Genomic DNA, 144179 nt, shown 5'->3' with positions numbered 1-144179 from the left:
CTCCGACAGTTGACATGATTCCCTTTTCTCCTAAGAAAGATGTTCAACCTACATCTCCAAATTATAAGTTGCACAAAACATGTAATGGATTTACTCCTATTCGTGTTCTTGCTCCTCTTTCTCTAAATTTTGATGAAGAAATGGGTGAAAATGTTATTCATGATGGCAATACAACTCCTAATGCTTCTAATAGTGAGTATGAATATGTTGATATGGACAAGCATTTATCAACTGAATTTTTGCAAACCCTAATCCTATCTCCTAGAATCGAAAAAATTTACTTACAACATGAGCATAGCCCTTGTTTGGATCTTGTGATAGTTCCTTCTTCTGTGCTCGATGTCGCTCCTCTGACGTGTTACTCACCTTCCCAAAATAGTGATCAGTAATATCGAGAGGTGGATTTCATCCTAGATTAGCAATATTAGCATGGTAGATCTTCTCTTTCTCTTTTGTGGCTATTCTTCTATGTGTATCCATGTTCTTCTATTATCCCCTTAATGTCCATTTGGGGACGATGCAAAGCATTGAGATCTTTTCTTGGTCTCTTTCCTATTGACTCAAAAGACATCCTCTCTTCCCTTTCTTCCAAGGTAGTGTCCTTCTTTGGGGAATGATGATTATTGTATGCACATACATATATGATATACATGAGTTATCATACATCATACTAACCTCGAGGAAAGCAAAACTACCTCATGTTTTGTGTTCATTATCCTTGGGTTTATTCCTCGATTGGGGGCTGAATCCTTGTGATAAAGTGCTCCCTCTCTTCTCTCTCTCTTGGGTGTATCCTACCTTAAAGCAATTGCTCTCGATAAGGTGTGCGCAATCACTTTAACGTGGGGGCATACACTCCACTCATATTTTCCTTCTTGATACTTAGAATTACTTAGTGAAATTTGTTGCTTTGTAATCTTTGGTATCTTTGCTTTCATGACTCATAGTGAGGGGAACTTTTCTAATTGCAGTCACGGTTCTTCCCTTCTCAATCTTCCCTTTTACTTTGTCAATCGAAGTCATAAGATCCTAAGTCCACTAGGGGCTTGGTGCATCTTTCCTTCTTGACGTGGTAAAAGTCTTTCAATCTTGTTTCCTTGTACTTTACCAATAGTATTGGCATATGTTCATACTCCCACTAAAGTGGGGGATAAATGTAGTGTCATAACATTGTGATCCTAGCAATTTTTTACCACATTAGGGTCCTCACGCATGCGAAATCGAATCCCCTAGCCTAATCGGAGGCTGAAGACTGTTCAACCCCTAAAAATTGCTTCTCCCTTACCCTCTACACCATCATGTCTGCACTCTGCCCTGGAAAAAAGGGTAGGACAGGGGCGTGGCGCCGTTGTCCCTGCCCTATTTTGGGGCAGGACCCTTCCTTAGTCTACATTGAAGGTTGTGTAGTGAGCGAGAAAACTTCCCCAATGTCAACCTATGATGAAAATCAGTTTCATTAACCCTAATTGACAAGTATAAAATTTGTATTTGTCCTCTCATTTTCATAAGTTGGATGAGTGGGAATTTTACATGAGACCAAGAATTCAAGAGCATTCAATCATTCAAGCATTCCTTTCCAGCATTGAGCATTCTCAAGTCTCTTTTCAAGGATAGGTGTTGCATTCAAATCAAGGATTCAACCATTGAAGAGGAGATTCATTCCAATATTCAATTCCACACAAGAAATTCTATCACAACCTCCCTTGAGGTGATTTACAGTTCAGTCTTTAATTTACATTTACTTGCAAGTACTTTCTTTCATTACTTGGTTAATTCCAAAATTGGGGTTTGACCTTAAGGCAAACCCTCAATCCCAACCCCTTATCCTCTCTTTTATGTGTGTAGGTTGTAGGTGCACAACTGTACTTTCAGATTTTGACTTCATTTGCAGAGGCGAAAAAACCCTTTTTATTTCACAAATTTTTCAGAAGACCGTGTACACTTTCGCCACTGTCTGGGCAACTTTTCCTCAAATTCATAGGGCAGCTTCATCTTGACATATTAATACCAGATCCAGGTGCACAACTTCATCCCATGCTTCGATCTCAAGTTATAATTTGTTCTTTGTCAATTTTTCACTTAGTCTCTATACATAATTTAATCAATTCCTTTTCATTTCAAATAGAAGAGGAGATTAACTTATCATTCTCATTTCATTCAAAATTATATCTTCTTCTTTGGAGATTGAATCTAGTGAATTTTCCTCACCTCTTCCAATGTAATGTGTGAAAAGTGTTTGAAGGGAAATTTGTAGTGAAACTCTCATCTCTCCTTGGAGGGAAAGGGTAGTTTTCCTCTTGATCTCTCATTCACACATTTTTCACCCACCATTACATTTTGGTGACATTACATATACGTATGTGTTCAGTTTGGGATTTAAGCGTTCTAAATCATATCACTGTGCTTACTATAAATTAGATGGTGATCATTTTTTGTACAATGCATTATATGTTGATGATATGTTATTTATTGGTAGCGAAGAATAATTGATTTTAGAACTAAAGTCTCAGTTTGCTGCTAAATTTGAAATGAAAGATCTTGGTGCAATGAAACACATTCTTGGGATGGAAATTAGAAGAGATAGAGAGAATAAAAATCTATGGCTAGGCCAAAGTATGTGAATTCAGTTTTACGGAGGTTCAACATGTAGAAATGTAGACCATTATGTGTTCCCTTTCCAGTTGCACCAAGATCTTTCATTTCAAATTTAGCAGCAAACTGAGACTTTAGTTCTAAAATCAAATATTTTTCACTACCAATAAATAACATATCATCAACATATAATGCATTGTACAAAAAATGATCACCATCTAATTTATAGTAAGCACAGTGATATGATTTAGAACGCTTAAATCCCAAACTGAACACATATGTATCTTTAATGTTCCCTTTACAGTTGGACTAAAATTATTTTTTTCATATTGTCCTACATCCCCATCAAAGATGGAAGACATGAGCAGAGTTCCTTACCACAGTACAATTGGAATTTTTATGTATGTTATGGTTTGTACTAGACCAGACATTGCTCAAGTAGTGGGATTTCTTTCTAGATATATGTCTATCCCTGATATAGTTCATTTGGATGTAGTTAAAAGAGCCTTCAGATATTTGAGGGGTACCTCAGATTATTCTTTGTGTTAACATGGTGATTTTGTAGGAGACGTGATTTCCCTTGATATTCATGGTTATGTGGATTTAGACTAGACAAGTGATATTGATAGTAGAAGATCTACCAGGGTTTGTGTCTTTACTTTAATTGGTGGTGCAATTAGTTGGATGCGTAAGAAACAAGTTGTGGTTGCTTTGTCCACTATGGAAATAGAGTATATGGAAAATAATCATTCTTGTAAAGAAGCCATTTGTCTTAAAAGACTGTGTTTAGATATTGGAATAAAACAAGGTGCAAAGACAGTTTATTGTGACAGTCAGAGTGTGATCTTCCTAGCTAAGAACCTGACATTTCATGCCCAAACCAAGAACATTCATGTTCAGTATCATTTTGTTAGAGATATGGTTGAAGATGGCAAGGTGAAGTTGGTTAAGGTAAAGACTTTGATGAATTTTACATATTATTTAACTAAAGTTGTGAGAATAGAGAAGTTCATATGATGTTTAGAGTCTATGGGCATCATGGCCCATAGAAATTAATTTATTGTGAAGATACTCCCTTTGTTCTTGCAAGGTGTTTGACAAGTGGGAGAATGTTGAAAAAATGGTGTCTCAACCTTGCATTTACATAAGGTTATTATTCATAGTAAGTTTTCTTTTGAGCACAAAATGGTTCTAAATTTTCACTAAAGCTTTGGATTGGCTAGATAAGCATACCAATCATTTTTCGTCGCAAGGTCATAACTAGTTTTGAAGATATTAAAGTTTTCATTTTTGAAGGGTGTGATGAAAGGTTTAAATTTAATTTTGAGGACTTTAGAGACCCCAAAACATCCTGAAAAATGGACTTAATCAGCATAGATGGTTATGAGGTGATAGAACACTTTTCAATATTTTTGACACTTCAAATGGTTCATAAATCGGACACCCGGTTCATAAGTTATGGCCTCTGAAAGTTTGGTCTCCTAAAATAGAAAATATGAAAAATCCATCGGACACGTAAATGAGTTGTAAAAGGGAGGTACATGTGTTGATGTGTGTTTTAACACATCATAAGGCATCTAGATTAGAGATAAGGTCAGTTACACTTTGTTGAGTGGTTTTAGCCCATGGTTTTGTAATAACGTTTCACGGTTTCATGTGTCATATCTCCTATATATGAGGTGCATGAAATAGACATTGTGTGTAAGAGATTTATGGCTATTGAGATACCTATGAATCTCTGATTGGTGATACTATTGTGAAGAGCTTATTGCTTTGAAGAGATTACTTTGCAAGCATATTGTAATCTGCTATTGATTTCTGAATAATATATTGGGCGGATTTTGGTGTGAGATTTTTCTCTTGAAAAGGTTTTCCCCACGTAAATCATTGTGTTGTGGTATGCATGTTATTATGTCTATTTCTATTAAGTATTTTAGATCTTAGTGGCTTATTTTGTGTAATATTGCTTATTCTATTTTGGCCAACCCTTAATTAGGATTTCAATGTCGTATCTCATATTTAAGATGTGTGGGTGGATGAAATGAGTGTGGATGAGAATTGAATTGTGTGAGAAGTCTATGCAAATAATTTGCAAGAAGATTTGAGTTTGTGGTGATATGAAAGTCAGTTTGAGAAGAGATTTGAAGCTGATATATTATGCAAGGTTGTGTGCTATGATAGTGAAGATTATCAGAGATGTTTGTCATGTTATTGGTCACTTGATTGTTGTTCAAGAACAATTTCATGATCAGGAGAATCCTTCTCAATTTTAGTTCAACTCTTTCATTCGTTGATGATTAACAGTGAATCCTTCAACAACAATTTGTATCTTGTCCTGAACAAGTGTTCTTTAGTTGTACAAGTCTTTTTTGCATATTGTCTAAGGTAGTGCTCCTTAGTTCTGCAAGTCCTTCAGGTGTTGGTGCTCTATGGATACAAGCTTAAAATGTTGTAAATATTGTTATTCATATTGTGAGTTATATTCTCACTGTGGTTTTTCCCTATTTGGGGTTTCCACGAAAATCTGGTGTTCATGTATTTATGTGTTTATGCTCGATGTGTTGATTAAAGTGTTGTTGTTAAATAAGTTGATTAATAATTGTTTTTCAAGTTTCAGACTGATTCACCCCCCTCTCAATCATGTTGGTTGTTCAACATACACTTGGATGTGCACAGTTCTACAAGAGGTAACCCTCAAAGTGATCTAGATGTTGTTGGCATTTCGCATAACTGATACAAATGAGGTGATGTAGTTGAAGATGGATGACTACACTGGTAGAGGATAGAAGTCTATTTGTGATGAAGAGATTGAGATTTTGTGATTAGATGACATGATCTATTCTTTGTGTTTTCATTGATGGAAATTGATGTTGAATGATGTTCTTGATGTTTTGTTTTTTCATCTAAGTGATTTGGTTTACCGAAAGATAGGGTTTACCAACAGATAACTAAAGTCTATGAAATAGGACATTAATCGATAAAGAAGAGATGTTTTGATTGGATCTGATGATCGGCGATGATTGGTGATTTGCGGTTTGGATGGTGAACTTGTATCATGTAAAGGAGTATCTGACCAGAACCGGAACTTGTGATGATTACCAAAAGGCATGTTTCAAATTTGTGATGAAGTTTTGCTAAGGTTTTAGTAGGGTTTAAGACTGGTGCAAATATCATCAAACCGGTAATTATTTATGTTATGACGGTGATTAACGGCAAGTCTACATGAAGGTGGTAACACAACACAACCTGCATGAAAGGATTTAATTATTCTTTTGGCACGATTCAAGGAAGAATTTCTTGGGAATCTGTGAAACACTTAGTAGAGTGTTTTAAGGTTTTGAATTTGGTACAGATCAGATTTTTTGTGATGGGTTACGATCAACCAATAGTTGATATTGCATTATAATTTGTTGTAATGATCTGTATATCGAACTGTGATGATCTCTTATGATTTGTATTGTAAATTCAAGATGTAATTAGGGTTTAGTGGCCGACCTAGTTGAGAAGGCTATTTAGGATGACACAATTGATATTTTTGATGTCAATGGGCTCAGAGAATGTGTTGAGTCATCCAAGTGAAGTGTGAGATCTATCTAAGAGTTCTAGAGTTTTGTGCATAACTGGATCCGATCAATCAAGTAGAGAAGTGCAAGTAACAGATCATTTTCTTATTGTTGTTCCCTCACAGTTACAGCAGGTTAAATCCCTTAACTAGGTAAGTCTTAATAGGCCTTAAATATTTAAGTCCCCTAATAGGGAAGCTCTCAAAAGAGTGTTAAATCCTCTCATGAGGTTGATCCTAATAGATCATCAACCTCCTAACCGGGCTGCTAGGCAAATCCCTTAACCGAGTGACTCCTAATAGGGTCTTCTCCTAACAGGGCGTATTGTAAGCTCCTAATAGGGCATACTTTAAAAGAGTACAAATATTTGTGGGTGCCAACTCCCATCATGGTTTTTCCCTATTTGGGTTTCCATGTCAAAAACTTATGGTGTTCATGTGTGGAATATTTTTCATGTGATGTTCTTGTTTATGTTTCATTTCTTGCATTATTTTTGAGACACCGGTTATGATGTTTTATCAGAGGTCTATCAAAGGTTGTCGATACTAATAAGAGTTGATGAGAAAAGTGATTGATCTGATAAGATAAGTTGTTAAATGATCAAATCTATATGATTTCTCAAGTGGTGAAAGAATTGATTGATATGGTAAATGATTTGATTAATGTGTTAAGCAAATCTGATAAAGAGGTTGTTGGATCTGATTAAAGAAGTTGAGATATTTGTTAAATGGTTTCAGATCTGATATAAGTTTGATTTTGGTTTTAAAATTTCAATTGAGTATTAACTAGATCCTCATAGGATTAACAGATGTATCACTCTTGCAAGTGGTGGAAGCGGGGGATCGTCTTGACACGGTACATAATTAGCAAGAGGATTTGGAGGACAATCATAGTCTTCCCTCATAGAAAAGCCAATCCTCATGGTTGGTGGTGTTGTCAAGAGACACTGCAAAAGTTATCAGGTGTTGTCATTGATGGCAACCCAAGTCAGTTTACCCATTCACATTGCATGATTTGATTATATCGGAAGTCAAATTCGAGATTTGTTCAAGTCGGGCAAGCTAAGAACAGAGCATCTAACAGTATTGAGTATTTTGGTTGGTACTTCCTTTCAAGTTAAAATTTTGTGTTCTGGATCTAAGCGAATGTTGATGGATGTCTGGACTACCCTATTCCAGAGATTTTGTCTCCAGTGATGATTGGTGTGCAAGATAGAAGCTTCTGAGTACCGGTTTTTTTTGTTTAACAATGCAGAACGACCAACTTGTATGGATAATCTTTGTGCAGGTTTGATGGAGTGATTTTGGTGATTTTTTTATGGTCCAAGTGTTTTGTTCAACAATTTTGGTAATGTGTAATCAATTATTTTGGTCCTCATTAGTATTTGTGAATCTAGCCGACTGTTCCTACACATTTGAATAATGTTTTAAGTTTTCATGAGCCGACAAGTGATGGATCTAATTTCTTGTTGCAGATATATATGATCGATGTTTTTGATAATTTTGGTAATGTGAAAGGTGTTAATGATAGATTATGCGCAGTTTCACATGCACGGAATAGAAACCTATGCTTCGGATCTTTGACAGAGAAGTGTAACAGAGCAGCGAGAGATGAAGTGTATGAAATCAATGTATTGTGTTTAACCGAAACTGTATTTTGGCATTTATAGATAGAAATTGTATGTTCTTCCTTAGTTCAATATTTGTGTAATCTTTTGTTAATGATTCTATAGGCAGTGAGCCTCCTTTTGAGAAATGAGCTCTAGGAAGTGTGTCTGAATGCATGTGCATTCTCTATTGTAATACTTTTAACAGAGTTGTAGCGTCGTAAATTGTACGCACTTGCTAGGGTGGTACAATTTCACACCTAGTTTAGCACCCGCCTTGGCGCATTTTGCATTTTGCATTGCATTTCCCCTTTAGCACTTAATTAATTAAATTAATTAGGTCTAAGGTCCTATTTTATCATCTCCCATATCATAAAGTTGGGCCCTTTCATTAAAGTGTGCCCCTTTCATTTTATTCTTCCAATACATCATTTAATCAAAAACCCTAATTAGGTCCTATTTTGAACTTGGGGGCTTGATTTCGGGGGTCAAAACATCTCGAAATCACCGGTAACTTCGGGATTCTCTCTAAAATCATCATATCTGACGGCCCTGAAAATTTGGTGAAAAGTTGTCGGGACCATGGCGCCCGTGCAACATGGTCCCGGACATTTTTCCCGAAATTTTGGGAGCACGATTCAATCATAAAATAAAGCTTAACCCCAAGAAATTGGCGGGACATTCAATCTCTAGGTCGGCCAAAATACGAATTTACAACCTAGGGTTTCATACATAAAAGCTCTCTTTCCTCATTGGAAAGGATCCGATTTTTGGCTTTCAAGGACCTTCTATGCAGCGAAAGAGCAGATCTTTGAAGACTTCAACAACATTCAACATTCCTCTATCAAGCACTTATCAAATTCATTCATCCACTTAGGGCTTGGAAGACATTGAAGAACAATAGGAAATTACCGACTGAAGATTGGCTTGTACTCCTCCCTTGAGGGTTGGGTATGATTTCATGTTGTTTTCATGTCTTTGCATAAGCTTCAATATATCCTTTATTCATGCTTTAGATCACTTTGTATCTTGATTTAGAGCATTTACATTATCATTTACAAGCAATTAGGGTTTACTTTCTAGGTTGCTCTAGTTTGCTTTCTTGCATTTAAGGACCTTGCACACACACTAGGTCTGCACACACAATACATTTTACAATACAACTTGGCTATTTGTGGAGGTGGAAATCACTGAAGCGGGGGTTTGACTAAGGCAAAACCCTATATAGCCGCCCAAACACCTTTTCAGATATAAGTGCAGGTTTCGGGACTCGGACGATGCCGCAAGTTGCAGATCCGGGAGAAGCAGACTGAGACCGACCTTCCCACCAAATTTCAGAGAAAAAGACCAGGACAGGGGCGTGGGGCACCCTGGTCCTGCCAGGACAGGGGCGCTGGGCGCCCTGGTCCCTTTTGGGCGCCCTGGTCCCTACTGGGCGCCCTGGTCCCTGGGACAGGGGCGCTGGGCGCCCTGGTCCGACAGCATTTTTGACAGCTTTTTCCAAAGTGCAAAAACAGCAGTTTCCGGAGCAGTTTCAAGGGCAGAATCAGGACAGTGGCGCCCGCGCCCCCGTCCCGAACATTTTCAGTCAGATTTTAACTCCGGGTATGCATTTTCATTCTTGTCTTATCCTTGTGTTTACAGCTTTCCATCATTTAAGTTCAATTCTGCAATCTTGTCATTAGTTCCTACTTGCATTTTGAGGTTAGGGATTGAACTTGCATCATTTGATCTTCCAATTTCAACAAAGGAATAGAAATCCTAATAGATATCCCGTGGCTCTCTCTTTCACAAAAAGAAGTAGCCAATTGTGCGATATCTCTAGGCTCTTTCGTATTCCGTAATGTGTGTCAAAAGGTAGGATTAGGGCATGTTAACCTAGTCTCGCTTTTTCCCCTACACAAGAGTACCATCATTTTGTGGGTTCATCCCCACTGTGGTTTTTCCCCTAACAGGGTTTCCACATAAAAAAATTGTGGTGTTATGATTTTGTGGTTATTGTTCATTTGTTCTTCCATCCTTCTTTTGATTAGGTTTGTTAAGTGCTTAAAAGAACAAGTTAAAAGTAAGATTTTCATAACACTGATTCACCCCCCCTCTCAGTGTTCCTTAATTCCAATAGGTGGACGGAGCTATGAACCTTGGTATCAATTTAAATATCTAAGAAGAATAGGGAACATTTTTGTTTCCATCTCCACCATCCACAACTCTTGTGCATGAGGTTGTACATTACTATATCGATACCAACAATGTCAATATAGGTTTCAACGAAGAGACTAAAGAAGTTGATGAATTGGATAACATGGATGACTCAATTAAATGTTACAATAGATTTTAAAGCAATGCCAACCATTACAAAAAAAATTAAAGTTGCCTTTGCATATTTTCAATGAAAGACCAAAGAATCATGGAGATAATAGAATTGGCTTGACTAGACAATCCTAATTGTTAAATTTGGATGAGTACATAGATCTATTGGAGGAGCAAGAGCAAAGAAAGAAATAACTTTATGAGCTCAAATCTTGAAAGAAACAATAAAATGTGGATAAAAAAGTAGCATGTGTTTTGGCACAAGAAATGAAGGAGCAAGAAAAAATAGACAAGGAGATAACATGCATAGAAAAGAAGCAGTTGAAGATTGAAAAATGGAAGGAAAAATAGCTAAAAAGGGAGCAAAAGAAGATCCAAAAGTCACAAGAGAAGAAGGGAAAAGAGCTACCGATGGCGTAGTGAGATCTATAGTGAGAAAGATGCTTAATCTCTCCAATGAAACCCTTACCTGAAAAATCATTCCTTGTTTTGAGAATTGGTGAATGTAAATATTCTAAAGTTTTCTATTGTATTCAATTCTTCACCAGTCACCCAATCACAAGTGCCTTGCATTCAATTTTCAAATCGAACACCATTTACAATCCCAACTCCTACTCAAAAGGAGAACATGTGTCCCTTTGTTGCCCCAAGAATCACTAGAGCATCATATATGGGCTCAACTCGATGCAATACTTTCCAATTTGGATGGATTGACATTGGTTATCTAGTGTGCATACCTTTTGTTGATGGTTACAAGCTCTATACATTTGGTTCATAATTACAATGCGTAGACTGGTTTTTTGTAGTGATGGTTCCTTGAAAATTGAATGAATAACAATGTATGTCATGAGGTTTATAAACTAATATATGTATGAGGGATTTTTTTGTTTTGAGCATGACCATGTGTTAAATTTTATTATAACTGCCATTATGTAAAATTGGTGACTCCAAGTTCAATGTTATTGAACATGACCATGTCTTAATCTTATTTGCATCACCTAATGAAGTTCATCCTTTCAACTACCCTTAGACTTAATCTACCACTTGGGAAAGGCACAATTTGTCCAAGGTGTCAAAAAAGGGGCCCATTTTAAAGTCAATAGGTCATGGTTCATGTCAACCAAGAGAAGTGGTGTCAAGGTAGGCATCTAAGTTGTGTTGTTTGTGTGACCTATGCAAACAGTTTGCCACCCACTATGGAGGATGAGTTGCATTAATGTCATGCTACCCTTTGAATGCCATCTAACAAGAGGAATTTACTAGTGTGCACTCACATTTCACTGACTTGTTTACCACCCAATATCCTATGCAAGAACCGCTTAATGGTTTTGGTGCAAGAGCACCTAGTTCTTGTTCAAATTTTGATGTAATTTTGGGCTAAATGGATAGGGTCTAGGCATAAGCAAGCCATTTTGTGATGTAATAAGGTCCATGTGGACCAATTTTAATGTATTTCAGTCATTTGGAGTCAAATAGGTTCATGTAGTTAAGTTCCATTAAAAAAATGCAAAAAAGTTGTGAAGTTGTCATGTTGAAAAGCTATCAAATTGCAAGTTTTGGGAAGTTGAAGGGTCATGGAGTCCAAAAGTCAATTTTGTTCAGTTGTAACTATCGATTCAAGGTTTTAAGGGTATTATAAACTCCATTCCATCATTGGAAGAGGGAGAGGTTGGAGGTTTGTGTGAAGAGGCCATGAATATGACATGAAATACTGAAAATAACCTAGGTTTCCCTTGTTGTAGTCACTTTATTCTTGTATTTGTAGATTATTCATGGCTTGAATCTGGTTTTGGATGAAAGTATTGTGATTTTAATTTGTTTTGGAACTATTTTGATGCAAATCCATTGAGTTTTAAGAAATGTATAGTTAATTATTTCAAAACAAGTTGGATTTTGGGTTAGGGAAAACCAGTGAATACAATAAATTCCATAAATTTACTTTCCTCTTGTGGGATAGACTAATAATTGGTGGTGCTATCTATTATTGTTTATATCTTCATATTTTAGAGTGGCGGGTTGTAATGGTGATGTTTGCATGGGAATCCATGATGCCATAGTTGTTTGGTTTGTGTGCTTTGAGTGGAATTTGGTGGTTAAGGGTAGGTAAGTGTGGAAATCTCTTGGGTAAGAAAATTTTGGTGTTTTATTGATCATGTGTAGGTCATTTGAATCATGTTTGATGTAGGTGGTAAATGTGGAGAAGTTAGGAAGTGGGATTTTCAATAAACCCCTTATAACTTGCTAAAGATGAGGGTTTGGTGGTTGGATATCTTGGAGGGATTTCCTTTTGACAAAGATTGTTGATTTTGGTCTTTTTTAACCTGGTAAGGGACTTTCTATAGAATTTTAAGGTTGGGAAGGTATTTAGAGTGCACTTGCTTTGTAAAAGTGGCCTAATTAGGCCGAGGTGCAATGTTGTCAGTCCTATTTTGATACACATGTTCCAAAACAACCATATCTCTATTTTATATATGTTTTATAACCTCCAAATGGGTATCCAAAAAAAGTTTTAGTTTGTCATTTTGAACTCTTTTTGGGAAATTATGTCAAAAATACCCCATTTGCTACACTTTTAGGCCTAGGCTGTAAATTACCATTCCATTTTTGAGTCATGTGTTCCAATGGAGTCATATGATAAAATTGGATATAATTTGTGTCTTCCAAAAGGGTATCTAAAAAACTATTTTTCTTGTGGATATTTTCCCTAGGTCAAGAATTATGCTCTGTTTTGTCACTGGTGGGGGATACTAAAATTAGGATAGTTTATGTAAAAGGCCTACCAGTTGGAATAACCAGAGGTTTTGAGAATTGTCAAGAGTGTCCATATGTTGCAATAGCTTGGTCTAATATGTTCCCAAATCCAGTAGGGTCTTGTGAACCATTGAGCCTTTATTTGGTGTTAAGCCCTATGAGGCATAGTGTCACTGTGAAGAGATCTTGGTTTTGTTGATGGTTGAATGTGAAGTTTGATGAAAATATCAAAGTGATATGAATACATGTGTTTCCACCATCATGATGAATTAGAGACTAAATTGTGTAGGGTTGCCTTGTCTAATGTAATTGGTTGTTTGGGCTAAGGGAAGATTATGAGCCCATTGTTGTGAAATATGCCTACATGGTTGTGAACTTGAATCCCGCCTACTGCATCAGTTTCATTTCATCACTAAACATGCCAACTTTCCCTCCTTTCTTTCACACTTTTTATGGATTATTCATCCCTTTAGCAATCAAAACTGGGTTGCTTGAGAACCTAAAACCATTGTTTCCTACATGCCTAGATGCTCATGCATATGGAGACCTCAACATATTCTTTGACACCTTCTCACCATGCCTCCATTCTTGATTGACCAGAAATGAAGACACACTATTTTATAAAGGCCTTCTTAATATTATACTATGTTGTACGTCTACAATTCACCATTAATTGATAGACTGCAACATAGTTCAAAACAAAAGGCATTTATAAAACATGTGTCCTCATTTGCTAGTACCATTTTATGAGGAAGCAATCTTATTGTAGAGATGATTTGAGTGTTACAAGTTTAATGCTTTGAATGTTATCCAACTCCCCCTCTATTAATGACTGCAACAAAGACACTAGATTCTACAAAAACCTTTTAGTATTGAATTATGTTGCAAGTCTATAATTCACCATGAATTGATAGACTACAACATAATTCAATACAAAAGGCACTTATAGAAACTATGTTCGTGTTTGTTGGTATATGTAGAAAATTGTGAGTGCAACACTGAGGAGATTAATATACTAAACTAACCACCTAAACAAATACAAAAAATCAGCCACACTCATGATAAAAATGCTAAAAGGGAATTTCAAAAGAAAATGCAAACTCTCTTAAAACTCTTGATTTGGTTGTCTTTTGGTTTGATGTGTGCTCACTCTATTGTAGATGATCGATTTCACTCCATGATGGTTAATGCAAGATGTAGATTATGCTAAATGGGATGCAAAATGGTTGCTAAAATGATGTGTTTATGCAAAGGATGAGTGAATAATTCAGCATTAGATGGTATGAAAATGAAAGTGGATGAATTGCAAGGAAAATGGAGGGGATTAAATAGGATAGGGTGGGAGAAGAAGAGGCATGAAATGAGACACTTGTCCTTGAGAAGGGCAAGTGTCATGGATGGAAATGACAAGTGTCCTTGAGAAGGGCAAGTGTCATGGAAATAAATGAAAAGTGTCCTTGAGGACACATGCCTATTTGGGAGTGAAACAACCAAATAAGAAGGTTTCATTTCCAAATATCAAGATATTTTCAAATATCAAGATAATTAGGATATTTCCCCAAATATTAGGATATTTTGGATATTTTGGAATGTGCACATATATGGGGATGGAAAGAGGTTGGAAGGGATAAGGTTGACTAAATTGGTTATTAATAGTCCACTACGGAGAAAGATGCCTATCTGTTGGCAATTGACACTCATATGGTGGTTTTCGGCATTTTTTGTTGGCTGATTATCAGTTTAGGATTATCATTGATGGGAACCCTTCATGTAGATTCGATCTAATGATCATAATTCTTCTTATCCGAAAGAAAGTATTAACCAGTAGCTTGTTAACCGATATTTCAGGAAGAACAGAGCATTTTTGGGTCCGGAAGCTTTCTAGTGATTGTGGTGCATTGAATCATGTTAAGGATGATTGGGCTGACTTAGAAACATCATTATCCTATTGTTTTGGTGATCCACAATTATATTTTTGGATTTGGTCAAGTCGACATGTGACTACACGTTACTCTTGTATGACGACATGATAAATAATCTATTTTGTGATTGTTGATATATAAGTTTGGTGTGGATGATCTTTTTGATGTGTGGTGTGATTGTATGTGAGTGAGTGGTGATAGAGAATCCATTTTGGTGCAGTTTCACATGCACATTCTTGATCCGGTAGCTGATTGAGACAGAGAACAGGGTAGAATAGTGCAAAACAAAGAAGGTGATTCAGTCAATGTATTTAGCTCTCAACCAGAACTCATCCTGACATAGTAGATGCTATTTCAAAGTTCATACATTGTAATTCATCACTGTAATGATCTTGTAAGTCAGTGAGACTTCTTTGAGGGTTGTAGCCTTCCGGGTTATTATAATTGAGCAGTAAGCTCTAAGCATTGTGCTTGAATGCCTGTGCATTGCTATTTTGTAATAATGTTTTATTACTGGTCATAGTGGAATAATATTGTGGGTTCAAATCCCGCCGTGGTTTTTCCCATTTGGGTTTCCACGTAAAAATACAAGTGTTATGATCTTGTGGTTGTTTGTTTAATGTTTTTGCATTTTCATTTTAAGTGTTTGCATCTGGTGGTTGAAAGTTAAGTTTGAAAATCTGATTACCGGTAGATCACTGATTCACCCCCCCCCCCCCCTCTCAGTGATCCCTGATTCCAACACTATCAATTTACCAAAACATGCAAGCAATATCAAATTCATGGAGACTTGATACATGCACCAACACAAGAACTACAACCAATCACAACACCTTGGCCCTTTTGTCAATGGGGAATCAATCTTGTTAGTAAGATTCACCCTCCATCCCCTAATGACTATAAGTTTATAATAACCACCACTAAGTACTTTACGAAGTGGATTGAATCTGTTCCCCTCACACAAGTTATTTGTAAACAGATTGGCACATTTATCCTTAACTACATTAGATTTCACTAGGGTGTTCCCCTTTCCATCATCACAGATAATGGGTGTCCTTTAAAAATCAAGATGTTCATGAACTTTATGAAAAGTTATATTTCTAGCATTGCAATTCTACCCCATATTATGCCCAAGGCAATGATCAAGCTGAGGCGTCTACTACAACTATCATAAAAATCCTCAAGAAGACAATCAATGATGTTGGTCATGATTGGCATATACCACTTAATTATGTCTTGTGGGCCTACCATACAGTTGCTTGTACCCCCACTAGAGCCACACCATATTCACTTATTTATGATGTTGAAGATATATTATCCATTGAGGTTGAGTTACCATCCTTTTGAATCCCCTTCCGAGATCTTATCAATGATGAGGATTATCGAGTCTTATTGGATGAGAATAGACAAAATGCATTCAATCATCTCAGAGTATACCAACAATCCATAAGTCGCAATTACAATCATAAGGTTAACCCTCACACTTTTGATGTAGGTGACCTGGTTCTCAAAATAAAATCATATACCTACTATCTCAAGGTCATTATTTGTGCGGCTTGTGTCTATACTTATGCTTGTAAGGTGGATATTTGTGTAATCCAAACCTATATCTATGCCAGTAATGTTTCCACCTCATCTCCCCCCACCTATCCCTGAGGATCACCCTATCCTTGTGGTTGTGCTAGTACTACAATTGTATTGGTACTTGTTTGATAGATTGTACTTGTACCTATGCACCCTTTTCATGTCCCCCTCTACCCTTGGGTGGTCTAGGTGGTCATCCTACCTCTCCTCCATCCCCCTATCTCAACCTCATTGTCCTCTCCAACATCTCCTCCTCCTATCCTAAGTTGTATATCCATCTCTTTCATTGTCAATTCATGGATGTATCTCACCTAAACTGATCAATAGTGGAAAAGGATGTGCCCTAAACCATGCCTCAAAATTCACTTCCATCCTCGCATTCATCATATCCCATCGCAAATCCCACACGACGAGTACGAAAGACCTAAAATATTCCACTACCACCTCATGTGATAATGTAGGACCCCATCGTGGCATCTCCTATCGTGTACATGCGAACTCGGTGAAACCAATGTGTTTTCCTTGAATACAACCAAACGGTCTTGATACCCTATCAGGAAGGTGTCGCTTAATGATATAGGCAATCCTCCCAATCAACCATTGACTTTGATATAGTATAGAAGCTCTATCTTGTCATCCTCTGACTCCACACAATCCAAATATGGCCACCATATAACCAAGTCAATATCATCAATCACTCGCTGCCAATACTCCATCTTCCCTAGTTGTGGTTGCGAGATGATCATACAATACATATGAATATACAATTGTCCTATGATATAAAACATGTAACACACTGGTCTAAGTACTGGAATGTGCTCATATTCCCAAATATGTAACTATGTGGCCTCTAATGATAATCTTCATCTGCCTATATATAGAAATTGATGAAGATCATGATACAGGTGAGCTAATAAACACAAACTCATAAGAACCACATCCCCTTGGCCAACATAATCTCCATCACTTGACCCCAACCAACTAATAGCCCATGGGTCACCTTGTCAAGACAAACATATCCAATGATGATCTCACCTAACACCGTTGGTAGTATCGCACCATACTCTATCATCTCATCCCAACTAACATATCCCCCTTGGATCTCCAAATCATCATTATCAAACACCAGGTGCAAAGCATCTACATCTCCATCCCTATCGTATATCACTAGCTCTCCACGAACCATAATGCAGAGTTCCTAGTAGACATCCTCCATAGTAATGGATATCTCCCTTGTCAACAAGTGAAATGAATTAGTCTCATTGTACCATTGCTCAGCCAACAAAGAAAGCAATCATAAGTTTGCCCTAATCTCAGGCATAAATATTGCATACCATAATCCCAATGTCCCTAGTGTTACATGGTCATCCTCTAATAGTTATGGTCTCAACCTCTAAGTCCATGAAAATCTCTCGCGTTAATCCAATGGTACTCATAGACACCTAAAATTGTCCTGTCTAATTAAATAAATATTTTATTCATCCTACGTCTTCTATTAATTAAATAAATCTTTATTTATTTAATTAATTCTTTAATCCACTTCTAAGCCTTTCCTAATTCAAATAAATACTATTATTTATTTAAATTGTCTTTTTTCCTAAATTAAATAAATATTTTATTTATTTAATTGATCCCACTTCCTCTATTAATTACATAAATCTTTATTTATTTAATTGAACCCACTTCCTCTATTAATTAAATAAATCTTTATTTATTTAATTAATTCATTAGTCTTTTCTACCCATGACACATGTCATTCATCTCTTAATTCTTCTCTTACCTACCCCCTTTATCATTTAATTATTTCATCTACCTACCCTTTAACCCTAGCCGATCATTTATCTTTACACCTCTTAATCTTATCCCTCCATTTCTTACAGTGTTCTCTATAAAAGAGGATGCCCTCTTCCTTTTCAACCCTAATCACCTAATCAATGCGTCTAAACACTCATATGCAATCAAGCCTTCTTGCGATCAAGCTATCAATCACATTTTTGTTCTTTATTGAGCTTTTGTGGACACATAAAATCTTAGAGAAAATATACTTAACAAGATCAATGGAGATAGGAAGAAATGGAGATTGAAACCCTACTTGACATGTGAATGGTTTTGTTTGATTTTGTTTATTTGCATGATCTTAGGTATCTTCATTTGTGTATGGTGGATGCTTTTCATTGTTAGGCTAGGGTTTTGTGGTTGGATCTTTATTAGTCTTTCAATATTATTGTTTTCATCATCCATTTTCACCATATACAATACTACATTGGCTTGTAATCAAAAGAGAAATCACATCAACGTCAACTTTATCAGCTTCCTTAATCCTAACAAGCTTTATCAACTTTATCCTATCTAGCAACTTTATCACCTCTATCATCTTCATCAATTACTATTTAGCAATCGCCAAAGTTTATCAATTCAATGGTCATCCTATCCACCACATTTGTTTATCACATTTGTAGCTTTCTTAGCATCTAAAAATGTGCGCTTTTTCCATACATGCATTGGTTTTTATCATACACGCATTAATAAATGACAAACACAGTTACACTCCATAGACATGATAGTAACCATACATGTGTTGACACTTACCATACACACAAGCAAAAACCCTATATGTGTTAGCATACCATAAATGCAATTTTACATTACATACACATGCTAAGAACCCTAGACACACTAAGTCCTGACGTAGACATTTTATTGCACCACATACATGCCCTAAACTACCATAGACGTAGTTTTACCTAAATCCTATTCTATAGCATTTTTGGCAACCTACAACTTCTACCCTATTTATGACACTATAAATGCATGACAAAGGAAAAGAAAGGGTGTACTTACTGGGTCTAAATACTCTTGTGGCCACTCATGTTATCGCATTGCATACATGCCCTAAACTACCATAGTCATAGTTTTACCTAAATCTTATTCTATCACATTTTTGGCAATCTACAACTTCTACCTTGTTTATGACACCGTAAATCCATGACAAAGGTCAAGCAAGGGTGTAGTTATCATCTCTTTGTACTCCTCTAGTCGTTCATGCCTCTACATGAACTCAAACCTATGGAATCGATTTTCCATCTCTTTAACTATTCTACTCTCCTTCTCTACTCTGCATTGTGCCTTGTTCTATGAAACCGATATATGCAAATGCAAAGATCGTTCCCCCAAGCTCTTATTTATAGATTTTGTAACCTTAATTAGTCATGGTAACCCTATGTGGTCCCTATGATCCTTTGTGACCTATTTTTTGGCTCTTTCTTCCCCAAATTAACCTCGTTTCTGTCATTTTCTTGCCAACCCTACCTTTTCTTTCCTATTGAGAGATTGTCCAATATTTTTCCAATTTTTCACCCAATCTCTCGAGGCAACATATCACTTCCCTATAAAGGTAAATTTGTGTATCAATTAATGTATCTTCTTATAAACAAACACGATAAACTGCATTGTCTCAAAAAGGGGCAAAATGTAGACACCCAAAATTATCCTAACCCAACCAAATAAATATTTATTATTTATTTAAGTATTCTCCTTTTCTTCTATTAACTAAATGAATGTTTATTTGTTTAATTAATTCATCAAGCCTTTTCTATCCTAATTTAAATAAATATTTTTATTTATTTAAATTCTCTCTTATTTTTAAATTAAATTAATATTTAATTTATTTAATTTGTGTGGCTTTCTCTCTATTAATTAAATAAATTTTTTGATTTATTTAATTAAGTCGTTTAGTTTTTTCCTCTTTACAGTATCCTTGAACGACAAGTGGCCTTTATTTCCTAATCCATCTTAAGCATCTCCTTTATTATATTATTTCTTCTACGTACTCTCTTTAATCTTAGTCGGCCATCTTTATCTCATCTCTTAATCTTATCCCTCCATTTTTAGGATGTTCTCTATTAAAAGGGGTTTACTCTCCTCGTTTTCCTATCTAGTCTTTTGAACATACTTACACTCTGCCGAAATCATATCTTACATCATCACAACCACATCCATTCTTCATTGAGCTCATGTGCAATCATAAAAATTCCAGACCAACCCATGAAAACTAGATCAATGGAGATAGGAGAACAATGAAGATCAAATCCATTTGAATGTGTGAAGGTATCATTTTGTTTATTTTATGAATTTTCATGTTTAATGGTTCTTCATTGATGCTTTGTTGAATTTCATTGTAGATCCAGGGTTTTGTGGCTGGAACTATAGTGTTTACAAAAGGGGTCACAATTCAACATAGACACCAGTAGTGCAGATTGTGGCCCTAGCTTGTAGATTATTGTAATGAGAAAGCTCATTTGGTTGTAGCAAATTATTTTATAAATTTTGTAGTTTTCATTTCATTAAAACAATAGAAAGAAAGTGTTTCTTTTTTACATTTTCTATAAATTTCTCTATATTTGTTGTGTTTGGGTTTGTAAGGGGGGTACTCTTTGTTAGAAATGAAAGAGGTCTTCCCTAGCATTTAACTACCCACCTTGACTCTAGGATGCATGAAACAAAAAATTCTTAATCTTGTTAGTTTTGCACTACTTTCCATTAACAACTTTTGAAAGAATGCATTCAATGTTGGCATAGTCAAACAACATTGAGTTCGCCAAAATCAAGAGGTTAATGTGTATGGATTTCATATCCCCTTGTAGGTCCAAACAAAATATTTTTGTGTGCACAAATAAAGAGAACTAATTTGTCATAGTTTGAGAAATTTTGTCTTAGGCTCTTCAGATAGTACCCCAAAATAGTGTTCTCCTGATTCATCGAATGACATGGGTAATGAACATAGGCCTTCCCTAGCATTTAATTCTCCACCTTGACATGTTTGCATTATCCATTTATCAATGCTACTAACAATATTGCAATTTTACAATTTGGTAGCTTTTGTTTGAACAATTATTTTCCCATGGGTAGCCTAGGTCAATCTTATTTCTCTCATTTTTAGGACACAGTGGCACCCCGTACCTAGATGATATTGTGTTCTACCCCAACCATCCAATATCTTTAATTTTTTAGCATTAATTTATGGGATTCGATGATCTTATGGGTTGTTATGACTGTGACAATGTATTGTTATGTGCATTATGATAGCCTTAAACTCATGAAAACAACCATTTTATGAAGGTATTCATCATTACTATGCATCCATGTTATGATGGATAATAGCACTTGCCAAAAAAAATTGACGATTACATGAGATTGTTCAGGATTTGATGGCCAATGACCACTCATCAAATCTATTAATTGTTCTTACAAATACATAATAGTCATGTCTAATTTGACATTTGACAACAAATATAATATTAAATCATTTTAATAACATTATCACATTAGAAAAATGGGCATACAAGAAAAGATATTGAGAAGGTGTTTGTTATGTTCAAAACTATGTGTACATTGAAACAATGATACTATTTAAACTACCATAACCAAGCTATGGTTTATATTTCATAAAGAATTCCTTCAAAAAAAATTATACATGGATTACGAATTGTAAATGAGTAACATAAAAATAAAATTTGTCAAAGTGTCTCAACATAACCAAACTTAACACTAATTTAGATGGATTACTAATTGCAATTCATAAACTATTAAAATGCAATATTTAGATAAATAAATCTATAACATGTTATTGTTCATAACTTAACTATTCTAAATTGATTATACATTCAAATTTTAAGTTTCAAAGTTGAAAGACATGCACACAAAGAACAAATTAGATTGAAAATCATTTTTTAATATATCAAATTATAGAATAGTTATCAACACATACACAAAATTGACATATATGCCAACTCAAAACAAGTTTTACAAAATGTGGCATATACAATCTTAGGATCTATATACAATATACATGTTGAATAGCTATGTATCAATTCTGAAATGTTCACAAGTGACCCTATATGTCTCAAAATATTCATAAACTTGTAGTGGATCATCAAAATCTAGCCTCTTTGAACTACTTGTTGGATGTGAAATTGGATGTACAATAACAATTCAAACAACAAATTAGATTAATTATGTCTCTAGAGGATAAGTTAAACTACTAAATAGAAACTTATATAATATAACTTAAAACTTTCAAATTAACATTAAAATTACTATATTGAACTATAATTTTTCTAAAAATGGATTCTTGATTACCTCTTGTATTGGTTTTTTTAATCAAAATGTGTTTTGCATATGATGGTCCCCTAGGACAATCAAGAGTCCTAGCATATTGCAATGATGGAGGAACAACATTGCTAAATCATGCAAAAGACTATAACAAGTAAATTAAGGTTTCAATACAAATTAATATATGATTGTTGACAAAGAAACATAAACTAAACATATATCTACTTCTATCTAAGTGTATATCTACAATATAAAATAAACATATGCTTGCTATGATGTATGTTCTATTGTTGTAGGAGAGCTCATCATGGATAAACCCACTATGACAATTTCTTGTATAAAAAATGACAAAAATAAAACTATAAATATACAGGTACATATAATAATATCAAGAATATAAAAAAATCTAGCTCTTGTGATACTTCTTCCAATGTTGTAGAAGCACTCATCATGGATGTACCAACACTAACAAGTTGTATAAGAAATAAAAGAATGTAAGACTTGTTGGGTGAATATTTTGTCACCAGCGTACCAATGACAAAATATATGATTCACACACAGCTATGTTGAGAAGTTAATCTCTCCTCTCATCAAGGGGAGGTTCCCTTTGAAATTTCCTCTCTAATTAGTAAGAAATTACTATCTGTGGGTTGGTGTTGGGCATATAACTCTCTTTTTTCAGAGTTTACGTATTCTCCCTCTACCTTGTTACAATTTCTCTATCTTTTTAGATACTTAAAGAAAAGAACAATGAATCTAACAAATTATACTAAAACTTACTATCAAGTAGCACAAAGTCTCCCTTTAAAGTAATACTAACTCAAACTGATTATTACAAATAACTAGAAACTTAATTTGCAGCTCAAAGTCTTCAAATATGGATTCCTAATCCTTTAAACTACAAGTAATCGTAGTAATACAAATCCTACCACTAATCAGTCAATTACCAGAAGATTTCCTAAATATGCTAGAAGCACACAGTCTACTCGCATGATTTAAGAACCCTTTTACCCACATAACAATATCTTCAATATCAAATAAGTAAAGAACATATATAATTAATGGACATAAGAATATTAACTCATATAAACAATTTCCTTGACACAACATAAAGTTTGAGATCAAACAAAATTGCTTTCTTTAATTGCTTGAAAGAATCTTCACAACAAAGCAGAAAGTCTTGGTTGAGGCAAAAATTCTGTAGAGTTTTGCTTAGCATGAAAAAGATAAATATTTACAAATGAGGTCATCCTTAAATAGGATAAGAAGTTGAGAAAAAGGTGGGCACAGTTGACTAATTCAACTACACGGTCCCACTTAACTACAACTACAGCATAAAGAAAATGTGTAGTTACGAGAAACCTTGCAACATCTAAAAATGCAACAACATGAAAACTTAGTGTCAATGTGACACTTTATTCTTCTTTCTCCTCCTCATTTGATTTTTGGAAGAATTTGAACTTAGTCAGGATATCTTTTATCTCTACTTCATTCGACATTGGGGTAGAACTTGTGATCACTTGAACACGAGAAATTGCATCTTCAAACTTTACCTGTTTCTTTTTTCCATCCTCCAGCATAGATGCAAGGACTTCAAAACTGACCTAGATCTCCAATAGCTTATGAAATGTATCAAGTAAGAAATCTTGTAGCATGCAGTGATCTATTAAAGAAAGGAATTCATGTGTGATAGCTTCACCAATAATGAGATTCTGATCACCATCATATAGATAGAAAGGAAGATTGGCGACTTTAGCAAAAATGAGGTCAATCTCGTCATCACCTTCTTTCTTCTCTCGGTCTAGCTTCGCAATCATCAACTTTATTATCTCTTGCTTATGAGACAATAATGACAAAATCTGGATATATTTTTCCCTTGTGGAAATTACTTTGTTTTCAACAAGGACATCTATTGTGAAGTCCTCCATCTTACTCCAAAGGATAGTACTTTTCTCAACTTCCACAATCTCTTGCAGTGATCTATTAAAGAAATCCTTCCGACCTTAGCTGCAAAATCCAATAGCTGCAAAATCCAATCATCCATCACTCAGCTTTTGGCTTCTACCTGTTCAATCTTATGTAGAGCTCCAGTGTCAATTGAGGATCCTATGGGCTCAATTTCTTGAGAAGATTGTGTGACCTTCAGAAGAACATTGGTCAAATGTTCACATTTTCATTTTAACTCATTCTTCTCATCCCTCTCTTGATCAAGCCTTTGAATCAAAGAGTTTAAAGTCATCTGAGAATCCAGCTTGACACTTGCATGTTTCTCTTGCCCAAGTTCTACAATTTGCATGGTGTAATCCTCAAGTCGTATGTCGCCTTTGTCTGTATCTAATGATGGCACCATGACCTCAGCATACTTTCTCTTAGAAGTCGGGTCTACTAACACCCGAGATACCGTCTTTGGCTTCTTTGTTCCCTTAGGCTTCGGAGGAACCAACTGCTCGAAATCAAACTCATTTGGAGAAATTACCTATTTTTTCCTCTTAGGGGCCACTACTTCCATCCAAGGTGGTAATTCTGAATTGGCAGATGAAGTAGTAGTTCCTTGTTGAGTTTCAGTTAAGATTTCGAGAGCAAGTTGACTGGAGCTCGCAGTAGTTATGAGTGTTGTCATGGGCGTCAATGTTGAAGTATCTTGTGGGGCACCTGTCGATGTTACAACAGTTGTTGTTGCTGTCTCTTTAGTCACAGATGGGAGACTTGAAGGTGTTGTGGATGCAACCTCAATACTTACCGATGGTGGAATTTTTGTTGTGATTGTAGTAACAAGTAAGTTCACTTAAGATTGTCCTTCAAATGCCCCTTCCAAGGCTTCATTAAAATCTAGCATCGTAGATTTAATGGTGGATGAAGGAAAATCTTCCAAATTAGAAAAATTGGTTAATATGAAAAACTGTTGAGTAGCTTCTGACCGCTCCATGCCCATACCTAGATCCCCATCTTGAAACTCCTCATCTTCTTGATCAGAGTCAGAATCAATAGAGTGGATGATCACCTCTGAATGAGTTAGTACCTATGAAGTGGGTGGGGCATCAACCTTACTTGGATGTGAGGTTTCTTCAACCTATTCTTCCTCTTGTTGAGGAATTTCACCTTCTTCAGCCCCCTTTTTTTTTCAACTTCAATGGCAGACAGCTTCTCTGGCTCATTTGCTATTGTCCCCTGTACTGCTGATGACGATTCACCCTTCTTGGACCCCTTAACTTTGAATTTAATTTTGGGCCCTTTCCCCTTAGATTGTACCACGAGAGCTGAAGATAGTGCTTGTGGATCTGCCCAACTCTTTGTTCTTCTCTCGGCTGTAGCCGTCTTGCCAACCGGGCCATCACTATTATCATCATCCCCACAACTAGAAAGTAGTTGTTTCATCCTAAGATTCTTGTTTATCAACCAAGCATTGGTGTTTGCCAAGATGGGAGCGATCCTTTGGGTGACAGATTTGCTTTCCTTCTTCGACCATTGCACAGAAGGAAGCGGAGAATCAGCAATCTTCTTCTCATAATAAGCAAGGTCTATTATGTCATCCATGTCTTCCATGGACATTGGGATCTTTGCTAAATCCAAGTTCTCGATTTGTTCCAAGGTGAGGCGACTGAAATCCATCCTTCTTATATCCTCCTCATTCTAACATTCTGCCCAAACATCTTCAAGCCTGTAAACATGAGTATAAATCCTCTTGAGTTTTTTCTTCATACCACGAAAGTCAAAATTGTTTCGTGCCTTGAATCTTCTCATGGTATTCCACTATATTTCTTCCTCCATGTTTTTGGCCTTGGGGTTGGTTAGTACTGAGTACTTGTTGATTGATTATGGGAACTTCAACCTAGTCTTATGTGCTTGTGATTTCTTTTCATGCACATATATTAGTTGTCGACACAACTCCATGAGAATGATTTTGTCAGAAGGATATATTGGTAGAATAAAAGGCTCACCTGAGAAACATCCAATACGGATGTAAGTGAAGGTTGGGAATTGAAGGAAAACACATCTGAAATGACATACTCTGTTGTACGCAGCCTCTGATAATCTCTGCTTCTGCAGGCTCTTACCAAAAATACATCTCCACATGGCAAAGAAGGCATCATTAACTCTTCTGAAGTGGCAACCTTGATTCTTGATGGTAAGTTGATCATAATACTCCTAGACAGACACCAATCTCTTATCACCCTTGGTAGATAAACCTAGATATTGCCTCATAGAAGCTGTTGCATAAACTAGGTATGAGGTCATGTAAAATTTCAATGTTAATTTGACCTCCTTCAATTGAGCACAGAGGGCATTGCTGATCTGTTCACCACAGTCAATTCTTCCAGCCCCTTTCTTGATTGTATTCATGTAGTAACACATCCAAGTTTGAAAGTAATGAGAGTCTTTTAACCCCTTCACTCTCGACAACATGGTGACCATGTCGTTATACTCCTCATTGAAGTCACTCCTATGGAAGAACTTGGGCCATCGTGAGGTAGTAGAATGTCTAGCAGCAGAGAGGTACACAGTATTGACTACTTTCTTGCATTTAACTTCATTTTTCTCATAGTACTCTTGAGCACTTTCTTGAGAAATGTCAGCCACCTCTTCAACTGGAGAACTTTTGAAGACACTATTGAAAAATGTACTATCCAGAGTCATGATGACATTTTGATCTGCATCTTTCACCTGTCTTGTATTCGGATCAAAGTGATCCACTACTGCGAGTACAAATTCTGGATCATGAGCTGCAACTGGGATGGATGCATATTTATGCAACTCAGATTTGATCAGACTGGTTAGGCGAGTGGGAGCTTTCTCAAATCGGTCAATGAATTCCTGCATACTAACATGTCCAATCTTAGTATCTCTGATCTCCTTAATATTTGAGTCCACTGAACTCGCTAGATACGTATTCAAGTACTTATCATACTTGTACTTCATCTTTCTTGTTGATGTTTTACCCGGAGAAGATTCCAACTGACTTTTGGAAGGCTTCGATTTGTCTTGAGGGAGCTTTGACATCACAATGATTGCATTCAACACTATGGATTAGTTCTTTTGACAGTTATCATCATCATCGAAAAACAATTTTTCCCAATCGGATCAAAAAACTGGACTTGGGACAGGCTTAGGAGTAAAACTACCAAAAACAGCAGGTCGGGGAAAAAAGTCTGACAGGCTCTTTAGAAAACAAAATTCGTACATCAGACTTTAAAGTCCAATGTGCAATTCGGGGTAAGTTATCAGTTAAAGTCTGATGTGCAAACCAGGGAAGATCAATAGCACATCGGACTTTAAAGTCCGATGTGCAAGGGTAAAACCTTTTGGAAAAAACCAGCACATCAGACTTTAAAGTCTGATGTGCTAATGGGTGAAGAACAACTGATTGACATGTTGGGTTTTAAAACCCAACATGTCAATCACATCCTCACTTCTTTGCATATCGAACTTTAAAGTATGATATGCGAAGGTTATCATCCTGCATATCGGACTTTAAATTTTGATATGCAGAGGTTTCCAAATAGCTGTGCATCGGGTTTCAAGCCTCGTTAGGCAGGTTGGAGAAGAATAAAACTAGGAGGGCAATCGGAGTTTAAAGTCCAGTGCCCTCCCAACAAACCACCAAGCAAAAACAAAACAAAATGGAAAACAAGCCGAAAAAAGAAAACGAAAAATGAAAAAATGCAGAAAACAAATGAAAACCCTACCTTCTCCACCACAAAAGATTGAAAAAAATCTGATGGTGACGCGATCAGATCTTTCAAGCGGCGAGCGAAAACGAAGGAGGACGCGCGAAGCAAAAAAACATAAACAATAATGAAGAAATGAACTCCAAAACTAATTAAATAAACCCTTAAAATTAGCATTCAATGTGGCATTAATTACCAACTCATAGTGCATGTCAGACTTTAAAGTCTAACATGCAGGCCAAAAACCCTTGCAGGTCAGACTTTAAAGTCTGACATGCACTCTCCGGCCAGACAACCTGCAGATCGGACTTTAAAGTCCGAACTGCAGGAGAAGATTACTTGCAGGTTAGACTTTAAAGTCTGATATGCAGGTAAAAACCAAACATGTGCACATTAAACTTTAAAGTCCGACATATAGGCAAAATTGCAAACTTGAAAAACTTAGAAAACACTAAAAAATGAAAAGCAAGAAGCTAAACAAGCCAACGGACGGAGTCAATCAAGCTCTCTCAGAGGTCGTAAGCTACAAGGTGGACCAGTTTCGTAGGGTTGTCTCATGATTTTGGCTGTGCTGAAATCAAGGACAACAGTTGGCTCTGACTGGGGAACAAGCTGCACCACTTGAAGCTTGTAGAATCCAGAACTCTGAGTGCTTGTATCCATTAGGCTATAGAGTCAGGCGACGAAAAGACTTAAAAAGAAAATAATATACAAATATTACAATAAGTACGACTCCCTTTACATTGCTCTTTATTGAGTAAAGAGCTTCAAATGTTCTCCACTATGAGGTAGTGAGAACGGGGGTACCATCCGCATATGCAATTAAATAGCTATGCTCGCCACATATTTCATGAATAGTGAAGGGGCCTCTCCATACGGATTCAAACTTTCCATGCAAACCCTTTGGTTCACTCCTCTTGTCCTATAACAAGACTTGATCACCAACTGAGAACTCATGGCAAGTTGTTTTCCTATCAAACAATGCCTTCACTTGGCTTTGGTGTGCAACAATACTATCTACCACTTCTGCTCTTGTTTCTTTCAGCTGAGAAAGAAGCATAATCCGCTTATCCAGTGAATCTTGATAGGTTTCATCTTCAATGGCTTTGGCAAGCTTTAATGCTGGAAGTTCCACAGTGATTGGAATCTTGGCATTCAACCCATACAGAAGTTGAAAAGGTGACATACCGATTGCTCTTTTTGGATTTTATACGATCCGCCCATAGTGCATCATAAAGAGCTTTATGCCAAGTCTGTTGTCTCTCATCAACAAGCGTCCTCATAATAGTAACCAGATTCTTGTTGCTTGACTCGGCCTGACTATTTCCTTGTGGATAATAGTCAAATGAGTGTGAAAGAGTAATACCATGATCAAAGCAAAATTCAATTATCTCATAAGATGAAAAACATGAAGCATTATCAGCTACTATCCTATGAGGAACACCAAACCTTGAAACGATGTTTTCCTTCAAAAATTGGCAAACCACCGCTAAGGTAGATTGCTTGGTTGGGATTGTCTCCACCCACTTGGTGAAGTACTCTGTCACTGTGAGAATATATATGTGACCTGCACTAGATGTTGGATTGGCTGGTCCAATGAAATCCAATCCCCACTGTTGAAAAGGCTCTTCAATTACAACTGGTTTAAGAGGAAGTGCAGCTAGTTTAGGCTTACCCACAAATTGCTGGCATTGCTCGCATTTGTGAACCCAACTGTATGTGTTCTTAAACAATTTTGGCCAATAGTATCTAGCACGCAAGATTTTGTGTGCAATAACAGGTGTAGAAAAATGTCCACCACAAGCAAGATCATGAAAAGCTCGAAGTAATCTTACTTGTTGTTGTTTGTCCACGCAGCACAAGAAATTATCATCTAGGCCTTTCTTATATAAACCATTGTCCCATAAGACAAAATTTACCGCTTGAAGCTTCAGGGTTCACCTTTCATTACGTGACAGGTGTGCAGGAGAATCTCCATATGTTAAGAGATATGCCAAGTCAGAATACCACTCATCAGTGGTGGTGACAAATAGAACCATGGGAAGATCTTGATTCATACCTTCATTTTCTAGCACAGCTTCATCAATTGGTTTGTTGTCAGCTATCAACTGACATAGACCTTTTCCACGAACCAACTTAGTAGGCTTGATCTCCATATCATATTCCTAAATCTTGGCAACCCAGTTGCCCCTTTTAGTTCCAAACTCTTGTTGCATCAAAATTGACTTGACAACAACATCAGGAACAAGAGTGATGCCATGCAAATTCAGAATATAAAACCTGAAATGTTTCACCACTTTCACCATGGCAAAAGCATGCTTCTCCATTTCTAATTATTTCAACTCATGAATGCAATAGGTGATTCTACGCCTTCATGATTTTTCTGCATTAGAATGGCCAAACAGGTATGATCTAAGGCATAGTTGTACATGATAAACTCTTTTGTATAATCAGGGCATACAAAGACTAGGGCATTCGCCATGGCCTCCTTGATTTGATGGAAAGATTTCTTTCCTTTGGGAGTCCACTTGAAAGAGAATTACCTTTCATCATATTAACTTTGTGACGAGTTTGTTCAGCAAAGTTTGGAATAAATCTTTGCAAGAAATTTACTTTGCCAAAGAAAGAATGAACAACAATCTTACTTATGGGAAAGGAAAGGTCACGAATAGCTTTAACTCTTTCAACATCAATTTGTATACCTTCTTTCGAAACAACATGCCGAAGCAACTTACCTTCAATAACCCCAAAAATAGATTTCTTGGGATTGAGGGAAATTCCATGTTGACAACACTTACTCAGAACTTGTTGCAAGTGATAGAAATGATCTTGACGTTTCTTAGAATAAACAGTCAAGTCATCCAAATAGACTACAATGAACTTACCCATAAAACTTCGGAAGGCCAAGTCCACTGTACACTGGAAAGTTGTTCCCACATTTATTAATCCAAAAGGCGTCCTGTGATATGCAAAGGTACTCCAAGGTGTAGTAAACGCGGTCTTATGTTGATCTTGTTCCAGAACTTCTACTTGGTTATAACCCAAAAATCCATCCAACATGGGCATCATCTCTGCTCTACTAATAGCTTGTAGGACATGATCCATGATAGATAGAGGGTAATTATCTTTCAAGGATGCTTGATTCAAATTCTAGAAATCAACACATATCTGGATCTCACCATTCTTCTTACATACAGGTACAATATTGGCTATCCAAGAAGAATGATGACTGGGGAAGATTATCCTTGCTTTCAACATCTTTTGAACTTCAACAAAGATAGTATAGGAGATCTTTGGTTTGTATTGTCTTTTCTTCTGACGAAAAGGCGTAATACCCGATTTCAATGGTATGTCATAGCGGAGCTCTTCGCGACAAAAAGACTTTAGATCTTCATAGGAGTAGGCCAAGACATCAACATATTGTTGCAGCAATGTGCCAAATTTCTGCCTTTCTTCCTATGAGAAACACTTTCCAATGTTGATCATTTTTGGATTGCCTTCAGTCCCGATGTTTACTTGTTCATATTCCATTGATCCTGCAGCTAATCTTTGTTGCTTTTTAACATAACAATCATGTTTGTCAAAAAGCTTTTCTAGAGAAACTAGACCCTTGGGGATCTTGTTCCCTTTTAATTGTAGAAATTTTTCTCTGGTTTCTGCATCAATACTTTCAATTGCATCCTTTGAAGGGAAGTGACTACCTTCAAAGTACAGATCATCAAAATTGTTGGTCGTCTGCAAAAAATTAATTACATGATGATCATCGTTAAACACTTGCCAATGATCAGATTTGTCAAGAACACTTGGTCGAAAAACCAATTCAATAATGTATGTTGATCCCGAAAAATCTCTATGAGGAACCAGAGAGGTTGTTGATATTGCTAATGAGTCTGCCCTATCATTAAATTCATGGGAAACCACAGATATATCAAAAGCATCAAATGCCTCTATTAGATCCCATACAATGTTACGATAGTTTCGTAGCCTTTCGCTCCTTGTCTGATATATGTTCCTAACCTGACAAACTATCAACTCGGCATCTCCTTGAGCATGTGAATTTTTAATCCCTTTCCTTTGGGCAACATTCATCCCCGAAAGGAGAGATTCATACTCGGCAATGTTATTTGTGTTACCAAATTGCAATTTGAAGGAGAAAGGAAAAAAAATTCCATTAGGAGAAACTAACACAACACCGACTCCTGATCTAGTAGAAGAACAGCTGCCATCAAATTCTAGCGTCCAAACATCATCTGGACTACCAAATCTGACGGTATCAAAATCAATAATTTATTGTTGTGAAGTTTAAGATCTTTCTGATTTCGTAACACTACTTTCACAATCAATTGGAACATCATTGAGTAGAATGGCATCTTCACTCTTAAGAGATACCTCTAAACCATCATCAGCATGCATGAAATAATTACCCATCCCTGACGATTTGAAAAGAATCGATGCCCGCTGATCGACAGACTTGACAATGGTGTATTTCGATTCTTTTTCTGGAAGCAACTGTTGGATAACTCCTTTAAAAATAATACGAGCCTCAGTCATATCCATGTTTAACTCACCCCCAACATCTCTACAGAAATTTCATCCCAACAATAGACCATAGGAAGACGGCACATCGGCTACCAGTATTGTCATCTTAATCTTCTTTTCTGGGAATGAAGCAAAAGCAAATTGTGCGTCCTTGATCTGACCTATCAAAGGGACTTGCTTGTCATCCATAGAGAAACATCTTCCAAATGTTTTGGTCAAAGTTAAGCCAAGGGAATTGGCAACTTTTGATGGCATAACATTACCAGATGCCCCAGAATCAATTACACAGTTACTAAGCTTATAACCATTTATCAACAAAGAGATATAGAATGGTTTTATCTTCTCTACAGGAGAATGGGAAGTTACTAAGTTATTTTGAAGTAAGTTAGACTTAGGGAGATTGCTAGGGGTAGTATCCTTTTCTTTAACAAACTTGACCAAACGGTCAAATTGATCTGGATTAGATCTCAAAAATTCAACCTCAGACATTTGTATTTTGGTTTTCTTAGCATGGCCTAAAATATCAAATGACTGAAAGGAATTCATCAAAGATTGATTTGGGTTCTCATTTTGAGAACTTAAAATATTAGGTACACTAGTCTTCGATGCAAGTGTAGAAGAATTGACATGTGTAGAAAAATTGACAGCAGTAGAAGAATCACTTACACTTTTATCCTTCGCAGCGTCCATTGAGATAGCATTGTCTTTTATAGGATTTGGTATGGGAGTCCCACACTTCGCAATAGAAATTGGCAAATGTTGAGAGTCCTTGATTTGAATAGGATCATCACTCTTTGAAATGACAAGTGGTTGAGCTAGTTGTATTTGCAAACAGGTGAATACTACAAAGACATCCCCATCACATGTGTCTGGCGTATCATCTTCTTGATATTGCATAAACCTGATATTAGAGTCGTCAGCCAACTCTGCATCATCTTCTTGGTGTGAATTGGCATCATCTTCACCAAAATGGGGAAGATCATTTTGTTCAACTTCATAATATCCTGTAGCTGAATTTTGGGGTGGTGCTTCCAACACAAGCCTCTCTGGAGCAGGAGGCAATTTATTCTGATTACGCATGGTGTAATTGGAAGCATTGTTTGGATAAGTCCTTCTTGGAACATCACAATAAGAAGTATTTCCTTATGAGGAAATTCGCTTCTTTAGCGCCAATAACTCATTTGCTAACTTTTCTATAATGGGATCAACAGAATTTATTGAAGAAATAGGTAAATTAGCAATTTGATTATTTCTAACCTTGTTAGGATGTCTCCTTATCTTACCGGTGAGGATAAGATCATCTTCGACCGATATAGCCAACTGTTGTGTGTGCAATGTCCAAATCTGTAGGATTATTCCTTCGCAAAAGAAAGCTCACCTCTGGCAATTGAGCGCCGATGAAGAAACATTTCAAATTTCGAATGGTTGGTCGTGAAGCAACTGGAATGTGATTGTGCAATCTGTTGAACTTTGCTACAAATTCATGCATAGCTTATTGAGGTTCCTTCTTCATTTGAGTTAACTGAGCTAGCAGCACGCGATCGTCTTCAGCAGACTTGAACCTTGCTTCAAACAATGTTTTGAGAGTTGCCCATTTTGTGATACAAGCATTCAAAAGATGGTAGATCCAATCAACAGCAGCTCCATGCAAAGTCTCACTAAACAATCTCACTGAAACATCTTCATGCTCAACACCTAGGACTCCACATGCGATGTAGAAGGCAGCAATGTGTTCATCCGGGTGCTGAGAACCATCCCCCAAAACTTTGGGTAATTTTTTCCACGTACCCTTGGGAAGTTCATGTAAAGGTTTGGTCAAGTTCAAAGGACCAAAAGAAGTACCCCAAGGTCTAGCAGCAGTCATCCTTAACGGATTATAGGGTGGTATTACAAAACGAGTTGCAAGTGGAACAAATAAAACTTGCAAACTTGACGCCTCACTTGGTATGGGAGCTCACCGTGTAGAAGGAGAAAAACTTCGTGTCCGCTGCAAAGGAGAACGCGTTCGTGGAGGTGTCACAAAAGGAAAATTATGTTGTTGCAAAAACCCAAAAGTAGGATCAACAACTCCTGCTAATCGTTGCCCACGAGTGTAACTTCAATCAGCCAGATTATGATTTTTGAGAAAATCAGCAAAATAGATATTACAATGAAAGAGCACTACAACCCAAAGGGAAAATACCAGTTGCACGTCACTCCCCAACAAAGTCGCCACAAAATTGTTGGGTGAATAATTTGTCACCAGCGTACCAATGACAAAATATATGATTCACACATAGCTATGTTGAAAATTTAATCTCTTCGCTCATCAAGGGGAGGTTCCCTTTGAAATTTCCTCTCTAATTAGTAAGAAATTACTATCTGTGGGTTGTTGTTGGGCATATAACTCTCTTTTTTCAGAGTTTACGTATTGTCCCTCTACCTTGTTACAATTTCTCTATCTCTTTAGATACTTAAAGAAAAGAACAATGAATCTAACAAATTATACTAAAACTTACTATCAAGTAGCAGAAAGTCTCCCTTGAAAGTAATACTAAATCAAATTGATTATTACAAATAACTAGAAACTTAATTTGCAGCTCAAAGTCTTCAAATATGGATTCCTAATCCTTTAAACTACAAGTAATCACAGTAATACAAATTCTACCACTAATCACTCAATTACCAGAATATTTCCCAAATATGCTAGAAGCACACAGTCTACTCGCACGATTTAAGAGTCCTTTTACCTACATAACAATATCTCCAATATCAAATAAGTAAAGAAAATATATAATTAATGGACATAAGAACATTAACTCATATAAACAATTTCCTTGACACAATACAAAGTTTGAGATCAAACAAAATTACTTTCTTTAATTGCTTGAAAGAATCTTCACAACAAAGCACAGTGTCTTGGTTAAGGCAAAAATTCTGCAGAATTTTGCTTAGCATGAAAAGATAAATATTTACAAATGACGTCCTCCTTAAATAGGAAAAGAAGCTGAGAAAAAGGTGGGCACAGTTGACTAATTCAACTGCATAGTCCCACTTAAATACAACTACAGCATAAAGAAAATGTGCAGTTATGAGAAATATTTCAACATCTAAAAATGCAACTACATGAAAACTTAGTGTCAATGTGACACTTTATTCTTCTTTCTCCTCCTCATTTGATTTTTGGAAGTCTTTGAACTTAGTCAGGATATCTTTTATCTCTGCTTCGTCCAGCATTGGGGTAGAAATTGTGATCACTTGAACATGAGAAATTGCATTTTCAATCTTTACCTATTTCTTTTTTCCATCCTTCAGCATAGATGCAAGGACTTCAAAATTGACCTGGACCTCCAATAGCTTATCAAATGTATCAAGTGAGAAATCATGTCCCATGCAGTGATCTATTAAAGAAATGAATTCCTGTGTGATATCTTCACTAGTAACGAGATTTTGATCACCATCATATAGATAGCAAGGAAGATCGACGAATTTGGAAAAAATGAGGTCAATCTCATCATCACCTTCTTTCTTCTCTCGATCCAGCTCCGCAATCATCAACTTTATTATCTCTTGCTTATGAGACAATAATGACAAAATCTAGATATATTTTTCCCTTGTGGGAATTACTCTATTTTCAACAAGGACATATATTTTGAAGTCCTTTGTCTTACTCCAAAGGGTAGTACTTTTCTCAACTTCCTCAATCTCCTGCGATAATGAAGTTTTGAGTCCTTGCATTTGACTTTGGATTACTTCAAAATCCGCCAATAGTCCAACTGTTGAACTCAGAAGATGAGAGCCTTCTGACCTTAGTCGCAAAATCCACTCATCCATCACTCGGCTTTTGGCTCCTACCTGTTCAATTTTCTTTAGAGCTTCGGTGTCAATTAAGGATCCTATGGGCTCAATTTCTTGAGAAGATTGTGCGACCTTCAGAAGAACATTGGTCAATTGTTCACATTTCCTTTTTAACTCATTCTTCTCATCCCTCTCTTGATCAAGCCTTTTTATCAAAGAGTTTAAAGTTGTTTGAGAATCCAGCTTGACACTTTCATGTGTCTCCTGCCCAAGTTCTACAATCTGCATGGTGTATTCCTCAGGTCATATGTCACCTTTGTCTTTATCTAATGATGGCACCATGACCTCAACATACTTTCTCTTAGAAGTCGGGTCTACTAACACCCGAGATACCATCTTTGGCTTCTTTGTTCCCTTAGGCTTTGAAGGAACCAACTGCTCTAAATCAAACTCATCTGGAGAAATTACCTATTTTTTCCTCTTAGGGGCCACTACTTCCATCCAAGGTGGTAATTCTGTATTAGCAGATGGAGTAGTAGCTCCTTGATGAGTTTCAGTTAAGATTTCAAGAGCAGGTTGACTGGAGCTCGCAGCAGTTATGAGTGTTGTCATGGGCGTCAATGTTGAAGTATCTTGTGGGACACCTGTCGATTTTGCAACAATTGTTGTTGTTGTCTCTTTACTCACAGATGGGAGAATTAAAGGTGATGTGGATGCAACCTCAATACTTACTGATGGTGGAATTTCTGTTGTGATTGTAGTAACAGGTAATTTCACTATAGATTGTCCTTCAAATGTCCCTTCCAAGGCTTCATTAAAATCCAACATCATAGATTCAATGGTGGATGAAGGAAAATCATCCAAATTAGAAAAATTGGTTAATCTGAAAAATTGTTGAGATGCTTCTGACTGCTCCTTGCCCATACCTAGATCTGCATCTTGAAACTCTTCATCTTCTTGATCAGAGTCAGAATCAATAGAGTGGATGATCACCTCTGAATGAGTTAGTATTTGTGAAGTGGGCGGGGCATCAACCTTACTTGGATGTGAGGTTTCTTCAACCTATGCTTCCTCTTGTTGAGGAATTTCATCTTCTTCAGTCCCCTTTTCTTTTTCAACTTCAATGGCAGGTGGCTACTCTGGCTCATTTGCTACTGTCCCCTATACTGATGATGATGATTCACCCTTCTTGGACCCCTTAACTGTGAATTTAATTTTGAGCCCTTTCCCCTTAGATTGTACTACGGGAGCTAAAGATAGTGCTTCTGGATCTGCCCTGCTCTTTGTTTTTGTCTCGGTTGTAGCCGTCTTGCCGACCCAGCCATCACTATTCTCATCATCCCCAGAACTAGCAGGTAACTATTTCATCCTAAGATTCTTCTTTATCAACCAAGCATTGGTGTTTTCCAAGATGGGAGCGATCCTTTCGGTGATAGATTTGCTTTTCTTATTCGACCATTACACAAGAGGAAGCGGAGAATTAGAAATTTTCTTCTCATAATAGAGAGGGTCTATTATGTCATCGGTTTCTTCCATGGACATTGGGATCTTTGATAAATCCAAGTTCTCGATTTGTTCTAGGGTGAGGTGACTGAAATCCATCCTTCTTATATCCTCCTCATTCTGACAGTCTGCCCAAACATCTTCAAGCCTGTAAACATGAGTATAACTCCTCTTGAGTTTGTTCTTCATGCCGCAAAAGTCAAAATTGTTTTGTGCCTTGAATCTTCTCATGGTATTCCACTGTATTTCTTCCTCCATGTTTTTGGCCTTGGGGTTGGTTAGTACTGAGTACCTGTCGATTGATTCTGGGAACTTCAACCCAGTCTTATGTGCTTGTGATTGCTTTTCATGCACATATATTAGTTGTCGACACAACTCCACGAGAATGATTTTTGTCAAAAGGATATCTTGGTAGAATAAAAGGCTCACTTGAGAAACATCCAATATGGATGTAAGTGAACGTTGGGAATTGAAGGAAAACACATCCGAAATGAGATACTCTGTTGTACGCAACCTCTGATAATCTCTGCTTCTCCAGGCTCTTATCAAACATACATCTCCACACAGCAAAGAAGGCATCATTAACTCTTCTGAAGTGGTTGCCTTGATTCTTGATGGTAAGTTGATCATAATACTCTCAAACAGGCACCCATCTCCTATCACCCTTGGTAGATAAACCTGGATATTGCCTCATAGAAGCCGCTGCATAAACCAGGTATGAAGTCATGTAAAATTTCAGTGTTACTTTTACCTCGTTCAATTGAGCATAGAGGGGATCGCTAATTTGTTCACCCCAGTCAATTCTTCCAACCCCTTTCCTAATTATATTCATGTAGTAACACATCCATGTTTGAAAGTAATGAGAGTATTTTAAACCCTTCACTCTCAACAACATGGTGGCCATGTCGTTATACTCCTCATTGAAGTCACTCTTGTAGAAGAACTTGGGCCATCGTGAGGTAGTAGAATGTCTAGCAACAGAGAGGTACACAGTATTGACTACTTTCTTGCATTTAACTTCATTTTTCTCATAGTACTCTTGAGCACTTTCTTGAGAAATGTCAGCCACCTCTTCATCTGGAGAACCTTTGAAGACACTATTGAAAAATGTACTATCCAAAGTCATGATGACATTCTGATCTGCATCTTTCACCTATCTTGTATTCGGATCAAAGTGATCCGCTACTGCAAGTACAAATTCTGGATAATAAGCTGGAACTGGGAAGGATGCATATTTATGCAACTCAAATTTGATCAAATTGGTTAGGCAAGCGGGAGCTTTCTCAATTCGGTCAATGAATTCCTGCATACTGACATGTCCAATCTCAGTATCTTTGATGTCATTGATATTCAAGTCCACTGAAATCTCTAGGTACATATTCAAGTACTTATCATACTTGTACTTCATCTTTCTTGTCGATGTTTTACACAGAGAAGATTCCAACTGACTTGTGGAAGGCTTGGATTTGTCTTGAGGGAGCTTTGACATTCGCGATGACTGCATTCAACATTGTGGATTGGATCTTTTGACAATTATCATCATCATCGAAAAACAATTTTTCCCAATCGAATCGAAAAACCATACTCAGAACAGGCTTAGGAGTAAAACTGCCAAAAACAACAGCGCAGGGAAAAAAGTCTGACATGCTCTTTAAAAAACAAAATTTGTATATCAAAATTTAAAGTCCGATGTGCAGGAATTAAAATCTTGATTAGCACATCGTACTTTAAAGTCCGATGTGCAATTCGGGGTAAGTTATCGGCACATCGGACTTTAAGATCAATAGCACATCGGACTTTAAAGTCCGATGTGCAAGGGTAAAACCTTTATGAAAAAACCAGCACTAGGGGAAGAACAACTGATTGACATGTCGGGTTTTAAAACCTGACATGTCAATCACATCGTCACTTCTTCACATATCGGACTTTAAAGTCTGATATGCAAAGGGTATCATCCCGCATAAAGTCCGATATGCGGAGGTTTCCAAACAGCTGTGGGTTGGGTTTCAAGCCCCATTAGGTAGGTTGGAGAAGGATAAAACTAGGAGGGTAATTAGAGTTTAAAGTCTAGTGCCCTCCCAACAAACCACCAAGCAAAAACAAAACAAAACGGAAAACAAGGCAAAAAAGGAAAACGAAAAATGAAAAAACGCGGAAAACAAATGAAAACCCTACCTTCTCCGCCACAAAAGATTGAAAAAAATCCGATGGCGACGCAATCAGATCTTCAAAGCGGCAAGCAAAACGGAGGAGAACGCGTGGAGAAGAAAAAACATAAACAATAATGAAGAAATGAACTCCAAAACTAATTAAATAAACACTTAAAATTAGCAATTAATGTGGCATTAGTTACCAACTCACAGTGCATGTCGAAAAGTCTAACATGCAGGCCAAAACCCCTTGCAGGTCGCACTTTAAAGGCAGACATGCACTCTCCAGCCAGACAGCCTCCAAATCGGACTTTAAAGTCCAAACTCTAGGAGAAGAATACCTGCAGGTAGGACTTTAAAGTCTGATCTGCAGGTAAAAACCAAAAATGTGCACATCGGACTTTAAAGTCCAATGTGCACAAAACTTTGCAAAGAAAGACCCTGCAGGTCGGACTTTAAAGTCCGATTAGAAAACACTAAAAAATGAAAAGCAAGAAGCTAAACGAGTTAACTGACAAAGTTGATCAAGCTCTCCCGGAGGTCGTAAGGTACGAAACGGACCAGTTTCGTAGGGTTGCCTCGTGATTTTGGTCATGATATAATAAATTACATAAGTTATTTAAACTATTAATTAAATTTAAATTTTATTCAATGACCTTTCCTCGATTAAGTGTAGTGATGTAAGACATTAGCAAACATTCCACCTCATCCAAACTTGCAATATCCTACATGACTAAAATAAGATGATATAAATATATAATTTTATTAATCATAATTTAAATGATATGCGTATACAATAAAAAATATATATACATGTGTAGTGTCATAAAATTGCACCATTTCCAATTTTGACCGCATTTGGGGCCCTCACCTTAGTGTGTTCATCCCTATGCTTGATTGGGACTTGTTTATGCCTCCCCCATACAACCAAGCTTTATTTCTCCATCTTGCACCTTGCATAGGCCCTTAACCCTGGCCCAATTTGGGGTAGGACCAGGGCACCATGCCTTGGTCCTCACCAGGACCAGGGCACCATTCCTTGGTCTTCTCTAATTGGGATCCATTTTGAGCCCTTAGCCCCATCCAAAATTTGAGTGGGAGTTACTCCATGTCGGCCTATGTCGAAAAGTTAACATTGATGATGGGAAAGGATGTAAGGAGGTCTTCCCCACTCTCATTTGGACATAAGAGGCATAAGTGGGAGCATTATTTTAAATCCCCTTTACGCATTTAATTAATTTAAAGCCTTCTCTTTCCACACATCATAAAATTGGGCCCTTTACCCTAAGTGCACCCCTTTTTATTCTTCCAATTAATTGATTCATCAAAAGCCCTAATTGTGTCATATTTCGACCTTCAAGGCCCAATTTCGAATATCTACACATCTCAAATTCCCACATACTCTTGGAATTTGCTTTAAAATCACAATATCTTGCTTCCCCGAAAATTTGGCAAAAAATTGGTCGGACCGTGTGTTTGTACCATGTGGGTATCCACATAGTTCCAATTTTTTCTCCCCGAATTTCGGCAACATATTTTGATGATATTTTAATATTTAAATCCAAGAGATTGGAGAAAAATATTATTTCTAGGTCGGCCTATGACTCAAAACAAAGTTAGTGTCTCCTACATATAGCCTTTCCTTTCCTCATTTAAGAAGAAGGAAGGACTTTGGAAGGAATCTCTTATGAAGTGAAAGCAACATGTTATGTGAAATCTTCTCAAACACTCATCAAGTCTACATCAACCATTCTCATTCAACTATTGTGAATCAACATTACATCATTCATTTGCAAGCATGTGTGTGTTAAGATTTTGTCATGTTATGTCATTTCATACAACATATGTGGTTACATTCAAGAAGCAAAGCATTGTCATCACTCATTGCAGATCTGAGGTATACCTTTACATTATTTATTTCAAGCATTTGCAATATTTCATTCAAGGTTGATTCCAACCGGAGTTTGACTAAGGCAAACCCCTATTTCCAACCCTCCCTTCTTTTTTTGTGTAGGAAACAAGTGTGCAGATGTACTTCTCTAATTAAGCTTTATTTGCAAAGACAAAAAATCTCTTTTTGACGCGCGAAAAGTTGAAAGGACCGATTGGAGGGCGCCCCTATCCGGACACACGGTCCCTGCTACTTTTGGCAGATTTCGCACAGCAGCTCCGAATTATCCCAAACTTCTCAGATCTAGATGCACGGCTGAACCAAGAATCTATAATCCCAAACTTCTCAGATCTAGGTGCACGACTGAACCCCGAATCTATAGCTCACCATTTTCGCTTACTTTGTCTTCAATTTCAATACTTTACTTATTCAACTTACAAAAGAGGGTCAATTGCATTCCAATTTCAACCAATCTACATAGTATTCAGTCCTTGCGTCATTTAGGATTGGATCTAGTAGATTCAACCCATCTTTTGAATGTAAAGTTTCCCCAACTGAAAATTGAGCTTAATGATTTTCCCCTTTCAAGTGGCGAATTTGCTAAGCTCCCAATTTTCCACTTTACAACATGTATTTGCAAAAAGTATACCATCTAGTCTAGCTCAAATAAAATGGTTGAAATGGTATCATGTTGAACCTCTCTAAGTTGATCCTTTGACATCAACTATTAAATCCTGCATATCTATATATCAATACTAATATCACCTTCAAATATTAATTTTAGATTAAATGCATTATTAAATTACTTTTAAGTTTTACCTCTACAAGATATTGATAAGATCATATTCGTCTCTAACACCTAATGAATCTCCAGGATGTGTTCTTGTCTTTGGTTTCTCATTTAGTACATATGACATACGATGGACCTCATACTCATATGTGTTTATGGGAGGCTCATTAGTCTCTTTAAGAGGACCTAAACATGCGCAATTGCACATAGTGCAATGATAAGGCACACAAATATGTGGAGATGAGGAACTATGTCTACCAATATCAAATAATCCAACAAGTGTGTCACTATCATCCAACTAAGTCAGTAGGGAGATCTATGTGATCCAATAGTCAGTTAAAGATTGTTTGGGCAAGATGTTATATGATGTTGCATCTGAAACAATGTTTGAGTGTGTTATGGGTTGTGGAGGAACAATAGGAGGGAGAATATATTGGCCTTGTACTGCATTCCTCTACCTACACCTTAAAAATTTCTAAAATCAATGTAGTTCACATGCTTTCCCATCACAAATTTGACATATAGTTTGTGAAAAAAATATTGGGCAACGACAAGATTTTTGTTGTGTGGTTTATTGGAACTCGTCCATCAACAATCCCCAAAGAAATTATGTAATACTTGGATATGTGCACCATTCGATGGAAGATTTAGGCCTGCGCATATCAACGATATGTCTAGTTTTGGGATTGATAAAAAGTGGGGCTAATTGGACTTATAAAATTTCTTATTCCCTCACCTGGTCATATGATAAGCCATCAACATATTGTTCCCTCTTGGCCTCTCACCACTCTATAAATGGATTGTGTTAGTTTGTGAAGATTTCAACACGAAAAATAATTGCCTCTAGAGTGGTTGTAATCGAGGACAATTCAAGGTGTATGTTGTATACCTCACAAATGTTCCTCAATTTGGTCAAGTTACCACCAATTAGCTCTTGAATTAGGCTTTGGTAGGTGAATGTTTGAAGTTGAAAACTAGTTGACTATAAACTAAAACTTATATATGAAAACCTAACCTATACCAAGACTTCAAAAAAATGCTAAAACCCAAAAAAATGAAGAAAACTATTAAAAAATACACATACCTTCCAAATTATGGGATGAATTGCTAAAAAATAAAAGCAAATAGGTATCAATCTTAATTAGATATTTGTTTGCTAGAGCACTCCCTCTTTCAACGAATGTAACTATGTAAACTAAAAATGAGTTTTTGTTATCTAGTTTTTTTTATAAAAAGTCCAAGTAAACAAATATTTGTTTCTTAAATTCTTTTTTTGAACTTTCATGTATTGTATGTATTATATTATATAATACTTAATATTTATTATAATGTGTGTTCCTTGTTATTTTATATGCAATCATATATAGCGAACATATCCATTTGAAACAAAGATATGTTTTGTTTAGCTACTTGAAAAAAAAGAGCTTTTGAACATCATGTATACAATACATATTATAAATTATATAATAATATTATATATTAAATATTAATACTTGAAAGACAGACAACCGATGTAGCTTCGAACCTCGACCCAACCGAATAGAGTTGGTTTACCCAACCACGCCCAAGTGGGGTCTACGAGTTATCGTGTGGGCAAGAGGATTTCTCTCGCCTGATGAGAGTCACGAGAGGCCTCTGAGATACACACACATGAATTTACTTGTTATATTCTTCACTACAAAATGGATATCTATTTTAAACAAATTTGAAACAAATATCCATTCTTGCCTTTTATAGGCATATCTATCTTGTGTTAGTTCTTATCATGACAATGTGTACTTTTTACCCATTTGCGTCTAATTTTATTTCATATTTTTTGGAAAATGAAAAATGTTGCTTTTTTTCTTATTGCTAGTTTTCAAACCTCCATGATTGTGCACTCACACATCATAATCAAATCATTCAACTAATATCATGAAACATACTATCATCAATTACCTCTTGCTTAAAGGTACACCAAAAGATTAAAATGGTCGAAAAAGGCATTCAAAACTAGCAAGAGGTACCAACTAGTTTGAAGAACAAGGCAACATCACAAATCAAAATGAAGTAGCAAGCTAATCATCAAAACATTTTAACCTTCACAAAGATATCAAAGATAAATAAGAAACACAAATTTATTTCATAACCAAAGGAAATCCTTTAGACATGCACTAAAAGGGTGTGCTCGAGGACAATTATAAGATACTTGATCAAGTGCAAGAATTCCCATTGATAGTATTAGGATGTGCAACTCATTTTTACTAACATAACCCTTAATTTATATGATCATACAAGTAATTAAGTCAACATGAATGGCATCCAAACCATAAGTATGATATACAGAGTTAGTGGTTTATTCATTTGATTAAATAGTGAATTTTATTCTTGTTGGATATTTTTAAGAGTTTGAACCCCTCAAATTGACTTACTATTATCAAGTATTTGCAATATATTTCCTATTAAATTCTTCTTCTTTGCTAGTTAATTAAGTTCTTTAAGGACAAAGAATACTCCAAAAAATAAAGATATCCATGTGGTCAATATGCTTCCAAACATAGGATTGAAGCTAGATAATAACATCTATGGATTGCCTATAAACCTAAGTCTTGGTGTATTAAATACAAGCATTGAAAACTAAGCACAAAGCGTCCACTTTTTCTTGATGTTATTTTCTTCCTTATCTATATCGAGGAAAGAGTTGTCACCAATATACTCATGATAAGTTGAGTGTTGTTCTCCAAAGGGGCATACAATGAGCAAGCTTTTGTAAGATAACATTAATAATATCGTAGCCAAAGCTAAACAACTAATATATAAGACAATGGTGAAAGAACCTTAACAAATACAGTTGAATAAAACCAAATTTCTTATAAATTGAATATCATTTATAAATATAAAAGCACTAGCAAACTACAATTGATTGACTAGAGATGAGTATCTATACAAATATTTTGTTTCATTTTCTCGTTGTAGAGAGAATAAAACACCCATTCAATAATTATTTAGGTTCAAACATGTGATAAGGCAGCCAATAGGCAATTATCCTCAATGAATAACTTTAGTCTAAATAAATAACTTGAATATATACACAAACAAATGTCAAATTCATTACGAAATAGATGAGGAACATTCTATTGGAGCATGCATATGTGATTATTTACAAAAATCAACTAGCAAACATGCATCAATCACATTTTGATATACTAGAAAGTGAGCCATCACACCAAACCAACAATAGCAACTTGAATGCTATGTCATTTTGTATTTTTTACCAATAAATATTGGAAGACTAGCAATGATTTCATTTAAAGCATGAAAAGACCCTACCATTGATTGAGTGAATCCACAAATTGTCTTCATTGTAATCAAGCCCTGCGTAATTATTATTAAGTTTTAACAAGTTCAAAATCATGCTAAACAAACTAGAAATGTCCACAAATTGGCTTCATTGTAATTCAACCCTATGTACTTAATAAGAGTTTTAACAAGGTCAAAGTCATCTTCAATGTAATCCAGCCCTATGTACTTATTATTATTGAGTTTTAACAAGGTCAAAATCATGCTAAACAAACTAAAAATGTCCACCTATTTGTGAATGTACTGCTATAGATGCACCTGAAATGATTGAATTATATCCAAATGATAAACATCTAAAAGACATGAAGCTTTGTCCTATAAAACACCAACATTCAAGTTTGAATATTTCATTTTATAGTCAATATATAAAAGGACTAGTTAAAGTCAAGCCAGATTGGACCTTTGATTAAATTTGACATTTAAATGAGGATCATGACTACCTTAGCAGACTTGAACCATGTTTAGAGTCACCCTTGAGGACTTGATCTTAGAACTGGGAACACAGATTTAGAAGTTGGATTTGAAATCTTGAATAATAGAATCAAGTTGAGCTCAAAACTGAACTAAATTAAATTCAAAGTGAACTCGAATTTAAGATTAATATTAACACTTTCGAAAAATACACATTACTAGTGAACATTTTACTTACTATCCGTGTCCATAATCTTCACAAGTTATCTCTCTACCGGTGAGCTACAAAACCAATTTAGAACACTACCACTGAGGCCACATTTCAGGGTTTGGCTCCTAAATAGGGTCTAATATTGTGGTTTTTCCGTAGTTATGAATTTATGCATATCATGTTCAATAAAGACACCGTATATGATCCCAAACGGTTAACTTTTTATAATGTCAAAAGTGCCTCCACATCTGTAGTTGTTTGAAAAAGTAAATGAGAGAAACCGGATTCAAATTTTCAATTAAACAAATTTAACTTATTATTTCTGTTTATTGATTGTGTTAGAAAGATTACTGATAGCATTATACAGGCTTTCAAGTAGTGTTTGCCACCTTCCAGATAAAAGACAGTTGACATGCGACAAATTACATTTTCAAGGAATTTCTATAGCCAATAACCGACAATGGGTGATCGACGCTAACATTTACTACTTAAAATAACCAAAATATACAGATACAATTTGGTACTCCAGATTTCTGCTTTTGAAGAATCATGTCACTTCGTCTTCAAACTCAGGTACATCTCCTCGATTTGTTTCTGCACATTAAGAGCTCTTTAAACTATGCAACATGCCTGGATCTCGTGAAATGTGTTTTTTTAATTGAAAAACTCGCTTATATTACCCCACAAGAATCACTGTTTACGGCTTACATTGAGCACTTTTAAAATGATAAAATAGAAGGATACGATCTGATTTATAGTAATTTTAAAAGGGACTGCCTTGATGTCTGCTAAAGATGGAATATGCATGCTCTCTCTTACCTCATAGTATTTTGCCATTTGTGGTCTCTTTTTCTTATTAGTTGGAGTCAGTAAATTTCTTTCCACGTCGAACGGTTGAGGATCTATATGAATGGCCTTGATGTATTCAAATCCTTTAAGCTGGTATAGATCAAAAAGGATGTATAAGTAATCAAAAGTGGATAAACTGAAGCAACACAATCCCAAAGGCTCTTACTAAATTAGAAAACATTGCTAATTATAACTTAGTACTTGTGGTCGTGTGGATATGAATATTTAACCAAAAGACCAAAACTCGACCTTAAAAAAGGCGTCTACTTTCTTGTCATTAAGAATTTAAGAGCACACAATTCCCCAAAATTTGATAGATAGACTAGATAGACTAGTTAGATAGCTTACATTGTTCTTTTTAGCAATATCAGTCAGCTGTTCGAGTATAAAGGACTTCAGTTTAGGTTCCAAGCACAGTTTATTGAAATCACCCTTCAGACCATTCTTTTTAGCCCAAGATTCAATCTCCACTGTTTCTGGGACAACTACAGCTACAAGCCATGACTCAAAGCTGCTGCCATAAATCCATATCTGGAAGAAATATTAAGTGTTAAACAACAAAAAAATATCAGAAGATCTGTGAAATGTATAAAATTAATAGTTGACATAATTTACAAAAACATGCATCATAACTATCAGTTTCTAGGATTCTAGTTCTACTGCATGAACAGAGTTCAATCTTACCTCTTCTACATAGGAACATAGAGCATAAACATTTTCAAGATGTTCTACTGCAATATATTCTCCTTGCGAGAGTTTAAAAAGGCTCTTCTTCCTGTCAATGATTTTCAATGTTCCATTTGGCTGCACTTCACCAATATCCCCTGCAAAGGCATGAATCTCCGCCTCTCGTTAACATAATTTGCTTGGCTCAATTGCCGTGCATTAATACATTGAAATCATCAGTGTTTAATTTTCACCTCTACTTACTTTGAGATATATGTAGAAGAATGAGTTTGATGACAATTTTGTACTCTTATGCATAATTATGCAAGCAGGCATGCCTTTCACCTCTACTTACTTTGATTCAAAGAATGAGTTTGATGACAATTTTGTACTCTTATGCATGATAATGCAAGCAGACCTGCTTTTCACCTCTACTTACTTTGAGATAATATGTAGAAGAATGAGTACGATGACAATTTTGCACTCTTAGGCATAATAAGCAACCAGACATGCCCAAAAAGCATCACTTCTCTAAATCCTTAAAGTTCAAGACACTATGCTAAGCATCATGATAACCCCAGGTAAATTATTCAGCAACAAAAGCTCATTAGCAATCTCAACTAGAACAGGGGCTAGTAACCCATACAACAACCACAAATGGGCCTTACGTTTTGAATGACCTTTTTAGCAACTGCTACATCAGAAACACAGCCTGCCGACTGTGAGTGGAATTCAAATAAAAATTGTGACCATATATGACACGTAATTGCAGTTTCCCAGTGTATTTATTTGAATTTTCGAAATCATAAACCAATTAGAAGGAAAGAAATGATATCATGATAACGTCCATATGCAAGTTCAATTTAGGTTGTAAACTTAGTAAACAAGAGCTTAATTGCAACCCTTCTTGTTGTATTCCTACCTGTATGAAACCATCCATCTTTATAAGCTTCTTTAGTGAGGTCATCTCTCTTGTAATATCCTGAGAATAATGTTTTTCCTCGAAAACAGAGCTCTCCCCGAGGAATGGCTCCCAATGCATCATAACCCATGTCTGGGACAGACTCAAGACGTAGTTCTGTGTTTGGACTTATAGGTCCAACTGTTCCTAACATTGAAAATTCATCTGGTAAACAAACAGAACTCCATCCACAAGTCTCTGTCAATCCTGCCATGTACAATATTATTTATAAATAATCTATAAATTTAATTAACTCTTAACATTACCTGGAACTTCAAAATTATTACAAGTTTAACAAGCACCTATCAGTCTTAAACTCGAAATTTCGCAATAAGAATGGCAGATGGCCAAAAAGTACACACTTACCATATCCTTGCAAAACATGACAACAAAGAGTTACCCTCAAAAATTCCTCCACTACATTACCCAGGGGAGCTGCTCCTGACAATATCAGGCGTACCCGACCTCCTAGTCTTGCTTTAATCTGAATATAGCATACAAGTCCTAGCAGAAATCATTAAATTTGACAACCAACACAAGCAATGTCATAATCTAGAAAAGGAGTAATAGATAACTGAAATCCTAACCTTTCTAGAAAAAATGGCATCTGCCAAAGGCGATGCTTCATGTGTCTTGCATCCTTGTTTCAACCATTTAAGTTTGCTGTAGTTCACAGAATAAATCAGAACTGAATGCTCCATGTTTTCCTAGGGTTCAAAATTAATCATAATTTAACATTCTGGTGATTTTACAATGATCTTGTAAAACACATGCACCTACTAGTTATAGAGACCACTAAAAATCATTCTCCTTGTTATGCGGCTCTCCTTAATGGTTTTTGTTGCTCCTATCATCCAAAAGAGAATAACATTTAAAAAGATATATTCAAACTTGAAAAAGTAAGGACCGGAATTTTGTAATCGGATCTATTGTTCACCTACCTGCATAGATACGATCAAATACCTTGGGGACACCTGCAAAACAAGTTGGCTTCAACTCCAGTAAATCTTCTGCCAGTAGTTTAGGATCCTTCACAAACAAACCAATCAAGTATTCAAATGCCTACAGATATTGTCTACATTCTAATTACAAGTAACATTAATTTATTTGAAGATCAACAAATATCTATAGTGTCTGTAGTTTCAAAACTAGAAGATTGCCTCGATTTACCCCTTGCCAATATCCCACAGAGGCCCCTCGATAGAAAAAGAACTCCTCAATAATTCGATCAAATATATGAGCCAAAGGAAGGAAAGACAAATATACATCATCAGTTGTCATCTGCATATTCACAAGGCTTTATTTTGACAACTGTCAGGGATCTTAAACATGGAATTTAATGATCATGCTCTGTTCAAAGATTAAAATTAAAAAACAAAATAGCATAAGATAAAAACAATAATCAAAGATCTAAAACTGAGGAGGTACTTGAACACTCTTCCTATAAAGGTGAAAGAAAATGATGTAAATAGATTAAATAGGAACAAATGTGTCACTAAAAGATTGTTACAACTTCATTCAACTTCACCTTTTCATCAAAGTGTTCAAAAACATATTCAGCTCCTGCTATAGTTAAGGCAAGCGCCTCATGGGTCAGAATAGCACCCTTTGGTTCTCCACTGGTGCCACTTGTGTACATAATTGTTGAGATATCTTGAGCTAGAGGCAGTGACAGATCTGTAGGATTTTCCCCTCCCTGTAAGATGCAGTGAAATAACTATAATAAAGACATAAAATAAAAACATATAAATGAATGTACAAAAGAAAAAACATATAAATGAATGTTTATTTAATACATATAGATATACTGTTGACCTAGATATGACAATAATGATCTAATCAATGAACTCTCTACATATATGATTCACGGATAGTTTACCTAGTTACATTTAGCCAGTTAAGAGGTAATCAATTGAAAATAGATAAGTTGATAACTTAAGAATGTTCTTATGCAGGAAGCAAGTTATGATATTACATTTCACCACATTCATGTGGAGACGGGAAGAACAGTTGTTTCTGAAACACTCCACAAACATGACACAGGAGGGTTTGACACACAAAACCCTCTCTAAAACCCACACAACAACATGAAATCAATCTCAGAATAAGCCTAGAAAATCTGAAAATAAAACTAGATCTCTCTATTCAACAGCTCCTGAAATGAAACCATGTCTCTACAAATCAGCAAATACACAGTATTGCAGCCTCATGGGTTCATTAAAACTAATAAAACCTGATTTAAAAATCAGTCCAATAACATTTGGAAAAATGGAGAGCAAGCTCCAGAAAATTCTTGTCCAAACTGGTTTTTCTAACTGGCAGTCTCAGCTCTCTAACCTGCAAAACTTCATATAGACAAGTAAAACTTCATCAATGGCTTCTTGTGGCCATGTTGCTGCTGCAAAACATCTTCAAAACCTGCAACAAGAGGCAAAAATCACCTCTTTCCAATATCCACGCCCACGCCTCCCAATCTTGACTTTTACAAATGAAAAACCCACATAAATCTCCACTTCTTGAACTAAATTTGCCCTCCCAGAAATGCTATGCCTAAATGCCTACCCCCTCATTTGCATGCATTAAATGACATCCCACATGTACAAACATGCTCTTACAATTTCATAAGAGATTTGCCACTTGTCTCATTCTTCTGTTGGCTGGCTTCTGGAATAGAAAACTATTAAACATGCACCTAGGCGCCCACATTGTCATAAAGATTCTGCCATAACCTATAACTTCCAGAATCATGCAATGTGTCTATTTTGGCTCCACCAAAGGCATGAATTGTCATCTTCGAAAATCCCACGCCTAACTCCTCCAGATCTACATTAAATTACATGAAATTCATCCAAATGCTATTCAGGACTAGATTAAATTTATTACAAATATGCCAAGATATTTGCTAAAATATTTGGCTATATTACATAAAATCCACCTAATGTGTACTTTATTCCACCTAGGGCAAACAACCAAACAAGACAAATAAAACTGAAAAATCCTATTGGATGATGCTGATTACCATTGTACCAAGGATGCTCATGCATCAAAACATCAAATAAATGGTATAGCTCAAGTCATAGGTAATTTGTGGCGATCTAATGGCTCAATGTCCGCAGAGCCAGGAACATGTCCTATAGAAGAAAACTTTGATAGCCATCATATGTAGATTTAATTCAAGGACACTTCAGGCAGTTTCAGGAGTTGAACAACACACTTAATGTAGATGTAATTCAAGGGCACTTTAGATGATTTGAGGAGTTGAACAACAAACATACATACTCAAAGATTATGTCTTCATTACCTCACCAACGAATTTTGGATCCTAAGAAACACCTAACAAAATTCAGTTAGCTTCAAAGACCCAATAAGATCAGATTGCAGTTTGAGGAGTTGAACAACACACTTAATGTAGGTAGATGTAATTCAAGGACACTTCAGATGATTTGAGACGACGAACAACAAACATATATACTCGAAGACGATGCCTTCATCGGCTTACCAACCAATTTTGGATCCTAAGAGAAACCTAGCAAAAATTCAATTACCTTCAAAGACCCAACAGGATCAGATTAATAAAATTGTCTCAGGATAGAAGCTACAGATTTCTCAATCAATAGGCATATTGAGTGGGTTGGCATTCCATGATGTTTTTCAAATACAAAAGTAACAGCTTCAATGAAAGGTGAATTGGCAGGGCCATGATTTTTTAACTTAGGCTGGTCAGGTAGAACAACCTTTTGAACATTACAATACCCCATATACAGAGAAGGAACAGGATCAGATTAATAAAATTGTCTCAGGATAGAAGCTACAGATTTCTCAATCAATAGGCATATTGAGTGGGTTGGCATTCCATGATGTTTTTCAAATACAAAAGTAACAGCTTCAATGAAAGGTGAATTGGCAGGGCCATGATTTTTTAACTTAGGCTGGTCAGGTAGAACAACCTTTTGAACATTACAATACCCCATATACAGAGAAGGAACACGATCAGATTAATAAAATTGTCTCAGGATAGAAGCTACAGATTTCTCAATCAATAGGCATATTGAGTGGGTTGGCATTCCATGATGTTTTTCAAATACAAAAGTAACAGCTTCAATGAAAGGTGAATTGGCAGGGCCATGATTTTTTAACTTAGGCTGGTCAGGTAGAACAACCTTTTGAACATTACAGTACCCCATATACAGAGAAGGAAACCATCGTCATCCTTACAGTCATAAAAATGTATATCATGTTAGGTAGAGATAAATGAAACAAGCAAGAACCATCATTTCAATTATGGGGCAACTCAAAATGCAATTTATCTAGGCCTACTAGAAAATAATCTTACAATCACCAAAAAAAATTCTTAAATTTATTGTATTTTGGTTTGAAATATCATGTTAGATAGAGATAAATGAAACAATCAACAACCATCACTTCAATTATGGGGCAACTCAAAATGCAATTTATCTAAGCCTACTAGAAAATAATCTTACAATCACCAAAAAAAATTCTTAAATTTATTGTATTTTGGTTTGAAATATCTTTCCTCAAAACAATGTTTTGAGAGAAATAAATCTATGTTTCTTTCTTCGCCATTTCTAAACTTTTCCCATTCATGGAAAAATCTATATCAATCATACCTAAGGATTAATTTCTTTCCCTCAGTTCTAATTTGTGTGCCTTTACTACTTTCTAGTTAAAAATACCTTGAAAATCTCAAACCTATCATCAAAGGGAGTTGCCCCTCTAAAACACAGGCGAAGATTGCTAATCCAATAACAATATCTCTAACTATTGTAAATGTTGTCATTGCCCACTGGGTGATTCACGTTGTTTTCGATGAAAATCACAGAAAATCTGTTTAACAAAAAATGTTTAGCGACTCCATTAGGGATCGACAAGCCTTATTTTTATCATTGAGTTGTCTCTACTTTTTAAGGCAAAGCCTTCTAAACATACACTAATGACAATCAAACATAACACTAGATCAATGTTACAACCAAACATTAATTGGTTGGAAGTTGAAAAAGATGACATAATAACTTAACTACATACCCTTGCTTGGAGGTACAAAAGATCCAACATAAAGTACCAATTTATTGACGAGGTATCAAACAATAAGGAACATCTTGGACAAGAATAAGAAGGCAAGAGCGCAAGAACTTGATTCAGGGAAGGGAATTGGTTGTTGTAGAGAGGGTTATTGTAGTGCCTAGGAGGAATCAATCCAATCTCGTTCAAGCAATCCAAAATAACCAACATTATCTTATTTGTTGGCCTAAAAAAGAAACATAGGAGGGTACAATAACAAGGGAATTACTGATCCTAATTTTGACAATTTGTAAAAGATTGATGTATAGCCCTTAATGTGAGGTTGGTAAACTCACGGGTAAAACAAGGATTTCCCACACATACCAACTATTCATGTAGCAGAACATTCATATATCAAAGCATAAGTAACAATAACAAACAGCTATACCAGAAGAATGATATCTTTATTGAATTCTCAAGAATATGCCAGTACAATACCACCTCTACCGAGGTTCCATTTGAACCATATATAGACTCGACGGTTGGCCAAGTTGCCAACCGTCACTAACTAACAACTACCCCACGGGAACCTCTCGGTGACTCAAACATAAACATAAACATAAACATAAACACCCGTCCCAACTACAACTAACATGTGTTATCGACCCCTAACAATTGACTTATCTACTTTTTCTACACCCATAAGCAAGAAGTTTGAATCAGCAAGTAGGCCATCTTCACCTACTAGGCTGATTTTTTTTCTCCTACTTGCCAAGCACTTATATTGCACAATACAACAATCCCCTTTTGTCATTAACTTTCAACATACACCCTTACAAACAATGGCACAACAATCAATCCCTTGGGGTGCAGCCATTAGTCCTCTTGCACTTGGTAATCATATTCATGATGTACCCCATGGTTCTAGAAAGAATCTACCAAAATTCAAAGGTGATGGAAGGATTACCAATAATAAACACATTAGCACATTGTATGTTGCACATGTTATCCTTAGCATCCAACGTGATGATGTAGCAATAAGGTTATTTGTTAAATCTTTGATTGACGTTGTGGTTGGGCAGTTCTACCACTTACCCTTTATTTCCACAAACTCATGGGACATGAACAAGAGAAAGTTTGAAGATCATTTCAAAAGTGTTGAGATTAACACTCGCTGTTGGCATAGTTGACTTAAATGAATTAGAAAATGCACGAACCAATGAGGGAGTTTGTTGCTAAATTTCAAAAAATTGTTAATAGAATTAAAGCAACAAAAAGGCCATCGACAAAATAAAAATGTTTCTTCATTACTGTGCAACCTCTCTATATCAATATTTACTTAAGGCAAGGGTTGTTGATTTAGAAGCTATGCAAACTCTGGTAATCAAAATTAGCAAATGATCTGACTGCATTAAAAAGATAAAAATGCAATTTTTTCAACATTGGCCCTTATATCAAAATATACTTACAAAAGGTTATGGATAGCCTAATAAAAACAATGACATTAAAACTAAGATATTTAACATAATGGCTCACAATAGAAGGTCCTACAACAAGCAAGCGAAACAATAATCCCATGTGTAACTTCTGCTTAACAATAGATCATGATGATGCATCTTGCTCAAAAATGAATAGATTCATATAGATGGCTAGCATGAAGAAAGTTATTGATGACCATTAAGGAAGACAATAATCACTATTATCGTGACTCTATTGTTAGCTTCTTCAAGTACAAATTTGATTCAAAAACAAGTAGAAACATTTCTACTAAATGAATTAGTCAATTATATGTTTTATTTGCTAGAAATTAGCATGCACAAGTTGCCAAGAAGACCAAAAATTAGAAGAATTTGCCACATGATTTTGCTACAAACACCCTTAGATATATATTGTCAATAAATTCTTTATCAAAAAATTATAGTGCAATACCAACAACTATTGTGCCCAAAACAAGTTCACAAGTATCTTCTCCTATTCCTAAATCTTTGTCTGTAAATAAGTTTGTGTAATGTCCCCTTTTCCGCTCTAGCTTGTTTTGGGGACTGTTGGCCAATTCTGAGACTCCTTGGTCAGTCAAAAGTAGAAATTAGGGTTTCCAACTTTTGTGAAAGGTTTGTGGGAGCCGTTTGATTATTGACAAGTTGGAATTCTACAATTCAGATTGTGGATTCTTTATGGGATTTTAGAAAGCTTCGCAATGGTGTGACATAAAACTAAATGGACTTTTCCAAACTTACTATTTTTAGTAAGTGGGGGTGAGGATGGCTTACTTTTCTGGGTTTTCAAACAGCCTCGTGATGGTGTGACATGCAAACGAATCCGAAGACTTTTCCGAACTTACTATTTTTAGTAAGTTGTGACAGCTACTCAATATGTGGTTAAATTGCATTTGGACACACTTACTATTTTTAGCATTACGATATTTTTAGTGAGTGTTATTTTTAGTAAGTGATAGTTGCTTCCCGGTTTGGTGCCCTAACTGTGTTTTGAGACACTTACTATTTTTAGGGTTTTGGGTTGAGCTAGTGCAGCATAGGCTATTTATGGCGGTCCAGCTTGGCATGATCATCTAGAGATTCAGTTCTATTTTTGGCAGGTTCCTGTGTTCGAGCTCAGATGGCTATTTTTAGCAATGCAGTTCAATACTTTGGCCTTAACTCAACATTGGCAGTTGTCAGTAATTGAATGTATATTTTAATGGTTAAGCCTTATATTTATTTTATTTAGACTTGGACGACTTGGAGAGGAGAAATAATACTTTTATCCTAAGTCTAGTTAGTGAAATATTTTACCTTCATAATGGGGTTACAAAATGCAGATTAATTTTATAACTTATGGTTGGACGCCTTTGGAGGAGATTCTCATTAAAAAGGTTTATAGTTAGCGTTATTTCAACATTGGCTAAAGTTGGCGTCCACTTGAGGGAATAATGTATTTGTTGCCAAATAAAATATTATTATTCCTTGGGCGATTTATTGTTGAGGAAAAATACTTTATAAAGTGAAATATTAGTAAGGCAAGATGGATGCCCTGTGGAGAAATAAGTTAATTTTATAATACCTTGGACGCCACATTATGATTTTATTCTCATTTTTATAAAGTATATTTGCTCCTATAAGAAGGTCGATTTGGAGAAACGAGAAATGAAATGTAATTTCAAAATTATGTGAAGTGAATGTGCATTTGGATTTGGCGTTCATTTGGAGGGAATGTGAATTTGAATTTGGAGACACAAAGTCTATAAATAAGAGTGTTGGGCTCTTGTTTTTGGTATCCATGAATATTTGTAACGAAGTGTTGCCGAATTGGTGCCAGAGTTGAGCTTCGAAGTTGAGAGATTCCTAGCAACCATCAGTTTCATACTTGAAAGACAGTGCCTAGCTGATTGTTTGCGACTATCTTTCATCCAGATAGATAGATTGTGCTGATCGAAGTGATTGGGAGATTCTCAGTTTTTGGTGTGTTGGGTGTGTTTCCAGTTGCTGGTTTTTCGAGTGTGTTGAAGATATTTTTTGCTCGTGGCTACTTGTGTGCTTGACGTGTGGTTCTGCGTACTATCTCCATTTCTTCCTATACCTTGGGCGATAAAATTCACCATTTTGCGGATCTTGAAAAGCTGATTTGGATTTTATGCAGCAAGTTGAACTTCCCAGGAGGGTCGTCCCCTTTCCTTGTCTGCCTCGAGTTGCGTGCAGATTGTTTGTGGTGTTCGTGGTGCAGGTTTGAGGTTCTATTTGTGTTGCCAATGCTATATCTCTCATTTGCTTCTGTTTTTGTGCGATTCCGAGTTGATATGGAGAAGTTAAGAGCACTTTGGGGTGTCTGTAGCTTGCTGGTCTGTGTGTTTTCTGTACATGTTATTGATTTTCAGAATTTCATAGTTGTGTGTTATAAGAGTTCTTTGGTGTGAGTAGTCTAAGTTGGTTGGGGAGTGATTATCTATTATTATTGCAGCTGTTGGACTTGTTATCAACACTTGATTCTTCATTCTATATGATTTGTAATGCTGGTTAGTACTGGTTAGGAGTAATAACAGCAAAGTTTTGTTAATTCTTAGTCCCACTGCATAAGTGGAAGAGGCTGGCTATGCTACCTATCTTTGGGATAATGATATTTCATGTATTGATAATCCATAATGTGCATTGTAAAGCTAGTTTGTAGTACTAACACCTATCTTTTGGATTATTGCTTGTAGTCCCAATGCGTAATTGGAAGAGGCTGGCTTAACCGCCTATTTTGAATATTTTGTAATACTATCCTCCCGCTGCATATGCGGTTGAGTTGATTGTAATGTTGTCCTCCCGCTGAATAATCCATAGAGTTGATAGTAAATTTCATTTCTAGTCCTCCCGTTGCGTAAGCGTTAAGAGTGATTGTTCTTCAGTTTTTTGTATTATCCTTGGCTGGTTTATCGCCAAGTGATCTTCAATATTCTTCATATCCCTCTGAAAAGTGGAAGGGGTTGGCTTGCCGCCCAAATATTGTAAGCAGTTTTCAGTTATTGGCATCTAACGATCCCCTCAACACTATATGCTCTCACCCTCCCATATTGGGCCCTTGGTGATCAAAAAGTGGAAAGGTTACTTTCAGCGGTATTGTGATTATCTTTCCCAACCTTAACGGGTGCATTGTAATGTTTGATGTGTTTAAAAAATCCAAAAAAATTAAGGGGGATATTACAGTTTGACAATTCCTTTTATATTGTAGAGTTTTGTAAAAGTACTAGTGTCCAAATCTCCCGAGCTCTATAAGATTGAATCCTACTGAATTAATTAGGTTTGTAAAATGTGTTAAAAAGGATCTCTCATCCCTCTCTCATTAATGCACATTACTCAAATGATTCTTTTGAATCTGAAAATAATGAACCCTCATCAAGCTTGGCTTTTGATGCCAAAAAAAATGTGCCCCCCTAAAACCAAATGAAAAGCCTAATCTATTTTACATCTCTTTGTACATTCTTAGTATTAGGTTGAATCATTATATCAAACTCTTGAGAAATTAAGAATGTAATGCCAACAAAAGTTGCCCACGACCTTGACTTGTCCCTCACACAGACCTTTATGAAATGTTACTCTATGAAGTCCAAACAAATCCCACTTGTAGGGAAAATCAAAAAAGCTCATTTAGTTGTAGCAACCTACCCAACAAGAGACTAAAACTTTCTATCTCGGTGGCAAGCATTCTTGTGAATTGCAGTATGCTCCTTAGCCATGGCTTCTACAAAGAACTAGACACAAGATACAAGCTCTAACTCCTCTTGGTGGAAAAATGATTCGCCTTAACCCAAACCTAAGTCAACATCCACAATCCTCAAATCAAGTAATTCAAATAATAAAAGATTCTAAACACACAAACAATGCCTATGACTTCTATGATTTCTTCCACTTCAAGCAAAAAAGTTCTCGAAATCAATTGTCAAAACATATCTTCCAACCTTGACTTTGGATCTTCATGAGAGTTGTTCATCTTCAAGCTCTAAGAGACGTGTTCTATTGATTTCCCTAGATGTTGATAAGTTTTCTTTTTCTTACAAACTGGTATTTGAAAACATTAAGAATACACTAGAATACAAAGCCTTATCATTGTGATCAATTGCTACTAAAAAAAGAGGAATTAAGAAGCTTATAGCCTTAGGAGATATCAAGCTTGTGGTCAAACACACTAGAAAAATTTTACAATAAAGAATTCGAGACTCAAACCCACAAATTAGTCATTCATCTTCAACATCTTATTATTACATTAAATGGCTTTATATAGCCATGCAACTTATAACTGCCTGTTAACTAACCAACAACTAATATCTTAACTATTAACTAACACCTAAATAATAAATAAACAATACCATGTTAATATATTATTTATTACACTACCACCTTATGTAATGCACTATTTAACTTCTAACACCCCCTTTAGTGCTGACATAAGAGATTTATTCTCATTGCATTTACGGTTGGCTTTAGCTGGTTGGCGCCTATGTCTTCTAAGTTGCCATTGAGATCTACCTATTTCCAATTTACCTCCATTGGATGTTGATTTCTAGCAATAAGGCATCTTTACAAATTACAATGAATCTTGCCTATGTCTTCTAAGTTGCCATTGAGATCTACCTATTTCCAATTTACCTCCATTGGATGTTGATTTCTAGCAATAAGGCATCTTTACAAATTACAATGAATCTTGCATATCCTTATTACTTTAAAAATGTATTGATCCAATTACAATGAAATCGGCACTCCCTTATAATTGTATGAGCGACCTTAATATCTCCTTTGTCTTGTTGGATCAAACATGAATACAAAAAATGACCTCAACAAAAAAATACAAGATGTAATATCTTTGTTTGGAAATGTAGATTTATGATTATAGGATCCATCTTTACAACAAGATTGAAGCTACTTCCACATTTGGTCACAATGAGTTTGCAACACCATATACAACATAACCATTTGCAATAATTGTCGATAAAGTTTTCTATACAAGAAATTGAAACTATTATGGCCAAAATATCTCTTTGTGCTGGTTTTTAATTTGAGATTCTATATTCAAAAAAACTTCATATGAATCCCGACAAGGACAAGTAATATTTTTATATGCTCCTTTTTTTCACAAGGTACTTCACTAATACTTCAAGAGTATTGAATGATAGAATATATCTATTTGACACCTTTAAACATTTTATTCTCCTCAATGATCACCAATGAGCACTTGCAAAGACCTTTGATTCGGCTTCCAGTATCTAAACAACTTGGTCAAGTTTGGTTCTTGCACACTCAAACCATTATTCCATTCTCCTAGAATTATTTCAAGAAATATCATGCTAAAGTTGTTTTTTTTCCACTATGACTTTTATTGGCACACTAGTTAGCCACTAGGGTGCCAAATAGTTTCTCTTGTTGTCATCAACACTCTAATAAAATCTCTTCCAACAAGCTTTGTCAACCCAAAACAAGCCATTGTTGGAGATAAATTTGTATCTAGATGAATATTTTTTGGCTTGAAATTGCAAGAATGATGTGCTGCATTCTTCATGGAGATAAATGCAACTCTCTTGCAATGCCTAAAAAGATTTCAATCTAGTATTCCACTCCAACATCTTGTGGGTTAAAAAAGAGTTGAGACTAATTTTGTATGTACTCATAAAGAAGCATTCTTGAAAATTCTTCTACACAAGCAATTGAAATTAAGATGTGAACAACAATTGACATTCAAAAACCAAATTCATTTGCAAAATAGGAACATTCTTCTTTTCCTCAGTTGCTTGAAACTTCCTTAACCGATTCCACTCTTCTACAACCCCTTAAGAGTATTTTATATTTCTATTTTTGAAATTAGTATGAATAGAATGGAGTGAAAAGAATGGAAAAAGCAAAGAAATCATGTAAATGAATAATGAATGCTAAAAAAAATGCATGTGGTTTTCATAGCACCTCTTTAGACAAAATGAAGGAATGGTTGATAGACATCAATGATTGTTGCATAAGTTTTGCACTGCTTGGCAATTGTATGAACCACTTCGGAGGAAAGACAAGTGAGTGAGGCAAATATAGAGGTCCAAAAAACCCTACTCTAATTGAATATTGAAAATGAAAAAAAAACAAGAGTAAGGCTCAAACTAACAAATTAGTCATTCATCTTCAACATCTTATCATTGCATTCAAAGGCTTTATATAGCCATACCACCTACAACTACTTAATAACTAATTGGCAACTAATATACTAACGACCAACACCTAATTAATAAATTAATATCAACATGTTAATTAATTATTTATTACACTATTACTCTATCATGTACTATTTAACTTCTAACAACTTTATTTTTGGAATCAACTGATGCTAAAGATTAAGGAATTAAAAAGCTTAACGCAAGAGCCAACGATTCAAACCTGCAAATTAGTCATTCATCTTCAACATCTTTTTATTGCATTCAATGGCTTTGTAATATCCCGGATAAATTGTTTGTTTTTTTAAGTGTAATAAGAATTACCAACAAACACATAACCCGTTAAGGTTAGAAAACATAATCTCAAAGCTTGCTGAAAATGCAACCCTTCCACTTTTTGATCACCAAGTGCCCAATGTGGGAAGGTGAGAGCATGCGGTAATAAGGGGTTCATTAGCTCACAAATTTGTTGTATATGATAAAGCAAATACAATATTGGGTGGTGTTGTGACCATTTCACACATCGCCCCATTAGAATGGGGACCCCCTCTTTTTGGCCTTTTGTTTTTGCTTTCTCTCTGCTTGTTCTTCTCTCTGCTTTTGGAATTTTGAGTGAGTGGTTGTCTGTCTGGGCTAGGGCTAATCCTTAAGGGTTCTTTTTTGGTATCATTCAAGCTAAGTCCAGTCAAATTTTGGAAAATTATTGAATGTCTCCCTAAGGAATTGAGATTGTCAGAATAAGGTATACCTTTCAGGAGGGTCAAATTAGTTAGGTCAGGGATAGGACCAGGTCTCAAGTTAGGTCTAGATTAAATAAGATTTTTTTGGGGGGGGCAAAGTCCTCTTTGTTTCCAAGTCTGAGTCAGTTAAAATTAGTCAGTAAGGAAAGTGAATCTAGTCGGCCAAATTAAATAGGGAATGAAATGGATCAAGAGCCTAAAAATGTCGAATTCGCTCCTGACCCTTGCTGAGGGTCCAGGGCGAAATTCTTTGTAGACTGGATTTCTTTCGCAATTTTGACTAAGATTGACATGTTTTAAGGTGAATTTGTGTGTTCTTGCCTGGAGAGTTGATAGATTTTTTGGAGAGCAAGATGATGCCTGAAATAGAAAATTCGCTCCTAACCCTTGCTGAAGGTCCAGGGCGAACTTCATTCTTAACACAATTTCTTGTTGTTGGATGGATTTGCTAACTGGTTCCTGACCTCGAAAATAACCTGACTTTGCCTTGTGAAATGGTTTGAGACTTAAAATTTGAGCAGTTTGGCCTAAAATGAGGATTTCGCTCCTGACCCTTGCTGAGGGTCCAGGGCGAAAATGTTGTTTAAGTTTATTTAGCGCTAATTTTGGCTAACTTGTTCTATGCAGGGTCTTCCGAAAGGAAGATTGGACGTCACTTGAGCATTTGAAGGTTTGAAAACATGAAAAATGATGAATTTTGGGCAACAAAGGTAAAATCGATCCTGACCCTTGTTGAAGGCCCAAGGCGAAATTTTGATTTTTCCTCATTTTGCAATGAAAAAAGATCAAGTTTTGAACATGAATAGAAAATGAACAACTCCCTCTACCCGCCTGGAAAGTTTTAACTTGAAATGATGGAGGACTTTGTTGAAAACCTAAAATTCGCTCCTAACCCTTGCTGAGGGTCCAGGGCGAAAATTCCTATTAGAGTCATTTCTGGCCTTGTTTGGTCAAATTGGGATGTCAAAGGTATGATGAATGGTGAAGTGAGCATGATGAAGCCCCCAAACTTGTCTAAAGATGAAGAGATGAAGGAGTTTTGCCCAAGAAAGGCAATTTCGCTCCTGACCCTTGCTGAGGGTCCAGGGCGAAATCCCTTTCAAGCACCTTTTTTTGACCTTTCTTGGGCATGAAAACCTATTCATAGCACAATACAAGATGAAATATTCCTTAGCCAAAAAGTTTCAAGGTGAAAAGTGAAGCATTTTGGTCTAGATGGCAAAGTTCGCTCCTAACCCTCTCTGAAGGCCCAAGGCGAAATTCTCAAAAACACCTCTTTCTTGCAAAGTCAAAATGATTTTTATGGTTGGAATGGATGTAAAGAGGTATGTTTTACTCATTGAAGATAATTTGGATGGCCAACAAAGAAGCAATCAAGCTAAGTGGGGAAAGTCGCTCCTAACCCTTGCTGAGGGCCCAGGGCGAAAGACCTAACATTGGACCTTTTCCTCCAAGTTTGAACGAAACTAAGCCTAGACACGAGTTTGAAATGATGTTTGAATTGCCTTGAAGAGAAGGATTGTTGAGAATGAAAGTTTTGAAGGCAATTATCAAAATCGCTCCTGACCCTTGGAGAGGGTCCAAGGCGAAAATCATAAAACCAACATGTTCACTTTAAGATTGTGCTAAGGCAAGGTTATACTAAGGTAGAAAAGGCCTTCAAAGACATGATGAATGAAGGTTTGCTTCCAAAACTTGATGATCCTGGGCTAAGAAAGAAAAATCGCTCCTGACCCTTGGAGAGGGTCCAAGGCAAACATTTGAAAACCTCTTATTCTACCTTGCAGAAACAAGACAAATTTGGATGGAGTGGATAAGGAAAGACATTACCTAGTGATGAATAAAGTTTCAATGAAAAATGATGATGGATTGAGTCTAGATTTGCAAAATCGCTCCTGACCCTTGGAAAGGGTCCAAGGCGAAAAACTTGGAAAGAGGATTTTCTTGCTTAGTTTGGAGGCATAAGCATGATCCTGCTTGGTGAAGAAGTTTTTAGATCAGGAAGTGAGGATTTTTAGTCAAAGTTGCAAAAATCGCTCCTGACCCTTGGAGAGGGTCTAGGGCAAAAAATACCAAAATCACACTTTTCTTCTAAGTTGGATAGAGCTAAGTCTGGAATTCAGTAAGAAGACCTATTTGAGATGCCTTGAAGAAATTTTGAGCTTTGAAAGATGTCAATTTTGAGCCAAATTATGAAAATCGCTCCTGACCCTTGGGGAGGGTCCAGGGCGAAATTCCTCTAAAAGCATTATTTCCTTCAAGATTTTTGATGGAAGTAATTTGGTGGTGTAAGGAAATAGATCTTAGAAATTGCGTAGAGAGTTCAACGATTAAGTTAAGGTGGATTATAAGCCTAAAATGAGAAAATCGCTCCTGACCCTTGGAGAGGGTCCAGGGCGAAATCTACATTTCCACCTAAATTCCTCATGCAGAATACCAAAATTTGAAATGCAAGACCTTAACTGGATATGAATTTACCCTCCAAGAGATTTTAGAGTCAAGGTACGAAATATTCAAGGCTAAATTTGGAAAATCGCTCCTGACCCTTGCAGAGGGTCCAGGGCAAAATCATTAGCAAAACTTCATTAAGACCTTGATCAAAAAATTGATATTCTCCAGTTTGCACTAAATCACCAAAATTGCTAAATTTGAGGCGTGTGGAAAATTGAAGTTAAATTCGCATTAATTTAAAAGTATTTTGCATTTAATGAATTAATTTTAAGCCTTGAAATAATCAAAATTTCACCTTGGAGGATTAAAATTAATTTTCTACAATTAAATGAGCGCTCAAGGGAATTATTTTGCCTTTATAGGCAAGTCGGCCACCTTTTTTTTAGAGATTTTATTTATTTTTACCTCTTTATTGGCAAGTCGGCCTAGGGGAAACAAGAGGTGAGCGCTCTATATAATGGGGGTGCTTTGTTCAAGTTTTAATCATTCATTCATCCCTTCTTGAATGCGAAGTTGAAGTGCGAATTGGAGGAGCGAAATATAGCATGTTTGGAGCAAATCCATCCAAAGGAGCGAAATATGTTTGGAGCATATTTTTACCTCTTTATTGGCAAGTCGGCCTAGGGGATACTAAGGAGGGTGGAATTTATTCTTTTTGAAGCTAGAGGAGGCGCAATCCATCCAAAGGAGGACTATAATCTAGGCCTTGTCCATCAAAGTCTAGTTTTCTTTCATCATTGTCCAGTTTTTTTTTGAGTACTCAAGAGAAGGTATGGCGAAATTATCTTAATATCCTTGGTCAAGACTTGATTTTTAGGTTTTTTTTTTAGAAAAGTCCAAGTGTGATTAGTTAATTAGGAAATGATAACTCTAGATTTATCATGAAGTTTCCTAATTAATATCTTAAATCTTCCTTTTGAGTCTTATTTTCTACCTTTTAATCCTCAAGGACTAATTTTGAAATGTTTTGTAGGTATCAAGATGGCGACTCCAAAGGCAGGAGTATCTACTAGTCGCCCGGCTCTCATCAAAGAAGATCAGAAGAATGACGAATTGGAGACCAGGATCGTGTCCAAATGGAGTAATATCGGAGACACCAACTTAGGAAACTTCAATGTGAAGAAGTTTCGAGAGGTCCCCTACATTGGCAAGCCATCACCTGTTGCGAAGAAGATAATTGAAAGTGGCATCATCAAGGCGGCAGGTTTCCCTCCAGCAATCAAGTGTCATGAGCTGATGATCGAGTGTGCCCGCCACTATGACTCACAATCAAGGACGATCGTATCCAAGGAAGGGAACACCTTAGCTTACCTTTTAGAGGAAGCTATAAGTGAAGCTCTTCATCTTCCAGAGCATAAAGATATGATTTACAAAAGCTTAGAAGGAGCCAGGTCAATCTATGAAGATGATCCTGATACTTGCCTGAATCTCATCAATAACAATTGGTTGCTCAAAAGTCGGCCTCGCCTGAACAAGATTCCCAATACACCGCATAGGATCGATTTCCAGGAGGAGTACAGAGATTTGATAACCTTGCTCAATCGAGTTACAGGGGCCCCTCAAGCTTTCTTCTTCGAAAAGTGGATGTTCTTCTTTATTCAAGTGATAGTCCAAGGAAAAGGAATGCTACATTGGGCCAGAATCATTAGCAATTGTCTAGATGTGCAGTTGAGAAGGCTAAGACCCACCCAATCGTTCTACATGAGCTCATATGTTATGTATGCCTTAATCAGGAGTTTCGAGTATGCAGGGTTACCTCACAGAGGAGTGATCGGAAGAGGACTTGGAGAAATAAGGGTTTGTGATACTTATGTTCATCTGCATCATCCGCCTAGAAGTGACTACAAGTTAGTCAATGACACATTCACAATGAACATTACCAGGATATTGCAAGGTGGGATTCACAATCGTCTGTCTCTGGATGCACAAGACCTTGTGAAGAAGTATGGCGCCTGTTTCATCCAGTTTCAAAAGTTCACGTACATCAGAATTCAAGGGTGTCCTTCACCTCCCTACATGTTGCCAAGATATCCAACAGATAGGATAGTGCTACTTGAGGTGACTAGACAGTTGGCAGCCTATGCAAAGGCATCCAGACATAAGCATGGAAATAGAATTCCAATGCCCATCATATTGGGGAATTCAGTTGAGGTGTGTCCTAACACTCAAGCCTCGAAGGATGCAAAGAAGGAATTATCTTTATACTCATTCCCATTCTTTGCCTCGCGGGAGAATTTTGATCCTCATGGTTATATGGAGGAGACAGTCGGCAAGAAGTACAAGCATGAGTTTCAGGTAGAAGACTTTTGGATGAATCTCTCAAGTGATTTAGAAGTTAAGAGAAAGATGCATTCCCGACTACCCTTAGATCTCATCAGGAAATGCAAAGTTTATAAAGTAGCTGATCAGGCCCAAGATAATGGTAGATACCTCCAGTCATCTTATGAGGAAGAGGACAAGGAAGTGAAAATAGATTGGAATGAGCCCGAAGTTTTAGACTTGAGAGTTTTGATGGCCCCTGTTTTATCATGCACTCGCAAATGGGTAGATGTATAGCATCAGAAGTTGAAGGAGCAGAATGTATCAATGACTTTTACTTTGGAGGCAAGATCAGAAGAAGGAGAAGCAAGCGTAAGTGAGAACACTTCTCATCCTAGAGGTGCAAAGAGAAAAGAAAGACATGAGAAAAGAGAACCTTCCAAGAAGAAGCAAGAAGCCAATCTTGGTCACCCATCAAGCACATCTTCTCGGCATGAAAAGAGAGCAAGTCAAGGGGAAGGTCAGGGGAAGATGGTACCTGAAGTTGATAAATCTATGGAATCCATGGTACAAAATGATAAGCCAGAGAAGGGACAGACGCCTCAACATTCATCTAGTCAATCTCCCCAAGTGGATGCTAATGAGCTACATGAAGAGAAGAATGATGATGAAACGACATCTCCCTTCCGAAAGGATGGGCCACCGCTTAAAGAAATACAAGTAAGAGAAACAAGATCCGCCATTCCGGATTTGGTTAAAAGAGAGACTGACAAGGGTAGTTGTGGTTGAAGAGGAAGGCCACAAAGATGTCCAAGGTAATAAGGGATGAGGCAGGATCCAGGAAATTGCAAATAGCTACACCAGTAGTGGACAAATATGAAGGTGAGATTCTTGCAGATGAGTACGACTTAGAAACATTTGAGCTTGGTCCACTTACCACCGAACAAGCAATGGAAGAGGCAACCGATTCATTTGAAGCACTTAAAGACAAGCTTAAGGAAGAAATGGAAAAAAATAAGAAGCTTGAGAGAGAGAGGTGCTTGGAGAAGCTATTTTAGTCATCTCAATCAGCCCTTGAGACATCAGGATCCAGCAGTATCTCCTTTACAGGCACTTCCTCTTGAATCAATTGGTGAAGCAGAAAGGGTCAAGAGCTTGGTTCAGCTTATGAGCTCTTGGATTGATAAATCCCACACGGTAGCTATTGAATTTACAACAAGAATGATGAAGACGGTTCATCGAGCTATCCAGGTCCTTGAGGTTATCCATAATCTAAAGATGACTGTAGCCGCTTTCACTCACACTAGAGATGTTATCATTCCTATACTACAAGTGATAAGGCAAACACCAAGATGGATCCTGGCACAAGAAAAGATAATGGATGGAGGAACCCATAATCTCCTACAGTGGTCAGCTCTGCTCTAGATGAAAGAGGTCCTTTTTGAAGACATCAACACCAAATGCAGTCAAGTGGAAGGTGTCATCCATCCAATTCAAGACAGATGTGGACATCCAAGAATTAGAGGAGAGAGTCAAGGTCATCTTCTGGAAAGAGGAGAACGTCATCATAGATGAGCAACGAGATCTAATGTTCACTACCATGATCCTGATTGAGAAGATCAAAGAACTTGAACCTGGATGGGAGACAACTCTTCTCACTGCTTTTGATCAAGTTCTTCACTTGGAAGAACGAATGAAGAATCTCCCTGAGATTCCCATTGTTGAGATGGAGGGAATTGTGTTTAGATTCATTGGATATGCTAAAAAAGAGCATAGGAAAGGGAACAAAATTCTAGATGAAAAATTGTTATAGGATGATGTGGCGGTTTAATTCCTATTGGTCTATGTTTCCTCGATTTTTGTGCCAATTAAATATTTGGCTATGCATTTAATAATGTTTATCTAAATGGGGACCTTTTTGTAACAAACCCTAATTAGGGTTTAGGTGTCAAAATCTCAGCCATTGATCTTCTTTCGATCTGGGCCATTCATTGTATTTGAGGATGCTATATATACCCTCACTCATTTTCATTTTGATAATAGTTAGAAGTTAGAGAAGAGAGAGAGCTTAAAGAGAAGAAAGTTATTGTGTAGCAAGATTGAGTAGTGAAGAAAGAATTTTGAACAATTGTTGTCCATTTGGCTTTGAGATCAATAAAATATTGAAGTTATGGTGTTTTATTGCAATACTTGTGGCTATCTTCATGGTTGTTTATTTTCTTGAATCATTCTCAGTCGAAGTAGTATTTAAGTTTAAGTTTTAAGGACTCAGTGTTGTGCCTGATCTTTGGTGAGATTCATGTTCCAAACCACTAGCTTCTTACTGATTGTAAGGACGCCTTGTGTGGTCAACTGGAGTTATTGAGATTACTTAAACATTCAATCATTGTTGAAATATTGATATGTATCTTTATGATAGTATCTATATACTTGATGATTTGAAAACCACTGAATCACCTTAGAAGATTGCATCAATTCCAATAGAGTTGTAATTTCTTGGCAATACTGAAATTGGTAGAATCTTACCAAGTCTAGCCTACATTGAGTCATTCTTAAGATTAGATTAGAATTCATCTCTTGAAACCCTTGTCTTTTGCTATTTTTTGAGAATTTGTTAGTGTTAGGAAGATCCTGTTCCTGCAATCAAAAGAGAGTAATATGGACAAGCTTTCTCAAAAAGTGCGTAAGACCCCTTGAAGAAACAGCATTTACAACGACCACTGGTGCTTATCCACACGTAGAGATCCTACAATGAAGAACCTTTAAGTCAACCTGACTGATCCTTTTCGCGATATCTTCAACATTCAGAGGCTTTAATCAAGAGAGGATAGGGTACCATTTGGGTATTTTATTCTGTGTTTGGCTGTGTACAAAATACACGTCAACAGCTGGTGGCAAGCAAGCCCCTTCCGCTTATCCAGCGGGAAAAAAAGGAAATTGGCAGTGAACCAGCCAAGAGAACAATACTGCAAACATAAATGACTCTACTGCAATATTTCAACGGGAGGACTGAATTACTAAATTACTCAACTCAAACCACTTATGCAGCGGGAGGACTGAATTACAAATTATCAAATGTAGGCGGCAAGCCAACCTCTTCCACTTTTCAACGGGATAAGAGATTACAATCCAGAATGGGTTGGTAGTACTACTACGTAACCTTACAATAAAAAAGGAAGTGAGAGTAGAAGAATAATGTTGAACATCATGAAACTCTTTCAACATCAAAAACAGCAGGCTGGCAATGCATAAAACCAGCAACCCATAAACTCACTAAAATACTCATATCTCTCTCAAATCTCACTCAATTCACCCCAAATCACTCCCAAACCAACACTCGACCAGCAAAAACTAAGACAAACCAAAAGGAAGCTACCAAACACCACCAATTAATTTGCATGCATCCCAAAGCACCCTCTAAAACCCATGCCTAGCAAGATATTTTTTATTTGCATTATTAAATTCAGTGAAAAGTGCGACAAACTTACAATATGAATCGACAACAGAAAGAAGGATGATTGAACTAGTACCCAAAATGACCAATCAATCAGGCAGAGAGGTGTGATAAAAAACATGCTTCCGCCACAGGGAAACCAGCAACTCCAGAAATCACTCCAAACTCCAAAAACACTGAAATGTGCAATGAAAGTATCATACATTACAGCACGCAGCTAGGTACTAATATCTCAAGTATGAAACTGGATTACACTAGGGAGCCGCACTCCGAAGCTTCAAAGTTCATACGCCAATGCGGCAGCATAACAATGCAAATTTTCAAGACGCCAAAATGAGAGCCCAAGGCTCATATTTATAACTTCACGCCTCCCCAAATGCAAATGCAAATACAAATGGCGCCCAAACTCCACTCAAATTCACTTTCATTTCGCCTTATGGCTCCCACCAACATCACGCCCACTTCCTTTCCTAGGCAAGTTCGAACTTTGCCTTATGGTGGCGTCTTTTTGCAATATTAAAAATTAAACAAAAGATGTTTAATCCTCCTAAATTGCCACCAACAAATTCGCCCTTTGACTTGGGAAATAACACATGAATATCAATTAATTATTTTTCCCCAAGTCATCCTCAACATTTAATCAGTAACTGCAAATATTTAAATATTAAACCTTTGACAAGGAAATAATATTTAATTAAATTACTTATGACTCCCATACTGATCATTAATAGAAACCAGGATGAAGTGGAGTAAATAAGACCAAAGAACTGTTGCAAGACCAAGATCCTATCAACTACTAAAAAAAGAAATACTCCATACTGCCACTTACTAAAAATGGTAAGTCATGAATTACTGCTCCGAAAAGCATGATCTTCGCCCCTAGTGACAGAGCATAGAAAGCTCAGTAGGACAACATCATCCAAACAGCCAACCCCTAACCCTAACTTACTAAAAATAACTAATTCTTCATTCCACATAGCCTACGGGTCTTAGGAATAGGCCAATGGACCACTGAAAGCACATCATCGAGAAGCAGACATTACAAGCTTTATATAGCACCCTACAATTACTCAATAACTAACGCCTATTCATTAAATTAACATAAACATGTTAACTTATTACGCTATTAATCTATGTCAAGGACTACAAAAACATAGTCTAGGATAACATTGAATTCCTTGATGCATTTTTATAGATGCTATTTTGAGGTAATTAAATTCTTGGGCTAATTCATTGGTTGTTTATGTGCCTCTCTTCTCCTACACTTTGATTTTAAATAAATTCTTATAGGATGGAACTTATCAAGTTCTATAGTACTTAAATTCACAAGCTAATTCATTGCTTGTTTATTGCCTCTTTCCTTCACCCTAATTTTAAGTAATATTCTTATAGGGCTGAACTTAATCATTGTCTTATGTAATATCCCCAACAAAAAAAAAATTATTTTCACAATTTTACAAACACACGTCAGGGTTAGAATAATGCAATACAAACCAATTGAAAGGAATTTTTTGATCAGCGAGAGCTCAACCTGGGAGGGTGACAGTATACAGTGCATATGGGATCGTTAGATGCAAACTGAAACTGATTACAATATCTGGGCGGCAAGCCAGCCCCTTCCACGTCAGGGTTAGAATAATGCAATACAAACCAACTGAAAGGAATTTTTTGATCAGCGAGAGCTCAACCTGGGAGGGTGACAGTATACAGTGCATATGGGATCGTTAGATGCAAACTGAAACTGATTACAATATCTGGGCGGCAAGCCAGCCCCTTCCACTTTTCAGCGGGATATGGAGAATATTAAAAATCACTTGGCGGTAAACTAGTCAAGGATGATGCCAGAAACTAAAGAACAATCACTCTACCGCTTATGCAGCGGGAGGACTAGAAATGAAATTCGCTATCAACTCCATCGCTTATTTAGTGGGAGGACAACAAAGAAATTACAAATCAACTCTACCACTTATGCAGGGGGAGTACATGAATGGAAATTACAATCTCTACCTCTTGTGCAGCGGGAGGACAATATTACAGAGCCAAATGAAGGCGGCAAGCCGACCTCTTCCATTTTTCAAAAAGGGTTTGCTTTACAATCCGGAAATGGCTGTTAGTACTACTATCTAGCCTTACAATAAAGAGATACAATTCATGGAATACAGAGATTATACTATCCAAACAGAAGAATACTTCCAAGCTCAACACACTTAACAAAACTCAAACACACCCATAGAGAAATAGCACCCCACTCACCCCTAAACTGAAAAAGCAATCTGTTGTACGCATAACACGCAGAAAACAGCCACTATCAAAATCATTGTTATGCTCATAACTCACCTATAACTTCACTGAATGACACAAGAACAGAAGCAAATGAAAGATAAGACTGAGATGATGCAACAAGAACCTCAAGCCTGCACTGCGAACACCACTAACCACCTGCACGCAACCCGATGCAACCAAGGAATGGTACGGTCCAACTGGGAAGTACGATTTGCATTATAAAATTCAAATCAGCAAATGAGGATCTGCAAATTGGTAGAATCCATCGCCTAGGGGCGAACACACAAGGACTCACGAACAGATTTCTACTTCAAAACACACACCAATCAGAAGCATGAACACTCAAAAAACACTCCAAAATATTTGAAACTGACACACAAATTTACAACATTGTTCCTCAAATCTACTCCTCTGGATGAAGAGCAGTCACAAGCTCAATTAGTTGCTGTATTGCAAGCAAGAAACCAAGTGGTAGCTAGGAGGTATGCATTCCCCGAAGCTTCACTCCAAATTTTGGCAACACTTTGTTATAATTATCTTCATAGATGTCAAATGAGATGCCAAGCTCTCATATTTATAGATTCTGAAACTCAAATTCACATTCAAATGGCACGCAAATTCCTATCTTCTCATTTGGATTTCATTTCAAACATGTCCTTGGCTTGGCATCCCCTTCCCTAGACACAAAATTCAAACTTTTTCCTTGGTCCAAACTTACAACATAAAAGAACATTATACATGAGCATATATTCCATCATTGACGCCAAACTTAGGAGAGTAAATAAATTTTTGAATAAGATGCACTAAACTGCTAAAAATAGAACTGCCTGAAATGACACTTACTAAAAATAGTAAGTCCTGAAAACAACTCTAAAATAACTGTTCTTCGAACCCTATAGCTCAACTCGAGAAACCCTGAAAAACCTAGTAATCATGACAACTGACGTCAACTTACTAAAAATAGTGAGTTCTGCAAACTCCTCTGAACTAATTGCATGTCATACTAAAGAAGCATTAATCGTTTGGGGAATTAATTGGCAAACCAAAGGTATAAGATTTTTTGAGAAAATCGGGAAAAAATAGAGAAAAAATTGGATTTACATAAAAGCATAAAAAATTGATGAAAAACAATCAAAAGTTACTTTTTTTTTAAACATTTAAAGGCATTTTAACAGCTACAGGTACTTGATAAGAATATGGCTATTTTAAAAAACCCCCTAATATGGATATAGCTGGTATATATATGTATATTCTCTTATATCATTAATCATCATTATTCTTAACTATAAATCATCTTAAATATATTAAAAATATAATTAAAAAATATACTAAAATGATCAATAGTTTATATAACTCTTAACTATTGATCATTGTTAGTATATCTTTTAATTATATTTAATATATATTCCTAACTATTAGTTTTTGTTAATACATTAAGTATAATTAAAAAATATACTAATGATTAATTGTTAAGACTACATTTCGTATATTTGTATATATTTTAACTATATTTAATATATTTTATTTTAATTTTATGTTTATATATAAATCTTAATTTTTTTAACTATTATTTATTGTTAATATTTAATTATATTATATTTAGTTTATTTTAATTTTTAATTTAAATGTAAGGGTGATTTTATTAACTAGTTTAAAAATATTGAAATTTATATTAATGTTAATATTAAAACAAGCTAAGCATAATGTTAATGAAATTATAAATATTAATCGAAAAATTAAAAGAAGAAACTATAATTCTAGTTGCAAATAGATCGAACTTTGTTTCTTGCGATATGGCTTAACTAGTATTCATTCCCAAGTTTCGCTTCCCTAGACTGTGCGTTTTTGGGTAGGTTTTGACCCTTAGACGCAAAATAAAAACATTGGAAAACGATGTTGTTATTAACCTGTAACCCCACACTCAGACTTTTTTGTACACATTTTTTGTGTGTTCTAGGGTTTCGTGGCAGGTTAACCTACAACCCCACACTGGTAGGCTCTTTTTTTAGACATTTTTGTGTGTTTTAGGGTTTTGCAGTGGGTTTCTTATCTGTGTTTTTTAACTGGATTAATCCTGCGATTTTTTCATGATTTATCGAGAAAAAAACGTTAGAAAACCATTGACCAATTTTAAACGTTTTTTGGGGGGAAATCGTGAACCTTCCCAATCCCCGATTAATCACGACCAGTCGCGATTTTTTCCAGATGTTTGCTTCTTTGTGTCATACCACCGCGACGCTTACAGAAAACCCAGAAGGAAGCCTTAATTCATTCTACCAAACTCCAACCAGAATATCCTTGAAAACTGCGAGGAATCCTTCTAGAAAATAGGAAACCCTAATTTATGCTTCCAATTAGCCTACAGGTCTCCGGAATAGGACATTACATCCTAGGCTTACTGAACTTCTTCTCACTGAGAAGAGGACATTACATCCTAGTCTCCCTAACAGCGCTAATAATTGTCAAGTGTTTGAGAATGATGAGTAAATAATATCCTTTCTTCAAAAGACTCGAACTTTTGCTAACTTGTATTTTGAGGGCAATTCATCACAACGCAATGAATTAGTAGTTGATGAAAATGATTGGATTGATTCTACAACAAATGGTGTGATTCAATTAAAGCGAAAAGTTACCTGAAGGCTTGATTTGAGTAGAATACTTAATTGATAAACACAACAAATATGTGAAACAAAAAATACAAAACACAACTAATGTTTATTTCAAATACAAAAATGTAAATAAAGATACAATAGAAGACCCTAACCAAGTATGTATTACAAAACGTTGCACACTTGAAGATAGAACACGATTGCTAGCCTTGCCAATTAAATATAAAGATGTCTTTTTGCATGGAGCTATGATGATTTGAAAAACTTTATGGATCTAAGGAATTAACATCATATTCCTCATAAACCTAGAATTGCTCCATTCTGAAAAAATTGAGGCCCATACAGTCCTGAGATCGAGGCTGCAATCTTCCAAGAGATTGCTAAAATGCTTAAGACAAGGATTATATACCTTATCCATCACTCTACCCAAGTGCCCCACATTGTACAAATACAAAAGCATAATGGTGAAATCAAAATTTGTGTAGACTTCAAAAACTTGAACCAATCCTTTTTGAAATAGAATCATCCTTTGCCCTTGATGGACCATATCTTGCAAATAGTCTCTAGGTCAAAAATGACATTTATGCTTGATGGATTCTCAAGATATAATCAAATCAACATGGTTCAAGAGGATCAACATAAGAAAGCCTTTAATAATACCTTTGTCGTATACCTTTTGGTCTTATTGATGTAGATGTAACCTTCCAAAGAGTGATAGATTTGTCATTTCTTGACAATAAGAACAAAATCATTGTTATTTACCATCTTGACTTGACTATATTTTCAAACAAATGGAAAAATCACTTCCATGATTTGGAGCTCATGTTGCAGAGATGCAAGCTACAAGATACATCTCTAATCCAAAGAAATTAATCTTTGGGGTCATAAAAGGAACATTTTTGGGGCCACATTATTTCTATAGTACAAATAAGAACTCATCTCGACAAAATCAAGGATACAAACAACTCAAACTTCCCTCTAGGAAATCGCTATCAGATCGAAAGGCCCAATTTTCGCTACTCATTTTATTCATGATTATTGATTAATGAAGACTTTTTAGCAATTAAAATATTTGTATCAACTTCACCATCTCATGGAGCTCTCATTATTAACCATCTCATATTTTGTTCTTTCTTTGAAGCCTACTTTTTGGTGTCTATTTCTCTTTTTTTTGCTTCTATTTTTTAATATCACTTAGCAACTACTTTTGTATATATAAGTTCATCAAAAATGACTCGCTCTACTCAAGATTCAACTATTCACCATAAGCTTGATATTTATCAATTTACTGGAAGGTGTCTCTACTCACATCTCTCATCGTTGAGCTAGTAGAGATGGATGATAAAGTTACAAATTGAGAAAAAATATCCACAAGAGCTTTAACATACAAAATGAGTACCTAGATCCACTCTTCCAATTACTCTCTTGTCTCCTCTTTTTCTATTATTTCTACCAACTTGAAAGCCATCACTTTAAATTTGTGAATGTAATTCTCAGGCGTGATTGGGCCATGAGCTACCCAGGAGAATTTGAAATCAATCTCTACCATATCTTCTCCATTTTTGTCTCTACTTTAGGTTGTAGCATCTCATCATACTAATTAATTAAAGAGGAGTTTACCATCAACCTAGAAATATTATGACGCTTCTTTATTGATGTGCCATTTGTAGCATCTTCGCTACCATATCAAACAATGACTTGAGTATCCCTCTTCTTAGTAACAACTTCTTTCAACCAAGGTGATAGAGAGGGTCCTCGTTGAAAACTAGTTCTTGAAGATAAGGAAGATTTAATGGGAGTTAAGAGTGAACTTGGGAACATCAACACTTAACATTACTTGGCATTAAAGACGAGAAGGTGAAGGTGAACAAAGATGAGATGGTGAAGGAATTAGAGTTTATGAAGGAGATGAAGGAGAAGTAGCTTGTGGTTGCTCACTAGTTGGGACCTCAGAATTCCCCAAACCTTGGGCCAATGACCTCTTTACATCTAGTGTTTTTTCTTGTTTCAAGGCTTCCTCCACATATTATTTGATTTTGGCCCCTTCTTAGGATCTTCTTCACCACTTTCCCCAAACATGGTAACTCTAGAATTGGAGTATGTTTGATATAATGGGTGGGTAAGATAGATCCAACAAACTTTTGCCTTTGTTGTATTTTAATTTGTAGGAGGCCTAATAGATGTGTATTTTATGATTCTTGCTTTCAACCATCTTTTTTCTTTCTACATTATAAACAATGTTCTTTCTTTGATCACAAACATGTCCTTAACAACCCAATTGATAGGCATAATCAAAGCTACTTTGTATGGTAGACGCATAGACTAGATCTAGCATACCTGAGCCATCATTTATGCCTATGATATCCCCATCAGTGACTTAAATAGAAACAAAACATGTACGATTAGGTGATCAAGGGTGGTAGTCTTGACCAACTAAGTAATAAGAATTAGAGGAAATAAGTATAGGATTTATAGGTTAGTTAATTACATAGTTCATCTTCTCCAAAATATAATAAACAAACAAGGGAATGAATGTTCTTCTCAGCAAGAAAAGATAACACTACCTCCGTGAAACATAATTACCAAAAGAACCCTTCAAGAATAAATAGAAGCCATTCCTCTAATAAAAAGAGCCCATATATGAGTCTTGATACACCTGCAATAAGATAGTTAGCTTCATGATATAAAGACTTGCAAGCATCCATAGAAATAAATGGAGTCCTGAAGGTACACGCTTTCCAAGCATAAGGATTACCCTAATCTGTACAGCTGCCCACAATCATACCCTTCTATATCATGAAGCGTCGATGCATAAAAGGATACAGTCATGAGCAGATCATTCCAGATAAGTGGCATCCTCACAATCAACAAACTTGTATTCAAACTTGTGATTCATTCAAGTTAAAATTCCAACTATGAAAAGCCCATACGATATCCAAGATAGAACACATAGGAGGAGACGTCCAAATCAAAGGATACCAATAACATTAAAGCTATGAATAAAGACATCATCTAATAACGTCCAGCACATGATCGAGGTAAACATTCATACCAAAGAAGGGTCTAATCACACAACTCCAAGAGGAACTAAGTCTCAATCACAATTAGGTGTTAACACATACTAATCAAGGAAACTGATTATCAAACTAACCATTTCATTGCTTAGTTATTCAAACCAATCTAACGACGAAGTGCGATCAAACTAAGGATGTGGCTCTCAACACCGTGTCTCCTCGCATCACAAGCAAAGTATAAGATCAAGTTTGAAACATTCTCGAAGGCATCGTGTATGCTTATCTCTTTTATGTATATACCATGGGATACCTTGATCTGAGCAAGTCATGTCAAATCCAGAATCGGCTGCAAAAGGAATAGATTTTATATCTGAGAAGTCACCACTTTAATGCAAGCAATTCATATTCATATCAGAAACAACATCTCGGCACTGTCTATATCTTCATAATTATTGTGACACATAAAAGGCCAAAGGCCCAACATCATGACATAGATAACAAATGAATTAATTATCAAACAAGGCCAAGTACATTGCATGCTTAAAACTATCATCTTCTGAAACAGCGGTACCATAACAGCAGTACCATCATTATACACCATTTCAATCCTTATTTCTATTAAGGATTAAGCAGAAATATTCCCTGAACATTTATTCAGTATATTTTCATCCATATTGAAGTCCGCAATCATGTATATTTATATCAGAACTGGCAATTGTTTCTAGTATAATCTCCTTACTATACTCGTATTACAATTATTTGATCAAGTAAGAAATCAGAATTAGCTTATTGTTCCAATTGCTTGAGTTAGCCAAAAACGGGACATTAGATTGCCTCATTCTTGATTTAAGGCGTTCATTGGTTCCACCATTGGCCTCATTCTACTTCATTTTTTGACTTTAAAGTCATCTTTGCAATCCTCCCAATGATCTTCCACATGGTGGATAAGAATATAAGTCAACCCAAGATGCAAGTGATCTCTAACATAGTTCTTGTTGTTGAAAGATAATCTTGTCCCATAGAAGTATATGCTTTTAATTGTAAGAGGACTTTCAATGTTTTGGGAAACCACAAAAAATTAAGTATAATGGTTGAGATTTCAGGGAAAGTAGCATCCTAATTTCTTCCTTTCCCTACACTTTCATTAAATAACATCATTTGTTTGAATACCTCAATGAAAATGATATGATCACTTATATGGTAGCTTTAGCAAGCAAGATCACTAAAACCAACTATGCTATTGTATGTGAATCTTGAATATTGAATATTGAATATAATAACTGCCAAATTGAGTGATAAATTTGCAACTTTAGGAAAAATCCCCAAGTCCAACATTTCCATACAATCAACATGGTTAAAGCATCAATAAACTTTATGAAATCTTTGTTACTAATTTCAAACTAAAGTTGTGGATAGATATCATAGATTTGCATTGTACTATTATACTTTATAGACTAATTGTGACATTTGGGTCATGCCCTCATACTTGCACTTTTGTAGAAAAGATATGTCGTAAACATATAAATTCATTTGGAAGTTCACTGATTGATCATGTAAATAGTTACTTGTTAGCTTTCCTCAATCAATAAATTGTGAACCATAACCAATGACTAATGAAATGGTACATACAATATCAAAGGTACCCGTTTCCTTACTTTCCACTACCTTGTTTAACAAGGTGATTATATCATAAATACCTTGTTTAACAAGGTGATTATATCATAAATACCTTCTTTAAAATGAGCCTTCGCAAATTCTTTGATATTTGGGAGTTAGCCTTCTTAAGAATCTTCAACCAATGTTTGGCAATACAAGAAAGACAAGCATCTTTCTTGTCTTGAAAGAGAAAGTTCCCTTTATCCACAATCGTATTTGCAAATTTATCCTTTGAGGTAACCTAAGACTCATATTAAGAGATGGGCCCTCTGATTTGGCTACTAGCTAATCGTCAATGGATTAACTTCTGTCATGTTAGGCTTGTTGGTTGAAAATTTTGTACACTTGGGGAAATATACAAAATTGTGGTTTCAACCACAACACACGAGTAATAGCTCTCCTAATTAAGGGAAGGCTCCCCCTATCTAACTAAAACTGAAATAAAAACAGGATGGGACAGCAGTCTTCCTTCTTTCTTCAAGAAAGACAATATCCTTTTCTCTTCACAGAAAAGGATAGCGATTGAATATGAACAGCAATAACCACTTTTAAGTAAAATGAGAGAAGGAAAATGAAGTTTCCAGAAAGCGCAAAGACTTCCCTCACTTCCTTCGGGATGGGACAACAATATCAAGCTCAAAGACTCGACTATTGGAAGTTCTATCTACCCTTTGCTATACTAAATTTTACAACGAATAAAAGACAACAGCGCAAAGACTGGAATAATTTATTCTTTTAACACAAAGACAAGAACTAATGCAAGCTCAAAGACTTGCTGCTATTTCTCATCAAACAATAATTTTTTCCTCAAGAATAGACGCAAGCTCAAAGACTTGCTGCTCCTTCTAGAGATTTCCTATTTTAATTAATCTTCTCTACTTGCAGCTCAAAGACTTCAAATCAAATTGGACTAAGCTCCTTTAGAAACACTTTGCATAGAAGAAATAAAAAGAGTCAAACTCAAACATGTTGCTCAAAGACTCAAAACTTGAGTAATCCTTCTTTATTATTCTTCAAAAACCTTCAATTCACATACATAAGCTCAAAGACTTCTTGCTGTAAATTTGGCAGAGTTTTTGCTTGCTTTCCCAAAAGATAAAGATTACAAAGGACCCTCTCTTCTATTTATAAGAGAGGAGCCTTGAGAAAAAGGTGGGAGGATCCTAACTAACTTGACAAATCCCCTCAACCACCAAGACCCATTCAACAACTAATTATGACTTATTCCAACTACAATCCTAATCGGACACAACTTGTAGTTGTCTTCCAAGTAATTACAAAAGTGCAAGTAAGGGGTTAACTTGCAATTACAAAAATGCAAGTGATGACAACTTGCAATTACAAAAATGCTTTTACAAGTAAACTCGTCGAAAGGGAAACTACAATTTTGAAATTACAATTTCGAATTTACTATTTCTAATTTACAAAAACACTTAAGCTGCACCTCTTGAAGACACGAACAACTCAAACTTCCGAATAACTTTCTGCAATTCATCAGGATCTGGTTCATGAGTGTTCATAGCCACCACCCTAGTCTTTACGATAACATCATGGCATTGGCATAGTGTGGAATTGCCCTTTTCCAATGCTGACCGAATTTCCTGCAACTCAATTTGATACTTAATCAATATTTGAATGGAAGCGACTGAGAATTGCTCACTTCTCCATTCATGATGAATCTTGAGTTGCAAATCTACAAGAACTTCTTCCTCGGGCAGCAACTCATCATCCTAATTTAGAATGTCGCAAGAGGCCTTTTTACAACGAGAGGTAACATCTTGAAAGACTGCTTCACGCAACTTTAAGGTCTCATCAATTTCTTCAATGAGTGACTTGAGAACAAGAGATTTGTTCTCCAAAAGTTCCTCATATTCAATGTACATGACTCTGGAAGGAATTACGTCATGCACCTAAAGAACGCCCAACTGATGTTGAGGCATCTTTCGCCAAGAAACTAAATTTCCCCCAACCTTTTCCAAATTTAGTTTGAAAGCACCCAAGATTTGATTCAACTTATCTTCAATGATCTCCAATTTAACCATTGTTTCAAATACCTGTCTTATGACTTGTGAACATAAGTCATGCAGTTGATCAACCCAAGTGTCTAAGGCTTGAACCTTTTGGGCGGCTCTCTCGATACCTTGGATTGGTTCACTGACACTGGAAGAAATAGGTACTTGGCCTTCTCCACTTGAAGGTTGAGTATTACTTTGGATGGCTGCCATGAGTCTTTGATTCTCTACTTCCAATTGATCTTTCTTGGTCAACACCTCATCATACCGTTGTACCAATGTAGCCACTGTTTGTTGAGCATCATGTTTGACAACCTCATGAGTCTTCTTACCCAGTTGCACTTTTGTGATCCGATAATCAGCTGCTTGCATTTCTTCAACTGGTTTATCTGATATTGGTTCAGCAATTTCTGCCACTCTCATCCAATTTTCATCAACGGTCACCCTCAAAACTATCTTTGCCCTCTTAACAGCTTTAGGTTTTGATTGTTTCAACTGTCGATAGTCAAATGCATCAAGTGAGATCACCTACTTCTTCCTCTTTGCAGTGAAGGAACTAAGCCATGGAGGTAAAGCCATTAACTCTGATTCTGGGATAGAGGGAGAAGCAGTTTCTGTTTGAATAACTGTGGTGACCTTGGGAGAAGTGTCTGTCTGGATAGCCACCACTCTGTTGAGTGACGACAAGATGTGATGAAGACGTCATGAACTCATCAAAACAGGTCATAGAAGTATCAATACCAGACAAAGGTGCATATGAAGGATAATCTGAAAAGATATTCAGCAAATCTTCCTGAGAACGATTTTGAATTGGTTCTGCTACTGGAAGTGGAAGAACGTCCTACGGAGATTTTGAAACTGAAGGGGCAGATTGAGAGTTCACATCTATCACAAGAGGAAACATGGGTACCTCAACAGGAAGTGAAGAAAGAGAATTATGTGGGGACTCTGTAGAAAACGACTGAGGAGCATTATCAGATTGAGTTTCTTCCTCTGAAGCTTCAGGATCAATCACATGAATTTCCAACTGTGGCTTCTCCTTACCTTGGACTGTTATTTCCTTGGGAGGAAGCACCATTGCACGACTGACTCGCAGTTTGATCCTTGTACTAGAAGAGGATGCACCTTCTTTATTGTCCAGTTGAATTTCAGACTTCCGCCCAAGAGGACCTGTAGAATCATCTTCTTTCCCGACCTTAATCTTAATGAGCTTGACACCATTGTTCTTAAGCCAAATGTTGGTATTGGCAAGAACTGACTAAAATCTATCCAAGATAGAAATGCCTTCCTTATGGGACCAGTGGATAGAAGGAAGTGGAGCCTCATCAACATTCTGATTGACAAACTCAGGATCAAGAATGTTGCCATCATCAATCATACCTTGAGGCATGTATACGAGGTTTAAATCCACAATCTGTTCTGCAGTGAGTCGGCAGTAATCCATCTTGCGAATCTTCTTTTCTGTACAGAGATCAACCCAGATATCTTCTATCCGATGCACATGGATGAAGGTCTTCTTGATCTTTTCCTTCATGCCTCGGTAATCGAAATCAGCTCTAGGTTTGAATCTTTTGAGTCTGATTTCCTGCAATTCGGTCTCCATAGCCTTGGCCTAGATTGAAGTCATTAGAGAATATTGACCAATCTTCAATGGGTTGTTGGAAGAAATACCCATGCCAACTTTGTGCTTAACTGATTGATGTGTATGCACAGCCATGATCTATCTTCCCAATTCCATGAGAATAATCTTATCGGTTGGGTATCGTGGGAGCATGCATGTAAGTCTGCCCGCCATAACACCCAACTCTCATGTAGGTAAAAGTTGGAAACTGGAGAAACAAACAACCATATTCTTTCACCCTTTCCCATGCTTCATCTGAGACTCTTTTGTTCTTCAGGTTCTTGTCAAATTGACATAGGTAATGACCAAAGAAAGCATCCTAAACCCTTCTGAAATGAGACCTACTTGATCTTAGAGGCAACTAATCATAGTATTCCCAAACCGGTACAAGCATGCGATCACCCTTGGTGGAAAGACCTGGGAAATGTCTAAGTGACGCAGCAATATACACGAGATATGAATTCATGTAGAAGGTGAAAGTAGTAGGGACGACCGCAAGTTGTTCACACAAAGCATCACTAATGATCTCACCCCAACAAATGTGCTGAGACTAACTTATTAACATAATAAATTGGTACATCCAAGGTTCAAAAACATTGGAATGCTCCAATCCCATCATGCGGCTCAGAAGAGTAATAGTATCACTGATTTCATTCTTGAAATCAGATCGATATAACTTTGCCCATCTGGTAAGCGCAGTGCGAGGTTCATGAATCCATTTATTGATATGACGCTTACAGTCTTTCTCCCTTTGGCAAAATATTCAGCTGCACTTTGCTTGGAGATCTCTATATAGATGGTTTCAGAAGGTATTTTGAAAACCCTCTCTATAGCTTCTGCATCCAGACAAATGATCACTTCTCCATCATCATTTTTAATAACTCGTGTCTCTTTATCAAAATGATGGGCACACGCTAGAACAAATTCTGGTTCTAAGGCAGCAACTGGAAAGGATGCGGCATGATGGATATGGCTGTCCAACAATCATTGCATATCCCCCTCCTTCGGATCTTCAATCCTTTGTATGAATTCAGACATGTCATCATGCCCTATCTCAGTATCCTTGATATGTTCAGGGGAGGAGGAAACCTGTGACTGAGGGACTTCATTTTGGTATTTGTCATACCTGTATTTCATCTTTTTTGGAGTGGGAGATGATGGTACATCTGTCATCTGAAAACAACTGGGAATGCTGCAATGTAGATCCAAGAGTATCAAGGCAATATCAAAGTCAGTATCTTTAGACATTTTTACTCCTCCAAATAGGAAAGTTCAACTTTCGTACTTTGGATTTGTGAGAGGAAATATAAGAGGTGGAAAGATAAGCTTTTGACTTATGTCAGGTTTTGAAACATGTTTTGCAAGTACACAAGAGGGAAGTACAAACGTGCAATCGGGTTTCCAAATTCCGAATGCAATTATACTTGCAAAACACAAAGCATGAATAAATGGAAGGAGAATGAATTTTCAGTTTGGAAGTTGGGAAGAACACATTTGCAATCGGTTTTCTAAATCCAAATGCAAATTTACTTACAAACTGAAAATCGAAGGAATGGATGAAAAAAAATGGTATTTAGGCAAGTAGGAAATGATGGAGATGATAAGTACGGACGAAGGAATTGGAAACGGATAGGTAAAAATGAATTTCAAGAAGATCACTTGGAACTTTGCCATGCAAAAATGGGAAGAACTTTCAACTTGCAATCCGGATTTCAAAACCCGAATTTGGGAAGAACTTGATTTTTTCGTCATTGAAACTTGATTTTTGGACTAAAGAAGGTTAAGTCTTTGTCCAAAAAAGGAAGAACACATCTTGAGGTAGAACATTTCACACTTGCAAATTTCTTTGCAAATTGGGAAGATTGCAAATTGGGAAGAGCACATCTTTCTTTTTTTGAAACTTGATTTTTTGGACCAAAGAAGGTTAAGTCTTTGTTCAAAAAGGGGAAGAACACAAATTTTCCTCTTACTTGCAATCGGGTTTCTAAAACCCGAATGCAAGTAAAGAAGGAGAATTACAAAGGGGAAGAACAACTTTACTTTACAAATTTCTTTGTAAAATGGGGAATTTCCTCTCATAAACCCATTATGAACATGAACAAAACTAAAACTAAACAAGAGAATGCAAGGAAAGAAATAAGAAAGAAATACAAAAATAAAAGTTACCTTGAAAAGTTGAAAAGAAATCCAAACTTGGAGAATCAACCCAACATGGAAGATGAAGCCCTTTAAATAGAATTTAAACAATGGAAAAAACTTAGCCACGCATCGTGACAAAAATAAAACCGATTTGCTATAAAAATGCCACATAAAAATGCCAAGGAAGTAGTTCGAAACTGATTTCATTCATCATTAAATACAAGACAAAGCAAAAACAATTTAGGATTGAAAGCATACCTTATAGGCGAAGAATGCATTTTTGGCAAAAAACGTGACTGGTTTTTAGGGCCTTTTTTGCAAATCCGAAACCAAAAATGCGCATAAAATGGTTTGATAAATGCCTAGAATCCAACGCATTTATGGTTGAGCCAAAAACGCCTTAGGAATAGATGGATTCAAACCCCCAAACCATGGCAAATTGCATAAATGCATGATTCAGAAAAAACGCTTTGAAGAAGACAAATGGCGAAAAAAAAGGTTTGATGAATGCATGGAAAATGGGTTTGAATCCTTCAAAGTTGCAGCGAATCCACACTTGGAAGGAATCCCTACATTTCCTCCAAAAAATTCAAACCCAAATCAGCTTGCAATGGCATGGAAGAATTTCGGGTTTTGGAAACAAAACAAGAAGTTTTATAAAATGTTCATATTTTTGCCTCTAAGGCAAATTTCGGGTTTTAGAAAAGAAATTACAAGTTAAATTACTTGTAATAGGGAGGGAAATAGAACTCCCTTTACAAGTGATTTCACTTAAAACATGTAAAGGGGTTTTAAAATCCCATTTACAAGTTTTATTTTAACATTATAAAAAAAACTTTAAGTTACAAAGACATGCAAAGGGGTTTTAAAATCCCATTTACAAGTTTTATTTTAACTTAAAGTCAAACTACTGGTAATGGGGGTTTTAAAACCCTCATTACAAGTTTTATAAAAACCTGTAGTTGGAGAAAAATTCCCCTACAAGCCTAAAAGCTTCAAGGGGGTTTTGAAAAACAAATTACCAGTTACTGGTAATTATTGAAAAATTCCCCTACATTGAAGCAAAAACATAGCAAACGGACTTGAAACGCGACGAAATTCAAAACGTAGCTTGGGGATGGATCAATGATCGATCCAGTCCAAGGATGGGGCGAATTTCTGCCTTGGGAAGCATGCCATAGAGTAAAAAATTTCATTTTTTAACAAAAATTTCTATATGATAGTCCAATTTTTTAAATCAAAAATTGAGGACAAGAAGGCTCGTAATGTCTTACACATGCAAGAACTAACTTTGTACACTAAACAAAGATTTGGATGCCACTTGCATGAGCTAGGCTGGAAAAAGTTTCCTATGCTATTAGACACCTGAGTTTTTGTTGCATCTAATACCACAATTCTCCCAAACTAATATGCCCTAATTGTCTATATCCAACTTAAAATTGTACATTGTCAATACTACCAACATGCTCATACCCTCGATACTCAAACTTCATTTTGTGAGGTTTTGAGAAACCAAATGATATGAGCTAGAGCCTCAAATAAATTTCGGTGGACAAGGGAATTAAGTTTGTTTGGATAAGCAAAGAAGCTATGGCGGATACAGTTCATGAAGGTACAATTTCAAATTTAGAGAAACTTGAAATTTCAGCAACAAGCAAATCACAAGGGTTTGAACTAGCAAGCAGACGCATAATGGATTTGAAATAGCTTGGTAAAGATGTTTTGGCCTTACCTCGCAATGCAGATCTGAACTGACAAGAGAATTAAGTTTGTTTGGATAAGCATAGAAGCTATGGTGGATACAGTTCATGAAGGTACAATTTCAAATTTAGAGAAACTTGAAATTTCAGCAACAAGCAAATCACAAGGGTTTGAACTAGCAAGCAGACGCATAATGGATTTGAAATAGCTTGGTAAAGATTTGTTAGCCTTACCTCGCAATGCAGATCCAAACTGACAAGAGAATTCCCAAAGAACTAATAGGAGCATTTTGTTCTATGTCACACAGCAAAGTTCCTTTACAAGAGAATTTGCAAAGAACTAATAGGAGCATTGTGTTCTATGTCACACAACAAAGTTCCCTTGTTTGAGTGTGTGATGGCAAAAAAAGAGCCTGCAAACTCCTTTTATAAATTTAGGAAGCCAATTAGCATTTTTGAGCCATTCCAGACCATGTCAATGATTTAGAAATTTTGAGACTATTTAAAATACTAATGCTCTGTCTTAAGTTATAATTGTGTTCCTCTACAACATTTTGAGATTTTGATAACTTTGTTGGCAATTTCAAGAAACTTAAGACTCACCAACACATCCTTTCTAAAACTTATGTTTCAAAGCTTCTTATCAAATTGAAACCTTCATCAACATTTCAGCAATTTTGCAAACTTGAAAACGTGCCTAAGTTTAGAATCAATAACGTTCAATAAAAACTTTGAGCTTGAAATGAACTTTGTCTACCTTTCAAAGGCTTGAGAATCTTTGAAAATTGGTTTGTCAACACTTTGGAAGTTATAGAACTTTTAAAAGGAGCTACAAGTAGAAACAAAAACTAATATCACAAAGTTTGGAAGTTGGGGAACTAAGGAAAAGGCCAACAAGGTTTTAAAGGACTTGTTAAAGTTTTGGCGAGTTGGACAACTCATCAAAATGCCAATAACAAAGAAAAGACTTTTCAAAAGATTGAGAACTTTTAGAATTTTCAAGGTTCTTTTGCTTCATGATTTATTCAAGGCTTGGTCCACAAGGCATCAAAAGCAACCCAAAATTTTAGAATCAGACAAAACTTGCAAAAACTAAGTTGCAATTCAAAAAAAAAATTTGAATAGTTGGAGAGAAACGTAAATAAAATAAAAAATAAAATAAATAGAGGGTCTCAAGTAGGTGATTCCACCCAAGGATTGCATGTCGGTTTTTATTAGTTGCAAATGTTCGACTTATTTTTGCAAGCAAATTGATGATATTGTCAAATCAGTCTCCTTGTAATCTTCGGTGATCATTGTTACATAGTCAGAATTCATTTACCATAGGCCAACATAAAGGGTACTTTCCCAGCACTATGCTAGAGGTTGGACACCATAACAAGAAAAGGGAGGCTGCCACAGCATAATAATATTGGATCACAGCATTAAAAGAGATCACCGTACAAGTAATGGTCGCAGTATTTTAGCTGCTGTCATGCCAAGGAATATGCATATTCATCACTGTGTTGTGAAATCTTATTTTATGAGTAGAATATGGCGTGCTTCCACCTGAACATCATTTTGGAAATCATTATAATTGAAGAATTTGGTGTTTTCTAGTCAATTTAGAAAACTCATATTTTCTGGTAATTTTGCTAATGAATTATTTTAACAGCAGTGATGAAGTTTAATTGTTGTTGGGTGGCATAAATACATGGAGTAGAGCTTATTACCATTCTGGATTTTAACTACCATAAATCAGATCTAGCATGATAAATAATCTTGGAATTTATGTGTTGCAAATAGAAGTTCAGTGTTAGATCAGCTAACATAATTAGGAATTTGGTATACAAAATTTAGATTGCCTGTCATATTTCATTAATTTGCATTTGAAGGTCTCATCAAAGTATATATCAGCTTGTGAAAGTTTACAGTTGCTGTTTGGAGTTGCACAATTGTTTGACAGCTGTTTACAAATATCCTACATTGCTGCTCAGCATTAATTTAATACTTCTATTGTTGTCTTATGGTCAGGCATAGATCAGCAAGCTTACTTGTAATTCATCATGCATATGCTATATCTGCTTTTTGTGATGTAAGTTGGGATTTTTTATCAGCATGAGGGTTTGAATCATGATTTTTTAGCCACTTGACGTTGTGATTGGCATTTATTTTATTTTCAATTTGTTGCCATAGTTTTAAATCTTGTTTTACAAATCAAAAAAATACAAAAAAAATTGAATGTTTCCATGTTGATTTTCATTGGGAACATTACACTAGCCAATTCAAGTGGCATGCCTAATTTCATCAGTACACTATTAGAGAGCCAAGTTAATTCTATGGAGCATCCAAATCTAAAATTTCTGGCGATGATTTTAGATAACAGCATCCTTATAGCAAAGAACAACCTATGAATCCCATGTTGGGCATTCCAATCAGAGGCATTGCCATAATGTTGAGAATAAAATAGTTGTGGACAAAAGGAACTATTGCCTTAAACTTCCAATAGCTTTGTCTGCTATGTAGCATGTGTCCTATCAACCATGATATATCATCAAGCCAAGTGTTGAAGCTTGTAATCATCCAAAATTTGGCAAGTTGTTTTTTGCTTTGACCATGACTTGGAAGAAAAACTTGGCCAAAACTGAGCAATTTACTGTTTCTGGTGTTTTTATGTACCATGCAACACGGAATAAAATACTAAGTATTATATCCTCTCTTGAACAAAGACTCCCCAAATTCTAAGTTGCGTTATCAAATGAGACGACTCCGAGGTTCTCGAATGTCAGGTCTTGACGTGCTCTTGGATAGACTCGATTGTTTGATGTGATATTGCTGGAATCACAAGGTGGACTTACATTGGATGCTTTGAATGTCGCTAGAGCGTGCAAATTAACTTGATTTGAAAAAAGGGAAAAAGGATAGGGTTAAGAAATCTAATCTATTCCTAGGAATATAAGAGCAATGGTCAATCTTTGATGAAATTCAACTAAGCTTTGCTTTGAAATGCAGCGAACATCTCCACAAGGCTAGTGCAATCTTCTAAGGATAGCTTGATAATTTTCAAATTACCACCAGAAGCATAAACACCATCAAGTTGATTCATATCAATAAGAAGTAATAATTGAAGTTAAGCTTGGTTGAGATGGATCGAGTTGACTACGCAAGGCACTTTACCATGGGCAAGGTATTAGTAGTATGGGTGTACGAATTTCAACATTGATCATACACAATCTTTCATTCAATTAACCAACATAAAATTAAATTGAGAAGTAGAGACCATGCAACTTGTTGAATCAACATATGAATTTCACCAATATTTTCAATGAAGTTTATATGCTTCATACAATAAAGTCTTGGCAAGAATCTTTGCCTTCTTTTCCTACTCTACTCTAACTATCTGCTATTGAACTCTTCTTGAACTATTGACTATTCTCTATTCACTATTAACCTTTACAAATGAAGAAGTGGAGCCTTATATAGTGCTCTCATTACAATTGAGTGGCTCGGATTGATTCACAATCAATGGCCAAGATTGAAAGACAGAAACCCTAATTAGGGTTTGTTACACCCATTGCAAAGCATTTAATGCTTGACCAATGATAGAATTGCATTTGATGGGACACATGTCCTTCCTTGAATAATCGACCAATAGATGACGACGGTAGGTGCATCGGACGTTGTGCCCACATGTGGTAGTTATCTCTTTGTTGGATGAGTTAGGTACATTGAATCCAGATGCCTCAACTTGAAATGATGTGATTGGATAAGTGATGACTACGTGCCACCTCAACTTGTTTGATCTTTGTAACTCATCACAAGTTGTAAATGAATAAGGCATATCTCTTGATACTCAACATTTCCAAACTCGATCAATGAATGAGAAAATGGTAGGAGAATTTCCCGAATTGCATCATCTTCTAACTTTGATTAACTCTTCTAAAACTATCTCTTGTCTTGATCATTTTTGTCTTGCAGCTTTTGTCTGGCTTTACTAGGAATGATTCTTGGATTTTCGAAGGAAATTCAAGATTGTAAAAAAAAAAAAAAACTCCCTCCTTGAATGCTTGAATGTTGATCGCTACTCTTTGCCTTGTCGATTTTTTTCCTTTCGACACCTCCATGGTGTGACATCCTTCTCTCATATCTATAAATGTGGATGCCTTGATGTACTTCATTGATGAATGTGCACCCTGAACCTTGATTTGCCCCCTTTCAGCTTGACTTGAAGCTCTAATCTTGATGAGGTTTGGTGTTATAGACGCCTTTTTTGTTCGAAACATTGAGCCTCTACTCGCAAGTATTGTTGAGCTCCTTGTAGATCTTCATGTTGAGGTCTCAAGTACTTTGAAATTTGAATGCTATCCATCTTTACATCATTTTCCCCTTGTATCCACTTCCTTGAATCACCATGAGTTGATCCTTCGTATGTCTTAAATCACCTTCAAATGATAAAATTCTTCCTTTATATCTTATGATTGCTTGTGTCCAGCTACTTCACTCTCTTTATTAGCCACCTGCAACACAAAGAAAGATACAATCAAACACAATAGATATAGTGATTTCACCCATTTTCAAATTTATAATCAGATATAAATGTTAAAACGATGTGAAATGATGTTCTAAGCATTGTTGTAATGTCTGACTTTTATCACTTCATGTCTGATTTTCCATTGCTACAGGTTTGATCATGGAATTTCGCTCAATCCTGCCATTGTTGCCTTCAAAGATGAACGAAATATGTCCCCAACTCAAGTCCAAGCGTCCCTAAGCAAGGTCTCAGCTCCTTTCTTACAAGTTGGCGCTATTGTTTTTCAAAACAAGTCATTTCATATTTGATGGTTGATCAAATGGAATGATCAACCATCCTTTATATGTATCGATCTAAAGGATGTGTTTCTTGTTAATTAAGACGACTTGTCTTGAAACATTTTATAAATGCCAACAATTGTGTTTTAAATGAGATGTCCTTGTTTGAATCGACTTTCACATCTTAATTGCACTGATGTTAAATGTCCCTCGCTCGCCTTGGAATGAGATAGCACCCTTTATGTCGCACTTTGTTCTTTCCCAAGGACGGGTTGATTGCTTAAATCACACTTTTACCTTAGGGACACATTGATATCTCTTAAGTCGCCAATTGGCTCAGCCAAGGGACACCTTCATCCCTTATGTCGCTCTTTCACTTTATCAAAGGATAGCTTGAATTCCTTAAGGTGCTCAATTGGCTAGGCAAAGGACAGATTTATTTCGTCAAGTCGCTTATGTCTTGAGCCAAGGGACAGATTTATTTCTTATGTTGCTCATTTGGCTAGGCAAAGACATGGCACAAGGCTTAGTCGGTGCTTTTGAACAGTCAAAGGAAATTGCAAGGCATAATTCGCTTTGTTTTTGTGACCAAATTTAGTCGTGATGTAGCCGGTGAAGTGGCATTATCAATGCCTTGATAACTTTTATCCCCATCGTAAGATTGGTTGGGCCCAATCCATGTGGAGGTAGTGGAAGGGGAGACAAATCCAATCAGTTGGAATGGATGTTCTGGGGGGTAAGGTAGAAGGGATGTGGTAAAGAGATGCCACGGAGGTAACTCAGGCGGTAAGAGGGTAGGGATAAGGTAAGGATGGGGTGATAAGGGAAGTATCGAGAGAGGGGAGTTATAAGGGATAAAAGATGCCATGGGAAACGAGAGGAGTGGAAGGGGGGTACAATGGAAGGATCAAGGTAGGAGGTAGTAAAGGAGTTGAAAGTGGGTAGTAGAAGCGTAGGCTAGGATGGGATCGAGGGTATGCTAAGGGAAGCAAGGGGTGAGGGGTGTGAGATGTAGGTTAGGGAATGAAGGAGATGTAGTTTAGAGAATGAAGGAGATGGACAGTATGAGACGTAGTAAAAAAGGTAGGAAGTGGGGGGAATAAAGTAATGGAGGATGAACGGATAGAAGATGTAGGTGAGGTAGTAATGGTAGGTGAAGGGTAGCAAAGGAATGAAGGAATGTTGAAAGGAAAGGGAGTCAGGAAGTGGAAGGTAAAGTACAATGGTCGAAAGGAGAAAGGAAGGAATTAAGGATGGAAAAAGGGAGGTGAGCGTGAAGGGAAGGAGGTGAGGGAAGTGGAAATAGAAAGGGAGATGGAGAAGTGAAGTGATTAGGCTTGAGCACCCACTGGCAATGCTGGGAGAAGTGGGAGCGATTATGCCTTAAGTCGCACGTTGGAGTGTTCAATGGACATGACATCGATGCCTTGGCTAGGCAAAGGAAGTGTTGTTAATGCCTTAGCTAAATTTGCATTTCAACCCTAAATTTGCAAGCAAACGATCATGATTATCACAAATCATTCACTTCCTCAGCCTTGAAAACAAACAGACCTCACCTTATCCTAAAGACAGAGCCTTGACTAGATTAGCTCTTAACCAACTATACCTCTTACAAATGAAAGGCTAACAGGTTAAGACTTAACAACTAACCTAGAAATCAGAAAAAACTGGGTGTCCCCATTTGCAATGGGGCGATGTGTGAAAACGTCACAACATTTACAATTATATGACAAATTAAAAAACAACTTTAATGGTTCTTTTGGAAATATAAAATTCATTTTCTATTTATCCTTGACAAACTCAGCCTTGTTTGGTAGTCATGACTTTGAACAATATAAGCCTTTCTTACCTCAATCAGGGCAATCAAGACAACTATGACATGGTGAGGAATGAACATGGTTCATGTCTCTAAACATAGTCATAAAACAGAGATTTGTCAAGCCCAAAAATTTAAAAAACATGGGACAGGCACATTACTAAATTTGTATAGCATATTTTTTATTTCCATCATATATACATCAAAGTTAGAATTTAATACATATTATAGACTCCAATGGTGTTGAGGGGTGATGTCGTTCATGGGGATTTGGACACACCACCCCCAACGAGGTTGATAGGCAGTGCCCCTTATTGGGGTTCTGTTGACGTGTATTTTGTACACAATCATATACAGAATAAAATACCTAAAGGTACCTTATCCTCTCTTGAGTAAAGCCTCTGATTGCTGAAGATATCGCGAAAAAGGATCAATCAGGATGACTTCAAGGTTCTTGTATGTAGGGTCTCTACGTGTGGATAAGCTCCAGTGGTATGATGTGATTTGCTGGAATCACAAGGGGACTTACATTTGATGATTGAACTTCTGATCTGCTTTGCTGGAACACAGGCTCTTACTAGCTTAGATTTGAAAAAATGGAAAAAGGATGAGGGCGAAGAGAGGATCTAATCCTAATACTAAGAATGTAGGAGCAATGATTGATCTTTGATGAAACTCTAACTAGGTCTTGTTTTGACATCGCAGGACCATCTCCACAAGGCTAGTGCGATCTTCGAAGGGAAGCTTTATGATGTTCAAATCATCACCGCAGGCATAGACACCATCAAGTTGATGCATATCAATGAAGAAGCGACAAATTGAAATTGAGCTTAAGCTGAATGATTCCAGTTGACTACACAAGGCAAGTCTGCAATCAACAAACTGCTAGTAGTATGGATATATGAATTTCACCATCAATCAAGCACATTTCTTCCACTCATCTAATCATCTACCATCTAGGATTGAAGACTCAACAAGAAACCATGCAAATTGCAAGAAACGACACACTTCACCATTACTTCAATGAAAATGGAGTTTGTTTACAATCAATGGCAACAATTTCTTGCCTTGTCCTCCTATTCTACTCTAATTACTATTCTATCAATTTCTAACTACTCTCTATCTACTAACTGCTTTCTATTATTTACAACTCTCTCTCATTAATTTTACAAAATGAAATGTCAGGGCTTATATAGTGCCCACAATTCAATTCGATGGCTTAGATCAATTCAAGATCAATGGCCAAGATTCAACAATGAAAACCCTAATTAGGGTTTGTTACAACCATTACATAACATTTAATGCTCGACCAATGATAAAATTGTATTGCTTGGACACATGTCCCCTCTAGAAAAATCGACCAATGGATAGCCGGGGTAGGTACATCGGAGTTTGTGCCACCTTCCATGAGTTAAGTACATTGAATCTGGACATGCTGAGGTGGACCTCACTGATTGGAGACGTGATGACTAGGATGCCACCTCATCTGACACTTGGTTGATACTCAATTTGGTAGCGTTGAGAAGTTATCTTTGATTAACTCTTCTAAAATTATTTGCTTCTTCAACGAGCCCTTGTCCTAACTCCATGTGTCCTTGATGTGTAGGATGATGATGTACCTCGCCTTGGAACGCTGGATTGAAAGAGGTCGCCCCTGCCCTGGCTTGGTCGTCCCGGCGAAGACCGTCCTTGATCCGGCTTGATTTTCCTTGATGAGATCTCCATTTGATGCCTACACAACATTTCAAAATTAGCAACATGATTTTGCAATGAATAACTAGATTAGAGATTAAATTTAGGAAACTTCATAATAAGTCCTTGAGTTATCATTTCCTAAACGACGATTGAGCTATTAGAATTCAAAATTTCAAAATTTAAGGCTATGACGATCAAAATTCGAAATTAAAACAAGGGATCCATATCGCCATACCTCTCTTGAGAGCTAACACTAGAATGCAAAATGAGGAATTTGCCTAGGCAAAATTAACGTTAGAAGCCTTCAACGTGATCTTCAAGGATAAGGAACGTCCTCTTTATCAATTCGCCACCCTTGGAGTCTTTGATGTGTTCTTCAATGTCCTTGGCAAGTTCGCCTAACTTGAAACTCGAACTCCTTTGATAATGCTTGTGCCTTCCTATTGATAAGACTCGCACCTTGAACACAATTCGCACCTCCTCTTGAATGATAATTTCGCACTTCCTTTGTAGACTCCAAATCGCATATGAAAAGATGATAAATGATGATGTGAAAATGAAATAAACTACTCCTCCTTTATAGGCGCTCACCTTCATATTGACCCTAGGCCGACTTTGGTGAATAAGGCAAATTTAAAATAAACTTAAAGGCCGACCTTTGTAAAATGAAACAAATTTTAAATCAAGCGCCCCATTTTATTTATAATTAATTAATTTAATGCCTATAATTTTAAATAAACTCGATTTTTAAAAGGCAAAAATTAATTAATAAAGACCCATGCGCTAATGTTAAATGCTAACTTTAATTGGATTTCAAATTTATCGATTTTTTCCTAGCATTTAATAAAATCTAAAGAATGTTTTAGCGCCAAATTTGGAAGATGTAAGGACACAAACCTATCGCTCTGGTCCCTGACTAAGGGACAGGAGCGAATTTGATGTTTAGTCTTGATTCTCTTGCCTTTTATATTCAAAAACATCCATCCTCACGTTGGGACTGGCATGTATGCCAAAAAACTCGAGCTTGATCGTCTTGATTTGGTGGATGAATGCCCTCTAAGGTGGATATCGCCCTGGTCCCTTGGTGAGGGACAGTAGCGAACTTCATGCTCTAGCCAACATTTGCTATCTCTCAAGCTTTACTCCTTGTTCATCACCTTGCAAATGATATCCTTGATCTTGCAAACCTTGACTTTGACGTGATCTTGAAAGAAAACGAATGATTTAATGAAAATCGCCCTGGTCCCTTGATGAGGGACAGGAGCGATATAGCTTCCTTGTTCAAATTGATAGTCTTTTGACGTTTGAAACATTTGCATATCATCTTCTTAAGATACCTTGGACCCTTTGTGACCTTGTACAACCTTGACTTGGCGTGAATTTTGAATGAATTGGCAAATATAGTAAATATCGCCCTGGTCCCTTGGAGAGGGACAGGAGCAAACTTCAATGTCTTAGGCTCATGCTTGCCTTGTTCAACTTGCCATTGCTTTCATCGTGTAAAATGAAGTCCCTTGGTCCCCTTTGGACACTTGAAACGTGATCAACATTCAAAATCTAAGCTCTCATGAAGATTTCGCTCTGGTCCCTGCCTGAGGGACATGAGCGAATTTGTACTTTCAAGCTCAACTACACTTTGCCAACTTCCAAATTTATCTTCAACGGTCTAGTTTCACCCTCCTTTCTTGCCTTCAAACTTAAAACTTGCTTGCTTTTGCCTCAATTTTACCTTATGAAGAATTTCGCTCTGGTCCCTGGGAGAGGGACGAGAGCTACAATGGATTTCGCCCTGGTCCCTGACTAAGGGACAGGAGCGATTTTGCATTTTGGTCTATTTTTCCTCATGTTTGTGCCTTCAAATTATATTCAACTGGTAAAAAGCACTTCCTTGGTTCTCCTCAAGTCGTCAAATCGTTCAAATCTTTCAAGGACAAGGAAATTTTGGATTTCAAGCTCCGGTCCTTCAGTGAGGGACAGGAGCGATTTTTGCCCTCCAGGCCCAAATGCTTCACTTTTCACCATGAAATGTCTTTGCTAGGGAAGATATCATCCTGCCTCATGCTATGAATAAAAGTTAATGTCCAAAAAAAAGGTCTAAAATTGTGCATATAAAGAAAATCGCTCTGGTCCTTCAGTGAGGGACAGGAGCGAATTTGACCTTCTAGGCAAAAACTTCATCATTTCATTGTTTTTGATCAAGTCTGGATGCTCTATCATGCTCATTTCGTCCTTCACCATGCCTTTGATGTCTCAATTCGTCCAAACACAGTCAGGAATGGCTCAAATAAGTATTATCGCCCTGGTCCCTTGGTGAGGGACAGGAGCGCTTCGCCTTGGTCCTCCTGAGAGGGACAGGAGCGAAATTCGCTCTGGATCCTCAGTGAAGGACAGGAGCGAAATTTGACTTTTCGAACTCTCTATCAGGATAATTTTTATGGAATATAACGTTTAAGTATAAGTGACTTATACTTTAAGTTATATTCCATATATACTTTCAGGATGTTTGAGAGTGGTTTCAGACCTCCAGGAGTTATATTGCAAAATCTAGTTTTTTGAGGTTTTTCAGTTTCCAGACTTAGTCAAATTCAGGATCAGGACATTCCAGACTTAGCCAAATTTCAGGATCAAGACATCACTCAAGCCGGACTTGCTTAGCCATGCGATCACCTGGGCGACACTCAAAATGCAAAGGCTAACTAACAAAACCCTAAAAGACCAAAAAAAACAAACCCTAAAAAGCAAAAAACATGGGTCCCCATTTGCAATGGGGCGATGTGTGAAAACGTCACAACAGGTTCAGAGGCAACAACTCCAATGGACTGAAGGGGTAGCGCCCCTTGTGGGGTTGAGGGGGGCGGAGTCCCTGCCTCCAAGCCCCAATTAAGGTCTTTGGAACAACACAAACCTTCATGGTGCACACCATTTTCACAGTTTAATCACGTAAGAACAAAATTAGGTGTTTGGTGCTTTTATCTTTATAAAAATGCTTTCAAAATCATATAAAATTTAAAAATTAGGTTAAAAAAACGAAGTCATACTCTCTTTCAGGCAATTTTTTCATGAAAAATCGAGAGTTTTCAGCAAGTTTTTGGCAGGTTTTTCCCAAAAATCACCGTGAGTTTTTCAAACAATTGCCATGACTTTTGGATCGTGACTTTGTAAGTACTCTGCAAAGTTTTCAACTAAGACTCTAAATTCTTTATCGACAAATCCAAGGTTTTGAGAATCTTTCTTATTCAATAACTCAGTGACCAACATATCAAAAAAATGAAGATCTTGTATTATATTTCTTTAGTGTTCTCTTTGAGATCCAAAGAACATAGAATCTAAAGGGAAAAAATTAACTATGTTACCCGGGGACGCGTGCCCGGTATTTTTTTCAGCTGTCCCGGTCCTAGGGACAGGGGACTCCTAGGGGACGTCCCCATAAATTCTGCATATAGACAGTTAATTTTGACAATGAATTCTATAAGCAATTTGACTTTGAATTTCAATTTAACACAAATTTGCCATAAGAACTCTACTTGTTCTTATATGTTAAGGTTCTATAATGGATATGTGCATGTTTTATCCATGTTTTCATATGAATATTTAAAATTTCCCTATATATTTTAATTTTCCCTACTTTTATATAGCCGTCCCCTTTGCCGTCCCCAAAATTGGCAAAAAAAATCACCGTCCCGGAAACGCATACCCCCGTCCCTGTCATCCCCGTCCCGGAAACTTGGGGTAACATAGAAAAAATATCAAAGAAATTAAGGAAAATCTGATGATACAGAATTTCCAAATAGTTGAATCAATATTTGGGAAATAATAATTTTTTTAACAAGGTCTTCTTCTAATATTCTCCTACTTTATAAACTTAAATACTGGTTCCCCTACTTTATAAACTTCAAAACTGGGTTTTTAAACTTTAAGTATAAGGCACTTTGACAGTAATTTCAATAAGCCTAGCTAGACAGCCGTATAAATAGGAGTTAGTGAGGTCTATTATATCATATCTATGTGTAACTTAAATCAACTGGTAAATGTTATAATTTTTCTAAAAAAAAGAAAAAATATAGAAACAAACCAATTTTAGAAACTCCTCCCAGGAATATACTGTGATTTCCAATCTGAGAGCTTCTTCCTCTTGTTCACTGGTAAATCTTGTGAAGGAAACCAGAGCTGTTGTCAACCAAAAAAGTAAAAAAGAGAACATAGGCATGAGCAACTTAAGCTAAATTTATAATAGAATGCATTGTATTAAAAATTTAAAACTAGATTTTCACATTTCTAAGCCAATATTGAAGTGTATTTCACAAAGCTTTAAAATTTGAAATAAATACTCACTCTTTACTTGTCCAGTACCCTTGTGCAAGGACTTTAACAACTACAGAAACAACAACGATATTACTTCCGAAGTCACAATCTAAGAAGACATCTTTTAACAAAAAACTTGAATCAGAAAACAAGATTTTAGGCATGTCTTTCTAGGATAAAAGTTATTTTAAATGTTACTTACTTCAGGAATCTTTATATCTTGAACAAATACAATGCTAATTTCAGCGTGGCTTAAGATGTACCCAACAGCAGTTTCTCCTTTTCTCGGAACACCCAAGAAAGTAGCAATGAATAGTTAGAAGAAAGCCACACGGATTGGCATAAATAAAAATAAATTTTTCATAACAAACGAAAAAAATAGAATAATCACAAAAATTTAACCATTTTCTATTCACAAGAAACAATACTTGAATCTATAAATTTACCAAGTGTATCATAGAGAGGAACACATATAATATTGTGACCACAGCATGCCTGCAAGAGGAATTTATAGTTATTAGTTTTTAGGATTATCCACATATAACTTCTGATATCATTCACGTTTACAAAAAGCTATTACTGTTTTGCAGGATCTGACAATTTCACAAATCAACTATATATCACTTCATAATGGTCACAGAGTTTGCATGTGCATTGATTACTGAGGTGAATCTCATTGCAAGTCTCAGTCCCAAACAAGTATCTCTGTAAAGTAATGAAAAGACTTGTATTGCTGACTATTCAACTTGAAGAAGACTAAAGGTTCACTAATTTACTGGCACAAGAAAATTATGAAAAGCAGCCAAAAAACAAAAGTACTCAAGACAAGTCTTCAGAAAGAAAAACACTAAAATGTGCAGAAACAAGCTACATAAAAACTACCTGACAATTACTTAATTAAAAGTTAGCATACTCTTGGTCCTTGGATACTCTTTGATATGGTAAATTGAACAAATGGAGAATAAACTACAAATAATTTCAAGAAACAAAAATTCTTCATTCATTACAAACCTCCATTGCTATTACCCACTTAGGGCAATTTGTTGCATAAATCCCACATCTTCCTGCCTGCAGTACCAAACAAATATCAGTCAAAAACGTATGAATTGGGTACTCAAAAGCATATTCTAGCAGGCAACAGCCAATGAAATTGCCAAATCTCATCCCATCAATGAAAAAAATGTCCAGGTAAACACATGCAGTCAAAGACCTATTTATTTCTTTTTGTGAATAATGAAACAATGCCTTGGGCTACATTGAAGTGTTTCTTGAACTTACTGGCTCCACGCCACATGCACGCATGGCAGCTCCTATCTTCAAAACTTGATCGTAAACCTCCCCATATGTTTGCCATACATATTTACCGGCCTGTATCAATACAAGTAGTAAATTTAACGACTTCTTGTTAATAAATTAATAATATACATCTTTCCCGAACACATTTACCAGTAAACAATCAAACTTACAAGGGAACTCACTAGTCATGTGATCAAATATAGCCATAGAGACATTATCAATCAGAAATCTAGTTTAGAATGCTCAATGGACAGCAGTTTTCTCCAACTAAATTATATTTTAAAAACTCTAAGTCACATAAGGATTATAGTCAAGCGATAGGAAAAGTAAAAACTAGACTTTATGAGCTTCCTGTCAATTATCAAATACATAAGGTCATAAAAGAACTAAAACTAAAAATTAGCGAAGCAGCATCTCACAGGAGCCATATTATTAGCTCTTATATATAAACTAAGGAACCAGTCCAAGGGATCGAGCTTGCTTGGTTAAAGAATTGAGTTCTCAATGTGGAGATGCAAGTTCAAATCTCAATGAAACATCTAATATGGAATTCTAAATTGTGACTCTCGGTCTTCCATAATTGTCTTCTAATGATGGGAAAACTGAAAACTATACTTCATGAACTTCTAGACAATTATCAAATACTAAGATCATAAAAGAACTAAAACTACAAATTAAAGAAGCAGCAATCTCCAAAATGTACAAGACAGTAACAGGAGCCATATTATTAGCTCTTATATATAAACTACAAGGAACTCATCCAAGGGGCCAAGCTTAACTAGTTAAAGCATTGAGATCTCAATGTGCGGACCCAAGTTCAAATCTCAATAGGACATCTAATATGGAATTCCAGGTTGCAACGCTTGATCTTCCATTATTGGCTTCTAATGAGGAGGTAGTTTCTAAATAATTGGATTTCTAAGTTGTCTCTTGATTTTCCATAGATGGTTTCTAGTGTGGTTGGTTGAAAGAAGATGATATTATTCTCATGTTTGTGCTCACAAGAGCTTGTATTGGTTTCATGTTGATGCTCGTATAAGCTGAATATTTGTAAACAATTAACAATATTGAAAAAAAGGAACTTTTAGAACCCTACTTTGAGGGACCACCTACACCACAAAGATTAAAAAAAAGGATCGACGCCTTATGGAAAACAACCACCATAAGAAAATAGATCCTCACACTAAGAAACACAATTGTTGTTATTGAAGTTCTTCAAAATATCACTTGAGAAAATATTGAGAAGCAAAGGGAATTTGATACAACGAACAAGGTGAAACACAAACCCATCTAAAACCCATAGTTGCAAAAATAAGAATGTCAAAGAAGTATTACAATACTTCCAGCCACAGAGATTAAAAAAAAAGGATCAACACATTATGGAAAACAACCACCATGAGAAAATGGATCCTCACACTAAGAAACACAATTGTCGTTATTCAAGTTGTTCAAAATATCACTTGAGAAAATATTGAGAAGCAAAGGGAATTTGATACAATGGCCAGGGTGAAACACAAACCCATCTAAAACCCATAGTTGCAAAAATAAGAGTACTTAAATCTCAAATAAGTGTTTCAATAGTTCCAACTAACCAATATCTTCCCTTTCAGAGGAATGATAAATAACTCGAAGCACCAACCCAAGTACAATTTGGACATGTTCAGAACTTCATAGCCAACATGTTACTTCAACAAGTAAACGTCCCAAAAATTAGATCAGAATTCATTATGGTGGCTGTAGACATAGGGGTACAGATATTTCTATAGGGGCAGAGATTACATTTAAACCCAAATGTGCGAGTAAATGAATAAGGGTATCTTTTATGGGTAGGGAGACATGCCCAAAGTCCTTGCCTCTATATGGAGATTCCCGATGATCATGGTTGGTACATCCACAAAAGTAACCCAGTGCATCCAATACTATTAGAAAAAGGGCGACTGGTGCACCATATGTTAATATGCAAACCCAACAACATTGCAACTATTTTGATTTTGATACCTGAAAAATAGGGAGATGCAATGTGACCACCAAATATAAGGTACATATGATAATGATGTCATAATGCACAAAGAAATAATCTCCTTGAAACCCAATAAGGTAGTAGTTAAATACATAAACTTTGTGGAGATGAGGTCAAAATTCATATATTTGAAGAGGTCAAAGTTTTAAAAAGCTAAAGATGATCTAGCCATACTCTTAGCATCCCAAATTGAACTTAGGAGGTTATTCTTAGAATACAACCCTTGCAATTTGATACCAGTCAAGGAATGTACAGATGAAGAGCCTAAAACACAGGCAAAAGGCAAATTTCATCCTCTAGATGATGACTTGCAATTATTCTACTTAAGTATTTACAAGATATCAGATTGTGCAAGATCTTAAAATTTTATTGCAAGCTACCATTTATCAAAGTAGCAGTACCAACCACCAATAATTCACAAAGAATTTGATTTAAATTGAAAGTTAGTGCTGACAATCTTCACTGCTAAATTTTGAGGGGATGTTCTGTAAAATACCATTATCTGGACTGCAACTTTCAAAACATTGAATACTAACAAAATATTTCCCACATATACAGAGGCAAACAATCTACAAGAAAACACATATAATAATCATATTCATGAATGCATAACAGCAAAACTCAACCAGTAACTCACCAGCTATGAAAACCTAGGCGTGCAAGTAACTTATGGTTGGGTCATTGACAATTTTTTAGCAACTCATCCAAAAAAGGAACCAAACTCAGGGACATGTTGACGTTTTTTAGGACAGCGTCCAACACAGAATAAAGTTCCCAATGGTCAATTCACTCTCACTTGATCAAAGTTAAACCGTATGCTAAGATTACAATAAGATCAAACAGATAACTCCAAGGTCCCTTCGTGCAATGGATGTGACTCAGTTGGCTGATGTGTTTTAATAGTAATCCAAAGGGGCCTTACATATTCTCAAAGAAGATTAGACAATTGTGCAATTACAAGGAATTGACTCTCAGATGATTTAGCTTTGAATGGCTTACTTTTTAAGATTTTTGGATTTAAAACACGTGGAAAGTAAATGAGAAGGGTTTAGAAAGCTACACTAAATCTAGTTTAACTTAATCTAGAGCTAAGAAACAAGGAGACAGGGATTGCTCAAGTGAGACCAAACCACACTTTGCGTTACCAGCGTAGGACAACTACAAGAAGGCGGTGCAATCTTCAAAGGTTGTGCATTAATTTTTCATATCATCAATGAAAGCTATCAATTTGAACAACATTCACCTGATGATCGAAGTTAAGTGTCCATGTAGAAAAGCTCTGACGAACCTTGCATAGTTGATAACAATCAGCTACCAACCAAAGGTATGAGCAAGGGTCTACACTATAAACAATCTCATCAAATCTCGTTAGTCTAACAACTTTAAAGAAAATCTAATCTAAATGAAGAGAGCAAGACCATACAAATTGCTAAAATAGAATAAGAATACACCATCAAATCGAACAATGTATTAAGTTTGCTACTTCAACAATGTTAATGCAACAATCTCAAAAAACAATCTCTCCCCCTCTTACAAATGAGGGGGGTCACCCCTTTATATAGGCAAACATGAGGACATGCAAACCCTAATTAGGGTTTTACCCAAAAAGATTCCCCACACATGATGCAACAATGTGGGAATCTACAATAAATGCCCATGAAGCCCATATACAATTAATTCAAACATGCCCACAATAGCATCCATTTGTGCATTAAATGCACCATTTACATCAAGTTCACTCAATATACAAGGAATATTCTTCATGCAAAAACGTTCATGCAAACATAAATGCACACCATTCCTTCAGACGACGGCAACATGCGAGAGGAATCTATCATAAAATTATAAATGTGGCCGCTACATGCAAAAGATTCTTTGTAAATTTAACATGCATTGACTGGGCCGCCGCTTAGTCAAAATATTCCAACAATACGTGTGCCACCATTACTCAGTCAAAAGATTCTCGTCCAAGAATGGACAACCATTATCTCGTTCATTAATGGCATAACAAATAGATTTGGCGATGACGGCTTCCAGTTCTCCTATGGAAACATTTGGCACACTCTCAATCTTGAACTCCATCAAGGTGATTTCCTCTTCACTCTTGGAGAAGAAGTTCTCCCATTCTACCATCATTTCCTGCGTCTTCTTCATTATGCTGGAAAATGAAGAAACATTCTCAAAATGTTCCTTGGAAAAGGACCCTACAAAGAAGAATTGATGAAGAAACATTCTCAAAATGTTCCTGGGAAAAGGACCCTTCATTGATGAGATCACCTCAGGTGTCAAAATGTTCAATTGGTCAAGAATAATCAGTGATAATCTTCACGAACAGCTAAAGAACTTGGAAAGGACAAAATCATTTTATCAGTTCCTACATTGTCTACCTGTTGGCTAAAAATTACAGATACACAGGATTGATTTGCAAAGTCGTAGTAGGCATTGAAAAGAATGAGTTCAAGTCCTATGACTGTTACCCACAGCTGCAGCTCAGTGAGAAGACCCGTTTCAAGCGAGTAAATGATGCATTCATGATGTATATCACCAAAATATTGCAGGGTGAACCCCATCAAAGGCCAAAAAATAAATAAGCAAGTATGGATCTTGGTTTATCCGGTTTCCTACATTTACATACATAAGAATTCAAGGTTTTACTGGTTGTCCTTATCAACTTCCAATTTATCCTACCAACAGAATGGTCCTTCTTGAGGTCCTTCGACAGTTAGAGACTTATCAAGGTATAATATCCTAGATATTTTTTTTTTTGTTTTTTGGACCAATAATAAACATCAACCAACAAATAACCCGTTAAGGTTAGAAAACATAAACTCAATACTTGCTAGAAATTGCAACCCTTCCACTTTCTGATCACCAAGTGCCCAATATGGGAAGGTGAGAGCATACGGTGAATAGGGGATCGTTAGATCTCAAATCTGCTGAAAGATGAAGTGAAATACAATATCAGGCAGCAAGCCAACCCCTTCCGCTTATCCAACGGGAAAGCAAGAAACTTGGCGATGAACCAACCAAGAGAAACACACAAGGAAGCAAATCACTCGACCACGATATTTCAGCAGGAGGACTGAAATTACAAACAAACTCAACCATTTATGCAACGGAAGGACCATTACAATCAATCATCACTCGATCGCTTATGCAACGGGAGGACTGAATTACAATTCAATTGAAATAGGCGGCAAGCCAGCCTCTTCCACTTTTCAGCGGGATGAGAGTTTACAAGCCAGAATTGGTTAGTAGTACTACTACTTAACCTTACAATAATCAAGATAGTGAGAGAAGAAGAGTAATGCTAAACATCCAAATAATAAGCATGAAATTTCTGCTAACATCAATTGGTTGTTACCACGTATATTGGTCTTCCTTAACTTCTATATATATTTCTTCTATTCTTCTTATTTCATATTCTTTGAGTGAAGATTTACATGACTTTATGCTGTTGAATTTTTATTAGATCTCGAAACTACATTATCTTTTCTTTAATGGTTAATGGATGGTAAATAAAATGTCAGTTTCCACTTTAATGGCTTAGTAGTATGTACTTGTATCGATATGTTGAATTCTGATTAAAAGAAAAACTTAGGATGTTGAAGGTGCATACTGGTTCTCAGAGGTCTTTCTCGGTTCATCTTTCCCTTTCAAAATTTGTTGATTTCTACTTTTTCTAGTAGACTAAGTCATTACTATGTTTAAATTAGTTGGTGATCCCATCAATTGTGTTATAAAATATAAATCTCGTCTCATTCTTAAAAAAACCCCACAAATGAATTGTACATACTATAGCCATGTGTATGTTCATTCCACAATCTAGCATTGAGGGTTACTTCTAAGTTACAAGATGACACATGGGCATCCTGAATCCACCCTTTGAGTCAAATTATTGTCATTTGTCCAATTTTGGTTTCTTTTGGTTTGATTGAGTCAATAAGGTCATATAAGGCCATTGTGGGTCATTTAGAACCATTATCAAAAGATTTGGGTCAGTAGGTGTCAAAAACGCAAAATTTGTCAATGTTGCTCAAGTAGTTGTCAAGCAACCTTGTCATATTTGTCAAACTGGTTGTATTTGTTAAAAATATGATTAGTTGGCAGTTGGAACAGTTGGGAATGGTTAAAAATGTATTAATCTGTACTCATAACTCGAATTTGAGGGTTGGAGAAGGATGGAATGATAATAAAAATTCATTTTAGCATATTTTAATTTGCATTTTCTTTGTGTTACAGTCTGCAAAAACCTTTGGTATGGACTTGTACGGTACATTACAGCCCTAAAACCAATAGGAAAGGATGAAGACATGAATCTAGTTTCATTTTCTTTTTGTTTGATCAAATTTCATTAAGATTTGAATGAGTTATGCAGTTTTTGGTGACAGCAAGTCTGTTTTTCTGAGTTTTCTTTTTGCTGCTATAGTCTGAAAGTGTTGGTTTGTAGAGGCTGTATGTCATTGGTACAGACCTGCACCCATATGGTAAAGATAGATCTTTGTCTTACCTTTAATTTACAATTGGTTTCACAAGATTTCATTGAGAATTGAAAGAGCTATAGGCATTTTTGGCAAAAACTGTCCTGAAACTACCTAGGGTTTCCAGCGACACTAAAATATTCATTTCTCTTGTTTGGCATGGTGCAAAATTCTGAAAATTTCAAGAAATCTCTATTTTTGCATCCTCTAGTGGATTCCAAAATCTCATCTTGATATCTTTTGGCCACGAGAAGTTATGGGTAACTAATATAAAGAACACTCTGTTGATTATTATAAAGAAGAGTGTCAAAAAAGGAAAAAGGCCTATTGTTAGATGGTTTGACAAAATATTTACATAGTTTGGTTGGGTGCAGAGTCCATGAGATATGTTATGAAAGAATTGAAGTGTTCAAGAATTCATATATGATGTTGTCCTTAATTGTTGAATGCCTACTAGGCAACTATAGCAATGTTCCCAGGTTGAATTAGGGTGCACCAAGTCACGGTTTGCAATGAGTCTTTCTATGAAAAGTGTAAAAACAATCAAGTTGATCTAAGTTGAGTTTTTCTCTGCATCACAAGAACACTTCCCCCAATTTAAAGAGAGATTCACCTTACAATACAAATTAAAGCAAAAACAATATAAAAAATAGAAATGTCCTCAATAATAGTTCAAAAATCTACATCTATGTATTGCTAGGCATTCACATATTTGACAATCAATAGACTCTTGGATAGAGACCAATAGATACTGTGGTGGAAAGTATACTAATAAACCACAATGGTCTATTAGTATGCAATCTTACCAACTCATAATTGATACTGGTAGAGCATTTCATTACACAGTTATATAGTTTATAAATCTTGCACCATGACACATTGTTTGTCTCCTATCCATTTAAACATCGATTTGATTTTATTATTCAATCATTCTTTCAATTCACTTCAATCCATTTTGGATGTTTTGTCCACCAATTGGGCCCAAATTGAAGGCATCTTAGAATATATCAATGTGCATTGATGGTTATATCTCATACATTGTATCATGTCCTAGTTATATAAAGTAGCTCACTTCAATCCTTCTTAATCTTTTGTATGCTAGTAAGAATTTCGAACTTGAAGCTTTTTACCCCTCATCCTACATCTTTTGCACTCTCGATAGAATAAAATCATGCCAAATATGCCAACTTAGAAATGTTCTAGAAGATGTATGAAATCCAAAATCAGTCATATAAGACAACTCATATAACATATTCAATCCATTCAAGAATTATTGAATTAATACACGCACAGACCATTTGGAAGCCAAACGCCATTTGAGACAAGTAAATCTAGCTATCCCCATTTTTAAGAAGAAAGAGAAGTTGATGTTCTACAAAACTACCTTAACATTGCTTCCTCGTATTCTACAATCAATCAAATTTTAAATCAAGGAAAGTTCATGTATGTTCTTTTGATAGTTTCCTTGTTTGTAAAGAAATAATGATGGCGATACTCTACACAACTATCTTAACATCAATTTATCATATTGTGCAATCAATCAATTTCTAATCAAGAAAAGATTGAATTTGTGCTCTTGGGAGTTTCCTTGTATATAATGAAATGATATAACTTTTGCATGGCTTATAAGAATGATCATACACTTCTATTTACCTAGAATGGTTTTGTTCAAACAGTGAAATCGATCTACTACCCCGTGAGAAACAAGTCTTCCCAACTTGATCAAGCCCATGACTAATCTATTCAAGAATATGATTTCTTATTGTATAATTTGTATTCTAGGTTGAACGTTCAAGTGTAAAAAAAACTCATTTTAAAATATTTTCCAAGCTTGAGAGTGAGACCATACAGCTGAATTTATTTGGACTGCATATCTTTTCTTTAGGAGAAACCTATGTTAATGCTTACAACTTTGCAGTAGAATCCAAGCACAGTTCTATAAAATATACCAAACTGTCCAAAAAATTATTGCAAAATAAAAACTCCAAGTATAGAGCCAAGCAAAATGTGATGCAACAAGTTAGAAGACCTCGACATCATTTTCAAAAGAACACTAATTGAGAATGAAAAGAAACAATCAAATACTTGTGAGTGATGCATAGAACATAATTCCAATGATACTCTACCAAGGAATGCAATGCTTGAAACGATATCACAAATAGAATTTCCACATTCTACAACCCTAGCACCAAATAAATGAAGACAAATCATGGATTGTAAAGCTGAATGCCGTGTTAGCAATTATCGATATAACTTAATCTTTTAATTTAGATTAAGAAACATAAAAATTGTTCCTTCAACTTGGGTTAGTTGACACCCTATAATATTTCATTATTGAAAAAGACTCTACCTAGAGCTCCTAATTTATACTAAATCAAATCAACGGATGAATCTTCCAATGATGCCTTACCCACAAATATGCAATATTGGATGCTTCATGTTAGGTTTTGAAAGGCATCATTCATTGCTACCATTAGAGCACAATGTCAAAATCCTTTTCAAGTTGCAATCCTTTTTTACGTCACAAACATTGAGGCATGTGATGCTCTACTTGGTAAACCCCATACTTTCTAATGCCAAGAAATCTATAAGTTAAAACTAGAAAATTATTGGCATACATGATAGTAAGTATAACTATTATATAGCAAAAGTAAATACATAAGGTTTTAGGAATTAGTACTAAAAAGTTCACAAAGCTAACGAATTGTAATAAGAAAATTTTGTTCTTTATTATCATGGCATTTGGATTTAATCCCGGTGAGATATCGATTCCGCTATTGGCCCAGTTGATATATTCTTACTGGTTAGTCTGGCAATGTGTTGAGCGAAGTTGGATCAGATTGTGGTTGATTCCCATGACTTGCGGATCGTTGATTTGTGTTTCTTGTGTCTTGTCTGATGTTCCCGGAAGACCGCGTGATGTTTTGTGCATTGGAAGTTGTTCTAAAAGATTTGAGCCGACTTGTTATTGTTTACACATTTCATGAACCGGTTGGTCTTTGGGCAGACTTGATCAAGTTGTTATTATTTGTGGACAGTATAAATACAAGTTTATGAATCATTTTATAAGACTGAAGACAAAAGATAGAGGACAAAGTTTAGAGATCGAGCGAAGATGTAGAACTAGCGAGATTATGGTCCGGTGGACTGAAGCCGGAAGGACTGAGGTCTGGATTAGGGTAGAACTGGCAGATTGTTTCCAAAGGCCGATTTGATGTGTACATGATCTGCGGATCTGAAATCTATGTTGTAAGCATTGTTTGTATCCTGGACTATGATCCAACATGTGGCATATGTAATTCTTCAAACTGTCATAAGAATTGTTCATATTGTTTACCAGTTATGTATTTTGTGATGCTATCGGTTGCTCTTTCTGTTATATTTGGTGTTGTGTTACCAATGAGGGGTATATTTTGCATTGTGTTTGTGTTAGGCTGCAAGGATGGGCTGTCCTTCATTGGATCTCCATTCCTTGACTGCATCACAATCCATCCTCAAGTTATTAGATTAAAAGAAGTGGTAAACAAGTTGGTTGTGCATCTACTCATTAAATACAACAAGAAGAAATTTGTACAACTCTACTCAACACAAACCTTTTCAAGTTTACCTAGGGTTCTCACCATTACAAGCTATTGACATATTATTTTTCTTTACAAAAGGATCTTGTTCCTCTCAAAAGTTAGAAAATTGCCAAGTTCATCTAGCATATTCTATAATAGGAGTAAAATATTTTGTATAAAACCAATGCTACATAAAAGAACCACAATAATAAAATTGTACACCACACATTTAAGGTTAATCATAAAGTATATGTAAATTTGTTAAAGGACATCTACACAAGTCCTTAGTGCAAGGATTGTCCTCTCATTGTATGGCATGCAATATTCTTAAGAGAAATGAGCATAGTGCCTTTCACCTTAATCTTCCAACTTATCCTAATATGGATACAATTTTAAATGCAAATCTCTTGCACCACTAATTTCTACATTTATTGGAGACAAAATGTTTTAGCAAAACTTTGCCTAGAGATTAATCTTGTTTTTAATATTTCATACAATTAGAAAAACGAATTGGCACCAACGTCAAATGCATAAAAAATAAACAATTCCTCTATATCGAAACCTTCAAAGTGGATGAAGTTCCTTTGCAAAGAAAAATAGTTCACAAAAATAGAAATTTCTAAAAATATACCACATCATCCATAACTTACAACAATGGGGACCTATTGATGGCGAAATGTTGCACTTTCGTCAGCACAAAATAAAATGCACCAAGTACATCTTACTCTCTTCCATAACGAAATCGTGTATGCCATCTAACTATCCAAACATGATAACCTCGAGGTTTCCAATGCCAGGTCTTCATTGAGCTCAGGATAACTCAAGGTTGATGTGATTTGTTGGTTATCGCAAGTGGACTTATGCATCTAACAAGCTGGCCTATATCTGATAGGGCAATCCGGTTGATGCTTCACTTCTCAAACTGGTTAAATAAATAGCAAAACGAAAGGGTTTAGAGATCCATAATACAATGGTAGCAATGGCCGATGTTCTGGATAGACAAACTTCACATAAAACTAATTCCTGCTTAGCCAAAGATAAACTCACAACGCCACAAAAACATTGCAATATTGAAAGGAAAATAAAAGGATTTTCAGACCATGAACATACATTAAGTACCCAATTTTGGCGCAACTTAGATGAACACTCACAATTGAACTAACATCAATAAAAGGCTAAGACTCACCATGCATAGAGACTTATAGTCAACAAACCTTCAATGGTATGAACCAAAAGTCTATCAAATATACTCACACTTCACCATTAAAATCACTTAACATTAATTCATTTGATGAAAACAAACCATGTAAACAAGTGAGGGAAAATGGCAAAACACCATGCTTTAATGCTTTATTCATCTGATCCAACTACCATTACAACAATTTCTGCTCAACAATTCCTACTCTACTCCTAATTCTACTTCTAATATCTACAACGTACCTCTATTTTCTAACCTTCTGACCCTCTAAAATTCTAACCCCTAAGAGAGGCACTAGCCTTTTAAAGATTTTACCTTCTGAATCAATGGCCAACATTCAATCCATCCAATGGCTTAGATTTCAACTCTAGAAACTCTAAGAGCTTTTAGTTAATGATGTTCACAACTTCCAACCACATTTTCAGCTACTTTCCAAATGCCTTCAATTAATCCCACTAGAAGACAAGTTTGTGGGGCTCGAGACACCAAAAGACAACTTGGTAGCTGGTTGAACTAAATTTTGGGCCCCTTTTGAATTGCATTAAATTAGGTCAAAAAGTAGTCATTTTACAATAAACTAATCACTTTTTTACAATAAATCATTTTCCAGCTCAAACCTAGCTATTCATTCTTCATTTCTACATGCTCCTATAGCATTTTTATGTCGTCAATGTTTTCTAGAGCTCTGGAGATGACATCACTCTAATCTTTTGCACTATGGTAATGGTCCTTTATCATACACGTTATCCTTGGTGATCCTCTGGCTTGACCACAATCATTTCTTTAATTTGTGCACTAGATTTCATCCATCCTTTGGCTACATGGGTAGTCTTCATCTCCCCGATCCTTTCATTTCTTCGGCTCCCCTTTGGATGTCATCCATCCTACGTAGACAAACAATTTCAATGATCAATCACTTTTTCCTTTAGCTATTCACATTACCATCGCATCGTTCTTTGCTCATCCCCCAAAGGATCTTCATTTGATAGAATTTGGACCTCAATGTGCTCTTTAAGCACCTAGCATTTAGCACTTGAAAGAGTTCATGGCCAAACTCTTTCTTAGAAAAGATAAAACAAACAAAGCTCAACCCACATTTTGTATGCAAATATCAATATTTGGGAACATTGCTTAATCCTATTTCCCATGCTACCACCGAACTTGGACTGGGGGTGAAAGTTCATACCTAACCTCGAGGTTAGGAAGAACTTTCGGAACAGTGCATAATCTGATTTTGCTTGAATATACCAAACTTCAAGGACAAAAGGTGAAATCTGAGGTAAACTTCAAGGTTATGAAACGTTTTAGGATTAGTGCTTAATCCAAATTGTAGTGCATGTATCAAGTTTGAAGATGGCACTCAAGTTTCAAGGAACCCATATCCTATTTAGAACTCACTTTCCTTGGCCTCTAGCCCTCTATGCACATCAACATACATTGTTCATCATTCCTTTTGACTACAACCTTATGCCAATGTTGGTGACCTGAATCTTGGTGCTTTGTAACTGTAAAATTTGGATTTAGCAACAAACTAAGGATAAACCTCGATCCAAGGAAGAACCTTAGGAATGGCGCTTATTCCTACTTTCTATGCTACAACTAAACTTTGAATGGAGGGTCAGGATTTCGACCAAATCCTCAGCACTAGGAACTTTTTAGGATTAAAGCCTATTTCAACTTAGCCCTCAACCACCGAGCTTTAGCATGAACTTAAGTTTTTTAGAGGAAACGTTTGGTGTTAAGAATGTTTTTAGAATAAGTTCTAAGTCTGATTTCAAGTGATATCACCGAGTTTTCCAGTTAGAACCTAGGCATGGCAGCATTCTTAGGGTCCCTTAGAGTCCTTCCCATTGTCAAGCACCTAGTAGAAGTTAGGCTTTAGATGGAAAGCCAACTCGAACCTTGACAGAAACTACCGACTTTTATGGATGTGGAACTAGACACTTAGAAAGATGTTAGGATTTAAGTCTTTTATCCCTTCATTTACTTAATTCCTCTCATGCTCAAGTTTCGTCCACGCTCTATCCTTGATGTTCCCTTAGAAGAAAAGAAAATTCAGGCCTATGGGCTTGTATTCACCCTATTCTCCTCATGCTTGGACTTGACACTCCAATGCATTTGTGCATTTCCAAACCCTCTCTCATGTAGGCAAGGTGAGAAGAAGGATAGAGGGTCCAAATCAAAGACAAAGTGAGTGCACAGAACAACAGGACCATTGCTTATGAGGGATTACTAATCCAAGAGGAACTAGCAATTTGACCGTCTTGTATTACAGCAATTGTGCTCTATAACAAATTATTGTATTTATCATAAGCTATAGACCTTAGAACACATGGCCATACCATAAATCTCTTAACTCCTCTTCATCGATGTCGTTGAAATCCAACAAAATTAATAATTCTATAAAATTAGTCTACAAATATTCCAAAGTATTTCAACAAGTAGACAAAATGCAGGCAATAATGTTTTCTATAACAGCTATGATGCCTCTTTGTCCTCAAACATATACATTAATACCAAATTTTTATTATGTGAAGGAGATTACCTCAACAATGAGTAAGCAAATTCAAGAATGTAGAAAACAATTATGAATTTGACCCCTCAAGCCACTTTATAGATTTTTTGCATAATACAATCTTGCAATAAACACTTCAATCTTGTCACACTACTCGTGGGTATCCTCTATGTGTAAACAACACAAATTTTATTATGTTAAGGAGATTTACCTCAACAATGAGGAAGCGAATTCAATAATTTACAAAAAAAATTATGAATTTTACCCCTCAAACCACTTTATAGATTTGACACTTCAATCTTGTCACACAACTCGTGTATCCTCTGTGTAAACACTTTATATGATATTTCCACTTACCTTTTATAAACCAGTTTTGGGAGTATTATTTTCCAAGCACACCTTGGCTTTAAATTGTATATTTACTAGCTTTATATTGTATCATCTATCCTTTCTTCGATTGTTTGTTATTTTTAGTCCAAACCTACAACCCTAGTTAACAATCATGGTACTAACAACAAACAACACAACAACAATTATAAAACTACATTTATTTAGAAATTTCTAATGCATGTTTGACTATGTGAAAGGGTTTAATTGATCTGCAACTAGTGTATTCATAGGACATTGGTATCCACGTATTCTCTAGTTCTTGACGTATAAGAGCATGTATTAAATTTTCCAAGATGTGATCATTTATAAGTAAAGGAAGGGAGATAAAAGAAAAAGTGCTCTCAAAATGAAGGATTCAGAAAAGATCTCTAACTTCTACAACGAAAAACAACCACAAAAATCCTTCAAAATAAAAGAATAGAACTTAATGCATCAATACAAATCTTGAACTATTCTCAAAACAAAGTCAGCATCTAAACTAATATTTTTATCAAGAATTCTAGTTCTATGCCATGTGTAGCGCTTACCTTTCCATTATTCATTTCCCTATGCCCAACCATTCGCCTTGAGGCATTCTCTTTACAAGCAGCACTGCAATGTCAAACACAAAAACACAACATAAATAAGGGCATTTGCAAAAATTGCAATGAAAATACAACTTTCAGAATTTATATATTAAATATTAATGATATTACATCTTTGGGGATATATCATTCACCTTTAACCCTTCTCATTCACAAGGATTTATTGTTTGGTCTAGAAAGGCTCTTCATTTGAAAAAGGTTAAAGTCTTTTGTGTCCATTCTAATGTTCCCCACCATGTTAGAAATAAAGTTTTAATGATTACGATTTTTACTTGGAAAAATATGCTTCAATCACTAGCATAGTGGAGAAAATCATGATTAGGACATATTTCCCCCTCCATTTTTAATTATTGTAGGATCTAGAGGATTCTCATGCTATAAGCGAGAATGAAATAATGATCTAAAACATATTGCAAATTTGTTAAATATTTAATGCTAGTATGGAAAATGTCACAAATTTGTTAAATATTTAATGCATCTAGATGTTCAACTTAGTCACATAATGTAGTATGTTAATAAAACAATTACACTTATATCTGTTTGCCACATGGGTAAACAATTAAACGCAGAAAGTAAATGCACAGAACATAATGGAATTGTTTAAAGAACTAGTTTTTGTATTAATTCAATAGTCCATGTACATCAAGTGCTTCTAACATCACACCCAGATATGACTATGATGATCCTACTAAGAAGGAAAGGTATGCAATATATAATACCCGAAGGGGTGCGACCAACCGTCGCGTCCAACTGCCCTTCGGGAAGACTAACTACCTGTCGTAACCCATAATTACCAACAACAACATAACATAGTACGACAACATAACATAATGATTATTCCCGACAACATCGTCACCCCCAAGAAAAGAAGTCGTCTTCGAACGACTGAAGACGACTTAATATAAAATAGAGATGATGTTCATACATTAAACAGAATCAAGGTATAGAAGAAGAAGAAGAAGAAGATGCAAGAACTGCTGACCCCAATTGAGCTTGGAACTCATACACTTGCTGCGTCCTCGCCTGAAAACCCTTTTTTGCTACCATCCGATGCTCAAGTGCGTATGTCACCATTATTGCTTCCGCAAGGAGTTCTTTTTTTTCCTTGACATCATAGTCCTCCGGTGCCTAAACCAAACTTGTCTGCAAAACACGCTTTTCAATCTCAGCCTCCACCAACTGCTACTCAAATGATACTATCTCCCTAGCCAATTTGTCCTTGATAGCCACCCGCGCTGCCCTCTCGGCATCCAACTCTTGGGTACGCTGAGCTAAGTCTCACGCTACTACTGCCTCCAACCTAGTGGTCAGCTCCTCTCGAGCCCTCTGTGCATCCACCAAGGCAACCTCACGTCCAAACGAGACATATTCTGAGTTCCTCAAAGCGTATCATTCATGCTTGGAAGTTGCCACAACCCTCTGGCACAAAGGCTAGGAGATGCCTCAAATCCTCTATCACACTCCCCAAAAGCTGATTACTGAACTGAGTAACTCCCTGGTGCCGTACGACTTCGCGTTCTTGCAAGGACTTCCCTCAACCACCAACCTCCAAATTCGTCTCCCTCTACAGCTTATGGCTTCCCCACCAATGCTTAGCTTCAAGCTTCTTTCTCACAATACGGAACAACCCCAACACTTACCGTGACTTCTCGGATGCCTTCGCCCAACTCAAAAGTGTATTGTAGCTCAACAATACATTAGGGGTCTGGAGGCAGTGCCCCCAACGGGGTCGAGGGGCAACGCCCCTTGCGGGGTCCATGGCGCACATCATTTTTGTGATATTTTAAGATGCCAAAAACCTTCTCCACTCTAATTTTTTCTGTTTCCTGGCTCTAAAGTCCATCGAATGATTTTTCAATCTGGTCGTCCATTTTTTTTTAAAATTAAATGCATGCTTGTTTCAATGTCAGTGCATTTTTCTTTTCACGTGCCATCCCCTGCCATCACCACCATTTATCCCAGCCGTGCCATGGTATTTTTCCTTTCACCCTTTTTTAAACCGTTGCCGCCGTCGCTGTGCTCCTTCAAGCCTACGGTTTGTAATGTCCCAAGCCCGTACAAAGGTTATCTGTCGTACGGTGGAGGGGTATGTCGTACGGTGGAGTGAATTCGTACGGTGGCTGAGACGTATGGAGAATAGGGTCACCCGAAGGCTTGGTGTCGTATGATGATTGGTCTCTCATATAGTGGCTGGGAAGGTTGTACGGTGGATGTTGTCCGAACGTACAGGGTGTCGATAGTGGTCGTACGGTGGATGAATACCCACTAAGTTTCGCCCTCAGAGGCTGGTGACCTCCGTCAACGGTGGTTCCACTGCATGGTGGTCTCACCGTGGTAGTTCCACCACCACTTTCAAAAAAAAAAAATGTATTACCTCCCTGCGGGTAGGTTCGATTCGCGATTTCTTCCTTCGGCGCTAATTTGTTTCCCTTCGAATTACATACAACATCTTTCAGCCGACAGCAATTGAAATCTTTCTGTGGAGTCCGCCTCTATCCAACACCCTTCGGTAATATACCCCTTTGGCTTCCAAGAACCCCTTCGGCTGGCATTTTTATTTCCTCCTTTGTTAATACTATCCTTCGGCAACTTCGTATCTCTCTTTGGTGCTTTTCCTACGGCAAAATCTTCTTCTTCCCTATGGCGTCGGGTTTCCTTTACTCCCTTCTGCTGCAATTTCTTTCTCCCTCACAATTGTGTCTTTGGCTGGGGCGTGGGCACTTCTATTTTCTATCTCGGCAGCTAGTATAATAGATTTGTCAAGGCCTATCCGTGGTGGACAAAGACCGCACGGTGGTCACCTGCGGTGGCCTAGTTCCACCGTGGCCACCGATTTTATTTTTATTTTTATTTTTTTTTCAAATTTTTTTTTTAATTTCCTAATCTAATTGTCCAGAGAGTCTTCGGCTCGAGTCCCGTGCCCCTCTGCGATCGCCCTTGATTCTTCTCGGTTTGCCTTTCCCGAGAGTCTCCCGCTTTTGTCTCGTGCCTCTCAAGTCACCTACGTGGCCTCTCGGGTCCCCTTCCATCCTCTCAGGCCCCCCTCAGGACTCTCGCGTGTCCTTCTAGCCTCTCGGATCCCTTGCGCGCTTCTCGTGGTAGGGTTTCAATTTGGACCCGTTGATGGCAAGTCTATTTTCAATGGCCATCCGAAGACCTGGAACCATAAATTCTACAAGAACCACAGTCTCCTTCCCATACATAAGAAGAAGAAGAATAAAGATTTTGAAGGTTGCGGTTGAAGGCTGCGGCCTTCCACACAGGGTTCCAATCGTTGCGGACACGAATGATCTTGGGATTATCTACGTCACCGAGGATTGTCTCCTTCAATTTTACCTCTTGATACCTGATGGGTTCTTCCTTCGAGAACTGGTGCGCGGTGGTGTCACTCGTACGGGAGTCTCCCTTCCAATATTCTTTGTATTTCGGCAGGTACACCTCCTCTGCTACTTGCGCTGGTTCCTCTACTTCGAGCATGTAGCTCTGGAACATTTCGTAATCCTCCATCTACCAGTGGAAGAGGCCATTCATGGAGTCCCCGTCATCCCCCGAGCATGCTTCCAGTTCTAACACCCCTTCATCACTAGGCTCCATACAGCGTCCGTCTCCATCCTCACCCATCTGGTCTCCCTCAGACTCCAAGTCGGAGGAGGATTCCAACTCCTCACTCACCATCTATGTACTGAGATCGATCATGATCTTCCTCCCCACGCTTTCCAAGGAAAGTGTATTCCACTTCCAAATATGGTTCGCCTTTGCTGCAATGCACCACCCACATCCGAGATTGGCGTCGTACCCTTTCTGCTTCAATGGAATCACTACCAAATCTAGCACGAATGGCTGTGTGCCAATCATCACCCGCTGGCCCATGAGGGTACGGAGGGGTTTAATCCCATGTTGATCTGCCCCTAGCAGGTTGAACGTGGGGGGCCACAATGTAGGCTTTCCCAGTTTTTTCCATGTCTCTTTTGGGAGCACATTTACTCTTGACCATCTGTATACGGAAATCGATCACGTACTAGGACACTGTTGTTCAAAGGTGGAAAATAATACTCTGAGTCTTCAATGGGTCCATTTGCAGATGCAGGTGGGAACTGGGAACCTGGTGGTACCATCGGCCCATTAGCAGATTCTGGTGGAAACCTCCCATTTTGTGCTTGATTATCCTTTTCTTGTGAATACTTGCAGCTTTCAACAATCATGGCTTGATCGTACCGCATGGTTGGGACCATTTCATATCCTGTCGTGGGCGGATTTTCAGGTGTATCATTGCTACGCATCTCTTGCTAGAATATGTCGGCCGCGATCTTGAATTCAGGACACTGTAACTCAGAATGTTGGTTCGTATTATGGAGTCTACACCAACTGGAGAAGGCCGCTTCTGCTAGAAACACTTTGCTGTTAGAATGATTTTCTTGATTCTAAGAATTTGGTGGGTTATCTAGTGGTGTCACCACATTTCCATTATTGGGAGCCGTATTCCATGGTCTCCTCTGAAAGCCTTGGTTATTATTCCTTGATAATTATTTTTGAAACCTTGATTGTTATTTCCTTGGAAATTTTGATTGTTTGTATGTTGGCCGTGGTTGGCCCTCTGCATACTTTGGAGTTGATTATTCTGGTTCCTTAGATGAGTTACTTCGGTTGACAGTTTCTTGACTTGTTCAATTAACTCTTTCATTTCATCCTTTTCTTCCTGTGTTCTTGATGAGCTTGTGGCATTTTGCAGGTACACAGGTTGTGTAGGTGGAGCTTGTGAAATCGGAACTCGAGGGTGAAGGACCAACTGGTTTCTCGGCTGTACGCTTGAATATGTTGCTTGTGGAATCGGATTCATAACTGGAGTCTGGTTAGCCAATGCCATTCCAACTGTCTGCATTTGATTTGGTGCCGCGACAGGTCCCATGTGCAGTAGTGGCCCAGTGATATTCTGTCCCATGTGCTTACTAACTTCAATAGCCTTTGCATACGCTGCGTTAAGATCATTCGGGATAGGATGTGTCCTTACAAATATAGCAGTGAGATGGTCTAAAGCCCCATAGTAGATTTCCCTTGGGTCCGCGATGAGATAAGGATGTCGTAACATCGTGTATGCGCGGTGAAACCTGTTGTTGAAAGAAGTGATTGGCTCATGTTCTCTCCTTCGGACTTCAACAAATTGTCTATACAACTCAGCTGGTGTGGTTGGTATACCAAACTTTGCAATAAATGCATCTTTCATTGCGTCCCAAGTCCTGATTGACCCTGTAGGCAAGTGAATAAACCAAAAGTATGCCTCTTCTCCCAATGAATAGGGAAAAAGCCTACATGCTACATCTCCATATTCGATTCGTCTGTTACAAAGAAGGTCTTCGAACATCTTGATATGATCCTCCGCTGTGCGATTGAAATCACTGACATTGAACTTGGAACAGAAATGCTCTGGATTCTTTGGCATATCATGATAGACTACAAATTCCAATGGTGATGGGTTGTTGATTAGCCAACTAGCGCCATTAAGCACATGAGGAGGAGGAGGAGGAGGCGGCGGAGCATGGTGAGCCATCGTACTTTTTGAGGGTTGGAAGTTTGACACGGGGCTTGATGAACTAGCCTGGCTTTTTGTCTGAGAAATTGCCTAGATACTTGATTGGATCGCCGCTTGTACTTGTTCTTGAAGAGAGGGAACTTGTGATGACTCAGGAGATTCCTCCAATCTTAGTTCAAATTCTTTGGGAGTATCTTCTCTTTTGACTCGCTTCGCCTTTGAAGTAAACTGATGCTCACTTAGATTCTTGATGCCTGGTGTTGACCTCAATAGTCTTTGATGTTTCTCGGGCGAGAAAGAACCAAGGCGATCCAGCGTGAAGTCTTGCGGAGATTATCGTAGGTTCCTTTGATTGCGAAGCTCTCTAGCTGCGACTCTTCGGTGTTCTTCAGCCCTATCTTCTTCTTGTTCCAAAATGATTCTCACTCTGTTATACTCAACTTCACTTCTCCTACGTTCCACGCTAGATGATTCAATCCTAAAACAATATCCTCTTGAACGTTGCCTATCTACAAATTAGGTTGCACTACTTGATTCAATCCCTCATGTGGCAACACCATCGTGATTCATGATCATGTTTGAAATGTATTTTCCTTTTTAAATTTTCGGATTTTGGATGTTAGGCCCTCCTTCTAACGCCAATTCTGTTGACGTGTATTTTGTACACAATCATACATAGAATAAAATACCCAAAGGTACCTTATCCTCTCTTGAATAAAGTCTCTGATTGCTGAAGATATCGCAAAGAAAGGATCAATCAGGGTGACTCCAATGTTCTTTTATGTAGGGTCTCTACGTGTGGATAAGCACCAGTGGTCGTTGTGATTGCTGTTTCATCAAGGGGCCTTACGTTCCGAAATAGAATTTCCTACACTAACAAATTCTCAAAAAAGATCAAAAGAGTAGGGCTTGCAAGAGATAAACTCTAATCTAATCCTAAGAATGACTTAATGCGGACAGGACTTGGTAAGATTCTACCAACTTCAATATTGCCATAAAATAACAACTCAACTGAAATTGATGCGATCTTCTAAGGTAACAAATGATCTTTCAATTCATCAAGGATCATAGACACTACCACAAAGGCACATGTCTAAAACTCAATGACGATTGAAGGTTTAAGCGATTCAAGTTTCTCCAGTTGACCACGCAAGGGGTTCCTACAATCAGCAAGAAGCTAGTGGTTTGGAAAGTGAATCTCACCAAAGATCAAGTCCAACACTTTGTCCTTCAAACTAAAATACTACCTTGATTGAGAATGATTCAAGAAAGTAAACAACCATGAAGATAACCACAAGAATTGCAATAAAACACCATAACTTCAATATTTTATTGATCTCAAAGTCATCATAAACAACAATTGCTTGAAATTCCTTCTTCAAAGCTCAATCTTGCTACAAAGTAACTTGCTTTTATCTAATTGCTAATCTCTCTAATATCTCTCTAGTTCTCTCTAGTATCTAGTTTTCTAATTTCAAAATGAAAAGAAATGAGGGTATATATAGCATCCTCAATTACAATGAACGATCCAGATCAAAAGAAGATCAATGGCCAGGATTATGACACCTAAACCCTAATTAGGGTTTATTACAAATAGTCCCCTTTTTATTGAACAATATTAAATGCATAGCCAAATATTAAATTTGGCACAAAAACCTAAGAGACATAGACCAATGACAATTAAGGTGCCATGTCATCTATAACAACCTTTCTTCTAGAATCTTATTCCCTTTCCAATGCTCCTTTTTAGCATATGCAATGAATCTGGAGACGATTCCTTCGATCTCAGCAATTGGAATCTCGGGAAGATTCCTCATTCGTTCCTCCAAGTGGATGACCTGATCAAAAGCCTTGAGAAGAGCAACGTCCCATTCAGGTTCAAGTTCTTTAGTCTTCTCAATCAGGAGCATGGTAGCAAACATCTGGTCCCGTTGCTCATCTGTGATAACATTCGTATCTTTGCAAAAGATGACCTTGACCCTTTCTTCCAATTCTTGTAAATCCACATCTGTCTCAACTTCAATCCTCCTGCCAAGAATAGTACGTAGTACCTCAAACACTCTATCCTGGATCGGGTGGATGACCTCCTCAACATGATTGCATCTAATACTGATGTCCTCGAAGAGAACTTCCTTCATCTGGAGTAAAGTTGACCACTGAAGTAAACTATGAGGTCCTCCATCCATTATTTTTTCTTGTACTAAGACCTTCCTTGATGTTTGTCTGATTACTTGCAGGACACGAATGATAACATTTTTAGTATGAGCAAAGGCGGCTACCGTTATCATTAGGTTGTAGATGATCTCAAGAACCTGGATAGTTCGGTGAATGGTCTGCATCATCCTTGTTGCAAATTCCATAGCAACTGTATGAGATTTGTCAATCCAAGAGCTCATAAGCTGGACCAAACTCCTGACTCTCTCTGCCTCACCAACTGATTCAAGGGGAAGTGCCTGCGCAGGAGATACTGCTGGATCCTGACGTCCCAAAGGCTGATTGAGATGGCTAAAGTAGCCTCTCCATGCACCGACCTCTCTCTCAAGCTTCCTATTTTTCTCCATTTCTTCCCTAAGCTTGTCTTTTAGTGCTTCAAATGAATCGATGGCCTCATCCAGTGTCTGTTCGGCTGTGAGTGGACTGAGCTCAAATGTCTCTACATCATATTCCTCTGCAAGGATCTCACCTTCATATTTGTCCACTGCCGGTGTAGCTATCTGCAATTTCCTGGATCCGGTCTCATCTCTGATCATCTTGGACATCTTAGTAGCCTTCCTCTTTTCTGTCACTTCCTGAGAATTCCCGACAAGGCTCTCTAAGTCAATCACATTATCTTCGTCCTCGATCACAATCACCCTTGTTAGTCTCTCCTTTAACCAATCTGGGATGGCAGATCTTGTTTCTTTAACCTGTATCTCCTTAGGCAACGTTTCTTCTTCTCTAAGAGGAGATGTCACTTCGTTATCATCCTTGTCTTCATGTAGCTCATTAACTTGGAGAGATCGACTTGGTGATCGTTGAGGTGCCTGTCCTTCTTCCTATTTATCATTCTGTACCATTGATTCCATAGACTCCTCCATTTCAAGTGTCCTCTTCTCTTGTCGAGAAGATGTGTCGGATGAACGATCTCGATTGGCCTCTTGCTTCTTCTTGGAGGATTCTCTTTTCTCAGGTCTCTCTTTTCTCTTTGAGCCTCTAGGATGAGGATTGCCCTCGCTTACACTTCAAAGGTTACCTTCACTTGTGCTTCTGGGATTAGGATTACCTTCACTTACACTTGCTCCACCTTCTGCTGGTCTTTCTTCCAAAGTAAAAGTCATAGATATGCCTTGCTCTCTCAACTTCTAATGCTGCACATCAACCCATCTGCAAGTACAAGACAAAACTGGAGCCATCAAAGCATCTAGATCCACAATCTCGGGTTCATTCCAATCTAGCCTCACTGATTTTCTTTCTCGATCATAAGATGATTGGAGATGTCTGCCACTGTCCTGAGCTTGGTCGGCCACTTTGTAAATCTTGCATTTCCTGATGAAGTCTAAAGGCAATCTAGAATGCATCTTTCTTTTCACTTCAAGATCATCTGAGAGATTCATCACAAAGTCTTCTATCTGAAACTCATGCTTGTATTTTCTTCCGACTATCTCCTCTATATACCCATAAGGATCAAAGCTTTCTCTCAAGGCAAAGAATGAAAATGAATATAAAGCTAACTCCTTCTCTGCATCATCCATGGCTAGAGCATTAGGACATACCTCAACTGAATTCCCTAATATGATAGGCACAGGAACTCCATTTCCATGTATGTGTCTGAATGCCTTCGCATAAGCTGCCAACTGTCTAGTTACTTCAAGTAACACTATTTTGTCTGTCGGATATCTCGGCAACATGTATGGAGGTGAAGGACATCCATGAACTCTAATATATGTAAATTTCGGAAATTGGATAAACCAAGCACCGTACCTCTTTACTAGCTCTTGTGCATCTTGAGATAGCCTATTGTGAATTCCGCCTTGCAATGTCCTAGTGAAGTTCATCGTGAAGGTATCATTGACTAACTTGTAGTTACTTCCTGGCGGATGATGCAAGTGAACATAAGAATCACAAACTTTGACCTCCCCGGGTCCTCTTCCAATCACTCCTCTGTGAGGTAATCCTGCATATTCAAAGCTCCTGATCAAGGAATATATGATGTATGAACTCATGTGGAAGGACTTGGTAGCCTTCAGCCTCCTTAACTGTACGTCCAAGCAATGGCTAATCATTCTAGCCCAATGAATTGTTCCTTTTCCCTGAACTATCACTTGGATGAAGTAGAACATCCACTTCTCAAAATAGAAGGCTTGAGGAGCTCCTGTGACTCGGTTGAGTAGTGTTATCACATCTCTGTACTCCTCCTGGAAGTCGATCCTATGTGGTGTGTTTGGAATCTTGCTCAGGCGAGGACGACTCTTGAGTAACCAGTTCTTATTGATGATACTTAAGCAAGTGTCTGGATCATCTTCGTACATGGACCTGGCTCCTTCTAGGCTCTTGTAAATCATATCTCTGTGCTCTAGAAGATGGAAAGCCTCACTTATAGCTTCCTCTGAAAGGTAAGCCAAAGTATTTCCCTCCTTGGACACGATCGATCTGGACTGTGGATCATAATGGCGAGCACACTCGATCATCAACTCATGGCACTGGATTGCTGGAGGGAAGCCGGCCGCCTTAATGATGCCACTTTCAATTATCCTCCTGGCGACAGGTGATGGCTTGCCAATGTAAGGGACCTCTCGAAACTTCCTCGTACTGAAGTTTCCCAAGTTGGTATCTCCAATGTTGCTCCACTTCGACACGATCTTGGTCTCCAATTCTTCGTTCTTTTGATCTTCTTTCATGAGAGCTGGACGACTGGTGGATGCTCCCGCCTTCGGGGTTGCCATCGTAACACCTACACAACATTTCATAATAAGTAATGGATTTTGCAATGTAGAAATATAGACTAGATTAAAGATTGAATTTAGGAAACTTCATGATAAGTCTTTGAGTTATCATTTCCTAAATACGATTGAGCTACTGGAAATTCAAAATTTCAAAATTCAAAATTCAAAATTGAGGCTAGGATGATTTAAAAATTCAAAATTTAGACAAGGGAGACTTTGCCATACCTCACTTTGAGAGCTAACTCTAACAAAAGATGCAAAATTAGGAAATTCGCCTAGGCAAAATGAAGATTAGAGTCTTCAACGTGGTCCTCCTCTAGCAATTTCACCACCCTTGGGGTCTTCAACGTCTTGAGGGCAAATTCGCTCCACCATAAACAAAGTTCGCACCCCTCTTGATGAGATTTCGCACTTCCTTATTCGCCTCTCCAAATCGCATATGAACAATGATTGAATTACGATTTAAACATGCTCACATACCTTCATTATATAGGCGCTCACCTCTTTGCAATCCCTATAGGCCGACTTGGAAATAGGGCAAATAATAACAAAATTTAAATAAAAAGAGGAGGCCGACTTTTGTAAAAACATTAAAATAAAACCCAAGCGCTCTCTTTTTATTTATTTTAATAATTAATTAATTTAAACACCTTTATAATTAATAATTTCGATTTTTTAAAGGGTTAAATTAATCATTAAATACCTCATGCGCTATTTTTAAATGCTAATTCAATTAAATATTTCAAGTTTTATTGATTTTTAGCATTTAATGCATTTCGAAAATATTGGCGCCTAATCATGGGGGATTTTTGGAACATTAACAATATCGCTCTGGTCCCTAGGAGAGGGACAGGAGCGCTCGAGCATTTTGGATCGATTTTCATGTTTTTCACGTTCAAAGTCCCATCTTGGACGTCCAAAATATCATTTTGCTTGAGAACCTTGAGCTTAATTCATTCCCTTTGTGAAGGAATGCGCCTTAAAGTGCTTTCGCCCTGGTCCCTTGGTGAGGGACAGGAGCGAACTTATCTTTTAGCCTTGATCCTTGTCTCTTTAATCGCCAATTTACGTCACAAGGCAAGTAATAACTTCATCCATTCATTCCACGCATACTCAACTTGTCCTTCGCAAGGCAAATTTGATATTCAAGTGATTTTCGCCCTGGTCCCTTGGTGAGGGACAAGAGCGAATTTTACATTTGAGCTCATCATTGTCAACTTTTGTTGTTAACTCCTTGTTCATCATCCTTCCAAAGACATATTCCACCTTGTGTAACTTTGCCTTGACGTAGTTTTTGAAGGAAATGGCGTCTTCATTGAAATCGCTTTGGTCCTTGACTGAAGGACAGGAGCGAACTTTTGTTCCTTGTGCTAATCCTTGATCATATCGACTTCCAATTGCTTTCAAAATGTAAAATAGTGTCTCTTACTCCTCCTTGAATGTTTGAAACGGAAGTGACACCTCAAAATTGGACATTCTTGCATATTTCGCTCTAGTCCCTTGGAGAGGGATAGGAGCGCTTTGGCCATTTCTCATCACTTTCATGGTCTTTGTAACTTTGCTTTCCTTCGAAGCACCTCCAACATCTTCGCCACCTTGTGCCTTGACCTGGATTCATCTAAATTCGAAGGAAAAGACTTGACAATCTATATTTCGCCCTGGTCCCTTGGTGAGGGACAGGAGCGATTTTGCATTTATAGGCTCAATCATTCATTGCCAACGTTTAAAACTATCTTCAATGGATTCATTATGCTCCCCTTCACTCATCTCCAACATGGAACTTGTTCTAACTTTGCGAGAAATTTGCCTCATGAGGAAATCGCTCTGGTCCCTGACAGAGGGACAGGAGCGCCTAGGACAAAATATGGTTTCACTTGTGCTTTGCAATCTTCAAAATTATCTTCAATGGAACGACTACGCCTTCATTTATTTGCCTCAAACTTAAAACTTTCTTCCTCTTCACCAAAAACTTATCCTCTAAGAAAATCGCTCTGGTCCCTAGGAGAGGGACAGGAGCTATCTCTGAAATTCGCCTTGGTCCCTGACAAAGGGACAAGAGCGATGTGACTTCTTGGGTCGATTTTCTCCATGGTGGCACTCTCAAGTTATATTCAACGGATGAAACACACTTTCCTTGTTCTTCTCAAATCGCGAAATCGTTCAAATCTTGCAAGGATAAGGCGGTCTTGGATTTCGAGCTCCGGTCCTTCAGTGAGGGACAGGAGCGATTTTGTCATTTTAACACATTTCCTTGTTTGCAAATTACTTCAAATTATATTCAATGGACAAAAGATGCCCCCCCTTGATCTCTTCCACTCCAAAAATCGTCTTGGTCCTGCAAGGACAGTGTAACTTTGAGAAACAAGCTCCGGTCCTTCAGTGAGGGACAGGAGCGATTTTTGTCCTTAAGGCCAAATGTTCAACTTATCATTGCAAATGACTAAGTCTGGATGCTTCATCGGGTTGATTTCATCCCCTATTGCGTCCTTGATGTTTTGATTTGATCAACTAAGGCCAAAAATGCCCTAAGTAAGCCATTTCGCCCTGGTCCCTGACTGAGGGACAGGAGCGATTTGGCCTTAAAACCTTGAAACTTGCCATTTTTGAGACTCAAAATCTTCAAAAACCTCCAATTTACGCTCAACTGCATCTGTTGGCGACCCTGCACAAGACAAATGAAACAAGTCAATAACCAAGATGCATAAAATACCAATTTCACCTTGGTCCCTGACAGAGGGACAGGAGCGATTTTACCTTAATAGGCCAAAATATCAAGAATTTAGGCTCTCAGTCACTTCACAAGGCATAATTAAGTTATCTTCAAGGCCAGGGATCAATTATCAGAATTTCCAAAATTTGGTCAGAAATCACTTGGACAAAATCTTATAATTCCATCATTAACACTTAGGCAAAATTTGGACTTGCTTTCAAAATTCCGACTGGACCTTGACAAACAAACCTGACATCTTGACAGATTCACCCTATTTCACAAAATTGCAACCTACGCGAGGATGCTCAATAATCATTCAAAATTGGACTAGACTCCGGCTTAAAAACATCAAAATGGAAACCCTAAGGCTTAACCCTAGTCCAGACAACTGACTCACTTACCCAAAACCCTAAAAAGCAGAGAGAAGAACAAGCAAAACCAAGCAAAAAGAGGGGGTCCCCATTTTAATGGGGCGATGTGTGAAATGTTCACAACACTACCCAACAAGAAATGGCATGCAACCATCGGCACCATATCATAGTGCACTTCATCCTTATATGGATCAATTATGAAAGCAACAAACCGAGACTTATCAACAAGTACACTATGACTCTTCTTTAACCAAGAAATCTTGTAAGGGTTAGCCTTTGGAATGCAAAAAAGTTGTAAATTCTCAACCATTTTTGTACTTACTAGATTGTCAATAGATCCACCATCTATGATTACCTTGCACACCTTGTCCTTACATTTGCATTTTGTTCGGAAAACGCTCTTCCCCAATCAGCTTCAAGGTTTTCTTTGTCTCAAAACATTAAGTTTCTTCTCAACATCAAGTTCTCCTGACTCTACTTCAGCTTCATCAAACCAAGGATTTTCTTCTTCTTGGGCAACAAACCAAGACTTATCAACAAGTACACTATGACTCTTCTTTAACCAAGAAATCTTGTAAGGGTTAGCCTTTGGAATGCAAGAAAGTTGTAAATTCTCAACCATTTTTGTACTTACTAGATTGTCAATAGATCCACCATCTATGATTACCTTGCACACCTTGTCCTTACATTTGCATTTTGTTCGGAAACCGCTCTTCCCCAATCAGCTTCAAGGTTTTCTTTGTCTCAAAATATTAAGTTTCTTCTCAACATCAAGTTCTCCGGACTCTACTTCAGCTTCATCTAACCAGGGATTTTCTTCTTCTTGGGCTACAATCACCCTTTTGGGGCTTTGAGAGCAATCTATAGCCTTGTGGACTTCATCACAACTAAAACACTTCAAGGGCCTTTTCTCTATTAATGATGGTTGTCCACGTCCTCTACTTCTAAAGTTTCCCTTTCCTCTAGAGTCAACCTTCAAATTCTTACCTTCTTCTAGCTCTTAAATCACGTTAGGATCTAAGGTTGCCTCTTTCCCTTTGCTTTCATGGCTTTCACCTCTTTTAATCATTTTGTTTTTTCAATTTAGTTTCTCCTCAACCTTCAAGGCATATTCATATGCCTCATCTACAGTAGGAACTTTCACCAATGCAAGTTCATCTTGAAGTTGAAATTTGAGTCCATTTGTAATGTCCCCTACCTAATCTATTTCAATATATTAAAATTGATTGATATTCTTCAATTAGTTATTATCAAGTGCTTATCTATTTTCCTCATTAGATGATTAATTTCATAGTTCTTAATATCGATAATCAGACCTTGCTACTACTTCAGTTTTAAAGGAGAAGGGTTTACGTATGTTACCAAAGCGCTTAGAGACCAACTACAATAGGTTCCCTCAAAGTTTACAGATCCAAGCCCTTACCTATCTTGGGTCTATACCCTCAAGGCTTATGGGTCGCTGATCCCCACCCTATCTTGGGACTTAACCTATTGCTTGAATTTAGACTGCCCCTCTTTGGAACATCTCATTCCCATTTTCTTAAATACGGACAGTAATAACATGATTTAGACTATAAGTACGCTAACTTCTCATGTATTATGAATATATATGAAATTAAGTACTGCCATATATATTGCAGTTTATACCAATATTATTACTAGATTCTGCATAACAACTTTATCAGGCTTCATATACTAAGCATACATATTAAGCACATCCCCATGCATACCACCAAGAACACAAATGTTACTGCCTGTGACTTGATAACAATTCTGATCTCATCTCATCCATGGTGATGTTACTGGATGCTTTGATTCCTTTTTCTTTATATCTCTCAATTGGAGGGAGAGGTCATACCCCTTCATCATGTATGCCCTTTGGCAAGAGACGCCCTTTCACCATTAACACCCTTTGAAAGTGTGCAACTCTTCATTATTTCTGCCCTTTGAAAGGGACACAACCTTTCACAATCAGACCTGCACTTCTTATTTAAATCAGATCTGCACTTCTGATTTCCAAGTTATCCCCCTCCCAAATGAGGTTCCCTTCTCCCTCTTATATCTTATCGTTGAGGGAGTCGCAACTTTTCCTTCCATGTCTTTTAACCATTCATTAACTTAATTAAAATTTAATTAATTATCTTTAATTATATTCTTTATATTATAATTTAATTTTTAATATTTTAATTTTATTATTAAATTCTATTTCAAAGTGGGGACATTACACCATTTACATACCGAGTTGTTACTTGTCCATCACTCTCTTAGATATCCATTTGAATTCGAAGCCTCATAAACTGTTCAATATAAGCCTATATTGATTGATCCATTTATTTTAGATTCTGAAATTCTTTAAACAATTTTGTTGGTAATTTAATGGCAAAAATCAAGCTTTCAGATGTTTTAGCATCTTAGGCCAAAATTGAAATTTATCTTTTTCCCGTCTTCTGGAACTCCGCACATTTCCCACCATATGGCTGCATGCGACTTCAACTAGGAAGCAGCAATCTTTACTCTTTTTGGGTCATTTTTATCTCTGTCTTCCATTTCAAAGTACTACTCCAATCTTGGACCCAATCTAAAAATGCATCTGGATTGACTCACCTTTAAAATCAGAAATTTCAACCTTTATCTTCGAACTTTGGCTCTTCAAGGCTTTAACAAGCCTCTCAATTGGATCTAAGGTATTAGCAGCATTCCTCCTGCCCCTTTCTCCCCAATTCACACAAACTCGCCTCTGAGCCATTGTTCATTGCTCTGATACCAAAAGTTGATGCAGACTAGACCTCCGTCCTCTATAGACCAATCTCTAAAAAGATATTACTCAACTCCTGTATTAGAACTCCATAACCACACACAGCTGGTAAAAGTTACCAAACAATAACATTTCTAACTGAAACAAGTATAATCTGAATCCAGAATATTATTTTCTGAATGCATATTAAAACAAACCACGCTGAAATAACAGCAATACAAAGCTGAGAATTCGGTGATATTAAAATCCCCAAAATCTGTAGCATCTACATGGCCAAGATACAAAAAGAACCTTCAAGCCATCGTATTTTTCCCCATCTCAGAAGGAATCAAAAACTCTCCTCAAATAAGGAGAGAGGAAACCAAAAATAGGACTGACAAGCTGACCAAAAATGATGAACGGAACAGCCTAAAAAAATAACTTTAAGGGAATGGAGTAGCCCCATAACTAGTCAGCCGTTACAAGAAACTTTTTCTAACTTGGAAGATGCAGTTACATTATCAAGCTTCATAGTTGACTTAAATATTATCAAGTTTGTTAGTTGACTTAAATATTATCACGTTTCTTAGTTGATTTAATTTTTCTCACTAGCGCTAAGATGAAGTGGTATGGACTGTATTTCATTAAAACATGGCATGGGTTTGTATTATCAAGCTTCATAGTTGACTTAAATATTATCAAGTTTCTTAGTTGACTTAGTTTTGCTCAGTAGCGCTAAGATGGAGCGGTATAGACTATATTTCATTAAAGTAATTAAACATGGCAAGGGGTTCGTATCACAGACAACTACGCAACCTAATTGTAGATGTAAGTATAGGTTTGTTCATGGCGGTAATGGTTCAATTACTGTCATAGCCAATGCTAATCCCTTTATCTCCCTCCTTTGGAAGACTTCTATTCCTCCTTCTCTTGTTCAGGAAAGATCACCCCATCCCCTCTCTCGTTTGTCAAGCTGCACAAGCAGGTTCACCACCAACTAAGGGTCGTCCTGAGAGCCCTCTCCCTTCTTCGCCTATCACTTAACTCCGAAAAAAGGCACTTTGTGCCTATTCTACACCAAAAGATTCCTCCAATCTAAAGATAAGGGAACAGATCCCGACAAGGGTAGATAAGGCAAACTTTCTACATCCAGTCAAACTAATGGGAGAGGATCGGATTGGTGAATGAGAACAAGCAGCCTCCCTGATGAAGCAGAGCATAAGACGGGGTTTTCATGGTACAGATTGAACTCCTGTAGGTTGAATCTCAATGCTAAACCAAGCAAAGCTAAGTTTGTTGAAGATTTGATTCCGATACAATCAAACTCTTCGAGTTCCCTTCATTTCTTTAAGGTCTCAAGTTCCAATTTCCATCCCAACAACTTTCCATTGGATGTGGTGCAGAATTCAGAACAGACTAGAAGAACATAACAGAGGATGCAGATTTTCGTAGCATCTTCTAGAGTGTTTTCTTATTCAATTAGATGCTCAAGGCAAGGGTTCTATTTATCCCTTTCAATCACTACAAGAGTGGGAAGGATAATCACCAGCAAACCTTTCATGTGACTAGAATAGGTCATATAGACTCAATCAAGCCTACTACAGACGAGGTAACTGTAACTACCACTAGACCTAAATATTAAGAAAAGCTGCCCAGACACCAACTTTGAGCGATTTTGTAAATTTTATCTTGCTTTAGATAGATTTCTAAAGACGGTAAGATGTTCTGGTCCAAAATTAATCAAGTTAGCATTCATCCTACCCCAATTAATGAATCGGTTAGCTCAATAAATATTTTACTGCTCTATATAAAAGCTTGGAAATAGCTGCAGATGTGAACCAATTACGATAACGCTAAGCGGTGACAATTGTATCCACATTAATCGAAACGCCAGTAGGTGGCCTACAGCTCTGTTGAAGCTATCCATTCAAGATGCTTCTTCATGTTCCATTTCGTCAACGTTCGTTGATTGTTATTAAGATTCTTAAACAAAATCAGCTTCGAGTCACTGGCTGACCATGGTATCGGGACTGTCTTTCAGATGGGATTAAGAGATGATTGGGAATTTTTGTGCTTCTGAATGTGAAGTACGTCAATCTGATAAGTCATTTTTGGACCGTTGATTGAAGGCAATAATTGAGGATCTGCTTATACCTAGTTAATGTTCACTTTAAAAAATCCAACTATTTATTACTTTGCTTGATACTCCATCAAAACAAGGGCTAAAATGAAGATAGAAAGATACATAAATGAACCCTCCAGTAATTCCTAACATCGACTTAGTTTGAATCTCTAAATCAAACATTCAAAGGTTTCATGGGAACTTAAAAATAGGACTAAAACATTATAATTTGGGTCTCCAATATTACAAACTTAACCATTGTCAATGAACTTTGCAACATTTAAACTTTAAACCAGACTTCTGGCTACACCTTCAATAGTTCTCTGTACGTCAACCCAATTTTAGCAATTTAAAATCTATCCGTAATCTTGAAAATGTGACAAAAATTAACCTGATTTTCCTGGTTCAAATTTTGCTCTAAGCAAAACCATATACACAAAGGATTTTAGAATCTTAGATCATTACCAGGTACTTTTAACATTTTATTGAATAATCCAATTAATTTAAACCGGTCCCTATTTTTTCCTGCAAGGAAACTCTATATTTCAGGAGGTCTCCAAAATTTTACAATTGCCTTTGAAAGTTGCAAGAGAACTAAGTCAGCATTTAAGATTACAAACTTTAACCAGAGTCTAATATTTTCCTGAATCAATCTCTATGCCCTGAAGATTTTGTTAACGGCAATGTCAAACCTTTGAAGCGTGCAAAAGGCTGACCCCACTTTAACAGCGTTTCATATTTCCCAGCAAATAAATTTTTGAATACAAAGTATTTTACAATTGTCTCAAACTTTAAAATTTTGCATAATTACCATAGCTTGAAATATTTTGTCTAGCAACCTTAAATCTTTCAGCTGTCATTTTGATAACTTCACATTCAAAGGATTTATGACAATATCTCAATTTTTTTTAACGTGCAGAAATATGACAGCATTAATAATTTTCTAATTTAACTTTTCAAGAATTCTATTTGACATATTTATCTGAAAATAACGTTCAAAAATCCTTCTCTTTAAGTTACTTCTTTCTGTCCATGACACGGTGTGTCCTGCATATCAAATTTTCTAACAGTTAAAAAAATAAAATTTAAATACCTGAAAATCTCCCAGCAGGTTGACAAGCCAGGAAGTGGTGGGGGAAAGCCATCCTTAGCCCATATATGTCTGTAAACAGCACTGACGGAGGGTTCACCATTAATTCCTTCTCGTCCTGGCTCCATCTCCACCATAAACTTCTTCTCCATATTCTTCAAAATGCATTCAAAATAACAACAATTTTGACAGACATTTAGAGTCCTATCCCGAGACCAAACGCTTAAAAAACAGGACAACTTGGACCCTTTACAGTTAAAAAAAACAACAAAGCACCAAATCATGTTTAAGCTGAAGCCTCAAGCAGAACAGTTGATTTCTTTGCATCAGTTCACAGCAAGCTTCTTGATCAAGATTCATAACAAGAGATCAGACATGGAAAATTATATTCAGGAGGTTTAGTGTTGGTATTTTTCTAGTCCCATAGACTGTTCAGTCTCGTGGACGTCAATAAAATCATTCATTCATTCATTCAATGTAAAATTATTCCTCCAAAATTACTTTGAAAATAATGGCAGTAAACTCTCGAATCAGAAAGAGTTCATACAGCACATCAGATGAAGTCAACGTCTATGCAGTTTTTTTTTCAGAGAATAGATAGTTTTGAACTTTTAAAGAAATAATTGACAAAGACACAGATATGACAATTCCAAATCACATAGAAATAGAGTTAGAAATCATATTAAATTTATGCACGGTAACTCTACCAACCCTAGTAAAACTACAAATGCATTGTTATATTCTAAATAAACAACTCGGGAAAATCATAGCAACTAATTTCATATAAATCAGAAACAAGCAGTTCATATATTAAGACAACATAATTAGAGGGAATAAGTAAATGCCAAATTTTATAATAATGGATTAACGATAACTCTGCTAGCAAAACAGAATGGATACACACTACCTCTGCTAACCCTTGCAAAACTAAAAAATCATCAGGACAGTTTATATGAGGAAAAAATCCATAAATTCGGTTAAAACTGAAACTCAATAAGGTCCATTTTTTCATTATATGCTTCCAGAATCCATAACCAAAAATAGGGATTTATAGATAAATTTCCCAGACAAACTTTAGCAAACTCTAGCAAACTCTGGCAAACTCTTGGAAAACAACTAAATCGCTAGAATACTTTAAAAAAATAAAAATAAAACATAACTTACATCAACTAAAGAAGAAATAGACTCAATTTCCTAACGGAAATCTCTCAAATTCGACAATTTCAAATAAGAAGAATTCTGCAGAGCCTTGATGATTAGCTGAGTCAGAACAAGAGAAAACCTCGACTACTAAATGAAAATCTCTGGGATTAGAAGATTTCGAAGGGTAGGAGAAAAGTTTCGGACGATGCTTCAAACTTCTTAAAAGAAAGCTCCCAGACAAACATTCGCCCACGCAAAAAAGAGAAAAAACGGCACCTAATCTGAAACCTTCATAAATACAAACACTATTAGCTTATGGATTAGAGACTGTATTTTTTTATTCATCAAATACAAACGCTATTTTTTCGCAAAATCCTTCCGAATCAATGATTCTCAGGATAAATACAGATTTTATTGTACAGTGCAACAAATTTTAAAATTACGTATAGTAAAAAAAACGCTAAAAATGAGATTCGATTTCATATTCAAAAATCTTCCATAGCAAGAATTTTAGGCAGTTTGTGAGTAATCTACTTCCATTGAACAAAAGTAGCAAATGAAGTTTTAGAAAACATATGCATACCTCAACTCAAACTTCGCTAGAGAATGAGCTGCAAAGTCTTCCCCACACCAGCAACTTTCAAACTGTATACAGTAATAAGAACTTAGATACATATAAAAATTTATGTATATTGTGATCTTAATAGAAATTAATTAACAGTGACACAGTAATTTTCCTAACTCCCGTTTAAATCAGTTAAACTTGAATCAGTGCCTCTATGAATCACAACTATACTTCAGATAAATCACAACAGTAACACAAAATTATACATGATTCATAACCTTAACAAGAATAAACAAAATTTCTTTGCGAAAATCCAAAAAGTCTACGATTTCGACGAGTAGCTGACGAATTTAATCTCCAGCTAAAAATAAATAAAGCTCCATTTTATTAAGAAAAATCAAACAGAATAGACGGATTTGAATGAGGAAGACAACAATTTGTGAAGTGATTCAAACTTCAAAACCAGGGCAAAACAAAAGCTCCACCAAACAAACCAAACAAATACTATTGATCAAAGAAACAAGCACGAACTCTTCATAATATTATTATGAAAACCGGGATTCAACGGAGCAACTGCGGAATCTATGCCCGTTGCAACAAACTTAAATTAAGTTAAACCAATAAGAAAGCAAAGGCTTCTAAAAAGAACAAGCAACACCACAAGTTCATACTAACTCTAAACTCAACTAAAATAAGCTCGATTTCGTGATAAAAAATTCTCCAGAATAAATAATTTCAGAGAGTAATGAGGAGTTTACTTACAGTCAACAGAAGTAGCAGGTATAATTCTCCACAAGGCGAATTCTGAATAACGAGTATTGCACTGAAACTTCATAGCTATATAGAGAATGTTAGATATTCTGTTCTTTACTGAAAAAAATATATAAATGAACCTTGTAGAGTTGTTGACGGCAGTAATTTGACAACAAATGGCTTTGGATGAAATTGAATGCAAATTAAATGTCCATGGCCATGGAAAGCGGCCAATACGTACCAAAGCTTTTACATTGCCTGACAGTAATGCCTGCTTCCAGTAACTGCGTAACCTTCATTCGGTACATTTACATCTATTTACGGAGGAAACCTGCCAGTGTAACAGGTTTTCCATCATTACAGTGACGCAGGTTGGCGCAAAGTACTTCGACATTTTGACGCGCCATTAATACCCTACAAACATATAAAAAAATAAAAAAAGCACCGCAAATTTGAATAACTCCGATAGTTTTTGTCCTTTCATCTGATAACTCTCCAAAACACTGCGGATTCTTACCTGATGTTATGTTATTAACAAATATATTGTTGTTATGGCGATCCGTAGATGGTGATGTGAGTAGTTTAATTTTGACTTTTGAATAAGCGTCCGGTAGGTACTCGAATCGGCACTTATAATGGTCATTTAGACGATTACATATATCGACTTTTTGTTTACGAGCATATATTAGTTTTTGTATTAGATTTTTATTCTTAAAATTTTAAACAATGGAGTTTGTATTAGATTTTTTGGGGTTTAAAATAACAAAAAGAGGGAAGGTATTAATAATTCTAAAAGTTAATTTTGTCTATTTTAAGATTTCAAATGGTACATTTGATTTTGATTTTAAAAATACTGATTTTCTTTGTATGTAATTTAAGAGCTTAAAGTTGGATAGTTATGAAGAATTTAAGATGATTCATCGTGTACATAAAGATCAAAAAGTAGTTATTTAGAGTGGATGCTTGATATCTACTTATAAATGCCTCAACAGAACTAATCCAATACATATTCCACAAATGTTCCAATATGGTTACTATGGATACCAATAAAGTTGCACAACTCCTCCAATTAAATATTAAAATTTTAACTATTGGGGGTACAAGTCGGCAACTATTGCTACATATGAAATATTTAGTGGAATTATAATTATCATATTTTTTTTAAGTTAGCGATTAGGGATTGGGTGAGCAAGTAGTGCACGATTATTGGAACATGGGTGGTAATAAGGCTCCTTCCCCTAAATGTTGATATTTATATAATAGATTACAATAATATGAGTAAGCATAAATCTAAATCATAAGTTATCAATTGACTAAGGAGTCGTGTCACTCAAGGGTAGAACTTGCCTCAACAAACATCTAAGGTTTGAAACTTGGTGGATGGATTTTTTTATCACATGTCAGCATCCTCGCCGATTATATCCAACCAAATGAACAACAAACTTGCCTAAACATGCATTAGAAGGTTTGAACCTTTGTGAATAGCTTTTTAATCGCATACCTGCATCTTCACCAATTGTACTCAACCAATTAAAAAACAATTTACCCTCATCCTCAACAATTGTATTCAACCAATTGAACAACAACTATTTGAGACATAATATTTTTAATTTGTAATATTTTTTACATCACAAATAAAATGAAGTAAAAAGATATAAAAAATCAATAAATAATCATGTGACAAAAAGTTTTAGAAATAATATTTCTAAAATCTCTTTAAAATAGTTGACTCTATATATGTATGCATGCATGGATACATACATATGTATATGTATACATATAATTTTTTTACTACTACATATACATATGCATATGCATACATAAATACATAGGTTCTTTTTAAAGATGCATAAAAGTTGTCGAAGAAATAACATAATATTCATGGTGTATAGATATTTTAAATATATCTATTTAAAATATTTCCATAAGTCATCTTAGCATTTAGTGTTTTTTAGATAGATGTATTTAAGTTTTATCATAATTTAAGATATCTTATATATATATAGAGAAAGATCCTCTTCAAGGACACACAAAAGTTGGTGAAGGAATAACGCAATATTATTATTATGACATCATTTTGTCCTACCCTTCATTATAAGGGGGACATATGAATGTGTTTGATAAACCTACTATTATAGATGCCTTAAATGTATATTTATTGACCTCAAAGATAAAGTGAGAATTTATAAATGTATAGATATCTTAAATATATCTATTTAAAAACTTTAGAAATAAGGTGAGAATTTATGAATGCGTTTGAAATAATTATTAGTATAGATATCTTAAATATATCTATGTAAAATATTTTGATAATACCTCTTAGTGTTTGGTGTTTTTAGATGGATGTATTTAGATTTTATCATAATTTAAGATATCTTATATATATACAAAGGTCTTTTTCAATGACACAAAAAAGTTGGTGGAGAAATAACATAATATTATGGTTATGACATCAAATTGTCCTACCCTTCATTGTAAGGTGGATCTATGAATGTGTTTGAAATAATTTTTTATTATGGTAAAAGCAGGTTTTGAAGGGGCCCCGAAACCCTTTACATGAAAACCTTAAGAAAATAGATCATTAGGAAACAAGAAGAAACAAACAGCTAAAAAACCAAGATAGAAACGAGAAATATCCAGCAAAAGCCCCATAGAACCAACAACGACCAGCCAAAATAGACAAAAGACAAAAAAACAAACTACTTAATGTTTTTTAGGGCATTAGCCAAATTTTCGCTAATCCCATACAATTCTTTAATATTGTCCCTAAGATTAGGGATTTCCTTAGCAGAGGCCACATCGACTTTCTTCATGCTCGCCCTTGTTCTCTTTACCACTCCACCAGGTGCACTTTCTGCAATCCTTGTCTCAATTGTGTCTTCTTCAATGTCAATGTCCACAACAGATTTGGGATTGTTGGGGCCCTCAAGGACCTTGGAAATTTCCTCCAAGTTCTTAGTGACAGCGGTGAGGATGTCTGGCATCATAACCAATAGGTTTTTCATAGCGTTTTTTCTTCCTCCAAGTTACCAATTTGAGCTTCCAGCTTCTTTGCTTTTTCCTCCATATCCTTCTTCCACTGCCCTTGGTCCCTCTCATCTTTCTTCCTTTTCTCTTCCCATTGCTTCCCATTTTTTTTCTAGACTCTTTATTCCTTCATATGCCCACCTGTCAAAACCCATTCTGGCTTTGAATAGATTTTTAAGATTATCCAGGATTAACCCTTCTCCATCATAATCCTTACCTTTGCTCGAATTCTCCTTGTCCATATCTTGCTCAAATTCCTTATTCTTCTCCTGCTCAATATCCATAACTTTTTCCTCATTATCCTTATTTTCCTGCTCCTCCGTTGGATGGCTATTGATAGTGCCTAAACTAACACTGTGGGTTGGGCTTTCATGGTTGAAAACGTCCTGAGCTCCTCCTTCCTCTTCCCCCGCTTCCTCTTCTTTCCAGCTTTCCTCACCTCCAGACTCGTTCATTTCCATCTCACTCCCATCTTTTTTCGATTTCCTCAGAGTCAATCTCCATCTCCTTTTGATTATCCCTATCCTCTTGAATTTTCACCCCTGTAGCTTTTTTGCTCTCTTTACTCTGAATTGTCTCTTCGTTGCTAGGCCCACCTTCCTCCATCTTCCTCTTACCTTTCCCCAGAGATACAGACAATCTCTTATTTTCCTTGATAACAAGAATTTTGCAGTGCTCATAAATGAGAAGAATGAGGCCGCAGTGAAGCACCAGAGTTGAAGGGTTCTTGTTATGCTTGTTAAGGGACCTCGACAAAGACCTGAAGAGGTAGTAAGGCAAGGAGATCCTCTTCTCATGCCTGAAATGATTTAATAGCATGAAATGGTATGTGTGGACCCTAGTAAAACGACCCTCAACAGTAATGTATACCATGATAGCATTCAACACACAACTCCAAATTTTCTTAATGTTGGAAGCATCATAATACCCCCCTATGGCTTTACCAATTTTTGCCCTCTCCTTCTCTTTGCGAGGAAAAAATTTAACCGCATTATTGGAAACTTTCAAATCTCTAAAAAAATTAAGACCTGTGTGGGGCATACTTGTAACCGTCGCTATGAGGTCCTCTTCCAGCTTAAACCTCACACCATGAATTTTGAAAGAACCGTTAATCTAGTTTTTCGTAACTTTGGTGACTACAAGGTTGACTTTGCCTTTGTCATAATCGACCAGCTTCTCCATGAAATTCGTCAAGAACCCTTTTTCCAGCTTAGTCCAAACCCTTGGCATTTCCTTCCATCTTGAGATGTTGTCTAGTTCCTCTCTCCTTAGGTCCCCCCCATTTTCGAATTTGTTATACCAAGTCTGTTCTTCTGCAATTTTGGAGCTTCCTTCTGAATGACTCTCGAAATTTTGAAAATGTTAACCCACAAAGTGTGCGGCAAGTTAATGGCTTTGATTAGGATTTCGTCCTTCAGTTGTATCATCATTACCTTTCTATAAATGTGAGGATTACTCATTAACACTTTCATGATTATTGTGCTATCCCTCTTTTCCCATGAATCTGTCCTTTCTTATAAGATCTTTAATGTTAAAATTAATATTATCTTGCCCATGCCAAATACTTTGGGCTTCGGAACTTACGCCTAGGTTTGCTAGACCATCTGCTACCAATTTTTTTCCTCTAAAGGCATGTTCAATTATAATAACTTTAAAGCTAGCTATAATATCTCTAGCATTAAAAATTATATTTTCTATAGACCAAGATGGCTTAGTTTCTCCCTTCGGGCACTTAATAATGTTTAGAGAATCTCCCTCTAGCCATAAGTTATCATGATTAAGGTTTTTTGCAATAATCAGAGTATTCAAGGCTGCAAAGGCTTCAGCATAATGACTAGTTTGATTTCCCAAAGGACCAGCAATTGCCACAAGGCAACTTCCAACAAAATTCCTAACAATGCCCCCATAACCAACTTTCCCTGGGTTCCCCTTAGATGCCCCATCAAAGTTGGCCTTTATCCATCCCTGAGGCAGAAAGCACCACACAAGACCATCCCTGCCCTTATCCTTACTGACATTGATATTAGAGAGGTTCCATCTATCATTAAAGTCCTCTTTAGAAGCTAAACCATTATCGGTTCCATTAAGACATTCAAATATCCCTCTATAGATTTTATCCACCACTGCTTCGGGGTTAGCACTTTTTTCCCTAAAAATCATGTTGTTACGCTCCTTCCATATATTCCATATAACATTAGGGAGAGTAATTTTCCACAGATCAACATTCTTAGAATTAGAATTAGGACAGTAACATTGCTGCCAGAACTCCCCCAGGGAGTTCGGAAAAACCCAGCACAGCTTCCACCTACTTAAGATAATATTCCAAATTTCCTGACTGAAAGTGCACTAGTAGAGAATGTGACAAGCAAACTCCTCTTCCCTGCAACAAAGAGAACACCTGTTAGGAAAAACAAATCCACGCTTTTGGAGATTGTCAAGAGTTAACACCTTGTTTTGGATAAAAATCCAAAACAAAATATTAATTTTGGGTATCAACTTCTTTATCCACACTTTAGCCCACAAAGGAATCTCTTCCAGAGCTTTGTTGTGAATAGCCACCACTGAAGACATAGAGTAATTCCCATCTGAAGTCTCCCTCCAAATCAACCTATCCTCCTCATTGTCCCTAAAAATTTTAGAAGATAGCAAAATCTCAAGAAACTTTAATTCCGGACATTGCTGGTTGAACTCAATCCAATTCCCATTTCTCCAATAGTCTCTAACATAACCACCATACCTATTTTTGAATCAATCTTTC

The 144179-nt window shown here is 36.6% G+C and overlaps 1 protein-coding gene across 1 annotated transcript; it reads right to left on the bottom strand.

Annotated features, from left to right (window-relative positions):
* Positions 1 to 46987: 46987 nt before the first annotated feature.
* LOC131030332 (long chain acyl-CoA synthetase 4) lies at positions 46988 to 138792 on the bottom strand. Its single transcript, XM_057961073.2, has 22 exons — positions 138636 to 138792; positions 138404 to 138478; positions 137660 to 137721; positions 135937 to 136088; positions 116401 to 116464; positions 101692 to 101781; positions 101425 to 101481; positions 100860 to 100908; positions 100616 to 100692; positions 100444 to 100483; positions 100184 to 100278; positions 50721 to 50888; positions 50363 to 50473; positions 50134 to 50221; positions 49973 to 50039; positions 49780 to 49855; positions 49559 to 49676; positions 49154 to 49399; positions 48250 to 48389; positions 47914 to 48096; positions 47536 to 47655; positions 46988 to 47310 (listed from the first exon to the last, which is right to left on the bottom strand). The coding sequence occupies exons 4-22, from the start codon at positions 136083 to 136085 to the stop codon at positions 47269 to 47271; spliced, it is 1980 nt and encodes a 659-aa protein (XP_057817056.2). The 5' UTR covers positions 136086 to 136088; positions 137660 to 137721; positions 138404 to 138478; positions 138636 to 138792; the 3' UTR covers positions 46988 to 47268.
* Positions 138793 to 144179: the final 5387 nt, after the last annotated feature.

This window comes from Cryptomeria japonica, chromosome 1, assembly GCF_030272615.1.
Source record: "Cryptomeria japonica chromosome 1, Sugi_1.0, whole genome shotgun sequence".
Classification (NCBI taxonomy): Eukaryota; Viridiplantae; Streptophyta; class Pinopsida; order Cupressales; family Cupressaceae; genus Cryptomeria; species Cryptomeria japonica.
The sequence above is the reverse complement of the archived record's forward strand: the minus strand, read 5'-3'. Positions and strand labels throughout refer to the sequence as shown.

Excerpts from the sequence above, each read along its gene's own strand:
- LOC131030332 (XM_057961073.2), bottom strand. The coding sequence starts at position 136,085 with ATGGAGAAGAAGTTTATGGTGGAGATGGAGCCAGGACGAGAAGGAATT. Across the intron at positions 100,484-100,615 it reads AAGATATAAAGATTCCTGAA|TTGTTAAAGTCCTTGCACAA; the intron begins GTAAGTAACATT and ends TTGTTTCTGTAG. Across the intron at positions 50,222-50,362 it reads CTGTGGGATATTGGCAAGGG|GATCCTAAACTACTGGCAGA; the intron begins GTAAATCGAGGC and ends TTGTTTGTGAAG.